Here is a 144,179-nt window from a genome sequence, read left to right on the forward strand (position 1 = left end):
TCCTGGTTTCATTAATCTGTTCTATTGTTTTTTTTAGTTTCTATATAATTTATTTCTACTCTAACCTTTATTATTTCCTTCCTTCTGGTAGTTTTTAAGTTTTGTTCGTTGCTCTTTTTCTAGATCCTTTAGGTATAAAGTTATGTTCTTTATTTGAGTTTTTTTCCTTGTTTCTTGAGGTAGGCCTGTACTGCTATAAACTTCCCTCTTAGAACCACATTTGATGCATCCCAAAAGTTTTGGACTGTTGTGTTTTCATTCATTTCCATGTACTTTTAATTTCTTCTTTTATTCCTGGTTGACCCATTCATTGTTTAGTAGCATGTTATTTAACCTCCAGGTATCTATGGTCTTTCCAGATTTTTTCTTGTGGTTGACTTCTAGTTTCATAGGATTGTGGTCTGAAAAGAGGCACAATATGACTTAGACCTTTTTTGAACTGTTGATGCTTGCTTTATGACCTAAAATGTGATCTATTCTGTGGGGATTAAGCTTAGGAATTCCCTGAGCCTGTACTGATGGATCAACAAGGCATAACAAATTAGAAAGCCATAGGATGAACACACTCAAGTTTGGGTAAACAAGATTAGGTAAATAAGATTAGGTAAACAGGGCAAAGGCTCCCATTATAGGACAAATGGGGCAAAGGCCCCCAATATAGAACAAATGGGGCAAAGGCCCACTGTACAGGACAAAGGTATAGGAATAGGGAATCTCAGGATGAAAACATCCAAGATGAGGTAAACAAGATTAGATATTCAGGGTGGAAATGCCCCCCAACTTAGTGTAATAGCAGAAAGTTGCTTTCATAGGAAGGAAGGACCAAATTAGGTAAACAGGTAAATAGGGCTATGGATTGCAGCTGGTGAATTTGCCCAGAGCAGAGCTAATTAGCAAAAGAAAGATGCCTTGCTGACCCTGAGGTAGCATGCTCTGTCTTTCTTGTGCCCTAGACCAGTTTAGGTAAACAGGGGTGGTGCCTCACATCTGCTATCAACAACCTTTGCCCAGTGCCAGCATTTTGTCTTGTATTAACCCAAACCCCTAACACCGCATATCTTCAAAACCCCCTTTCCCTCATGCCCATGAGTTGATGATCATGATTTCATTGTCTCTTTGTGCACGTATATCACCACAATTGTAAGCCTTCTGATCCTAATAAAAATGGAGCAAGGACCCTTACTCGGGGCTCTTGTCTCCTCCCAGACATTAGCCTCTCTCACATTTTTGATCCTGCATCCCTCTCTCTTACTGGACAAGAGAGAACTCCAGACCAACTCTATGACACTGTTCTGGAGAATATTCCATGTGTACTTGAAAAGAATGTGTATTCTGCTGGTTTAGAATGCAGTGTTCTGAATATATCTGTTAAATCCATCTGGTCCAGAGTGTCAGTCAAAGCCACTGTTTCCTTGTCGATTTTCTGTTTAGATGATCTGTCCATTGATGTAAGTGGGGTGTTAAAGCCCCCTACTATTGTAGTATTATCGATTAGTTCCTTTATGTTTATTATTCACTGTTTTATGTATTTTGTTAATTACTTAAATTTCTTAACCCAATCTAAGTTTCTGCTTTCAGCACTGCCATTGTAGAGAGAAAAGATAGGATAATTTTTTGTGATAAGTAATAGCTTTTAGTTCAATGTCTGCCATTTTGCTTTATAGATTGGTAGTGTTTTCTTTCTGTTTAAATTTTTTTTGTAGGAAAAAAACTTGCTTTGTACATGGAAAGAAACAATACAAATTCAAAACTTACAGATAAGGATTAGCACTATCACTCACCTCTTTAAAAAGTTTATATGAATACCCAGTCAAAACCAACAGGGTATCTCCCTTGAAATGTTATCTATATGAACTTCCAAGTAGACCACAGGACCATATACTATCTTGGAATGTCCTCAGAAGACTCTGTCATTGATCACGTATCTGTTGCAATTTTCAAAACTTACCTTTTCTCAGGTGTAGTTTATATCTAGTGACATTCACTCATCAGAATTGTACCGTTCTGTGAATTTCATTATACATGTACCATCCTGAAACCTGCATGACGATTAAGATGTAGAACATTTCTCTCACTCCAAAATGTTCCTCCTTCTCACTTTGCTGTCCAGCCCTGGATCTGTCCCAGCCCACCAATGAAGTGCTCTATAATCGTGGTATAGATTATACCTTTTGTAGGATTCCATACAAATGGCTTGAGAGAGCAAGGGAAAAATGTTGGTTCCCAGTTTTTATTGTGGTTGATGGGTGAGGTTTTTGTGAGAATTCTTGCGGATGGGCAGGTGTTTGTGGTCTAAATCTTGAGCTAGATCCAAAGGAGGGAGCACCTCCTCTTTCTGACCAGCTTGTCAAGATGTGGTACACAAAGGAAGGAGAGGTGAGGCTTAAAGCTGTGGGCAGACATCAAAACTGAAGCCTGATTCTTTATCATAGTCACAAATTCAGTTTTGGAGGAGTAGGGTCCTCTAAAGATTTGGAAGCTTTCCTGGAGAAGGTAATGTCAGAGATAACATGATTATTAAGAAAGGAATATTTTGGGGGGCCTGGGTGGCTCTGTCAGTTAAGCATCCAATTCTTGGTTTCAGTTCAGGTCATTGTCTCGTGGTTCTTGGGGTCAAGCCCTGCATCAGGCTTTGTACTAATAGTGTGGAGCCTGCTTGGGATTCTCTCTCTCCCTCTCTCTCTCTGCCCCTGCTTTCTCTGTCTCTCTCAAAATAAATAAACATTTAAAAAAAAGTTTTTCTTTATTCATTTATTATTTATTTTTTATTGGCTCATAAATATATTGTAATTGCAAAAAGTTGAAAAAATACAGAAAAGTATAAGTTCACTCATAACCTCATCATCCTACAATAATCCTGGTTAACAGGTTAATACTTTTGCAGTCGTTTTCCATATGGATTATTTTGATAATTAGAAAAGGTGAAACATGAATTTTTTTTTCTGATGTGCTTTTAAGTACTTTCACCCTTTTCTCATCAAAGTCTTGGTAAAATTGTTGTTTTCAAGCTTTGTAATAGAAAAGTTAACCTTTATGTTCAATTTTACTGTCTCTGGGGATGCTTTTATCCTATTTTCCTGTTTTTTATCAATGTGGCAGAACGGAACCTGCTGCGTTTTTTAAGAGTTTACAAATCTATGTTTCTTTGTTAGAAAAGTGTTATTTTTACCACATCTATTTCATTTTACTGCCAGGAGACCGCTAGGATTCCAACTTGAACTTTCCCATTCAGCACCTCTACTGGCGCTCAGAATCCCAAAGAACCAACAATTCTGCACGGCACCACGAAGAATACACCTGACATTTGGATATCCACCTTCTATAACCACCTTCATCTTTCAGGTGTGTAAAGAACTTGTCGAGTCCAAAGGGAGAACTGCAAACATTCATGTTTCAAAGATTTTGAGGAGGTTTGGTGATGTTTCTAATGATTGACCGAGGGGCTCTGTTTATTCCTATAATTCTTGCCTTTTCAAATCCCTTCCTGGTATTCCTCAAATTACTTTCATTGCCACCACTCAGGGACAAATAAGAAAAAGAATTCTCTGTCACATCTTGCCTGTCACTTATCCTTTCTTGGCCATATCTATTTTGCTGTATTTTATTTAGTGAATATCAGGCCACATAGTTCAACTGTAAAATGAATGAGGGTAGCTCTATCATAGGGCAAAAGCAGGCATGGCGTGGGATTTTGCAAAAAAAAAAAAAAAAAAAAAAAGAAAGAAGAAACAAAAAACAAAAAACAAACAAACAAAAAAACCCCATCAAATGTGAAAGGATCTTGGTTGTTAAGGTAAAATCCTCTTGTGGCTTGTCCAAAGAAGGTTGACTGTGGATCATGGAAACATGTGACATGTTGCCCCTTCATATACATCAGAGACTTTTGTCTAAAGTATACAGGAAAAAAATGTATGAAAACTGACAGTTCTTTTTTAAGGGGAGGATTTGTGGACTTTGTGGAATCATTGAGCAGAGTGTCTCTGGATATTTGTGTAGAACATAAAGCCTAAAACATTTACTCTGGGCCCTTTACAGAAAAAGCTTGTCAATTCCTGCCCCAGTCATCCATGATCACATGGAGAGAACTGTTTATGCCAAAATGCATTGAAATCAGTGGTTACTAGTAACATAAGTAACATGGATTAATTCAAAAGTAAATTTTTATTGGTTACTGACTTAGAAGATAATAAGATTAACACCCATCACAAAAATGTATAGGAATGGGAAATATTCCAAGGCAGGACATTGAAATTACCCATGGTACAAAAAAACCAAAGCAAGTGACTTTGGAAGAAGGGGAACTGTGTTTAACTTTTTTTTTTTTTAAGATTTTATTTATTTATTTATTTATTTTCAGAGAGAGAGATTCATAGGACATGAAACCAGGCAGTGTAACTAAAACCTCAGGGACTTAACCATTCTGTATACTTTACCCAAAGATTCCAGTCCTGGGTGGCAGGTGCTCAGATCAGGGATCCATAATAAAACACTGTGGGGAGTGTGGAGTTTGGAAAGACAGGGATTTGGTGGTAGTCAGAAAACACATGTCAACCTTCCCGAGTAATTCTTAGCTTCAGACACCAATGAACTTTGGGCCACAGACTTACATTTACCTAGCCTCTGAACAAATCCTGTTCAAACTGGAGGGTAAATTAGGAGCAGAGCAGCCTCCCTCTCCCACCCCTTCCATCCTCAGCCCTTGTTAGAGACAGCAAACTGAAATTTCCTCTCCCCTACCCCCCCCAATTCTCAGTGTGCCTTCCATTCTGAAAGACAGGGCTGCACCCCCACTTTCTTGTTTCATATCTCCATTATATGCAGTACACCCACCATAGTTTTACCTTTCCCCCCTCCCAGTGATGAACAACAGGTTGCCTCCCTGTCCCTATCATCACAAATAACATTGCAATGAACATCCTTAGAGACCGTTGTGAGAGTCTGGGGGGGGGGGGGGGGCGGATATATATAGCAGAATGGAACCATTGAATCTTTGAACCAATCTGTGCACCCGCCCTCCCCTGCAAGGCATGAAGGCTTCTATATACCAATTAATAGCAATTTATAGTATAGGTATCATACTTGACATTTTATTTACTTGGCGGAATAATACTCGGCATTTTCCAGCTGATCCTTCACAGCGTCGTCCACGTATCCAGCCTAAAACCGCCAATCAGATAGCTCATCATTACCTGTGGCTCATTGCTCCGCTTGGAACCGGCAAGGCACCTGTAGCTCTTCATACTTACAATCAGCCGAGCACTTACTTCTCGTGTTAACGTGCGTGTTTAGGCCTCTGTGCTTACCACTGTGCACCAGGGCCCCCAGGGTGGCGAGCGAGTGTCTTTTCTGTCCAGAGGGCTTTTCACCACACCTGGCACGAGGGCACTCAGCACACGGTTGTGCATTCAAGCGAACGGAGAACAAAAGACCTATAACTTGCCAAGAAAGATGATTCGATTTGCAGCAGGTGGGATGAAAAGATCAATGTCATTGGTAGGGAGACATTCGCGCGCACCTGTCCTTCAGGGAAGATCTAGGACTTTGGATTTGGAGCAAAAGAGATAGTTTGGGGACAGGGCCGAGGATCAGCGAATTGCATGGATGGAAGTATATTGAGCGGGCGAGAGACCACAAGTGTCTTCAGCAATACAGGGAAGGGTGGTGTTGGCCAAATTGGGGCCACGGGGGAGGCTCAGTGAGACAGGATCAGCAAGGGGAAGGGAATCAGTGCAGTGCTATCAAAGCCACGGGAGGTGTGGATAACCGAAGGGACCACTGTCTGATACAGCAGGGCAGTAGACTCAAAATGAGAGTACGCGGGGGCTTCTGGGTCTGAAAATTCGTATTTCACTGGCATCTTTGATAAAGCTCATTAATTTGTACTAATATGAAGACGTGTATGACATTTTTTTCTACTTATCTACAGAGAACATTTTGAACTTCCTTTTGTCTTAACTATTGTATGACGCTTGAAACATCTGTATAAAAGGGAAATTTAGAATGTAATATTATTACAGGAAAAATGGAATTTTGCTAAAAGAAGTCATGTTAAAATACTTGGCTTATAGATTACTTGCACTCTGTGAGGCGCCTTTTAAAAAAAACCATTAACCATTTCCCTTGTTTCATGATAGCAATTAAGAGCTCCTTTGAAAGTGTAGGAGCCCTGCATGTTTTTTTTTTTTAGTTTATTTTTAATGTTTACTTATTTTTTGAGAGACAGAGCACGAGCAGAGGAAGGACAGAGAGAGAGAGAGAGAGAGAGAGAGAGAGAGAGAAAGGGAGACACAGAATCCGAAGCAGACTCCAGGCTCCAAGCTGTCAGCACAGAGCCCGACATGGGGCTCGAACCCACAGAGGACCGTGAGATAATGATCTGAGCTAAAGTCAGAAGTTTAACCAACTGAGCCATCCAGGCGCCCCTCTTCATGTTTTAAAGAAAGGCACAACCTGGTCTTTCTAACACACAGTAACATTGACACTACTGGCTTCAAAGAACTCTGCTTTTACCTGAAATTCCATAGGAACAAGAAGATACATGGACCTAACTTCCTGTAAGTTTACACAATTTATTGTTGCATTCTTATTTATCATCTAGTATTTTCCTGATAGACTTTCCATTTTTTAATGGACACACTAGGATTTTTGTCAAAAAAATTTTTAAACATTTTCTCCATTAATCTCATAGAACTTGCTGGAGAATATAGATTTTTTCCAAGATCCTAAATTTTGACGTCTTTGGAAAAAGTCTGCTTGATAGCTTTTATATTTTATAAATCTTTCATGGTATTTTTTGTAAGTTATTCTCCTCCCGATCAAAAGCGTAATCTTTCAGAATTTTCTGGAAAGAAAAAAAAATTGCCTTAAGTCATTTTCACTGCTTCTAGGTATAGAATTCAATTAATGCAATAAAAGTTAAAGAAGAAACTCTTCCTTTCTTATAGCTGGTGTGCTCATTTCTTTTATTTCCTTTGTGCCTGAAATTTATGTCTCTGTGTGCTCACAGTGACTTGTAAATCGTCTTTACCCATCTACACCAGTAATCTCAGGCCCTGGAAAAAGATTTCTGAGTCCTGTGATTTCCTTTCCTGTAGCATTTTCAGGGTGGTAGGTTATATTAAGGAATTTCAATCAGAATGTTAAGGTGGGTTGTCTGGAATTCTATCAAGTATAATCATCATTCCCTTGTCTCTCTAACATCAAGACTAGTACTTCTTTTAAAGTACAGTAATTGATGCTCATAATTATAACTCCAAGCAACCACACTGCCTTCTGAATCAGAAAGGTTGCCAGTATGGTTTTGAGTAGGCATTTTATTTATATGAATCCATTAAAAATGTATAATCCCATATAAGAAAATTTTTGATTGTATCGTTTGACTAACTAGATCAATTCTTCTGCTTTCTCCCAGGTAAGAAAGACGGACTGTTAAACCTCTAAGTTTGTTTGATTATTCCAACTTCTCATTCCTTGTATGTAAAGCCAGTCTTGTATTTTACTCCGTGTTATTTCTTTAAGTCCAAATTTGGTCAAAGCAAACCCTCCGTCAGTTCTGCACCTACACCTGAGCATCCTGTCACAGCTGAAGGAGGACACACAGTCCCGCTGACTGGTCTCATTAAATTTATGACCATCAGCCTCCAATATGACCCCAGGATGGCTGGCGTCCCTGCTCTATTTTTCCAGTCAACTCACGCTCCCATGCTCTAGCAGGACTGAGTCTATCCCATCTCTTATCTCCCTTCCCTTCCTCCTCTCTCTCATCAGGTGACCTTGCCTTCGGTCATCAATCAGAATAGAACTTCCGCATTCTCTCATTACCAAATCTACTCACCTCCCTGCATCTGTCCCCACAGACACTGCTTTCCCACCTACAACAAATAAAGTGAACCAGCTGGGCTCCTGCCCAAGGCCAGACCCTCCGCTCATGCCCTGGAGTCCTTCCCCTCCCGGCCACCCAAAGCCTCTGTTCCTGCATCACCTGCTTCCCCGCTTCCTGGATCATTTTCTCTAGAGCCCCACATACGGCAATTTCTCCCATCCCTCAACAAGACCTTCCTTCACCACTCTCCTTCCCTAGGCGCAGCCCCATTTGTCAGATCCCTTCTAGCTACGCCCCTGAACCAAGTGGGGTTTTTTGCCACGCCCACTTTCTTCCCTCCGTCTCTCCTGAGCCCACTCTGACCGAGACTGTTCCCCACGAGGCCAGACACTGGTCTCCCTATTGCCCCATTGGAAGTCAGTTTTGGTTCCCGCATCTCTGAATCCCTCTGCAGCAGTGACCACAGTCATTGTTCATTCCCCTCTTGCAGTGGCTTGGTTCACATCTCCCAGATCCCCACCTCACTGGCTTCCTCTTCTGCTTCTCTCCTGTGGCTCCTCAGAGTCCCATCCAGATTCTCCACGTTGCGGTGCCCTGAAGTTTCATCCTTTGCTTTCCTTCATCCAGTCTTATTTCATCTTATGACTTTAAATAGCAACCGCCTCTGAAACGGCCCTTTGCATTTCTTCCCAAAGGCTCTCCCCTCACTACAAGCTCCCCTCGATGGCTCCACTTAGATGCATCAGGCGCCTGAAACTCCCTGTGTCCAATGAAGACCTTTGCTTCCTCTCTGCCCCCACTCCCCAACTCACTCTTCTTCTGTCTGCTCTATTTCGGGATGTGGCAACTCATACCCCCATTCGCTCGTGCCAACAATTTATCCCCCTAGGTTCCTCCCTTTTCAACAGTCCACACCCAACAAGTACCATTAGTATATTACACATTCTGAACACGTCTCATCATGTTTGCCATGGTAGTGGTCTAGCCCAAGGCCTTGCTGGGCCCATTGAAGTAGCTTCTTGTGAGGTCTCACCTCCTCTGAGCTTGGTCCCTGTGGTTTCTACTCCATGGAGCAGCCAGAGTAGCCCTGTTCAAGTATAAATCAGCTCAAGGTCCCTGCTCAGAACCCTCCCGCGGCTCTCCATCACATTTGAAACAAGCTCCTGGGGCGCCCAGCGTCCGACTTCCGCTCAGGTCATTATCTCGTCGTTCTTGAGTTCGAGCCCCACGTTGGGCTTGCTGCTGTCAGCACGGAGCCCGCTTTGGATCCTCTGTCCCCCTCTGTCTGACCCTCCCCCGTGCATGTGCACCCTCTCTCTCAAAAATAAATAAATATTAAAAAAGAAGAAGAAGAAGAAGAAGAAGAAGAAGAAGAAAGAAGCTCCAATGCCCTTGTGGTGGTTTGGTCCTGCCTCCCTCTCTACTCCGACTGCTACCACTCTCCCCCACTTTCACTTTGCTCTAGTACACAGACCTTCTCCCCAAACGCACAGTGCTTGATGCTGCCTCAGTGCCTTTGCATTTGCGGTTCCCTCTACCCCACACATTTCTTCCTCCAGGTGTTTCAGGATATTCTTTCTTCCTTTCTATATTTTTCTTCATATTTTTTATCTTCACCCGAAATACAGTTATTGATGCAAGCCTCATGAGAACGGAGACTGTCTCTCTCTGACACTGCTGTGTCTCCATGCTTAGAACAGCACTTGATATTAAAAATTAAAACAAAAAAACCCCAAAATAAAAACAAAAACAAAAACAAAAAGGAGTACCTGGGCGGCTCCGTCGGTTAAGCCTCCGACTTGAGGCTCAGGTCATGATCTCGCGGTCCGTGAGTTCGAGTCCCACATGGAGCTCTGTGCTGACAGCTCGGATCCTGGAGCCTGCTTCAGATTCTGTGCCTCCCTCTCTCTCCCTTACCCCGCTCATGCTCTCTCTCTCTCTCTCAAGAATAAATCAAAATTAAAACAAAAAAAAAGAAGGGCGCCTGGGGGGCTCAGTCCATTAAGCTTCGACTTCAGGCTCAGGTCATGATCTCACAGTTTGTGGGTTTGAGCCCCGCATGGGGCTCTGTGCTGACAGCTCGGAGCCTAGAGCCTGCTTCAGATCCTGTGTCCCCCTCTCTCTGTGCCACTCCACTGCTCGCAGGCTCTCTTTCTCTCTCTCAAACATAAATAAACATTAAAAAATTAAAAAAAAAAAAGAACAGTGCTTGATACATGACAGGCACTTAAGAAATATTAAATGACAAAAGAAATAATGTCATAAAGTATTTTTCCAATTTTTAAATTCTAGTTCCACCCTACTGGTGCACCAAACATAGATTGTATGTTAAGCTCCTTTCAACCCTTCTGGTTCTGACCCCCTGCAGCTCTGACCTCCACATAGTATCTCTGATCTCTGTCATTGTCAATCTCCCCCTCTGAGAGGCGGTAAGCAGTGTGTTTTAATTACAATAGACCATCCTGTGTCTGTCCGCAGGGTTGTAGGTCGGCCCACAGGACAATGTGGAATTTGCATACCCTATGTATTTGTTTAACTTGTTACCCTGGACATTTGAAAACACGTAAAATAGTAAAGAAAATAATATAATGAGCCAGATTTAGTATCTCCCAGCATCAACAATGAACTCATGGCTAATCTCGTTTCATGTATTATCACCTCTTGCCTCTCCAGGTTATTGTGAACCAAATCCCAGGCTTTATGTCATTTTGTCTCTAAAATTTTCATCTCTATAGAACGTCTCCATTAAAAAAGGGAAGCACACATAGCTACGGTACTATTATCACACCTAAAAATTATCACTAGTTTCCTAATATCAACAAATTTTTATTTTTATTTTTTAAATTTATTTTTGTTTTTTTTTTTTCAACGTTTATTTATTTTTGGGACAGTGAGAGACAGAGCATGAACGGGGGAGGGGCAGAGAGAGAGGGAGACACAGAATCGGAAACAGGCTCCAGGCTCTGAGCCATCAGCCCAGAGCCTGACGCGGGGCTCGAACTCACAGACCGCGAGATCGTGACCTGGCTGAAGTCGGACGCTTAACCAACTGTGCCACCCAGGCGCCCCTCAACAAATTTTTAGTCAGCGTTCACATCTTTCTCATTTTCTTATAGCAATATTCAACAGTGCTGTTTGAATCAGGTTCCAGAAAAAAAAAAAAAAGTCCGTATTTAAAACTGGTTGATCTGCTTGTTATTTCTCTTGTCAAAGCCTCCTCTCCCTCTCTCTCTCTCTCTCTTTCTCTCCCCATCCAACCCTACCCCGCCATTTTTGTTTAAGTAAACCAGTTGGTTTTTTTCTCCAGAGTCTCCCTCGGTCCGAATCTTGCTGACTGCATCTTCCACAATTTCAAGAAATTGGTAGATGTAGAGCTTGGAACAGAATCAGGCTCAGTATCACTTTTGGCAAGACTACTTTATAGGTAGTGTCTATTTCCAATAGGAAGTAATAACGAGTAATAACAATGTCTGAATGTCACTCTTTTGGTGATGTTGTCAGCCATTGACATTATTTAGATCAGCATTTATCAAACCTTTTGTTTTATGAGTACATGATACTCTTAAAAATTATTGAGGATCCACAGAACTTCTGTTTATGTGGACTTTATCTACTGGTATTTATCACATTAGAAATTAAAACTAAGAAAACTTTAAGTGATTTTCTTCTTCTTTCTTTTTTTTTTTTAATGTTTATTTTTGAGAGAGACAGTGTGAGTGGGGAAGGGGCAGAGAGAGAGAGAGGGAGACACAGAATCTGAAACAGGCTCCAGCTCTGAGCTGTCAGCACAGAGCCCTACACGGGGCTTGAACCCATGAACCGTGAGATCGTGACCTGAGCTGAAGTCGGACGCTTAACCGACCGAGCCACCCAGGCACCCCAAAACTAAGGAAACTTTAAAATATTTATTTGTTTAAAGTAACAATAATAAACCCCTACATGTTAACACAAATACCATAATTTCATGGGAAATAACTATATTTTCTAAAATAGAAAGTTCACAAGAAAGGAAGTATTGTTTTACATTTTTATAAATATATATATTTTAATTTTTAATGTTTATTTTTTAGAGAGAGTCAGAGAGTGAGTGTTTTTGTATCATTTTGTATCAATTGCTGGGTCATAGGGTCAGCCTACTACTTTTCAAAGATTCTTGGAAAGCTCCTCTCTATGTAGTTATGCCACTACCAAACAATTATATTTCTTTTGTTTTATTTCTAGTTTGGGGAGGTTACCTTTTAAAATTTAGTTTTATAATTACCTTTCATGGCTTCACAGTCGAATCTACAAAGCGAAGTTATTTAAAGTCCCATCCCCATCCCTTCCATCCTTTCCATATATCTCTTTTCGGGTAACCATTTCTGAAATTATAGGGCATATATCCTTACTTCCTCTTCATTGAATAGAGAGCAGCATGTTATAAGTACTTTCCCCCATCTTGAGTTTTTGTTTTGTTTTCTTTTGTTTTTGTTTCAAATAGTAATGTGTCCTGGTATTTCAAATAGTAATATGTCTAGTGTATGGAGATAGTCCTGATTCCTTTAACAGTTGCCGCCTACTTCATTGTGCTGACTTATTCCATAGCCTATTCCATCAGTCCCTTATTGATGGGCATTTGGTTCTAATAGTTAGCTAATACAAATAGTACTGGGATAAATAGTCTTACGCATACTTAATTTTTAGAAACTTTGCTAGTATTTTTGGGAAAGATTTGTAGAAGTGGGATTGCTAAATTGAAGGGTAAGTGAACATGATGTTTGGGGGAATATTGCCAAATCCTCCTCCATCGGTGTGGTGCGGGTTATTTTTTCTCATTTCTCAGATCCACCATTTTATCCTCCACTTAAAGCCGCTGGCACCTGAACTCAGCACACCACATTTCTGCTGTACGGGCGGGCTCCCTGTTGAGTTTTGGTAAAAGTGTGCTGGAGGCAGAATGCAAATCAGGAAAACGGACAAGGGATTTACTGCCTTCTGCTTTGTTGCCTCCAGTAAGAGGAGGATATGGTTTCTGATTTTCTACACTCCTAGAACCCACTGTTAGGTTTCTGCCCCAGGCAGTCAGTAACCTACCCTAGAAACCTCTGCTCTGTGGGGCCTCCTTTGAACTCTTGGGGTTTGTGCCCAGTGAGATGGTACCCTTTCTTCAAAGGTCCGATCCTAGCTCACGGGGTCTTTTCTCCTAACCAGTCAGGTGGCCTTTCTCTTCAACCAGGCAGTGCGACTTTCTCAGGATTCTGGGTTCCAGCTCAGCAGGGATCCTTCTCCAAGTGTCCATATTCGAATCCCAACCTGTTTCCTTGGTTTCCTCAACTTCTAGGGAAAAAAGCTTCTTCCTGGAATTACTATATTGTGAGACTGCAGGGTTTACTTTTGGTCTTTTAGATTCAATACCTGGTTAACAGTTCTCTTTTAATTAAATTAGATAATGTGAATTTTACTTCTCTGAGTCTGACCAATGTGTAGGTTTTGTCATCTGGCATTTATTTACCCTCAATCTGTGAGAATGTTCATTTCTCTACGGCCTCGGCAACAGAGTTTGTTGCTAAACTTTTGGGTTTTTGCTAATCTGTTAGGTAAGCCATGGCTTCTCAGTAGAGTTTGGATGTGTTTTTCTTTTATTTGGGGAAGGTGGAGAGTCGCTCAAATGAATAACCATTTGTATTATTGCTTGTAACTATCTGGCCCATTTCCCCATAGGTCTTCTGCCTGTTTCCTTCTCTATTTTTAGATGCTTTATTTTTCTTTCTTTGCTTTTTTTTTTTTTTTTTTTTTTTGGTATTAACTATATCAGTCCTTGATTGTCATACAAATCTGAATATTTTCCCACAGGGTGTCATTTATCTTTTTACTTTGCTAGTGACAGTTGATTTTTTTTTTTTTTTAGTTTTTATTTTATTTGTTTGCCATGCATGCATTTTTTTATATTTATGTAATCAAATGTTAGCAATTTTTTCCCATTCTTTCTGGAAATTGAAGCAAAATTAAGAAAGTCTTCCCCATATACTTATATTTTCTTTTAATAAGTATATCATTTTATCTTTATCTTTAGGCTTCTGATCCATTTGGAATTTATCCTGGTGTACAATATAAAGAATGAATTGTTTATGTTTTTCTGGGCAGGTTCCCTGAAGACCCCCTTTCTTGGCCACTAGCAAGTGACTCTGAGGTCAGAACACCCTGGCTGAGAGCATGTATTCAAGACCATGACTGTGGTCCAAGGGGGTCTGGGCTCACTCAGACAAGACAGCTGAACAACCCTAAAAGAGAGTCTGAAATTTGGTTTTGATGAAACTGTTAAACTGAAAAGTTTTAAAGGTGTAGCCAAAATATCTGCTATTCCCATATTTGTCAACCATCCTTTTAGGAACAGGGCTCTGCTGGCCTAAGGATCTGATGTTGCACTCAGGTTTTATGTTGCCACATCCATAAATAAGGTCTAAGATGTCATATATATATCAAAAGTGACCCCAAAGTTTAGCATTTTGAAACTGCAATGCACGCTACCTGTCTCTAAAGCTGGAAAGACCTCAGGCTTCCACAGAAGTTCTAATTATGTGCCAGTTTCTTACAAGTCAAGGATTCAAGAGTTTTAGCCTACATATTCCAATAGCAAAAATTTTCTTAGAAGATTTTATTTTATTTTTTTAATTTGAGAGAGACAAAGAGAGAGAGAGAGAGAGAGAGAGAGAGAGAGAGAGAATATTAAGCAGGCTCCACTCAGTATAAAGCCTAACATGGGGCTCGATCCCACGACCCTGGGATCAGGACCTGAGCCAAAATTGAGTCAGGTACGCAACCCACTAAGTCATCCAGGTGTCGCTAAAAGACTTTATTTTTAAGTAATCTCTACACCCAATGTGGGGCTTGAACTCACAACCCCACGATCAAGAGTTGCATGGTCTACCAGCTGAGCCAGCTAGGCACCCCCCAATAGCAAATTTAAGTCAAATAAGAAGGAATAGATTTTAAAACAAACCTATGAAATGACTTTGCTTCAAAAAAGACAACCTACAACCTCCCAGTCATTTGGAGCCAGGTAGATCTCAAGAAGTAGCTTCCATCAAATTCTTTGTCCTAACTCCAGAATGGAAGTCACTGTTAGATGGGAACAGCTAATATTTATTTGATTTGGACACCTGGCTATCAATTGAGTGATTGCAATGTTGTGGTTACATAAATAACTTTCACTTTTCTGAAATAGCTTTGAAAAAAAAAGTTTATTTATTTATTTGTTTTTTGAGAGAAAGGAAGAGAGAGCATGCACACGTGCGCGCCTGTGTTTGTGGAGGAGGGGAGTGGGCAGAGAAAAAGGGAGACAGAGACTCCAAAGCAGGCTCGAGGCTCCAAACTGTCAGTGCAGAGCCCGACTTAGGGTTCAGACTCTCGAACCGTGAGTTCGTGACCTGAGCTGAAATCAAGAGTCCGTCGCTTAACTGACTGAGCCATCCAGGAGTCCTGAAACAGCTTTTCTCAATATCGTTTCATTCGTAGGAGATTATACAACCTAACTTTTAGGTTCATTTTTGCTGACTTAGACTGGAAAAAAAAAAAAAAAAGAAAAAAAGGAAGGTCCAAGAGCTGCTTATGGTTATTTAACGAAATATTCCACCTATCATTCTACCTTAGAAAACACTGGACTAATACTTTCACCCTCTTTGTGGGTGCATTTAAAAATAATAGAAGGTTTGGGGAGTACCAGAGATGCGAGGATACGAATGTAAAAAAATGGATCTCATCTTATTGTCTCTCTCTATCCTCTTCTCGCTGGGCTATCTTTCTGTTAGTGACCTCCAGGTCTTTGACTTCTTGCACGTTTTTCTTTTCACCTTTTGTTCCCTCCTTAAAGAAAGAAAGGCATGTTATAATAGACATGAATAATCTAATGGTATCCTGCTGTGACTCCCTACTGTTTCTTGTCTCTCCTTCTTGCATATATGTGTTGTCACACGAGTATAATGTATACAGATCAGACATCTTACCAGACGCCTCCACCCAGGCTTCCCCTAATGCAGTTGCCTCACCCCCAACCACCAGAGAACAGATTGCCCGTTACATCACTCAAGTGTATTGTTCTCATTTCTCCCTATGGCATATGTTCCTTCTAGATGCTTTTTAGCTCATGGTTCAGGAGAGGCAAAACATATTCTGCATTTTAAGATTAATATTATATATACTTGACTTTTACAAGGCTAGACACCCTGGGGACTGACGTTTAACAGATGTTAATGGAATTTAATTTTTACGCACCCTGTGTGAGAACATTTATCTTTGGGATAAATGCTATGAAACCTATGTGGCACCAAGAAAATTTCATAATAAATGATTTTTCACTCTATATCCTTAAATCAAGTTACAGAGTCTGAGCAAAGTGGAAAAGCTGTTTCCTGATATTTAGAATTTAAAACCTGAATATGATTATCATTAATTTATTACACTGAGAGTATCAATAGGCATTTTGCCAGAGTTATCACTAGTGCAAAACATCTCTAAAATGGTGCCTATAAAGAAACTTTTTTCACAACCTATTTTTCCATTGATTTTCATTAGGTAAGAAGTTCTTTCTGAAAAAAAAAAAAAAATCTGGCCCCAAACATATTAAATAATAAACAGCATGATAAGTGTTCTGAAATTTTTCATGTAAAAAAAAAAAAAACTCTAATAAAGCAACACCACTCAGAAGTACTTGTAAAATTATAGGCACTTGACAATGTATGTTGAGTAAATTAATTTGCTGTTCTAAGGCTATGCCTAGGAACATAATAGCCACTTGTTTTTTTTTTTTTTTTTAAGTACATTTTTGTGTGGATGTGAACTACAGTTTAATTTCAGATTTCGGCTAATGTTATGATTCATAGAATTTGGATTATCAATTCAAGCTTTTAGAAAATAGAACTTTTGTAATCTTCCTAATTAATGAACTAATATATATTGAAAGGAACTTTCCATTTATTCTATACATGTTAAAAATTCCGAGAGCTCTCCAGTTCCATTTAATGAAGAAAACTCTTCTCTTTTTGGTTCAGTGAATGGTACTGGGATGTCTACTTAATACACATTTGATGAGTAAATGAATGATTGCGACAGGAGCCAGGCACTTACAGAAAAATGAGGTCATATAGCAATAGTGATGAGCATTCGAGGAAATCGAGATGGTTGCTGCTCTGGTTCTATTCCTGAGCTAGCTGTGTGATCTCAGGTAAGTCCATTGTCCTTCCTGAGCCTTGACTTCCTCCATGCAAACGCGGATGTTTCAGACAATCTCGAATGGCCTCCTACCTCCCAAACCCTAGTTCTAAATCTTAATATTAACCAGTCATTCTTTCCAGTTTTGCTTTGGACGGTAGCCATGGGTAGAGACACATTTAGGCTATACACCCTCTGCATTTGAAATTACATGCAGTGGCCTCTAGAACTAAATCTCTTTAGGCTTGTATGCTAAGGCAAGCAGTAGAAAGATAGAAGCCTTGAGGGTTCACACATAAAAGAGGTGAGCCAGTGGAGGAGACCAGAGAAGGAGAAGGATATCTAGAAAAAGCACCCCTGCAGTTCAGAAGTCTCCAGACAGCAGGTTTTCTCTAGAGGTAACAGTAAGTTTTATTTATGACTGATTAACAACTGATTAATTTATAAAAGGCTTCCCTTCCAAAGGGAGCACCAGGATACTTTATTTCCTAATTGGATGGTGACTTTGCACATAAATAAAGGAGAATCACTGCTGCCTGTTGGGGTGACAGTTTGACAAGGCAGGTTTATTCTTGTCTCCCTCCTGATTTACTATATGACCTTGGGCCAGTCATTTATCTTCCCCCAAACCAGTTTCGCTAATTATAAAATGGAAATAAAAATACTTGCTGCCTTCACAGAGGATTAATGAGATAAGGTGAATGTCTTTAAGCTCCCGGAGGGGAAAAGGCTGTCTACAAGTAAGCAAAGAACTAGTAAGAAGCTGCTGGACTTTTCGCACGACTTGGGAAAGAAAGCCCTAATGATAGAACCCCAGAGCTTTAAGTTCTCTAGTCCAAAAGAAACGGGGGTGGTGTGGACTCCTATCTTACAACCAGCCCAAGTTTTCCTCCAGCATACATTGGAGACTGGAATGGATAGCAGCTGGGAGGCAAGCCTGAATTTATTCCTCCAGGGTTCTAGCTCTTGCTCGGTCCTGAACGGCGACATCTTGGGGAGGGGTCAAATTAGTGTTCTGCTTCCTCAATTTCTTCTTCTGTAAGATGCTGAATGTAATACTACTTAGTCAGATACGTGGAGATACATGTATAGATTCCTGACATATAGTGAGTTCCAAGTAAGTATCTTCTATAACTTATGTCTTTAGCAGCAAAATTCAAACTGCTGGAATGTTTTCCTCCTAAAGATCAAAGGTCCTTAGGAAAGAGCGTTGGGATACAAAGGTAAACGTGATGTAAAAATTCTTCATTTAAAAGGTGGGGCAGGGAACTGATACAAAGATTGATTCGGCTCTCTCTCTTACACTGAATAAAGCGTGTTTGGACAACGCCTTAAAATTCGCCTGCGCGACCGCAAGGGGGCACTGTCAGTCTGCTTTGGCGCGGGAGAGGCGCCAGCAGCCGCGGGGCCGCGAGGACTGGATCCCAGCGTCCGGGAGAAACGCCCCGCCCCAGCTCGGGCTCCGGAAGGAGTGGCCTTGATGACAGCAGGAGCGAGGGGCTACAGGTAGCCCGACAGCTCTTCGAGCTCGTTCTCCTCCCACCCTGCAACAGGTCCCTTCCTGGCAGGTTCTTCCTGGCGGCTCTTCATAACGTGGGATCCGCTCGCTAGTGCCTGAGCTCAGAAACCCGGACACCCTAGCCCCGGACCCCCCCCCCCCCCCGCCCCGAACTGTAGGGAACATTTTGGGTGCGCCTAGGTGGGGTGCTTTTCCGGGCAAAAGGGTCAAAGCTGCCGTTTGCTTCTTTAAGGGGTCTGTGTCCCTTAAAGGGTTAAGCTTTTCTGATTTAGGGAAAGAGGACTCTCCCCTCCCCCACCCCCCAAAGCCAAATGCGCAATTCTGGAAACGACTCTGAAATCATCAGTAGTCTGTCTCCAAGGTCCAGGTTAGCGGATGGCACTCCCCACCGGGACTCCTCCGGGAACAGCGCCCAGTTTCGGTCCTCCAATATCTCAGGCGCGAAGTTGAATCGCCCTTCTGCGAAAAGAGAGGAGACCTGCCCCATCGAGTACCTCGACCAAAATTCTCTTAGCCCCAAGAAGAGGTCAGATAATTCAGGAAATGTAGTCGAGGCACTCGCTCTGTTCCACCTGCCGCTCGGGTCCCCACCCCCAGGCGTTTGCCCAGGCATTTGGGGAAAAGGGGGAAACTCGGCTGATTCTCTTCCCTGGAGAGAAAGTGCGGCGCGCCAAGGTGTCCCAGCGTCTCCTCTAAAGCCGGCTGGGTGGCGGTGTATCCGTGTCCTCGCGATCCCGGGCGGGAGGTGTGAGCTCTGCTCCCTGGGCTCCAGGACAGGTCGCCGGAAGCGTCCGTGGGGACAGAGCCACCCGGGAGATTCGGGCGGAATGCATGGTGGGCGGACCGGACTGAAAGCACACTGGAGACGAGGATGAAAGAACCTGGCAGAAAGTAGGGTGGGGGGGGGCCGGGTGGAACGCGCCGGCCCAGGGGAAAGGTCCGACCCATCCCAAACTTTCGCAGACTCGGGGGCTTCGGAGGGGAGAGCCAGGCAGGAGCGCCAGCTTTTTCCGCCGCCCCGCGCGCCCCGCCGCAGCGAGGAGGGGCGGCACGCAGCGCCGGCCGGACTCGGGCGGTCCCCTCGTCGCGCCCACCCGCCGGGCTAAAGCGCCGCGGCTCGGGCCTCTGGGCGGGCGTCCACGGAAGAAGCCAGACCGCCTGGCTCCGGCCTGCGCGCCGGCTCCGAGGAAGGGGAGCTAACTCGGATTGGGCAAGGAGGAGGGCAACTTGGCCTCACGGCCTCGCCCGGCCGGGTCAGGCAGCGGGACGTGCCCTTGGGCTGCCCGCGGGCGCGCCGGCCGAAGTCGGGGCGGCTCGCGACCAAGTGAGATTTCCACGAGCTAGAGAAATCGGATTAAAAAGAAATGCACAGAGCGATCCCAGGCAGCCGCGGGAGCCGGGCAGCCTGCGCGCCGGGAGGACGGCGGTGACCCGCACTCGCGAAGACGAGGCGCTCCAGGGCGGCCGCGGGGCTGCGCGGAGGAGCCGCCTCCCCAGCGTGGAGCGCGCGTTCAGACGCCGCCACCGGCCGCCGGAAGGCGAGATGCGGCGCGCGGCTCCCGGCCGGTCCCGGCGGAGCAAACTCCGGAGCGGCACCGCGCGCCGCTGACCCGGCGCGAGTCCGAGGGCTGTGCCGGCCCCGCCCGCCTCCGCCCCCTCCCGCGCCCGCCGCGCGCCCCTCCCCGCGGCGGCGGCGCATCCAGGGGCGGCGCGGAGCGGAGCGGCTCGCACAGCCGCCAGTGCCTGCGAGCTCCAGGCTGCTTGGGGAATTCACTTTGCCGCTTTTACGCTTCTCCCTCTTCGGGATTCTTCTGCTGGCCTTCTGGCTCCGGCCCTCTCCTTTCCTTTACACGGAGAACTTCGCGGCGGTTTCTCTTTCCCCTTGGAGGAGAGGATTAAAAGTTCCAAGAACTGGTGCCGCCCGTGCCGCTTGGGCGCTGGGACGGTGCTTGCCGGCGGGGTTCCAGTCCCACCATGTGCACCAACATAGTTTACGAGTGGCTGAAAGCGCTGCAGCTCCCGCAGTACGCGGAGTCCTTCGTGGATAACGGCTACGATGACCTGGAGGTGTGCAAACAGATCGGGGACCCGGACCTGGACGCCATCGGGGTGCTGGCGCCCGCGCACCGCCGCCGCATCCTGGAGGCCGTGCGCCGGCTGCGGGAGCAGGATGCCGCCGCCGCCGGCCTCTACTTCACGCTGGAGCCGCAGCCGCCGCCCGTGCCGCCCGCGGTGACCGTCCCCACCGGCCGCCGGGGGGAGCCGTGTGGCGGCCCGGCCTCGGGCACCCGCGGGGACCCCCGCAGCCAGACGACCGCCCCCCGCAGCAGGGAGCTGGTGAGCTACCCCAAGCTGAAGCTGAAGATCATGATCAGGGATAAGCTCGTCCGCGACGGCATCCACCTGAGCAAGCCCCCGTACTCCCGCAAGGTAAGGAGGCGCCGCCCGGACCGCGCGGGGCGCGCGGCGGGAGGGGACACGGCCCAGCGGCGGTAGCGCATGCCAGGTGACGACGGGGAGGCCAAGGATGCTTTGGGTAGTTGGGATGCTCTCGTCTGTTCTTTCCGTGTTCGCTCTTGGGTCCTTCCTTCCCGGTGTCACCAGCGGTTGGTAAGGCAAGATCCCGCACCCAGGTGTCAGTTCTAAACGAGGACCAAGTCTCCGCTTAGGTCTGGGGCTCACCTGCCAGGAACCGGAATGAGCGGCGCTTCTCCAGGAGCGAAGGGCAATTCCAGATACCCTCTGTGGTAGTGTTTAAGTCTGGCAGGTACCGGAACGGTGGCTAATACCTACCTTGGTGTCGATCTTTTTTTCTCATCCTTTTCCTTATCTTTTTGAGAAATTTCCAGAGGGAAATTGACGAACTCTTTAAAGGGTGGGAAGTCAAGCCCTGTGATTCCCAATTCCTTAAAGTCAAATCCCAGCAGGGCTGCACGTTTGTAAAGTGAACCAGTGACACGGACCGGGGCGGGTAAAACAAATGTGTGGCCACTTGGGATGAGTTCCCTCACCTGGAGTACAGGGAGGTAATCTGTGCTAAAGACACTGAAGATAATGGGGCCGCGGAGGGTGTGCTGCCGGGGTCTGTGCTGGGTCACCGATTTGGTTTACTGTTAATCCAGATGCCACAAAGTAGGAACCACTGTGAGTTCTAGAAAGTGTTGAGTGGACTCACGGTTGGGAGAGCACAGTCCAAGGAAGTGAGATTTTCAGTGGCCAGTGAGGAATTCTGGACGGGGGTGGGGGGGAGGGGAAGGAACTGGGAGGTTATGGAAACTGCCCTGTGAGGAAGGCTCAAATACAGGTTTGGGCCTTGAATAATGAACAGGAAGTCTTATTTTCACACAGGAGCTCTCCCTCCAGCGGAGTCTGTTCCGTTTAGGTTCCTGAAGCCTTCCAAGTTGAGGGTCTTTGCCTTGAAAGGGAGAAGTAGACGGCACAGGTGATCCTCAAACTTGCTTGGATTTACCCAGGAAAGGGAGGACTTCAGCTGGAAATCCTACAGAGAAGCTCAGGGGGGAATGGTGGTAAAGGAGCTGCAGCTGGGGGGTGAGGGGGGGTGGGGGTGGGGGGAATGGCTGTAAACACGGCACCCTAACAGGGGAACACGGATTAGCTACATGTTCTGTGCTCATCTTGGTCACTTGCGTTGCGTTATGTTCTTAAGTACGGGTCATAATGTCCAGCTTTCAGGAAGGGCAAGCGAAAACTTGGTAAAAAGTGGATAGAGTAGACGGGAATCAAGCGTTTGATATTATCCACATGTTATCTTGCAAGAAAGGCAATTTGGATAACTTGCTTGAGAGTAGACATTCGTCTTATAAAAATATAGAGAGGGCAGGTCCGGAGGACAGTTTGCCTCAAATTAAACCTGTATCCCAGTCACCCACCCTGTGTTACCGATATAACCGATGTAGGCCCCCAACCGGGGAGTAGGGAGGAAAGCACGCTTTTCCCAGGCAGGTAGAGTTAGTCCTGTCTGGTGTGGATAGAGGGACAGGACCATTAGCCTAAAGGCTCGTCCTGGAGACAGCAGATCAAAGGAGTTCCAGGTGTCAGACTCTTGTGATTTACATCCCAGGAAGTGAAGTGGGTGTGGGCTGAGAATATGCGAGCAGGTGGGCACATGGTGAGGACGTAGGTCAAGGCCTGGCCAGAATGGGATACAGAGAATAAGATGTATCACTGTGCCACTAGCTTATTCTTCGGGAACAGAGCTGAGTACGGGCAAGAGGGCAGAGGAGAGCGTGCGCTGGAGAGAGTGATGTGCAGAAGTATCACATTTGGTCCTGAGACTTAAACATACAGGCATAGATATCAAACTTAGAAGCTGAGAAGGATTCTTGTTCCATTTAGAAGCGGTCGAGAATCCTATGGATGTGAAATGTCTGGGTGCAGACTTTGGACGGAATCCTCCTGCCTAGATCGTGGTGTCCATATGGTAGTTCATTTGAGCAAGTGTGATTTAGAGAAGAAGATTTCACCCCGTGTTGCAATACTGTTTACTTTCCGTGTAAATGATGATTTCAGTCAACTTCCATATAAATCCGATGACAATCCTTGATAATAAAGATACACCCTATTCACTTTCCATACACACTTAATTCTGGTTCTTAAACTGATGGAGGAATCAAATGGGGGCAGAAGTGTTTTTGGACCTCCACGGATGCTCTGACTGGGGACCAAAAACATAGAGATGACAAATTGAATTATAAAAAAAGTTCTGTTGCTGTTCTGTGGTAAGAAAAACACATAATAGGAACTAAGGTGTAATTAACGTTGCATTGAACATACAAGTGAGCCACGGTGCCAAATCGTGTTGCTCGTTCTGAATGTGTCACCTATGTGTGCATTGCCTCTAAAGTTTGGGGTTTTACATGATTTAAGAATTGTTTTCTGGCACAGCTTGTGTGTGGGCAGATAGTGCTAGGACTTTTCCTTCAGAATGTGATCCACATTATAATAGCTCCAAGTTCCTTGGCTCGGTCATGGTCAGAGCGTGTAGGTGGTTCATTATGTGCATTTGGGATTCTGCTTATTCAAGCAGGCCTTACATTTCCTTTATAGTCATTTGCATCGTTGATCCCTGTGATTATTTTTTTGCATTTTGGTAAGAATATTAGGTGGCTTGAAAGTGGGTCATACCATGAATGATCAAGGCAGGGATAGCAAATCTTTAGAGAGGAAAGTAAATTGAGGAGGTTTCCCAGGAATCACTTGAGAGGACGTTAGGATTGTAGGATTTGCCTCAGGAAACAGTTAATGTTGGGGTTAATGTTGGGGGTGCTGTGCATCTTACCAACTGTCGCCACTTTCCCCTCTTTGGTGAGTTAAAATGTAAGTAAAAAGTTAAGTTCCTCTTTGTTTTCCAAAGGCTGTAATTAAAACACAAGTTCAAAGTAAGTTTCCCTTTGGTTTTCCAAAGAAAGTAATTAAAATGTAAGTTCAAAGTAAGTTCCCCTTTGGTTCCCAAAGCAAGTCTGCAGCTTTGGAAAACCAGGAGCTTGCAAAGAACGAACGCTGCTTGAAATAAAAAAGCATCGGATGGGTCCCTTTTCTGTCCTGTACTTAGCCTCTGTGACTGCTGTGATTCCTGCCTCAGTGGAATGGGGTTATGTTTTCACAGGGTAAATATTAGGTCAAGGTTTACACATATTATCTCCATACTCACCAAGCTCCGAGCCCTGTGCCAAGCCTCTAGGCTCCCGGTCCCTGTGCTTGGCAGGATGCAGTAGCCTGCCCTCGAGGAGCTTGGTCTAGCAGGGAAGACATCAAATGGAATGAACAGTAATGCTAAAGGCACGATTGCTTTGCTGGGTAGCACATGATGCCATGGACAGGTGCGTCCAACTTCATTTGCAGGGAGGTGGGTCTGGGCAGGCTTTCCAGAACTGACATTGGGTCAGAGAGCTGAAGGTTGGGAAGGGTTTGGCCTGAAGGTTTGCTATGAGCAGGGATCCTAAGGGAAGAGTGTTCTAGAGAGGAAGAACAGTATGTGCAAAGGCCAGAAAGGGAGGAGGTTGAGGTACGCAACCTGGCAACAGGAACTTAAGGGAATTCAGTCTGGACGGAGCCCAGAATGCTTGGAGGAAACGGCAAGATACGAGAGACAGACAGTGGCTGGTCCTGGATGGCCTTGAACTCATCTTTAGGAGTTCAGAGTATCTTAAGAGGGGAGCTCTCGATGGATCCTGCCCAGAGGGAGGGTAAACAGTTTAAGTTGTTGTAGGGTCAGGAGAGATTTGCTGGTGGCCTGGACTGGGTAGTGACAGTGGGGGAGGAGCAGTGGAGGGAATTGTGAGGTGGAATGGACGCAACACGGTGACCGTTTGGCTGACAGGGATGAGAGGGGAGAGGTTGGGAGGACCTGCAGATTTCAGGATTCGGATTCTGATGCTGTTCCCTGACGAGGTAGCGGACCTGACAGAGGAGCAAGTTTGGGAAGGAAGAGGCTGCCTTCAGGTATAAACATACAGAGTGTCTCCAGTGTCTTCACTACCCTAAAAATCCTCGTGAGTTCCAACTCTTCCTCCTCCCTAAAACCCTGGCAACCCCTGATCTTTTTACTGTTTCCATAGTTTTGTCTTTTCTAGAACATTCCATGGTTGAAAGCACACAGTCTGCAGTTCTTTCAGATTAGCTTCTTTCACTTAGTAATGTGTGTTTAAGGCCCCTCCACGTCTCCTCATGGCCTGACAGCTCATTACTCTTTAGCGCTGAACCATATTCCGTTGAACAGATGTACCACCGACATGGTGAAGTTTGGCAGAGAAGACAGAACCAAGGCTACTGCTAGGGAAGAAGGTAGACTCCGTCATGGGAAGGGTTTTGCGGGGTTGCGTTTTTGTTTGTTTGTTTAATTATTTTTAAGGATGAGAAGAACTCAAACGTGTCGAAGTGTTGGTGGTAGGGAGCCAGAGAAAGGGAGACACCCAGGAGGTCAAAGTCTTGGAGGAGGTGGGAGGGAATCGTGCCGAAAGCGTTGGAAGGAAAAGGTGGATTTGCTTCTAGTAGGAGAGGAGTTCCTCCTCCGTAGTGGGAGGGAGCACAGGAAGGATGGACAAGGAGACTGGGAACATTGTGGGGGTGACATTGAGAAGTCCTCATTTCTCTGACCGCCTGATGCCAGTGAGGGGGAGGTGGAGGGATTAGAGGTTTAGGGGAGAAGGCTGTGGTCATATACAAGTATTGGGTGTTATGATCTGGTGCTATGGCTATGCCTGAACATGACACAGTATTTATAGGATGTGCGTAACCACACATGTATAGAAGGCACCCTCGTCGTGCATATGTGTGTGGTGCAAATTGCAGGCTGTGCGTAAGTTTTATCGAGTCCTGTGGAATTTGGCGGTGCTCTGGACTGTGGTGTGGTAGAGGGGAATGCTATGGGGCTATAAAGGTATCCTGTTTCCTAGCAGACTTGGAAAAGCAGAAAGCAGGCCGCAGGATAGATAGCAGATGGGGTAGGCTTCTTGACTTTTTCATTTGAAAAACATCTCCTTTCCAGTTAAAGCTGTGAGTTAGGGGCCCCTGGGTGGCTCATGTGGTTAAGCGTCTGACTCTTAGTTTCGGCTCAGGTCGTGATCTCACAGTTTGTGGGTTCAAGCCCCGCATTGGGCTATGCACTGACAGTGTGGAGCCTGCTTGGGATTCTCTCTCTGCCCCTCCCCCGGTTGTGTGCTCTCTCTCTCTCTCTCTCAAAAAAAATAAATAAACTTTAAGAAAAGCCTGTGAGTTAGTATAACCTTATTTAATAATGCTGTCAGAGTATTAGGTTTCTTTCATACCTCAGCGTGAATTTAATTATGTAACAAGATGCCTGTGGTAATAGGCCTATTAATGGATGTTTGGGAGAGATGGCCTGGGATGAAGGACAGGCGGCATGAGGGCTTCTGTGTCTGTGCCAGGGTGAGGATACGGAAGAAATAGTCAGAAAGGAAAGACAGAAGTTGGTGAAAATAACTTTAGAGTTCTGCCCTGGGTCCTGGCAGAGCTGAACTGACCATAAATATTCCTCCCGAAGAATTCTTCCACCTTTGCGAAGTTATCAGGGACAGATCGGAAGCTGGCAAAGTTCAGCTTTCCCAGCTCAAGTCGATGTCCTCAAGTATCTGCAGCCTAGGCGAATGAAGATCCATCTAGAAAGAAGGGGCTGGGAGTGAGACGACTTTCCTCATGCTCTTTATGGTTTACTTTCCGGAGAGTTTCCACGTACATGGACTCCTAGCCGGCCGGCCAGCCGTCTAGCCGTCCATCTGTCCGTCCATCTACTTAGCAAACATCCCCTCCAGAGTTCCTCAGGTGAAATTGGAAACTGGCCCCTGTCCACGGAGCGCAGAGAGAGACCAGAGAGAGAGGCAGACCAGTCCAGGTTGGTAGGTGGCAGGTCTGATATAAGCAAGGGACAAGTGAGGCTTGTCTTGGGTGCTGTGTGGTGAGTAGCTCTCTGCACCCGCCTGCCAGAATCTTAAAAGTTTGTACAGAGGTCGTAATGGGGCATGGTCATGCATATCATCCAGATGCTGTCAACAGCACATTACTGTCTAAAGGCTGTGTTCTTGAAGTGGTTCCTGGTATGGGAACGTACCAACGGGTATTCATTCCAAAGACAGGGGTGAGTCTGAGGAGCCTCCGCTTGCTGGGGTCCAGCTCTCGGGTCCACTGGTGGTCGCCTTCTCTCGATGACCACCATCCAGCGGCCAGGCCCTAGGATTCTCGCAGTGAACCGGAAAGATACGGCTCCTGCTTACGATTGATGGATGTGTATGTTGGAGGGCCTCACCCAGTGTCTGACATGCCACAATGACACCTTATGAAAGTTGAATGTAGGATGCGAAGGCTGTCTGGCTGTGACATCTGTCACCCTGTTGATCGCCAGGGTTGATGGGGCTGATCTGGCTGGCTAGGCGGGTGTCCCCTTCCTCCCTCACCGCTCCATGTGCTTTCCTCCTCAAGGCGACACTGAGTCTAAGAGGATGCCCTTCCCAGACAGGGGAGGGCTGCTCCCGGGCCAAGGCTCTATGGATAGCTGCACTGCCCTCCTGGAACCTCCAAACAAGCTCTCAAGGTCCGTTTGTGGAACGTCGGGCAGTCAGGCTTCCAAGACTCCAGACACATCCCAGTGGGTCTCTGTGCATGCGGCAGTGTGCCTTTCCAAACAAACAAAACAGTTCGACGTTGTCTCCACAAATGCCAAGAGTTGGTGAATTCTGCACTTAGGTTGGTTTCCAATGTTAAAAAAAAAAAAGATCAACTTTGGTCAAAACTTGAATGCAGATTGTCAGTGAAGAAATTTAAAATCCAATTATGCTTATTCGTTAAGTATCATCAAAGAAGAGCTGGGAATTAAAATGGCTGGTTGGACAGGTCATTTAAAAAACAGACCTCTGGGGTGCCTGGGTGGCTCAGTCAGTTGAGCACTGACGTTGGCTCAGGTCATGATCTCACGGCTCGTGGGTTCGAGCCCCGTGTCGGGCTCTGCGCTGACGGCTCGGAGCCTGGAGCCTGCTTCGGATTCTGTGTCTCTCTCTCTCTCTGCCCTTCCCCTGCTTGTGCTTTGTCTCTCTCTCTTTCTCTCTCTCAAAATGACATTCCAAAAAAAGTAAGAAGAATTTATAAAAAGCAGACCTGCAAAGCAGGGTCAGGACCAGGGTACAAAATTTAAGAAGGTGCTCATCCTTGGGGATGTGCACTCTAGGCCCTGCCAGCGGGCTGGCCGCCATTAACGGGGGAAGTCAGTCGTCATGGAAGATGAGGTATCCATGGGCATGTCGGCCGCCCTCCAGTCACCTGCAAAGCCGTCACTTGCTCTTCCCACGCTTCAAACCTGTCCCGAGCGCCCACCCTGGACTGGCCTGCGTTCTGTGCGTGATGGCAGCTGGTGGAGCTCATCCAGATGGGAGAGAGCTCTGCGCATCCTCGTCGGTCCTCGCCGCTCACACCGGGCTGCGGCGGGTGAGACCATCGGCTCAGAACCAGACCGTCCAGTCCAGGCCCCAGCTGTGCTCCGTGCGGGGTCATCTCGGCCCCCCTGCGAAAAGTGGACAACACCAGTGACTAGGTCCCAAGGTTCTTACGGAGGTGAGATGCGCTAAGAACTTAGGAGGCTATAATTTGTATCCGTTTCCTGGGGCTGCCGTCGTAAAGTACCACAGACGGGGTCCATGAAACAACAGACATTTATTCTCTCATGGTTCTGGGGGCTGCAGGTCCCAGTTTAACGTGTCCGTGGGGTCTTGCTCCAAAATCCTAAGGGTCTGCACTGTGGTTTACCTACAGGGGCCGCCCAAGCCTCCGGAGGGCATCCCTGTATGTGCCACCTGTCACGTCGGGCGCCGCTGGGTCTGCTGGAGCGCGTGGCCCGGGTGGCAGCGCCGCCCGTGCAGAACCTTCTCTTGCTCTGGGCCGAACTCAGAACGAGCAGCTTGGTGAAAGGGCTGGGGCGGCATTTCCCAGTGAGGGAGAGGTTGCCTCTGAAGCCCCAAGGGGCCCATTTAGGCGCCGTGCCTCCCTTCTGGTTTTAGGAGGGGCCCGATGGCACTTCTCCTCCCTTATGAAAGGATGTCTCAAGATGCCCCGCACTCCAGGGCCCCTGAGCACTTCACGGGAAGGCCCCTCAGTGTGTGTCAGATTTCTCACCTTCTGACGTGCCAATTTCGTACCACGAAGTCTAGGGGAGTTGCGACTCCTTGTCCGCGAGGTCCAGGCGGCACAGCATCATCGGTGGCAGGGACGTGTGAACGAGAACCCCGTGAACTAAATGACGACAGAGGCGCTGGAGAGTTGCTATGGCCCCTGGGGGGCAGGTCACTGAAGGTCTGCTGCTGGCCTTGCCTGGTGGACTTTCTGGGCATTGAGAAAATTGCGTTTGCCAGATGAGGAACCTTTGTTCAGGTTAAGTGCCCCCCTATTGCAGTCCCTGTTCCGCCACACATGCCTCATCTTGCTCAGATGCTGCAGCCTCCGTCATAGTGGCCTTCTGTCAGCTTTGTACAGAAAATCCCATTGGCTCAGGTCCCCTTCCTGATTATCGGGGTGTTTGGTAATTAATGAGTGGCAGATTATTACTACAACCGATGTCCGTTCATTTCTTGCCTGAAGATACAATAATGAAAATGATTTTTAAAAATATCAACATTTCAGGGGTGCCTGGGTGGCTCAGTTGGTTAAGCGTCCCACTCTTGATTTCGGCTCGGGTCATGATCGCATAGTTCGTAAGGTTGAGCCCCACGTCGAGCTCTGTGCTGACAGTGCGGAGCCTGCCTGGGATTCTCTCTGCCTCTCTTGGAGCACCCCTCCCCCCACAGTAAATACACATTAAAAAAATAAAAATGTAAACGTTTCAGAATTTAGACATTCAAAATTAGATCGTAATCTTTAAAACAGTCGCTTGATCCATCACAGCGTTTCCATTACTCAAAACATTTCGGAAGGTCTGGCGTCTGCAGAACACTCTAGAACATCTTCACTGGTGACAAGCCTTCGTTCTTCTAAGGTGGATCCGGTTTGGGGTAAATACCTAGAGTGATTTGGAATCAAATCTGACAATTATGAGTAATGACATTCGATACAAATAGGAAATGGAAGACGGCATCTGACAACAGATGGAGTATTTTTTTTTTCTTGGTATGACTTGTAAAGTAGTTTTACATTTTATGATACAATCCTTTTCCTACTTTTGCATCCTTAAAAATATGCTTTTATGGTGTACCCACGTCCTAAGGATGGAAACTCTTCAACAAAGCTGTGTAAAATACCAATGTCCATTCCCTGCGTATCTGCGAAGAGTAAGGCACTAGTCATGGGCTCCGCGAGGAGATAATTAGTGCCCAGTGCTTGTGGCCCTAAAGGGGAGGAGTTTGGTAACTACGTAGATATTAGTAAGCCGCAGTCTTACTAATCGGGGTGTGGGTAGTCTCCTGGGGGTGTGTGTGGCTTTTCCTTTGCCCATCCTGCTGTTCTTAGAAAGCTCTGCTCTCTGGCTGCTTTCACCAGGGTTACAGAAGTCAGAGTTCTCATTTTTCCCTCTCACTGTTGAGTGCAGAGAAGATGCTAAGGGCAGGCACGCCAGTGTTAAGAATGCCTTTGTGAACCTGGTGTGCTCTTAGGTAGTTGTCTGAGGTTTACGGTGACAAATAAGAAAGAGACAACAGGTTTTGATATAAATGCAGTTATTTTTAGATTATGTCATTGCTCTGATCTCAGCTTACTGGAAGTGTGTTCTGAAATGAATGTTCTTAAAGGAAGGTGGGTCAGATGCCACGGGCTTGACCAGGGCTGGTCCTCGAAACATACAAGGGTGCCCTGAGATATTTGGAGAAACAGTGCCCATAGCGAGGGAAAGTTCACCAGGAACCAAGATGGTCATGGCCTCTCAACGTCACAGCCTGTGCAGAGCTAGAAATGGCGTGGAGTCCTTGGCTTATTCTCGCTGCCACCCAAGCTTGAGTTGATAGGTTTTTAACAGCTATATCCTAAGTTTTATGAAAAAATGTTATTTCAGATCAACTGCTGATTCGGACTTGAGAGGCCTGGGAGGGATCGGAAGGGAATTCTCGTTTTCAGTCAATATAAAAACTATTAAGGGTAAATAACTGTGGATCGTGCCAAGAGACATTAAGGATACAATCTGTCTTACATAGAGATTAAGTGACATCTAATAGTTTAAAGAGATTTCATTACTGCTTCTAATCGAAATAAATGGTCTGATGAGCTCTAAAAACCTTACTCTTAGGTTTCCATAAGGTTATAAATACAAACAGAATAAGACCTACTTTATTTGGAACACATTCAAAACATAAGGAAAAGAATTGGTATGTATTTTTTGTTTACCCAAATCAGAAGGAACAGCTGTTCCAAATTTTAAGGTGTTTTCCCTAGAATCTGTCATAACTTTTATAATAAGACTAGAGGTATGTCTACTGTATTTAACCCCCAGGGTGTATAATTTTTTAACACCCCACTTCTGTTTGACAAAATTATCTTAAGTAATAGTCATGGGATAGTATATAGTAATGATTTTCTTGATTTCTTCTTTAGTTTTAAAGCAATTAACAATTAAAATAAGGAATACATTTTAATTTTAAGATATTCAAACTTGGGGTGCCCAGGTGGCTCAGTCGGTATAGCATCCAACTCTTGATTTTGACTCAGGTATTGATCTCACGTTTCTGAGTTTAAATAAACTTAAAAAAAAAAAAAAGTATTCAAACTTAACAAACATTTTATCTATGAAATAAAACTTGCACTTAACCAGACTGAAGTATTATGCTTTGCAATTTGTGCTGTCTCACTGTTTTGAATTTTCTTTTTAAAAAACAATTTTTTTAATGTTGGTTTATTTCTGAGGCGGAGACAGAGCATGAGTGGGGGAGGGGCAGAGAGAGAGAGGGAGACAAGGAATCCGAAACAGGCTCCAGGCTCTGAGCTGTCAGCACGGAGCCCCACGTGGGGCTCGAACTCACAAGCCGTGAGATCGTGACTTAAGCCAAAGTCGATCGCCCAACCGACTGAGCCACCCAGGCGCCCCTTGTTTTGAATTTTCAACACAAAAACTCTAAGTGGTCACATAAGACAAATAGAATTGAAACAATTCAAGTTGTTTTTGTTTTTTTTTAATTTTTATTTTGTTTTTATAAATCATGGTTCCTATCACTGTTTATTTCAAATATCCTGTTTAGGAATATATAATAGTAGCATAAGAGACACGTGTCACCAACCCACAGACTTGTACTTATTCTAGAAAAGGACTCTTGTGAACCAAGTCTGTGGGTTGGTGCCAGCTGTATCACCGGGAGTTCTCAGAGTTAACTGTCATGTAGAACACGGTGCTCATTTAAAGGACAGGTCATAAAAAGATGCTAATTGGAAGTGAATACACATACCATTAAAACTGAACAGTAAGTAATTGCAGCAGCTACAGTAAGTAATTTAGACCAAAGACTTTTTCAGGGAGAAGTGTTAGACCACTAACATTGTTTAGAATTGTCTGTAGGGCATGTTTGTAATTAAAAGGTTTATTTTGTTTTTAGGCACCTTTTTATTGCCTACAACTGAGGTGAACCCTTTCCTCTGCCCTGCCTGGGAGACATTAAGCAATGTGATCATTTTAGTTTAAGAGAAGCTGTTTCTTCTGTAAAGTGGTGCTGGCACCTCTCGCAGGGTTATCGTGTGAATGAAATGGGATAATATTTATGAAGTTGTTTTTTAAGTTCTAGGAGGACTTTACAGATTTAAGGTGTGCTTATTGATAGTGGATAAGTCATTATGTTTATCATAACATTTTGAAAGCATTTCTGATTGAAAATTAATCATCCTGAACCGAGAAAATTTGGAGAACACTGAAGCAGATCAGGACGAAATTTAAAACAGTCTACATTGCAATTTCTAATGATACAGTCTATCTCTTTAAAAGTCATTTATATATAAGAATATTTGTTTTGTACGTGTGCACAGATTTCGTGTTACACTGTTAATGGATAAGGATCAGGCTGTTCCTGTATCTCAGATATCATTTGAAAAATGATTTTTATACTAAGTAGTCTCTCTGAGTTTAATACCATAATTTATAATCATTTCTTATTGGGTTGAAACCTTACCCATATTATTATTGACTGTTACAACTTTTTGTCATTTGAAGATGGCATGTTTGAGAAAGAGTATTTCGTTGTTCTTTGAATTTGATTTCTTAGATTACCAGTTTACATAATTTCATAGTTATGGCTTTTAATATTTATAATTATGTACTGCCTGTTCATGGTGCTTGCCTGTTTTTTTTCTTCCCCTGTGGTCTCAGACTACTCCCAGTTGCTTTGCAAGAACTTTTTATATATAAAGGAAAACAATCATTATTGCATAGTGGTTTATAGAGCTATTTTCCAGAATGGTGGTTTACCTTAGAATTTTATGTTTTTTGGTTTTTTTTTTTCCGTATGCCCCCAAAATTAAAACTCTTATGTATTCTAATTTGCCAATAATTTTAGTATTTTTTTTTTCAGACTGGTGGAATATGGAAGGTACAAACTCAGATATAATTGAATTTGAATTATTTTTTTTTTTACCATTTACTTCGACAAGTCATTTAATCTTTCTAAATCTGAGTTGTCTCATCTATAAAATAGGTATAATATTATCTACTTCTTAACCTTATGATTATGAAGCTATTCTCTGTATGAAGACCTTAAATAGTTCACATCCTTACCATTCTATTGAAACTAAGTATTCTTTTCATAATTTCAAAAAGCTCTTTAAATCACAGCAACATGTATAATATTTTTGCCTGCTATAACCATTGAGAATATTTTGCTGAATTGATCATTTGCTTTTTAGGTTTTCCTTTTTTTTTTTTTTTTAAGTAGAGAATATATATATATAGTTAATCTCTATCTTTGTGATCACATTTACCCTTATAAACCCCTTCTCAAGTCCAAAATAAGTTCATATTTACTTACATCTCCCATTATTCCTTTTGTTTGTTCATTTAATTTCTACATTTCACTCTCTCATCCATCTGAAGTTTATTTTGGTGCATGATATAAAGTACAAATATGATAAGGTAAAGCTCCGATGTTATATGTAATCATACATACATGACAATTTTATCGTGCACCTTATAGGAATTCTAGCTTTCATTTCTGTGTTCTTGTCTTGTTCCAAATTTTAATGGAAATGCTGCATACATTTTGCAATTATTCTGCCACTGGTTCTCATTGTAAGATTCTCCTCATAATGTTAAAAATTATTTTCATTTTTCTAATTTGTGGGAATTTTTATTGGCAGTGGATATTTGATTCTATTAAATATATTTTCAACAATTTAAAAATAATCGACAGTGCTTTTCTTACTGGGCTTAATGTTGTGATGTAGTATTACGTTAATAGATTTTTAAATATTAAACCATCCTTACATCATTGAGGTGAAGTCAATAATGAAGCAATGTCTTCTGAAGCAACCTGAGTTTGGGAGGAGGAATTATGTTCTTACTCCCAGTTTGTGATGACATTGTTTTACATTGCATATCTTTTCTCTCATGAATAATGCTTGACATCTACCTTCAGTTTGTAACCCCTTCGACAGTTATCGTCATGACGTTATTACAGTTGACTTTGTGCCAATGGCTTTGTGGAAGTCACAGCGGTGAGACATGGGGCTAGGCCCGCAGCCTGTGGCTCAGAAGGCAACAGCTGCATAGTTGTGGGTAACTACTTATTTTTCTGGTTTGTGCAGACATTTTGTGTTTGAACCACAGAGCAGAAACTCTGAGGAGGGTAGGGAGTCGGGTTGAACTTGAATCCCTGTTGGTTTTACTGTTTTCCGAGAATTCTCCCTCTTGTCCACCCACTGCACCCCCAACCCTCACAGGGCACCTGCTCTCTTCCTGCCCCCGCCCCCCCCCCCCAGGCCTTTTGGTGGAAAATACAAGGGGCTGCTTGCCAGATGCCGTGTTAAATTGAAAACCCTTATAAAGGAAGTTGATGTGGCATTCATTTTAATTTGGGTCTTTGATTTTGCATAGAAACAACAGCCCAATGTGTAACAAAGATACAACTGGAAGACGCAGTAAGAAATATTGTACCGAGTCCTTGATTTACATCTCAACATTTCTTGACTGGTCAAATAGAATGACCTCCTTAAAAGGTCGTTGAGGCAAGAATTAACAACGGAGTACACGAACGTTATGTTTCTGGGGAAAATACCTCTATCAGGTGCTGAATTCCGCGGGGTTTGCAGAAATCAGCTGGGTTTGCAGAGTAGGATGCACCCAGCTCTTCCCAAGCTAGCCATCAATCAGGCAATAAAGATATAACCACTTTCAAGTAACCATGTATCAACACAGAATGGAACACTGCTGTGTTATGAAATGCTCCTCTGGGAAATTCTTGATTGACAAAAGTGGTGCTGCATTAAGCAGGGGCAATATTTTCATGGCCAGAAAGTAATAAAGCTCTAGATAATCTTTATGAAGAGAAAATATTTTACATAAGGAACCGCCACCCAGCCAGAAGACTTGCTTCCTACGGTAGATCCCGTTAAGGTGAAAAGGAGCTCTACCTAAATGTGAAAGAAAAAAAACTGGTAATTTGATAAGTTGTTAATTGCATCCAACGTTGGTGCTCTAGTCAGCGTCATTCATAAGTCATCTGAAGAAAAGGCAGTATATTAGTTGCTATCTGGGATCACCGAGATCCACCGTGTCTGTGGCTTCATTAGGTTTATACAGTAGGAGAAAATTCAAGATAGGCACATTGCATCCATTAGAGATTAGAGTTGTGCCAGAGGGTATGTATGCAAAGTAATTTTACTCCTTTGAGATGTACTTCATTACCGAGAGGTGGTGGGGAGTTGGAGTTAGGTTGGTGGCGTTAACTTTGAGTTTTATTGCGGTGTCATTTTTTAAATCAGAGTTGTTCCTGCCACGTCTTGGCACAGCAATTTGGGCCAGTGTATTTATCTCTGTTAACATGACCCCTTATATGGATATACTTACCTTGAAAATGGTGGTGAACTGAATCCTCTGATCTTTTTCTGATCGCTTATTAAAGCAGTGGGACAGTAATATGCTTCAACTGTTGAGCCACATCAATCTCGCTCTCTGACAGGAAGTATGACATCCTGTGTCACCCCCGATATTGCTATTTGGGGATGCACGTGCTCAATTATATTAAATGCGATTTGTGGGGAAAGAGGGAGAGCGATGTTGTTCTTCTGAAAGCAGGCAAATTGAAAAAGCAAGAGCCCCTAGGGTAGTGAACTCAACCCATATTCTAAAAACCTTTCCCCTGTGCTTTGATTTCATTAATTGTGAGAATTCGATTTATTCTTAATCCAACCATATGGCCATTAGTTACGGATATTTTGACTTTACTCTTCACATCTGGAGAGGACTTTTCTTCTTACTTGAACCTCCTCCATTTTCTCCCCGTGGAGTTTAGAAAGCTAAAATATCATTTTCCATCCTACCTAGAGTTACTGTTTCAGTCAGACTCGCACAAATTAGGATAAGCTTCTTGCTCTTGGTAACTTTTTCAGATAGAACATAAGGAACCAGTTTTGACGTATGCAGAATAATAATAATATCTGATAACGGTCAATATATATTATTTGTTGAGTGCTTTCCCATATTGTTTCATTCAAGCCTCATAACAAGCCTCTGTGGTAATGTTTTTGTCATCTCTGTTTTATAGATGAAGGAAATGAGGCTCAAAGGGTTTACATAACTTGTCCAAAGTCACCCAGTTAGCAGATCTTCTTTGGAAACCAGGTGTACTCACCCCAGAGCCCATGATCATCTTTGCTGTGAAGTTCTGCCTCAAACTCTGCTTTTGGGATTTGGCAGCTGCCTTTCAGTTGGTGATAAGCAGGTGTGAGGTAGGGACTGGGAATGTCTTGAGATTTTCACGTTTACTTAAAAAAATATAGGGCGCCTGGGTGGCTCAGTCGGGTTAAGCGTCCGACTTCAGCTCAGATCACGATCTCGCGGTCCGTGAGTTCGAGCCCCGCGTCGGGCTCTGGGCTGATGGCTCAGAGCCTGGAGCCTGCTTCCGATTCTGTGTCTCCCTCTCTCTCTGACCCTCCCCCGTTCATGCTCTGTCTGTCTCTGTCTCAAAAATAAATGAACTTAAAAGAAAAAAAATTAAAATTCTTTTTAAAAATATAATAGCATGCTAATTAGTGTAGATTTCAAGGACGTTAATGGTAGAATGAGTCCATAATTTGTATTTGATTTAAGTCAAAAAGAATTCCTTCATTCTTTGAACACATATTACAAATACTCATCAACAGAAGGAGACAAGAAAGTCATACGTAAATTAAATCGCACCAATTTGGTGAAAAAAAAAAAACAAAAAACAGCTCCTGTTCAACTTGAGGATCTAATGTCTTGTCTCCTATTCTATCATCTGACAAAGTGATTAGCAAACATTAACTGTGTTTGAATCCCAACTGTGTCCCAAAATGCAAACAAATATTGGTTCTTTTTGGTTTAGCCCTTTAGGAACTTTCACCATGATAATGTCTTTGCTAGATCCATACCTTGCAATTTAGTTTATGGTATCTTCTTGAGATCAGAGGCATTCCTTCTTTTATAATTTTTTTTTTTAACGTTTATTTATTTTTGAGACAGAGAGAGACAGAGCATGAACGGGGGAGGGGCAGAGAGAGAGGGAGACACAGAATCGGAAGCAGGCTCCAGGCTCTGAGCCATCAGCCCAGAACCCGACGCGGGGCTCGAACTCACGGACCGCGAGATCGTGACCTGAGCTGAAGTTGGACGCTTAACCGACTGAGCCACCCAGGCGCCCCGGCATTCCTTCTTTTAGATAGAGGGGAGAATGATATGGGAACTGGGCGTTTATTTTATTGTACTTTATTTTATTTTTAAATATTTAAAGACTTTTTAAAAAATGTTCTTAATTTATTTTTAGAGAGAGGGAGAGAGGGAGAAGGAGCGTGAGTGGAAGAGGGGCAGAGAGAGAGAGATAGAGAGAGAGAGAACCTCAAGAAGGCTCCACACTGTCAGTGCAGAGCCTGACGTGGGGCTCAAACTCACGAACCGTTGAGATCATGACCTGAGCTGAAATCAAGAGTTAGATGCTTAACCGACTGAGCCACCCAGATACCCCTGGGAACCAGACATTTAAGCAAATGATTCTTTCTTAGAATCCTTCTAGAAGGTAATTGGAGTTGCTTTTGTAGCCTCCAGCAGCTTTTAAACTGTAATAACATTTTCGGTGTTTGAGGTAAGATTTGGTAACAGTTGAAAGTCATTTTGGTAAATGAGTTAGGTAGTATGTAGTCCTATTTTTAGTACCACATCCCAATCAAATACAAAAAAGAAAAATGTGATTACAAAGTGATAAGGCTAGTTTTCTTAGAAATGGACACTTCCAAGGGGAAATGGTTCATTAATATCTTGATCACGTATGTGGTTCTGCTGTTGTAATAATAATAATAATAATAGTCTCCCAACAAAAATTACTCTTTAAAAAAATTTTTTTAATGTTTATTTATTTTTGAGAGAGTGTGAGTGGGGAGGGATAGAGAGATGGAGACACAGAATCCGAAACAGGCTCCAGGCTCTGGGCTGTTAGTGCAGAGCCTGACATGGGGCTCGAACCCACGAACTGTGAGATCATGACCTGAGCCAAAGTTGGACGCTTAACCCACTGAGCCACCCAGGCGCCCCCCAACGAAAAGCGCTTTAAAAATTTTTTTTTTTCAACGTTTATTTATTTTTGGGACAGAGAGAGACAGAGCATGAATGGGGGAGGGGCTGAGAGAGAGGGAGACACAGAATCGGAAACAGGCTCCAGGCTCTGAGCCATCAGCCCAGAGCCCGACGCGGGGCTCGAACTCACGGACCGCGAGATCGTGACCTGGCTGAAGTCGGACGCTTAACCGACTGCACCACCCAGGCGCCCCCGAAAAGCGCTTTTAAAGATACTTTTTTAGCATTCAAGTTTTGATTTGTTTGCTTGAAAGATCTACTTACCCCTTTGTAATAAGTATCCCCTTTAAATGGTCTTATTTTACTATCAAAATTAAGAATAAATACTAGAAATTCAGTGACTAGCAAATATAAATCTGAGGAAACAGCCTCTCTCCTAGATCTTAGTTGGGAAAGGGGGAGTGAACCTGCTCTGAAGAATTAGTTGCCATATTGTACGGTTCCAATAAGACTGAGACCCATGCTACATCTATGAACATCATGTGTGTTTAAAGGAAATATGTCTAGGATATTTTCAGATCATCTGAGTGTGAACAAAAGAGTCACATCCTGATTAGTGACTTCATTGCGTAGGAAGAGAGGAAAGGGGAGTTTCAAAATCACAAGAAAGTGTTTGGTTATACTATAATTTTCTATGGAACCAACACTTCCTGTAGGATTATCGTTTTACATGATATGAAACTCTATAAATCTCCTTTCACATAGGGTGTAGAAAGCCATAAGAAGACATTGCTCTTTAGCTTTGAGAAAAGGATGAATAACCTACATTATGCCCTTTTTCACTCCATCGGAGACCTGAGGTCTAAAGGCAACCACATGATCTAAAGGAGAGAAGGGACAGAGCCTTCTGTCTTTGGCAGAGCCCAAGTGAGGAGGGTTGGCAACCATTAAAGAAAATATGAGGAAAACAACTAAAATTTTTGTGAATTTTTAAAGGCCAAGTATGGGCTGGCATGATAATTTCAAATATTCAGGGACCTTAGACGCACAGAAGATCTGTATCCACTTGTCGGCTCTTTGCCCACAGGCCTCCATTAGATGCTCGTGAGAAACATTAGAAACATTAGAACTGGAGCAGGAAGCCAGAGAGAGCCCCTCGGTGGAACAGGCTGGGGCGGAGAATGATCAGCTACCTTTGCGAGGTAGGCACAGAATCCACTAGTGTCCCAGGACTTCTATCAGAGGACATAGAGGCTGTCATAGAGGGAGCGCCGGAAACCTGCCCAAACACCTGGATCTGGGCAAAGATGGACAGTTGTTGGGATAGGAATAGAAAGCATGCTCTTGCCCTCTTCAAGAGCTAGACACTGCACTGACACTAGATAAGTGTCATCTGTGCCAGGGGAGGGGTGGGAAATCCCTTGTGCCAGAACTGATACTACACAATGGTCTACCATAACTGGGTAGACCCAACAGCCACCAACAGTACTAGGTTGAGTTTGACTGTTATTCATGCTTGAAAGAAGTAGGAATGCTGAGAAAGCCATACAGCTAAAGCTTAGGTACACAAGGTCTATCAAAGACAGAGGCTGCAGCAGGAGATTGAAGAAAACTCCTTTGACTCCACTATGAGACTTCCGTGGAATAGCAAGTCTAAAGCTGGGGAAGGACGTGGGCACAGAGAGGCCCCCTCTGTGATGTAAGTGTGGAGGAGGAACGCTAAGAAAAATCCTCTGTCACTCCAGGCTTCACCTGAAACGCAAGGTGGCTCGAATGCACTACTAGAGGAATTCACAGCCTTTGCTGAACTGAAGAGTACTATAGCAACCACCAAATACAAAGCTACCTCAACTACTTTTATTTTGACTTACCCACTTCCGGAAATAGCTTCACAGCAGAAGAGATATGCCCATTCTAGAAGTAAACTCAGTTTCCTTCAGTCTCGGCTGTTCATTTACATACAATGTTATGCATTTAATAAAAAAAAAAAAAAATTACAAGACCTGCAAATGAAAAAGGAAAAAAAAAAAAATTGACCTACCAAAAGAAAAAGCAGTCAATAGAACTAGACCCAGAAATGGCTCGGATGTTGAAACTGCCAGGTAAAAACTTAAACAATGGCTCTGAATTATTAAAAATCTATCATACTAATGTAAGATGTCAATAATAAGGGAAATTGAGGGAAGGATTATCAGGGAATCCTTTGTACTGTCTTTTCAGCTAAATCCAAAACTGTTTTTGAAAAATAAACTTTATTAAAAATTACACTGTCAAGGGATACATTTAAAATGTATTGAAGGAAAGAAAAGGTCAAGACAGTGACTTGGAGAAAGAATTTGCACAGCACAAAACTGGTAAAGAACTGCAAACTAAAATCTATAAAGAACTCTTACAATTTACTAATAAGAAAGAAAGCCAATTCACCAGGAAAGTGGACATTTGGACCTTCATCAAAGAAGATCTATGGATTTTAGTTGTGCATATTGTCACTCAACATCATTAGTCATTAGAGAAAAGTAAATTAAAACCACAATAAGGCATCATTAGAATGGATATTAGAATTAAAAAGCCTGTTAAAACCAAATATATAAGAAAGACTTGCTGTGTAGATATGTAGCAGCTTTACTTAAAACAGCCCCAAACTGGAAACTACTCAAACCTCTTTACTTGTGAATGGAAAAAGATAGTCAAATATCCATACTATGAAATACTATTGAACAAAAAAGGAACCAATCACTTGATACTTACCTAATGTGGATAAACCTCAAAAGCGTTATGCAAAAGGAAAGAAGCCAGACACAAGAGAATACATGGAGTCTGTCTCCATTTATATGACATTCTAGAAAAGACAAAGCTATGATGACCATCACAGACGATCAGTGATTGCTATGGATTAGGCTAGAGAGGGGACTGACTACAGACTGCCTACACAATCTTGATGATGGTTATGGTTATGTGACTATATGTTTGCCAACTCTTTGAGCTGAATAGATAAAAATGGCAAATTATCGTGTTCAAATTATATCAACAAACCCATCCAAAAAAAAACACTGTGAAATTCCAGAAGGCCATGTAGTATGTTCTCAGAAAATGATTTAAAATGGGATTTTAAAAATGTGGGCAATGTCTGATAACGATGTGCTCTCTGGGTGGCCTTGAGTAAGTACCTTCTTAATGCCTGATTTTCCTTGTCTATGAAATGAGATACCAGTCCTACAGATCTTGGTTGATTATTTTTTTTTTTTTTTTGTGAGCATTCATTGAATAGTACACATAAAGGGCTTAGAAAAATTCCCAGAACATAGTAAGTCCTCAAATAATGCTGTCCATGAGGATGTTGAGGCTGCTTTAGCTTCTTTTTATTTATTTATTTATTTATTTATTTATTTATTTATTTCAATTTTTAAATTTTATTTTATTTTATTTTTATTTTTTATTTTTTAAAATTTACATCCAAATTAGTTAGCATATAGTGCAACAATGATTTCAGGAGTATATTCCTTAATGCCCCTTCCCTATTTAGCCCATCCCCCCTCCCACCACCCCTCCAGCATCCCTCCGTTTGTTCTCCATATTTATGAGTCTCTTCTGTTTTGTCCCCCTCCCTGTTTTTATATTATTTTTGTCTGCCTTCCCTTATGTTCATCTGTTTTGTCTCTTAAAGTCTTCATATGAGTGAAGCCATATGATTTTTGTCTTTCTCTGACTAATTTCACTTAGCATAATACCCTCCGGTTCCATCCATGTGGTTGCAAATGGCAAGATTTCATTCTTTTTGATTTCCGAGTGGTACTCCATTGTGTATGTGTATATGTATATATATATATATATATATATATATATATATATATATACCACATCTTCTTTATGCATTCATCCATCGATGGACATTTGGGCTCTTTCCATACTTTGGCTATTGTTGATGGTGCTGCTATAAACATGGGGGTGCATGAGTCCCTTCGAAACAGCACACCTGTATCCCGTGGATAAATGCCTAGTAGTGCAATTGCTGGGCGGTAGGGTAGTTCTGTTTTGAGTTTTTTTGAGGAACCTGCATACTGTTTTCCAGAGTAGCTGCACCAGCTTGCGTTCCCATAGGCTGCTTTAGCTTCTATATGTGAAAGTGGTCGGAGCTCCACCTGTCATTGACGGCCTGATCTAAGAACTTAGTTGAATGTTACTGTTTTACCATTGTATGGGATCATTTTTGTGTTCCTTCAGAGTTTTGTTTTGTTTTGTTTTGTTGAGTGCTTTCTGTATGTCAGACATTGGGTTGAGTGGTAGAATCATCTCGAAGAGTAAGGCTTGGTCTGTGCCCTCCAGGAACTTACTGTGAAAACAGACCAATCAGTAGGGGATTACAGTGCATTGACTGTGGTAAGTAGCATGAGTAGGCGTGGGAGCCTGTTATGGGAGTCTGTGGAATAGGTATCTAATCTGGAGGGGAGAAAGATTTTATGGAGGAGGTGATGATATGGCTGAACCCTAAGGAGTATGCGTTGGAGGCAAATTGGCCATCAGTTCGGCCTATTTGGGAGTGGGAGTACATTTTTTTAAGTCCCTGGAACACTAAAACAAAACAAAAAAGGCCCTCTAAATCTGTGTAAATAGTATTTGATCTTTCAATCAACTGATACACAAAGTACAGGTAGCTAGAGGTTCCAAGGAATAGGATTCCAACTTTTTCCCATTTGTGACTTGGCATTGTCGTTAGTCACAGTGGAAAGATCAAACTTAAAACACGGCCATCAACCTCCTAAAGACAGCCGTTAAGATTTTAACTGAGGTGTGAACCATGGTGGTTGGTTCTTTCCAGGCAGAATCAGCCAATGCCTGTCTGTGTCACAGTCTGAGGAAGAGAGAAACGTCTGCCAGCCTAGGTTCGAGGGAAGCACTGGGAACCGTCAATGTCCCTGAATGTGCTACACAAATTCTGCTGCTTGGTGGAATCTGTCTGTTGATATGCTTGTCTACAGGTAGAAAAACACAACCGAGAAAGCCAGGGTGCCTTCTGGAAAGCTAGATGGTTTCATGATGACGATAAGACATCAGGCTCTAAACCAATATAAGTTCCCAACAAGCAGATACAGGTCCAACCTTCTGGCTGTTATCCTTGGATATATATACCACAGAGACCGCACCTGGCCGCTTTTGACATTTTCATTCATGTCACCTCGACACCACACTCTTCAAATGACCTGCTAGAAATGAATTCCTGGGGCAGAGTTCAAGTGTGATGATACAGGCTTGTTGCAATTCATTTGAAAAGCACGAACAGTTGTAGAGGGAATGAGGACCAGTGTTTTGCAGAGAAAGCATTGGAAACCTAGAAATGTTTGGGCTTGGATTTGGTGAGTTTCATATTTTTGTTTAGTTCTGTGTCTTAGCATATTACTGATTATTCTTCATTAATATTATTAATTACCTTCAGCAAATACTTATTGAGCACAGAGGGTAGGTGTCATGTGGGGAATTCGGAGATAACTCAAGTATAATTATGTCCTCGTGGAATTTATAATCTGGAGGGAGATCTGTGTCAGTGTCAGTATCTGTTCTAGTCACGTGCACACACACGTGCACACACACGCACACACATATATATTCACAAATCCATACATGATAGATATATAATTAAGCACGTATATATAACATTTCAATATAATGTGAATGCCAGAGTGAAATATAAATAGGATTCTCTAGGAGCACCAAAGTGAGAACTGTTCCTAGTGGTTGGGGGTTTGGAGGAACTTTGGAGAACAGCCGGGGTGGGAAGGATAGGTAGGATTTCACAAGGCAGAGCCAAGAGGTAGACTAGGAACCAGAAGTGGAGAGAACAAGATTGTTCTACAAGGATCTTACCTATCTTTATAAACTTTGGTATATTCAGCACCCGTTGCAAGTATTTGTTGAATGAACACAGGAGATCGTGTAAGCAAAGTCTCAGAGTAGAGAAAGTATATGATATGGATTGGTGAGTGGTCCATCGTCGGTGCTGGTAGGTTGGGGGCCGGTTATATGGTGCCAGGTGAAGCATAGGGTTGGGCTGAGTTGTTGAGACACTCTTCTGTCATGCCAGGGGATTAGGATTTATTCCACTGACTGGAACCCGTCGGATATATTTGACCTGGAGAGTTACTTAAACCTATTTATTTTACAAGTCTCCTTTTGACTTAAACATTCCTTGATTTCTTCCCCATGCTCTCCTCAGGAGTTCTCAATCTCTTTTTCACAGACACCCCATTTATTGTGTCCCGCCCTACCCTCCATCTTCTGGCTTTGGCTTAAAAATCTTTGGTATAGGTGGCTCCAATGGCAGTTGAATTTCCTGCTTGTATTGGTCAAAAGCATGTAACTCAGGAACAGGGACTCCTTGCAAGGGTTGGAGGTGGATTTAATTGCTGACCGTATTAATTTGCTAGGGCTGCCATAACAAAATACCATAGCCTGGTGGCTTAAGCGATAGAAATTTATTTTCTCACAGTGCTGGAGGCAGGAAATCTGAGATCAACGTGTCAGCAGACTTGGTTTCTGGACATTTCCCTCCTCAGTTATGGACGAGCATTTTCTCTCCGCGTGCTCACATGGTGGCCCGTTAGTCTGTGTTCTAATCTCCTCATTTCTTCTTATGAGGATTCTGGACATAGTGTATTAAGACCCACTCCTATGACCTCGTTTTACCCTAAGTATCTATTTAGAGACCGTATCTCCAATACAGCTTTAAACTGCGTGTTTAAAATAATCAAGTTAGGGGCACCTGTGTGGCCCAGTCAAGGTTAGGTGTCTGACTATTGATTTCCGTTCAGGTCATGATCTCGCAGTTCATGAGATCGAGCTCCCCCCCGTCAGGCTCTATGCTGACAGCACAGAACCCGAGCAGGATTTTCTCTCCCTCTCTCCGTCTCTGCCCCTCCCCCACGCATGCTTGTGCATGTATGCACTCTCTCTCTCTCTCTCTCTCAAAATAAAAAAATAAACTTAAAATAAAAGAATCAAGTTAGTAAGAAAATTTTATTAGAGATGGGTTGAGAGGACATTAAAACATATATACAGTTGGGCTATTTCAGTATTTTTTCTTCTTGTGGTTTTTCTCTTTTTCTTTAAAGTGGATTGGTCTTTACATATACGGGGAAGATATTTTTCTGATATTGAGGTTCTGTTAAAAAAAAAAAAACTGCAAACAACTGTCAAACGTAAGTTTTGCTGCAGGAAGGGAAATATTTGTTGTTTGTGTTTGAGAGCTCTCTTTAGTAAGAACCATAGAGTTTTAATTCTCTGTAGCGGTGATATGGATAGGAACCACATTGATATTAGCGGAGGCATGTTTTTTGACAACACAGTGACTTCCTCCCCTGCTGTGTGCACATGCACACGCACGCTCGCATGCACACGCACACGCACACGCACAATTGGCTTGTTGGCCTTTCCCTGGGAGCAGAGCCTACACGCAGTGTGCGGGAGGCAGGTGCAGACAGCTTTCTGTAAGTCATAGGGCATGTCAAGGCTCAGTTCCTTTCTGCAGAGAAGTACAAAGCGAGGCCACCCACGGTGCCCTCTGGGGCCAACCGACTCCTTCCTTAGCTGACATCTTACCTGCCATATAGCTCCGGCCCCTGCCTCCTCAGCCACCACTGGCTTGTGGTTTTGTTTTTAAATCTTTCTGGTGGTTATTGAGGATTGTGTAATTAACTTAATAAAGCAGAACAACCAGTGAGATGCAATCCGTGCAGACAAAGGACTTGCTGTAAGTGCAGAGGATGACCAAGTGGGAGGGAGAGAGTAGGCGTGCAAAGTGTTTGGGTGGAGGTGAGGTCTTAGGGAGACTCAGGCCAGGTCAGTGGTTCCCAAACTCTGGGAGCAGCGTCGCGTTCTGGGTTCTGAGCCCTGGGCGTTTTGCCTAATCAGCCTTCTTTGCAATTTCTGCTGTTTGATGTCTTAATCTGTTATTCTGAGAACTACAAAGTCATGGTGCACAGATCCAAGTTAATCCAAGTTAACCTCCGAACTTGGCCTACTTTCATTTGGAATTAGTTTTATTTAAAATTGTAAACTGTCTTGACTACAGCACGTTAAATAGTGCTCTGTTTATAAAACATAGGCCTTTTTCTTTTCCTACTGTAGATCCTTTTTGGCTTGAGAAGTCTATACAAGAAAACCAGAATATATAGTTCAATTATCCCAGACATTTAAACTTTCAGGGATTTAAAAATAATAGTTTACTTTCTTTGTTTCTTTCCCTCCTTTTCTCTTTCTTTCTCTCTCTCTCTCTTTTCAATTTTAGAGATCAAAGACATTCTTCAGAGTCTAAAATGCTCAATTCATTTTGCTCCATTGTCTTAGAAAAATACTTTAATCTTGTTTATGTGAATAAAGTTGAGTCCACATGTGAAAGCTACACCAAAGTCATAATAGTCGGTTACGCTTACGTAAATCGTAGATGTGAATTTGGCCAAGCACTTAAAATATTTTGCCTGGGGGCTCCTGGGTGGCTCTGTCGGTTAAGTGGCCGACTTCGGCTCAGGTCATGATCTCGCGGTCCGTGAGTTCGAGCCCCGCGTCAGGCTCTGTGCTGACAGCTCAGAGCCTGGAGCCTGTTTCAGATTCTGTGTCTCCCTCTCTCTGCCCCTCCCCCGTTCATGCTCTGTCTCTCTCTGTCTCAAAAATAAATAAACGTTAAAAAAATATTTTAAATAAAATATTTTCCCTGAAATTGCAGTAGGTGATTGTAATTTTAGATTATTGGCAAGATAATTGCTGTTTTAAGTCTCTTTAGTTCCTTAAGACGGGAAGGCGGGCCCATGTCTCACTCATCCGTTTAGCCCCAAGGCCAGAGGATACCATGCCTGGTGCCTGGCAGGCTCCCAGTGAGTGTCACACTGAATGGAATATGTACTAACAGGGCACTTGCCTTCATTTTCATCTTGCTCGTTAGCATGAGCAAACATATCAACCAACATTCACGTCACAGATATACTCATCATTATCATATATGTTGGCTCCTAATGTAAGAGTTCAGCCCAGGGGCGCCTGGGTGGCTCAGTCAGTTAAGCATCTGACTTTGGCTTAGGTCTGATCTCATGGCTCAGCTCAAGCGTTCAAGTCCCACGTCGGGCTCTGTGTCTCAGAGCCTGGAGCCTGCTTCGGATTCTGTGTCTCCCTCTCTCTCTCTGCTCCTGCCCCATTCACGCTCATACGTGCGGGGTCTCTCTCTCTCTCTCTCTCTCTCTCTCTCTCTCTCTCTCTCTCTCAAAAAAGAAAAAACAAAAAAAACCCCAAAAAAACCATTAAGAAAAAATTATGAGTTCAGCCCAAACCATCAAAAGTATTCTGTGGGAATCAGGTGGAGATATAGAATTCACAATAAGGGGTATTATAAGCTTTATTGTGCAATATACATCCTTTATATCAGTAAAATAATAAATGTATGAACATGTATATGTGCATATATTCCCCCCCCCTCCGCCCCCGGTCTTCCAGAAAGCCAGTTTCCAAATATTTAGCAGTGCCCCACTGAGGAGGCCTTATTATAGTTACATCTAAGACTTGGGATAGTAAAGGTTAACTTCAGTTAATTATTAACTCCTGAACTGAGATTTGAAGGCGCGGTCTTATTTTATTCTCCATGCTCAATGCACCTACAGTAAGAGTCTGCCCTTCCCCCCCCCCCCCCCCCCCCCCCCCCCGGAATGGTCAGGCCTTGGGCAGAGGAGGAGTCTAGCAGTGCTTCCAGAAGGTTGTGACATTCATAGCTCAGACTCCAATGTAGGAGCCCAGATCAGTCCACTGGAGCTGGGTCGTATGGAGGTGAAGCTTAGAAAATTGAGGGCATATGCAGTTAGGTAAAAGTCCTGGGAAAAGCCCCGGTAAGAAGCCCTGAGGCTTCCTGCCTTTGCTCAAGCAAACAAAGCATTTAAGGGATCAGGCAAGCTCTCAGATTGAGATGGGAAGATAGCAGGATTCTCAAGAACATCAGTGGTGGCAACAGCCCGTGAGGGAGTCACTGTGAATCCAGCAGAAGGAAGAGCCCTGTATTACAGAAACAGAAGCAACCAGGTGGGGGTGGGGTACGTGGAGAAAGGAAGGAAGGAAGGAAGGAAGGAAGGAAGGAAGGAAGGAAGGAAGGAAGGAAGAGGGATTGAGTGATTTTAAGAAATTGGCTCCCACAGCTGTGGGGCTGGCAAGTCTGAAATCTGCAGAGCAGGCCAGGAGGCTGGAGGCCCAGGGAAGAGGTGATATTGTCGGTTTGACTAGGACTGGTGCCCAGAGGGACAATTCCTTCCTTCTTCCTTCTTTGCTCTTTAGCTCTGCAACTGATTGGATAAGGCCCACCCATATTATGCAGGATAATCTGTTTTATTCACAATGTACTAATTTAAATGTCTAAAAAATATCTTCACAGCATCCTCGAGATTGTTTTTCTGTTTGTTTATGTTTGAGAGAGAGAGAGAGAGAAAGAGAGAAAGAGTGAGTGGGGTAAGGACAGAGAGAAAGAGGGAGACCCAGAATCCAAAACAGGCTCCAGAATCTGAGCTGTCAGCACAGAGCCTGACGTGGGGCTCGAACTCACGAACCTGAGCCGAAGTCGGATGCTTAACCGACTGAGCCACCCAGGTACGCCACCTCTAGATTGTGTTTGACCAAAGACTTGGGCACCATAGTCGAGGCAGGTTGACACATAGAATTACTCATCACAAGCCTCAGTGCAGCTTCTGTTGTGGCTTAGACCACCACAGAGGGCAAGGAGGGCAGCTCGCCTCCGCCCACACTGTGGAGATGGCCTTCTGCACCCAGAATGGAGGAGCAGAACCACAGGTGGAACGTGGCAGGGAGACCCCCGCTCGGCCACTGGCTGCTTTCATTTTCGGTCCTGAGGGAGAGGAGCCCTTTTACCTTTCCAGCCTGAGTTTTCTGCTCTATAAAATGGGGGTGTCTGCAGAGACATGCATGTCAGAGGCGAAAAGACTGGAGGTTTCTGTCTTTTGTTTCCTGTAGAAACTTTTTTTGAGGTAGAATCTCTCAAGGAGTCTCAAACTTGAAAACAGAGCTAGAAGGAGTTTGAATGACCGGGCAGGACGAGGAACAGGACCCAGCCTCCCCTCCGCAGCCGGGGCCAGAATCACTAATCGCTGCCATTCTCACCGTACTCTCTAATCCCGGTTTTTTAAACCAATGAACCAGCGTCCCAAGATCACAGAAGGACAAGAGCAGATTTGAGGTTACATTCCCTCTGTCCGCAAAATCCTTTCTCTCCACCGAAAGGTGTAGCTTCCTCTTGTTTGTGAGTTCAGGCCCCGGCATTGGCCTCTGTGCTGACGGCTCGGAGCCTGCAGTCTGCTTTGGATTCTGTGTCTCCCTTTCTCTCCGCTCCTTGCCTGTTCACACTCTGTCTCTCTCTCTCTCTCTCTCTCTCTCTCTCTCTCTCTCAAAAATAAACATTAAAAAAAATAGAATCATGAACAGCTTTTTTGGATGCTTCAGCACTAAGATAGGGTCTCTGTTGATGAACTTCGAGTTGATGAGAAAAACAAATTTGTGGACTATTAAATGCGTAAGTTCAAAGAGAGCTTAAGGCAGCAAAGATAGGAAATCAGGATGGTTGTCAAACGAAGACAGAATTTAGAATAAGGAGAATGGGCGCACCTGGGTGGCTCAGTTGGTAGAGCATGTGACTCTTGATCTCGGGGTCGTGAGTTTGAGCTCCCTTACAAATAATCTTTAGAATGAGGAGGATGAATTCTTTCGGATGGGGTGCTCTGGGTATTTCCAACAGAAAGGATGGGACTTGAGTCAGAAGCAGATATGGGGAGGAAGGAGCAGGCAAGGCAGTCCTGGAGAGCGTAAGATAGCAGGGTGATGCCGAGTGGGATTGGAGTGTTCTACGTTTTTAAAGGTAGAAAAGGGATGTTTAAAATACAGATCCTTCAGGGAGATTACGGCCCTTAAGATGCCAGCGTACTGTGAATAGAAAATTAGGAGACATATAATTTATGAAAAGGCTCCCTATGGTGGCACAACCTGATTATAAGAAAATTGTTGGCTTTCCAGGGCGGTACCCTCCTTTGTGGACATCAGGCAAATTAGTAAGAGTCAATGGATAGAGAATTCGATTTTAATAGGATGATCGCACTACGTGTTCAGCCACATGATGTAAAATAGTAAACATTCTGTTTACATACATACATTCATATGAAGGCCAGTATTTATGGAATACGTATGAGGCCGTTATTAAATCATTAGCCATTAAATTTACACAGAAAGTTATGTGCATAGTATTTTCACCGCTGCCCGCCCCCCCCCCCCCCCCCCCGACAGCTCGTGGTCCATCCTGTGATCACTTCTTATTATGCACACAAATAATGTTGCCATTATTACCCTTTCATGAATTTAGTGACATCTCTTTATCATTTTTAGTAAGGAGGTTTTTTGCTGTTTGTTTGTTTTTTTTAACGTTTATTTATTTATTTTTGAGAGAGAGAGATAGAGAGTGACCAGGGGAGGGACACAGAGAGAGGGAGACAGAGTCCCAAGCAGGCTCTGCACGGGCAGCGTGGAGCCTGGCATGGGGCTTGAACTCACGAACTGTATGATCGTGACCTGAGCTGAAACCGAGAGTCGCATGCGTAACTGACTGAGCCACCCAGGCGCCTCTCATTTTTAGTAAGGAGATTAATGCTGATGCTGTGGAGGCTCACCCCTGTTGTGCAGTGGGTGAGAGCTTCCTTAGGCATGGCAGTGATTCTGGAAGGGATGCACCAATTAATATTCTTTTTGTGGATGGTATATTCTATTTTATTTTTCTGTTCTTTTTTTTTTTTTTTTTTTTGCAAATTCTGGTTTGCTTGAGAAAGGTGAAGCCCTGAATGGATAAGAAACCATCCACATAGTTTTGCTTTAGATCTGACTCTCCAAATTTGGCGGTATAAAATCTTCTTACTTACGGCTCCAGACAAAGCAAACGCTTTCAAAATTAATTCTGAATAGCTGAAATTCTTTGGCAACAAAATAATTCTGAATACTAGTAGGAAATTTATGGATTTCAATTAGAGTTTGTAGGGTATCATAATTCCAGTTTTATATTCCATGCAGTTCAGTGTTTTGGATTTTTAATGGGGCCAGTGCAGTAATAATAAAAGTGATTCAAAATGCACCCAGTAATTACCGAGATTTGCTGTTGCCTTTGCATTAAAAATGACGATGATTTATGCTCAGTGAAATTGCAGTCTGTGGTTCTATTTAGGGCATTCTTGCTATTAAGTTGCTTATTAGTTATGGTCAGTGATTTAAAGCTTAAGACCTATATTAGAGGGCTGTAAAATTATTTATTCTTTAATAGATAATAGTAAATTTGAAACAGACGTTAGGTTAATTATAATCTTGTACATTAAAGAATATGTATTAGCCCTTTGTCACTTCCTAGGCCCTTTGAAATTCATTTCAAGTAAGTGGGGTAATGGGTAATGGGGTTGGAAGAGACGGGTGCCTTCACTTCTGCTTCCTGGTTTACAAATGGTTAATACCTTTTCTGAGTGTTTGGGAAAGTGATTTTGACTTCTCATTGCCAGTCCTTCTCCCTGTTAAACAAATGCTAGTTTTTTTTGTTTTAAACTTATTCTCGTTCTAGGTTGACATTGCTTAGATTGGTCTGGAAAGGATCAGAGAGGTAGACCCTTCTCTTGATTTGGGGGTGGGGTTGTGAGAGACTGAGCGGTAGTTAAGGATGAGCACACTTTCTTTTTAAATTTTTTTTTTAATGTTTATTTACTTTTGTGAGAGAGAGAGTGTGTGTGTTGGGGAGGGGCAGAGAGAGAGAGGGAGACACAGAATCCAAAGCAGGCTCCAGGCTCTGAGCTGTCAGCACAGATCCTGACACAGGGCTCAAACTCACAAACTGTGAGATCATGACCTGAGCCAAAGTCGTCGCTTAACCGACTGAGCCACCCAGGTGCCCCTGGCTGAGCACACTTTCATTTGGCATTGCAAGGAGTTTGTCATGGTTTCCACTGTTATTCCATCATTCCCGTTATTAATAACTATCGTATGTGTGTAAATTTACGTGTGTGTATACATATAGTATATTTACACATGTATACAAAAGATCAGGATTTATATGCTCCTCGTTGTGGTTTTATGTAAGACAGAAATCACCCAGTGTAAATATCAGATGTGTCAGAATATGAATTTCTTGTTACAGTAATTAAATTTGATATTCAAATGCCTGTGCTAATGTTCTTGTGTAAGTGCTTGGTTGTTGTACCAAATCAAGAAAAAGTCGAAGATGAAGAGACTCTGTCTAAACCTGTTAAATCGAATCCAATGAGAAAACGTGTGTGATTTATTCAGGGTGGGTTAAGACAGTAGTCTTCCCCTTATCTGTGGTTTTGCCGTCTGCGGTTTGCGTCACCCACGGTTAATCAGGGTCTGGAAGCAGGTGATCCTCTTTCTGACGTAGCTTCACAAGGTCAGTAGCAACCTCGTGCTAGGTCACAGTGCCTACGTCGCTCACCTCGCTTTACCTCGCTTCACCTCATCACATAGGCAATTTATCATCTCACATCATCACAAGAAGAAGGGGGAGCTCGGTGGAATAAGGTGGTAAGAGAGAGGGAACCCACATTCATATCACAGATGGAGGGACTCCTGCATTAGGAAGCTATGCTGTAATAAGAAAATACCCCTCCCCCCCAACTCTCAAAACCTTAATGTAACAAATACTTGTTTCTGGCTCCTGCAAAGTCCAGTGTGTTGGTAGAGACTTTCTTCCATCTAGTGACTCAGAGACCCAGGCTCCCTCCGTCCAGCGACCTATCATCTCAACACATGGCCTCTTCAGGGACAAGAGAACTGGATAGTGACTCATGATATTTTTTAAAAAGTATGGCCTGGGAATGACTTCGGTTATTTCTGCTTCCATCCCGTTGGCCAGAATGCCATCAGATGTCTCCCACCTGTTTGTAGAGGAGCCTGAGAACTGTAGCCTTCCTTTGTGCCAAGAAAAAGGGGGGAGAGGGGGGTACCAGGTGAATAAGCAGTGTCTCTGCTGCATTCTGTAAATGCTTTTGAACTCTTTGCATGCAAGCATGTGAATTTATAATTGGAGAAATGCCATAAAGGCGTGACAAGGATGGCATGATCCACATGACACGACAACATCCTTCTCACTCCCACCCCATGTAGTAAGAATAGGAAAGAAAATCAGTTGGTTGTCTCCAAATCCCCATCACTTGTGGCTCGGAGCATTTCAGTTTATCGCAGTCCATCTATCTCTTCCTTGAGAGGAGTTGGTGGTCCAGCCCAAGTGTAACATTGCAACTGGGCAGGTAAATGATACCGTGTTTCCCACTGGTCTGTCCCACCTTGGGTCCTGGTTTTCCATCACTGACCATCCTCCCCTTTCCCCCCAGAGAATTCCCTTCCTTTCATTAGAATTAATGGTGCACATTTTGAAGGCGGGGAAGAGTCATTCAGCTGTTTAACAGAAGACTTCCGTTGATAAATCTGGTTACATCTATTAGTTTTCTATTGCTGCATGACAAACTTATCACAAGCTTAATGGCTAAAGGTAACCCTCGTTTAGTATCTCAGAGTTCCGTAGGTCAACATTCTGGGCAAGCTGGACCGGGTCAGGGTCTTACAAGGCCAGTCAAGGGAGCAGCCAGCCTGAGCTCTTATCTGGAGGATTTGGGGGAGAATCTGTATCTAAGCTTAATTAAGTTATTGAGAGAATCCAGTTCCTTGCAGCTGTACGTCCAGGGTCCCCAGGTTTTTGCTGTTAGACCGGGCCACTCTGCATTGAGGTGCTAACTGCATTTCTTCTCAAGTATCCTCTCCATCTTCAAGCCAGTGGTGGCGGGTTGGGTCAATCTCTCTGACTTCCTGTCTTCTAGTCAGAAAAACGCCATACTTTTAAAACATGAGGGTTAGATTAGGCACTGGAAGACACTGCAAGAATCTGCCTTTTGTCTGATAATGTAACCTGATCAGAGGAACCTCTCACGCATTCACAGGTCCACCCATACTTGGAAGGGAGGGCGTTGGACAAAGGCATGGGTGTTGCCCAAGATAGTTTAGAAAGGAAGTTTTCATTTTTGCCCCAAACTACGGTTTTGAAAGGTAAGAGATCTTTCTACAAGAATTAGATGCCGGTAGGGTGGCTAGCGTTTGTGAGGAGAAAGGATGAATTTTCTTTCAAAGGCTTTGTGATATACAGAAAATACTTAAAAAGCAACTGAATTTAAGTAAGGGGCATATAAAAAGCTTCCTTGCTTGATTTTTAAATTAAGAACCATAATCACAAAACTGCATTTAATACATACAGCCAGGAGAACTATAGTAATGGCCAATTAAGGGAGAGATTTAGTGGGGAACGGGAGGTAGAGAGCACAGAAGGTAAAACTCATCCCAAGATCCTTAATAGAGGAACAATAGCCCTTATGGGATAATGCTGCTAACTGCTGCTGAAAACCATGTTGTGATCTTACTAAAGCGGTTTTGTAATTTTCTTACCTATTGCCTGTTCAGGGAGAACATCACGTACGGCTTGGCACCCCACCTCTCATTTCCATGTCACTGTTTTTGCTAGATTTACAGACAGGTTGTAATTTGAAATGATCTTGGTTATCTGCACGTCTAATTGTTTCTCTTCTGCATTCTGTACCCCTTCCCTAAATAAAGCGTGCACCCCACGATGGCGGGGACCTCGGCTGCCTCAGATTTTCACTGTGAGCCCTGTGCACGTGGTAGGGGCTCAGTGAATATTGATTGAATCAATAACCGAATGAAATGGTTTGCCACCCTTTCCCCATTGTTCTGTGAAGCAGATGAAGTGAAGGAAGGGTCTGGAGGTTACGTTTGCTTTCCTCTAGAGGGAGGCCTGTCGGAGTTTCCAAGAGGGAAAACTCTTGGTCCTTTCGTCCGACAGAATTCTGATGCTTCTTAACTGTTTATACAAAGCACTTGATGTCTCTGGTCACGAGGCTGGTAGATAAGTGCCTTGACCGTAAAATGCTCACTCACAGGAATACTTACTAATAAATTAGGTTGGACTTTACCTTGTCAGTGTAGGGCTAACCTAGCTATTTAAAATTGTTTTATTGTTACGCGAGGTTGTTAAATCTGAAAAGAATATATTTTCTGTAAAATATAGATACCTTTCAGGTAACTTGAATATAAAGTTATAACGGCAATGTTTCCTTCAACTTTGCCCTGGAATGGGAATATGGAGAATTGATTGACGCCTGGTCCCAGCTCTGTCACGAACTTGTGCACGAGTCACTTCATTTGTGATTTCTGAGAACTGACCCATCTCAACATCTATAAAATGAAGAAATTTATGGCATAAGAAGTAGATGATTTCTAACGCTTCCCCCTGAGGAATCACCCACCACCGTTTTTTTTTGTTTTTTTTGTTTTTTTTTCCCTCTCTCATTGGTAAAAGATCTGCTTTCTTTGAATGGGACTCAATACTTCTTGGGTTTTTTTTTGCTTTTATTTTTAAAGCTTCTATTCTTTTTTTAAATGTTCTAGGGGCGCCTGGGTGGCTCAGTCGGTTAAGCCTCCGACTTCAGCTCAGGTCACGATCTCACGGTCCGTGAGTTTGAGCCCCATGTCGGGCTCTGGGCTGATGGCTCAGAGCCTGGAGCCTGCTTCCGATTCTGTGTCTCCCTCTCTCTCTGCCCCTCCCCTGTTCATGCTCTGTCTCTCTCTGTCTCAAAAATAAACGTTAAAAAAAAATTTAAATGTTCTTTCACTTATTTTTAAGAGAGAGAGAGAGAGAGAGAAAACAGGAGGGCAGGGGAAGGGGAGAGAGAGAGACTCCCAAGCAAGCTCCACGCTGTATCAGCACAGAGCCGGACGCAGGGCTCAATCTCGTGAACCATGAGATCGTGACCCGAGCTGAAATCAAGAGCCAGATGCTTAACCGAATGAGCCACCCAAGTGCCCTGGGACTTCATATTTCTAAATACTGGCTGGCCATGTGCCCACGGAAAAGTTGGTGCTATTAAAGAATTTCCACAGGATTCCCTGAAGTGATTTGTTCCTCCTACCCTTGGCTTTTCTTCCATGAAAGTGAAGGCATAGTGTGCTAGATTGTATTAATTACTCTGCTCCACATCATCCTTCCTGCGTTGCCCACCCCCATCCCCGCCACCACCCCCCTCCCCCCCGCCAGAGTATCATACATTCCAGCCCTGAACCGAGAATAGGTGTATGGCCTGTTTTGGTCAACGAAAGGTGAGTAGAAGGTGAATTTCTTGTAGGCAAAAGCTTGACAAAACTATGCATGGCTCATAAATGTAACCTTTTCTCTCAAGTCATATTGACTGGCAATGTTCCTGATGGAGACCGTTTTGTCCCCTTTGGTCCTGGAGTGGAGAAAATGGCACAGAACCATAGCAGCCCCACATTGGACTTCTAGCATGACTGAAAAACAAACCTTTGTTGTTGTAAGCCATTGCCACTGTGGGGGCATTTCTTCCTGCAGCGTGACTGGCCCATCCTGACTGCTGCACATGCCTGGATGCTTGTGTATGCCAGTTCAGATCATCTTGGCCTTGGTTCATATTCCAGGCACTGCTAAACAAGCACTCGTACACAGGCCTTGGCTAGCAGCACATAGGTGCAGGCTGACAGCTCGTTGGCATAAGCCCGTGCTTCTTCTTGCCCAGGGGCTCCTCTGGCTTTGTCATGCATTCCTGTGGGCGCTAAGAACTCACATGTATGAACAGGAAGTGCAGGGACATGAACACCCACGAGGCAAAACCTGGACATACGGGCAAGAAACTCGGAGGGATAAACGTTTCCCTCTTTCTTCTCTTACATGCACGGTTCTGAGATGCATTTCCCAAGGCTCCTCAGAGGGTCCTGCAGCATTGAACGAACACATCACCAAGTGGCCAACTCCATCATGCATCCAACTTTTGGCTTTCCTTCCTTTATTTCACTTTCCCTGGCCCTTACTTCTACTCTCGGGGATCGCGTTCCCAAATAAACTACACACACGCAAGCCCGTGTCTGAGGCTTTGTTTGGTGGGGGAGCAAGACTCCTCACCAGTCAGACCTTCATTTAGTCGAACCAGTCAGAACACTGGCTACCACCAGGGTGGATTATTTAAGTAATTTAAGTAAAGGATTATACTGTGCATTGATACCAACTTGCAAAGCATAAACACTTTGTCCCTCAGCCTGGAAGTTATTGTTAGATTTGCTGATCCAAAAACAAGACCTTCCCCACCCCCCACACCCCACCCCCCCCCGCCCCGATTAGTCTCTTATTATTAGTTCTCCTTCCGTCCTGGTGCCTTAACACCCAGGGCCATGATTTTTGAGAGTCAGTGATTTGTTGAATAGCATATGGTGAGGCAAATGTTCAAATATTAAAGCAAAATTGAGGTTTTGGGGTCTCCGTTGTTCTATGGTGCCTTGTTACCCATCAGCCCGGTTGCCAGTCCCCCGACAGTGAGGTGTGGGACATTTGTCTGGCATCATGGGAAACATCACCTTGTTTAGGAATTGAATTGGCCAGGTTCCCGTAGCATCTTGGCTCTGTTTCCTCTTCGCCTCCTCATTAGTCTGTTCCTTAGAAATCTTAAAATCGCAGCATGATAGAACCAGAGGGTATCTTAAAATCACCTAACCAAATGCCTTATTTCATAGGTCAGAAAACAAGTCCACAGAGGTTAAAGATAATGATCCATTTGGGGGGGGTTGGGGAGAAATTGAGGGGGATGCAATCCTGCCTGTTAAGAAGATACCATTCTTTTTTTTTTTTTTTTTTTGACATAATTAAATTCTTGATTGTGAAGCTCTTAAATGAACCATGAAAATCTAAGCACTTACAATGCAAGTGTGATTTTTAACTAAGGCTTTTCCTCCCCCCAATCTGAATGTTAAGGTGGCGGATGCATAACTAATCTTAGCTGAATCTATATTAGGAAATCAGCAAGGTGTCTGTATTTAACTTTCATGATCTGTGAATATAATGTAGTGTTAAGTAGCATGATTTTGCACATTATATCCTAAAATAAAAACAACTCCTTTAAAGTGGTAGTAAAATACAGCAATGCGAAAGGTTATTTTACATTTGGTTTCAAAGGGAAGGAGAAACAGACAAGAAGTCATTCTTAAACATGATTTCAGCCGATGGATATATCTATTTTAAATACTATTTTACCGGGTGGACAAAAGTCAGTTCTTGGAATCGCGTTCCGGGTCACATAGGAGAGAAATTCCTATCAACGGAAGGGGTGGGGGAGTTCTAAAATCCCTTGTTATCCTGGTTTTGAATTTTCTGGAAAATATCCAATCCATCGAGCTTCTGTGTTTTTTGCTTGGGGAAGTTTCCATGGACCTGTATTAGTTCCATGAAATTTGGATCCATTCCATTATCTCTGGAAACAGGCATGGTTCCTGCAGAAACTATGTGGGATTATCTGTTTCACTGTTTAACGTCTTTGCTACAGTGGTTTGGATTCCTGAAGGAGGAAACAATGAAAAATTGTAAGGCCCAACTGTGGAAGATTGTGTGAAGAGTAAAGCAGGCTATTCTGAGTTAAGACATAAAAAATGTTGGCCTTTGGCTTCTTGAAATACTGCTCTAAAAAGTCTTGCCTGGCAAATGCTAACCAATGCAAGAATGTAGGGGCCACCAGGGTGACACTGAGGTTGGGATTCTGGGGTTTGACTTTCATTTGGTTAACCCATCTTCATTTTAATACATTTGAATGTTCCCAAGAATGTGATTTTAGCTTCTGAGGATTCCGTCCCTCTGGCCAAGTTGCTCCTAATCCAAAGAAGAAGGACCCTTGGGGAATAAGAGTCGTAGAACCTGTTTGGGTACCAAACATTCTCAGTTGGATATCCACGTGAATAACCTGCATTGCATACATTTATTTGAAGGGGTTCTTGGTCACTTTTAAAGCAGTATTTTTTTTTTCCTCAATCAAAGGGCAGGAGGAAAGTAAAAAAAGTATATATAACAGTAAAATTACTTTTTTATTCACATGCCCTGTGTGTGGGGGGGCCGGGGGTACTATGTTGTACTATGTTTTTAAAATAATTAAAGAGGTCTTTGTGCTTGAACAAGCTGAGAACCATACTCCTATGGTAGTTATGTTCTATAGGGCATGCTTCACAAAGCTAAATGAAATATTTAAAAGTTAATGGCTAGATAGTGCTTAAAGCATACACATTACTCATGATTTATTCTAATAACATTTGTGGATGACTAACTTAATGCTGCTGCACATCCATTCTGTTTTTTTCCTGAAGATGTGCCTAAGTATCTGTGCCTCCTTTGGGGGGGGGGGGTTTATATCACTCAGTGACTGAACGAAAAAATAGAGTTCCGTGCCTTTTATGGGGTAAGTGTTAGGAAAAAAACACCCAGACACTTATATGGGCTTACATTGTGCCCGATACTGTTCTAAATAGTCTAGAAATATTAGCCAGCTCGTTTAATGCTCCTAATAACACTCTGAGATGTAGGTACTACTGTTGTTCCCATTTTATAGATGAGAAACTGAGGCACAGAATGGTTAGATTAAGTGATTGCCCATGGCCACCCATCAGGAAGCAGTAAACCTAGGGTTTCATTTCAGATTCTGAGCCTGGATCTCTGGTTCTGCACTGCTTTCTGACGCTCCCCCCCCCCCCCCCCCAACCCACAGAGGATTTCACTTCTTTCCTGGCAGAAAGGGATAGATGGCTCTTGAGGACTACCTGGAGAGTAAGCTGGTTTGATTTCAGGTAGTGTACCCCTGTGTGTTCTCCATTCCCTATCCCTAACCCTCAACACCACACACACACACACACACACACACACACACACACACATACACACACACACACAGAGTCCCCTGGGCTTACTCTGGAAACAATGACATTAAGCTACCTTGTACTATAACTGTGGAGTCCTTTGATCTGGGCTCTGTTCCCAAACCTTCTGGAACTATCACTTCTTAGCAGCAAGTATGTGTGGTAAAGGCGTCCGGTGTGTGATGCAACTCAGTCCTAGTTACATATTTTGTGGCTTCCGGTGACCCATTCACGTGTCTTCGGAGTTCATTTGGCCAAGGCCAGCATCTTGAGGATTCTTCGGATGCCTTTATAAATACTCTTCCTTTAAGACAATGAGCCAATGGCCTCTGAGACTCTGAGTGACGGCATCAGAGAGCGTGGCCTTTGTGAGACACTTGAAATTGTCCCTCTTTTCCCCTGCCAGCACCAGAGAAGAGGTAGAGAGATAGCAAACCACACAGATGCCCTGGACAGTCCTTCATTCTGGCTGCCACTAAACATGCAAATATGCTTTGCAAGGAATTGCTAAAGAGGATTATGACAGTTGCCTTGCTTCCCTGCCCATTCCAATTTGGCAGGTGAGGTCAAGGCCCCGTGGAGGCCACGCTTCAGTGTTCGGGAAGCCGGGATGGGATGCCAAGAGACCACGGTTATTTTGATGCGGCAGGCTGGCTGTGTTCAGAATTGCCCAAGTGACTTCAAAAGCTCCTGTTTTGAAAGCTGGCAGGCACAGTGCTTTAGAGACGCCCCCGACCCCCTCAGACCAGCTATCGCTGCAATCTCTCTCACCAGACAGGAGAAGAAAGTCAACTCGCTTTCATGGCAGGAAGGCTCCAGACTTTCTAGTTTCTTGGGGCTGAGGCAAATAGGGAGCCAGGAGGGTAAACGCAGAGCAATTATTAGCGAGGAGCTTTTATTTCAAAGGGCAGAATTCTATTCCAGACTGAGGAGTTGGTCAGAGATTGGTGCTGATTTTGCGATACCAACTTGACCCATGCGTCTAGAAGTGGTATAGAGCGGTGGTTCTCAAAGTGTGAGCCACAGACCTCAGGGGGTCTCTGAGACCCTTCTAGGTTCTGCAAGGTAATAGTTACTTTATAGCAACACTGTGACATTGTTCACCCCCGTGAATTTTCGCCCCGTGGACATTTGCACCAGTTGCACAAAAGCAACAGGGAGTAAAAACGCAGGCATGTTGGTGCCAATCAAGGCAGTGACACCAGCTGTGTTAGGGTTTATTGTATTCCTCACCTTTACATGCCCCAGAAAGCCATCTGCCTTAAAATGTCTTTGATGAGTAGTGGCGATTCGTATGTTTATTAAATCACAATCTCTGCGTACATTTCAAAAAAACAATCTGACCAAGAGAAAACTGTTTCATGGGGGTTAGGGGCCAGGTTCTCCCAAATAATGCCACTTTGGCATATTGATTACTTTGAATTAAAGTTCCATGAGAAACAGCTGATGCAGGAAGGATGCTCTGACTGTCCTTTGTCTCTCTGAGAGCAGAAAATAAATCTCCATGTGAATGGTGGCCCCTGCTCCAGGAGGAAAGGAGTCATCCTTACCATCAGAGCTAGGGAGTTCAAGGCCAAGAGCCTTTGTAAACAAACCTTGATATTTCTTTACTAAGTTACTACCCTAAGCCTCAACTTCTTTGCCTTGTCAATTCTTTACGCATTTATTGTTTCCTGCCCAAAAGGTATAAGACCTGCCTGTTTTTGTCACTTCTTTGGGTCTCATATCTTTGGGGCCTTCATGCACACAATATTATTTTTATTTATTTTTTAATATAACTTATTGTCAAATTGGCTTCTGTACGATATTAAATTTGTTTTTCTCTTTTTAGTCTCTCTTTTATTATGGGGTGCGGGGGGGGGGGGTGAGTTCAGCCAAGAACCTAGAGGGTAGGGAGAAATTTATTTTCTTTCTCTTACATACCCATAAAGACTTCCTTTGCAAATGAAAGTGTGTGTGAACCTTGACTCTGCAAACCAAGTCTCTTCTTGTTTGAGTTACCCGCTGAATTGGCTGCTTTATTCATGAACATCACTTTCAGTTGAAAGAGCGACTGAGAAACAAACTGTGGTTATTTAGACTTGGGTGTTTAGCAGATAACTTTTTGGTTTTTTTTTTTAGCAGATAACTTTTTGAACATGAGTGATGGATATTTATGGTTAATGCTAAAATCTGAATATTCAAATAAAAGTACATTTTGGAAAACTTACATCTGTCACAGTGAGATTGACAATTTTCCCATGTGGAAGGCTTTTTTGATGAAATGGGCAGTGACATTAACAAATATATTACTTTTTTGATATCGAATAATGATGTGTATTGTTTGGAAGAGCTGCATAACCCATGAATACACCAGTTTCCAAATGACCAATGCATGATGTTACCAAGTCATATATGGAAAGAGGTCCATTAGTAGAAAACAGACCAGGGGTGTCTGGGTGGCTCAGTCGGTTAAGCGTCCTACGTCAGCTCAGGTCATGATCTCACAGCCTGTGGGTTCGAGCCCCGCTTCAGGCTCTGTGCTGATGGCTCAGAGCCTGGAGCCTGCTTCAGATTGTGTCTCCCTCTCTCTCTGCCTCTCCCCTGCTCGCACTCTGTCTCTCTCTCTCAAAAGTAAATAAACATTAAATTTTTTGAAAATAAAAAATAAAACTATGAAAGTAATTTTCATTTTTATTTGTTTTTTTTTAGTCTTTTTCTAATGACATATCTGTGTGAGGCTAGATTTTGTTTAGATACTTCACCTAAAATAACATATTGTCACAGATCAAATGTGGATGAGGTGAGAATCCAGTAGTCTGTCGAACCAGCCATTAAATAAATATCCAAAAATGAAAATTAACGCCATGCTTCTTAATTTGGGGGGAAAATGTACTTTTTCATAAAAATCTTACTTAGGTTAACATGTAATGCATTTACTATTTTTATTTTTAAATGAATTAAATATTTCAAACATTGCTCAGTTGTGATTTCAAATAGTGTAAATATCAATAGTTATAACCCACATAAACAAAAGCTCTTTGGAATCCTCAATGTTTTTTTTGTTTTTTTGTTTTTTTGTTTTTTTTTTTTTAAATACAAATGGATCCTGGAACCAAATGTTTGGTGACTGCTAATAGAGAATTGCAGTGTTTTCCAGCTGGAGCGTTCTGAGCTGTCAGAGAAATCAAAACAAGTTTTCCAGGTTGGGAATAGTGACTGTTTCATTATAGACCTTTAAATGTATTTTGTAATGAAAATATTGAAAATTATTTAAATATTGTCCTCTTTAAAATGAAAACCTCATAGAGCTCAAATATGCTTACCTTGCACATTAAATTCTCATTCATCAATAACTGATATTAAAACAGAAAAATTGGGCAATTATGTGCAATTTTAACTCATTGGAAATCAAAGTATCCACATACATGGTTTGTTACCTGTAGAAAAATGCTTGCAAATAGCCACTGAACCCTTCTCTTGTCCTGCAATTTAAAGCAAATCATAAATATTCAAACAAATAATAAACCAGTGGACATTAAGCAAAAGAAAAGCAGTAATTTCAAATTCTGATTATTTTCTATTTTTGATGCTGTAGCAAGTGGTTAAATCTCAGTCGGCTTTTTAATATACACGGAGTTCATGTATAAACACAGTGTATCGTCTTTAATGTATTTTTCATAAGTCGTATTTTTCTTATATAATTAATTTAAATAGTTTGCATCATTTATTTAATGTGAAGAAGCAAAATTTCTCTTATATATTATGAATGACATTGCATATAATATCTAAGCATTATGCTCAGCATTTAATATTCTGAATAAAAATACCTTTTGCCTAAAATCACATTTGCGTGTACTGCCTAAAACAATGAAGTGATTAAAAATATTCCTAAGAGCATTTGAGAAATTATATCTTTCTGTGAGAGGGCTCTGTATTAGTTTCCGAGGCCTTCTATGACAAAGTGCCAAAAGCTGAGTGGCTTAAACCAACGGAAATTTATTCTCTCATGGTTCTGGAATCCAGAAGTCCAACATCAGGTCTTGGGGGAGAGGGCGTGCTCCCCCCCAAGCCTCCAGGAGAGAATCCTTCCTCACTCCTTCCGGCGTCAGGAGACTCCTGGCATCACTTGGCTTATGGCTGCCTCTCTCTCTGTTCTCTGCCTCTGTCTTCACATGGGCTTCTCCTCTGTGTATGTCTCTCTGTGTACTGTTCTCCTCTTACAAGCACACCAGTGACTGGATTTAGGATTAGGATGGGCCCTAAATCCAGGATGATTTTATCTTGAGATCCTGAACCTTCTGCAAAGGCCGTATCTCTAAGTTCACATTCTAAGTGATATGCACTTTGGGGAACACCATTTATTATACATTCCCAATCACAAACGATGGGGTGCAGACCTACTTAGGGCACCTGGGTGGCTCAGTCAGTTGAGCATCCGACTTTGGCTCAGGTCATGATTCTATGGTTCATGGCTTCGAGCCCTCCATCGGGCTCTGTGCTGACAGCTCAGAGCTTGGAGCCTGCTTTGGATTCTATGTCACCCTCTGTCTCTGCCTCTCCCCTGCTCACACCCTGTCTCCCTCTGTTTCACAAAAAATGAATAAAAATGTTAAAAAATTCAAAAAAATGATAGGGTGCAGACGTCCTTTTATAAGAGGAGGCTCTGCTGTTGGACAGACCCCCTCTGCCACTGATTAGCGCTTTAACCCAGCCAGGTTACCTACACTTCAAAGCCTCAGATTCCTCATCTATAAAACTGGGTCTGTGATAGGCATCACATCGGCTTCTGGTGACAAGTGATGGAGATTTCGAGTAAATACACGATGTTCTCAGCACAGTGCCTGGCACAGAGGAAGGTCACTTAATAAATATTAGCAGTTGTTTACTGTTGCTAGGATAGGCAGGTAATAATAATTACAGTATTCACTGTAAACATACCATTAAGGGCAATCATATTGATGATAATCATAGTAAGAGTTAGCAGATTAGTGCTAATGGTGTCTTCAGAGACCATTAGTACATAATAATGGATGATTTTACAGTGACTAGGTAGATGAGAGAGAGAGAGAGAGAGAGGAGAACCCTTCAGTGGGCAGCCTTGAGTCTGGTTAGAGACAAACATTCCTGCAGACTGAGTCTGTGTTCTCCAAGATTCGTAGGTTGAAACCTAATGCCTAGAATGGTATTTGGAGGTGGGGCCTTTGGGAGGTGATTGGGTCGTGAGGATGAGGCATCGGTGACGGGGTCGGCGCCTTTATAAAAGGTCCCCCAGAAAGCTCCCTCACCCCTTCAGCGAGAAGATGGTGTCTGTGAACCAAGAAGAGAGCCTTCACCACCGAATCTGTAGGCACCTTGAGGTTGGCCTTCCCAGCCTTTGTTGTTTATAAGCCAACCAGTCTCTGGTATTCTGTTGTATCAGCCCGAATGGACTAAGACGGTCATCAACAGGACCCACCAGGTATGTTTTAAGAGCTGCCCTGGGGGACAGAACACTGGTATTTAGCGCTCCAGCATGTATCATTATTTTTGTTCAGGGTTTGTATTGCTCATTTCTAGGCCTGTGCCTTGATCACGACTTTGGGTGGTATTTGGAGACGTTGAAGCCCATTTGTCTATAATCCCATTAGTCCGGTCCAGCTGAGTCCACCCTACTGCCGCTGTCATGCTGAGCTCCTGCCACTGTTCCCTCGGTGGCTGTTTCAGATTCCTCCCCTCTCCTTAAAACCCTGCCCTTGCCCCTCGCACCTCCCTTCTCCCCTGCAGATAGCCTTGGCTTGGTCCTCACTGAGAGCTAGCACCCCGATGCACGTGAGCTCCATCCATTTCTGTCCTTCGTGGGCACAATATCCGTATCTTATTCCAATAAGAATTAAGAATATTCTTATTCTTGCCCATTTGTTCTTTTCCTCTATTTCTGATGAGGAATTACCCCTCTCCCCTCTAACACAAATCCCTCCCCTGGATATCGACTCCTGTCCCAAGTAATAATGACGATCCATAATTATCCCTTTGTTTTCTGGCGTTTGGTCTCCTTCCATGGAATCCTTCCATTCAGTCTGTAAATATGTCCAAGCTCCACCTTGGTTCTTAAAACCACTGTCCCCTCCAGCTACCATTTTCCTTAGCTCGACTATCCAACTTCTTCAAAGTGCGGTGACCTAGCCCCAGCTTCATGTTGTGACAGCTATTAATTATTATAAAATTATTGAAAGAACAATACGGAATTCCCAGTAGCTAATCCTGATAATATCTTCCTGGTACAGGTAAGATGTGGCTCTAACCCCGGGCAGTGAGGAGGTTGGGGCCTTGGAACCTGGTCTCCTGGAGCTTTCAGACCACAACTCTACGGGTTCTCAATGTGTGGGCGTTTAGCACATCCAGAATATTCGGTGAGGAGTGTAACAAAGTGCTTTTAAGAAATCGGGAATTTAAGTAGCTGTTCTGTTGGAAAAAATGGTAAAATCGGTAGATGCCCCGAGGATAGTGTAAACAAAGACACTTTTGTCCTTTAACCTCTGCATTTGTTCCTGAGAGTTTTCTGAATCATGAGCGGGTAAGAACATTTCCAGCCTCTCCAGTATGTTTTCCATTTGCCGAAAAACCGGCGGATAAGTCCTGCGTGAAGTTTAGAACCCGTGGGAGTCAAGAGGAGGTAGTGAGAGGCAGCGCGGTTTCTTACATCCAACTTGAGTTTTTCCCGGGAATAGATGGCGAAGGAGTACTTAGCGAGGAAGCACCACGGGTGAAGACAGGTGGGACAGTGGCGCAGAACAGTTTGCAGAGCATTTGGGTGTTTGTGTTTATTTTTTATTTTTTTTTAAATTTTTTAATGTTTTTATTTATTTTTGAGACAGAGAGAGACAGAGTATGAGCAGGGGAGGGGCAGAGAGAGAGAGGGAGACACAGAATCCGAAAGAGGCTCCAGGCTCTGAGCTGTCAGCACAGAGCCCAATGCGGGGCTCGAACCCACGGATTGTGAGATCATGACCTGAGCCGAAGTCGGACGCCCAACCGACTGAGCCACCCAGGAGGCCCATTGGGTGTTTGTGTTTAAAGTCAAAAAAAGAAAATATACGTAGGTCACTCCAAAGTCAGTTATTTTTTTTTTTTTTTTTTTTTTAGTCTGTAGAATCCCCTGGGAAATCTAGCAGCAAAAGGACATGTATGCCAGCTAATTATGTGACCTTAAGTAGGCATCCTCCAGCTTCCTGGGGTCTGGGAGGCAGCCTTGGCCTTTCCTAGTGCAGCAGCCGAGGGGACCCAGGCCTTTCGAGGAACAGAAAGGTGACCGTCACGATGCATACTGGTGGAGTGGACATATACTGAAAATGTTTTCTCTGTTGGAAATAGATACTCTCAGTTGACTGCCGGACTAATATTTTCCAGTAGGAACTTAGCTTACTGAGGAATGATACGTAAACGTTACACTGTGGGGGATCACATCGGTCATGATAGTCGTGTGTGTGACGTTATATGTATGTTTCCACTGGAGACATAAAGAGAATGAAATGTGGCTTCTGCCCTTGGAGAAGTTTACAGTTGAAACGAAGCTGAAGGGGCTCCTGGGTGGCTCCGTCGGTTAAGCGTCTGACTTCGGTTCAGGTCTTGATCTCATGGTTCATGAGTTCGAGCCCCGCATCGGGATCTCTGCTGACAGCTCGGAGCCCGGAGTCTGCTTTGGATTCTGTGTCTCCCTCTCTCTCTGCCCCTCCCCGCTCATATTCCCTCTCTCTATCTCTCTCAAAACTAAATAAACATTAAAAAAATAAAAATAAAAAAACAAAAACAAGCTGTATTTAAGCCCCGTCTCTCTAAGCAAATTCCAACCATCCTTCGTTCCATAACGATAGGCATTGTGATGTGACTGAATGTTGGTAAACTTAGCTTGAGAAAGTCATGAGGTAAAAAAAGCTTTTATCTTGTCACCGGACCACCAGACCACATTCAGCTCTGTGCCCCTTGTGTCGTCCAGAAGGAGAGAACGTGGCATTTGTACCATCAATCTTAACTTTTTCCTGAGAGTGTTTTCCCCACCCCCATTGTAAAGAAACTGCATGGGCTATTAATATTCACTCTCCAGTTTTATGTCTTTATCCCAGCACCCAAATGTGGATATTTTCTGCCTGTTGGCTCTATATCTGCAGTGGAGTTATAGCCTCTAGAATAATAACACAACAGAGAAATAACTTCTAAATCGGGCACCCTCCGTGTAACTCTGATTGCCTTTAATTAGGGGGGTAAATCACAAGCTAAAAAGAGTAACAGACTTGAAATCACTTAAAAATCAGAATAATCAACCGAGAAAAAATGTAGTCTCATAAATCTAATTTTTAACTACAGCACAATAGTTTCTTTATTCATTAAATAACTTTCGCCGCCCCTCCCTGTTTCTCGGATTGGAACTCTAACGTCGATTAGGAGAATTGCCAAATATCTGTGAAGTGAAAGACTTTCCCTCCGCCCCTCCCACTCCCCATAATAGCCTAGAACACATAAAATGAAAAGTCACCGTTCAGCCCAAGAATTAGGTTTGTGTGGCCATAACTATTATTGAGAGTGATTTCAAAGGCAGGTTAGGGGAGAATTAGGCCAGCTGGGGAAGAACCCTTTTTTCTTTTCTTTTCTTTTCTTTTCTTTTCTTTGCTTTTCTTTGCTTTTCTTTGCTTTTCTTTGCTTTTCTTTGCTTTTCTTTGCGTTTCTTTTTTCTTTTCTTTTCTCTTCTCTTCTCTTCTTTTCTCTTCTTTTCTCTTCTAGCAGTGTTTCCCTAGAAATAGAGATATAATTTGGCACATTACAAACTACTGCATTCATTTTTCATAAACTCCACCTTTAAAAATAGCAACACTTCAGGAGCATTGATAGCACCAAAAATATAGCCTGCTATTTATTGTTCCAAGGCTTGGCTTTTCATGGTTTTTGAGGAAGGACCAGATTTGAAGCAATGCCATGCATGATTTTTTTTGTCAACCTAATATCCAAAGAAGCCTATAAATACATATAAGCAGATTATTATTTCTCTCGGAGTGAAGAAAGAGCTTCTTTCTTGGTAGGCATCTGCCAGATAATTTAGGGGGGAAAGGAAATATGAAAAACGTGTGGCGGGGAGAGCAGCCGTGCGAAATAAGGCGGGACTGGCGGTGCCCAGAAGACTCCTTTCCAGCAGGTATCCCCTGCAAGCCGGGCAGAATTTTCAAAATCTGTTCGCTCCTATTCCACACGAAGAGTGGGCTCTATCAGGAGCCGGATCAGGGACGTCAAGGTGCATGTCAGCTGCCAGAGCGTGAAGCCGTGTTTGTAACAGAGAAATTAGTGACGTTTCCTTGCAATCATGAACCAACATGTGCTGGGCTCATTACAGCTCTCTGCGACTGCTCACATCTTGAAACTCTCCATTGACCCAACTGCGGAAATCCTGTTTGTCTGCCTCCTGCTTTCTCCCCCAAAGAACAATAAATAAACAAGCAAGTAAGTAAATAAATAAATAAATAAAACAAAGCAAATTGCAAGGCTGGGCTTGTTTAATGAATGTGATTTGTTTTTGTTGAAGCAAAGGCACACACGAGGTTTCAGAGGCTGTCAGCTCGGTGCTGGGTTTGTGAATGATTTCACGCCCCACGTCTTTAAGGGGTTTAATAATATGGAAGGTGTCTGCATTTGCTGATGATAACCTGTCCAAAGGCATTTTCCTTACTTTCGTAGGTTCCTAGAATAAAAATGACCTTTAAAGGTAGGTGAGGCCATCTTTCTGACTTCAGACGGAACCATATCTAGCTTGGGCAGACATCAGAGACTCTTTCCTTGTAGGAAGAATGTCGTCACCATGGGTGTTGCCTTATCCCTCCCTTTGTGACTCTGCCCTGATCCTAGCTGGGGTCTTCCTGCCATCTGAGAAATGCCTGACGCCTAACGCTGTAACCTGAAGCTCTTTCTTCCGCCTTTTCTGTTTGAAATGCAGTCTCTTGCACTGCGTAGGCAGGACAGTTTTTGGTGGAATGCCTTTCCATTCATTCACCTATGACAACGTTACACCAAACAGTCTTGCCGTCTTTATATTAGGGTGACTTCCCTCCTCTACGGAACTTCCCCTTGTTTCCCCCCACCCCCACCCCACCCCACCGCCCTGCAAAAATAGTTTGTCAAGATAGATTGAACATGATTTTTCCACAGTTCCTAGCAGGAAGTGATCTTGATAGAGGCGTTGGCTTAGATGTGAATTTATTGGAGTGACTATTTGAATATGTAAATTAGTAGTAAGATATTATTACTTAGTAATACAGAAAAAAAAAGGGCCTGGAAAGAGCTTGATTCCCCGGAGAAAGAAACTTTCTGAGCATGGATAGTAATACTTTCTCTCCATTTAGATGCAGTTGGTGGATGATATTACCCACACTAATTAATAATGACATATTAGTTAACATATTGCCATCAGCAGGTGGCTATTTGAGCAGGGGTGAAAATGGCACATGCTAAAACAAATTGTTGTACCCTAGAGAAATGTGCAGAATTATTCTTTAAAAGAGTCTTTTAGTGATGTCTAGAATACATTTTTTTTTTTTTTGGCACTTAACACAGCTCTTTTAAGAGCTAAAACGAGGGGTGAGGCTGGAGAGGTGGAGACTAGAAAGGCAAAACAAAAGACCCCACAACTGATTCAACCTTTTTCAAAAGCTGTTCCAATTAGAAAACAAAATGAAACAAGTTAACAGTTGAATCCAAGCGGCACGGTCTGCCTGTCACATCAGACATCGCGGTGGAAGACTCACGTGTCCTCATTCTTCCCCTCTGCACTCTCTTTCTTCCTCCCCTGCATGTATTCTAGATCCATCAGGGGATTTGGGGCATGCGGCGGCATATGGGCAGGAAGCCATAATCTGTTGCTGGCTTTCGGTTTCTGAGGACTCTCTGTGACAAAGAAGGGGTTAAAACTGTCAACGCCTATCACAGCTCGGTGATAATTAGTGTAACAGCAATCCCAGAACGTCGGCACCGATGACCGCACGACAGCAGGCAATTTCTACGAGAGGGGGCTGCTTCCTAAGAAATCCTTCTCCATCTCTTTCCAGCTCATGTATGACTACGCTTTTGAAATGCCTACGTGAAAAAGTGACTGTGTGTGCCTACAAACGATTCTAAGGATGACTGTGAATCCTTTTTCTATTTCAGAAGGTGCATTTTGAGTTAGCAGTTGCAGGTACAAGTTGAATAGATATGTACCCTCTGAGCCCGAGATTGGTGGCCTTTAGAATGTCTCCAAGCGTTGCTGTTACTTCTGCTACTAAGGACGCTCCCGCGTAGTAGGGAGCGAGGTGACGTCAGGAGACAAACTGTTGCAAGATATACTTTCATTCATTCATTCATTCATTTATTTATTTATTTATTTATTTATTTTTATTTTTTATTTTTTTTTTGCTTTACTTGCCTGTTCTTACAAGAAACATAAAAGGGGGGAAAAAAAGAACAACGTTTTTAAACAAGACAAATAAGACTTGGGCCTGAAAAAAATTACACTTTTCATTTAGTAGCTTCAAGGAGAAAATTGATAGGTTAAAAAAAAAAAACAGAGACTTAAAGCTGTTTTTTTCAGGGACACCTGGGGGGCTCAGTAAGTTAAGCGTCCAACTTCAGCTCAGGTCATGATCTCATGGTTCGTGAGTTCGAGCCCTGCATCGGGCTTTGTGCTGACAGCTCAGAGCCTGGAGTCAGCTTCAGATTCTGTGTCTCCCTCTGTCTGCCCCTCCCCCACTTACTTTCTCTCTCTCTCTCTCTCTCTCTCTCTCTCTCTCTCAAAAAATAAACATTTAAAAAAAAAACTATTGTTTTAAAAGTCCATTTGATAACCAGAAAGGACAATTGTGACTTAAACATAGGAACAGCAGTTGGTACAGCATGTGACTCTTGAGCTCAGGGTCGTGAGTTCGAGTCCCACACTGGGTGTGGAGTTTACTTAAAAGAAAACTAGGAGCAGAAATCCATGATGGACTAGGGGAAGAATGGGTAAAGGAGAACCTAAATAACCCCGATATGTTCAAATCCACAGGTCCCCATGGCCGGCATCCTAGAGTACTTAATGAATTGGCCGAAGTCATCACAGAACCGCTAGATATCATTTTTGAGAACTCGTGGAGGACTGATGAGGTGCCTGAAGACTGGAAAAGGGCATATTTAGAACCTTCTTTCAAAAAAGGGACATGGATGATGACCCTGGAAATACTCATCAGCTTAACTTTTTGCTTGGAAAAATTCTGGAATAATCAACTTAGTATACTGGGTAACTAACTTACAACAGCTAGAAATAAGGCAGTGAAACATCACATAAAGAAGAACTGAGTTCAGTTTGGAGATAAGGTCTTGTGCATACTTTGGGAACTCTCCTGTCCGTTCTCCGAATTCTTGGGGGGAAATAAATAAGGTTGGCTGAGGCATTTGGGTGATAACTGATTGTAAGTGTAATATAAGACACAGAGCAGGTTTATGGCATTAGCTCGCCATTACGTCGTTTCCACATTAGCCTTTAACTTGAGAATTAGGAGGTTTCATTTTATATTTTAACATACATCTTCTTCTCGCTTCATATAGGACCATGTTTTCGTGGGTTGAGATATTTTTTTTTATAGAATTCAATATAGAATAGTTTGGTGATGGAATTCTTATTTTAAGGTGCTTTTTATAGTCATTTCATATATAGGTAGAATCATAAAGCTGATGAATTAAGGAACATCACCCAGGGAAGACCAATTTTTCTAACTTCTCGTTTTAAATTTAACCTGGCTGAAGTTTAGACCAGTAACAGTGTCTTGCCCTCCCAGAAGCCCGGCTAGAGCCAGCTCTGTAACTTGATAGCTAGTTTCCCTCACTCCCTGGGGGCTGCCAGGGCCAGTGTTGTGTCCAATCCCACCTCACTCCCCAAGTTTCTGATGTCAGGCCTGTGGGGGGCAGGGAGGTAGACCTAACCACTGGCCGCATAACCACAGCCAGAAAGGAGAGTAGAAGGAAGTAGGGGAAGGAAATGAAGACAAATCTGGAATATTCCTGATTCTTACTCTTCTTGCCTTTGGATGTCAGTAGTTTTATTTCCTGCTTAGAAAACACAGCCATGTTGATGGGATCAAAAATAATTGAAAGGAAGTTATCAAAGAAGACACAGATACACAGCAGGCTCCCAGGGCAGGCAGCTTCTGAGAGCCCCTGAGCAGTCCTGCATTACAGAATCTTTCCCACACTACTTGGAAATAGACACGATATGTAAGTTTACGTAGCATTGTGATTCTTAAGAGTAGGAGACTCTCAAAGGAAAAGCAATTAGCATTCATTTTCTTCCTGGTGCATACTGGTCCCTAGGTGAGCAGTTAAGGTCTCCAAGGGCATTTTTATCACAGTACTGCTTTAAAAATCTAAGGTTTACCTAGTTTATCTACTTCTAGAGATTAATTTAGACACTGTAAAATCAGTCTCAAATGCAACGCAAGGAGATTAAGCTCAAAAGCATGTATAAATTGTCCTTTAAACTCTATGTTGCTTGCAGATAAGTAAGGATCATATTCCAGTCAACCTTTTCGTCATTTTTTCTAAGGGAACCAGAGTCTTTAAAATTTCCAAGCTAGATTTTGTTTTGTTTTGTTTTGTTCTTAAGGAGTGGGAGGTCTGTATAGATTACAGATATAATTTATTGTGATAACAAATGGCTTCCTCTTCACGACCTCGTTTCCAGGTGCAGCGTCGGTGGTAGATTTATTTCACAGATGTGCATTTACAAGCATTTTTTGAACTGTTGCTAGAAAGGACCCAATTCCTGAAAACTCTGCTCACCATGGGCGTTATGATACAATCTATGGCAACCGGAAAAAAAAAAAAAAAGTCGGGGGGGGGGGGGACTCTGGTCATTTAAAGTTTTATTTTCTGTTTGTGTTATGTCTAACTTCGGTTATCTTGCTACATTTAAATCTCTTTGTGTCTGCTGTTGGAATTTGAAAATAGTGATTCTCTACCTAAATTAAGAGTCACAATCTAGAATATGGTTAACTAGACAATGGACTTGTAAGACTTCTTACCTAAAGCCAGAGGAAGAAAACTTTAAGTAGGGAAATATTAAAGGCAGCTCATTAATTCTTTTGCATTAAATGAAGATCAGGTAAGCGTTAAAACATAAGAGAAAGGAAGGAGTCTTACCATGAATTATACCTGGAGATAATTACTCTTAGGATGAATAATTATTTCGTAGCATTTTCTCTTTTATCTAACATTTATGATATCTTTAATATTTTAAGATTAGGTAAGTAAGGGACAGATATGTTAACAGAACTAGAGGAGTACCTTGATTTGTATTTCCTAGAACATCAAAAGATATTAGTTAGAGACTTTTCTTTCATAATATTGAGGATATTATGAATTTGGAGGATTATAGCAAAATTCCTGTTCAGTTCATCTTACAACAAAATTTTGTGGGGTGAGGAATCAGCCTTTTCTTGACTTAGGTAATGCATAATGTGAAGGGCTCCCTCCCACTACAAGAATTTAAGCAAATTAGAACAGCTGTACTCAAGCAGTTTCTTAGTCCAGAGAAGTTTACAGCATCTTGTGTTGTGAAATCAACAACAAAAACATTAAGCCTTGAGTTTTTACTTTGGAGCTCCTTGGCTCTTAGTTCAAATTTTGGAATCATGCCGATTGCCTTTTCAGGTGGTGAATCAATTTAGAACATAAACTATAGTGTAGCGTGGGGAATGGTCTTGAACGATTATTGAACTAATCAACCGCTTTTTATCCTTGTCCATAAAATAGGAAAAATAAATACCTTCCATAATTCCTAAGAGGCTTATTAGCATTCTGCACCAAACATCTACAGAGTTCCAGGCCCAGTGCTTGCCAAATAGGTACTGAGTGCCTTCCTCTCTTCCATTTTTTACTCTGTTATTTCCTCTTATATGAAAGAAATTACCTTAAAACTGACTAGAAAACTCCAGCATAAATTGACATGTCCTTATTACTGCCTTAGACCCACTGAACAAGGCCCCTTTGCTTTCTTTTAGAAAGGATAGAAAGGTTACACTGGCCACTCACAGTAGGAATTCAGTAAATGTTTATTGATGGAATGAAAAGAATGTGATTTTTTAAAAACAGAGCAAATGTGTAAGGCCAGCACTTTTCAAGGCTGAGGAAATAGTCCCATAGACACATAGGAAGGTATTTCTTCAACTTTCTTCTTTTTTTACAGCTTTAGATTTATAAATTTGGTGTGTAGGTTAGTGAGTAGTGTATCTGATTTTGTGACTGTGGTTTACAAATTAGGAGTACAAATGGGCATTTCCCTGTAGATTCTTTTGGGATAAATCCAGCAAGGTACCAGGCAGATGATGGCAGATCAACAAACTTTTCTATGTGAGGAGAAACCAGATGTACCAGTGACTAGGAAGCACCCGCCAGAAAACTGAGCTGAGCCTATCTGGATTATTCTCTGGAAAGAGTCTGACTGCTGCAAACAGGTTCCTTGCCTGGGCATTGAGAATAACAAAAAGAGAGGTTAAAGAAAATTATATTTTTAGACAAAATATTTGGTTTATATAAATTCTTACATGTAATATTAAATTAGGTATCAAAACATCAGGGTCAGGCAGGTAGAAGGTTTCTGAATTTCAAAGTAAAATAGGGAATAAACAATAGAATATTATATCCAGAGACATATACAGGAAATGAGCAAGAGCCTGACCTTAAATTGCCAGTTCTCTGTTCAGACCAGGGGCCGAGTAATAGGCAATGCTTAGAAGTCAGTTGACAACTTGTGCTTTGACCGAAGCATCTTTAATAATAGATGCTGTATTAAACAAAGTAAGTAGTATAGCACAGAGCCAATCAAATCAGCTAGGTTTTCTCTTCCTGAAGTTTCTAGATTCTTCGCAGTCTCAGTGGTCATCGGTTAGAGATTCCTACATCAGATGTTTTACACTATCAGATTCTTTGATTAGAAAATTGTCGTTAACATCATATTATTAGCCTCTAGGATATAAAATCAAATTTCTATTCCGTGATCACTGTGACAGATATTTCCATGAAAGGTACACATAAAAAACAAAACAAAACGGTACTAGTCAGAAAAATGAATAATATAAATTTTTATTTTTAATTATCAACTTTGATGGTTTTCTTTCAATTTTTTAAATTCCTGGAAATGAAGTTTTATTTTTTATTGTCGTTGTTGTTAAAAGATAACTTTTAGACGAAAATGGGAGGTTAAATTCCACATTAGGAGCTGGTGGTTTTTTTTGTTTTTTTGGGTTTTTTTTTTTTTTGACAATTTGACCAAAATTTCTTTCACTGATACAAAAGGAAGGACATCCACTTGTCAACATTAAGATGAGAAGTGTCTTCTATAGATGTATTCTGTATCATGCCCTTTGTCAGATGAATTTCTCTTTATTATTCCAACAATAAAATGCTGACTTGAACATCTTCAGGGCAAAGTGGTGTGTTAATTGGGGCAAATGGTAGAAATTCTATTGCAGTTGTTGCCCTGGTCTCTAAGACTGACAATATTCTGAGATACTTTTTGGGTTACTACAGCCATTATTCATTGAGAAGTTCTGCCCATCCAGAAATGCGTGCCTAGGTCCAAATAATCCACATGTGTGCATCTACATAGCTGAGCACAGATTCATTCTAAATAAAAGCTGCAGTTTGGTTTTTGCAAATGTAATTGCAACTGACACCTTTTTTCCCCTTTCATTAATTGTCTTTAAAACGGATTATATGAGAAGGCTCTATTAAAAGCTTAATTGGAACAGCATCATGAACCGTGGATTGTGTGCCCGTGCAGCGCTGTGATTTGCAAACATATGTCCGCTCTTCAATAAATGTTATGGCTTTCACAGCGGTTCCGCCTTGGCCTCTTTTGTAATCGTTTACATTTCGGTGAATGGCGTAGAGTATGTGTGTTGTTTAAATTGACGATATATAAATGTTTACAGTAATGTAGCATTATGGGTAGCATGGGAAATCAGAGTTCCAACTTGAAAGACAGGAGAAAGCCAGGCTCCCCACACACCATGCAAAATGCAAATAAATCGTTACGATGTGTGCTTGGATGCATTTGTGTGATTGTTATAGACGCGTATGTCGTGCCTTTCTCCTCCCCCTCCTCCCCACTTCCAACTAAAAAAGTACTCCCGAGGGTGATAGCATGCGATTTTGTGCCAGTAATTGTGCTTCACCAGAGTAGGAGGTGGGGTGGTGGGATCTCTTAGGTGGCAGGCTCCCACAGCCTTGAATATCCATCACCCACAGGTTGTGATGCATCCACAGACAAGCGGCATCTCAGGGATCATTAGATCTAGAGTCTACCAGACTGCTTTCTGGCTTCAGGATCTTGAGCAAATGGAATAAATAAATATAGACCTTAGCACGATAATTAGCACATGATAAGAAGGCCCAAAACATCAATTACACACACACACACACACATCTATATATATATATATATATATATATATATATATATATATATATATATATATATAAATCAGTAGTAGCATTGTGGGTTCTGTATAAATGGCACCACGTGTGGTACGTTTGGTGATGATGAAGGACTGTTTTTATTCCCACTGAATTCAAGGTGAGCAGAATATAAATTTAAAGCAAGCAAGATGTAGGGTAACTATTAGGAAGAAATATGTAACAATTAGAATGTTAGAAGTGAAAAGCATCCTAGGATAACATAATCTGGTTCAGACACTGGCGAGCCCAGAGTTTGGGGCCTGACGTTTGTTCTCCCAGACCCTCTAAATCCTGGCTTTTTGTCTCAGAGTCTGGAAAGTCTACCTAAAGGGATCTGTGGCATCTTCAAAAGAGACCCATCTCTCTAGACTGGCCTTAATTTCAACTTAGCTCCATAGTTTTTGAGACCTAGCCTCAGAACACTTTTACTCATATCCTAAAAGTCCAAGCAGCCCCAGGGCTCTGCAGGGGCCAGCATCACATTATGAAAGCCTCATCTTTCAGCTCTAAAATCTTAGGCTTCAAGTCTTCCTTGGTCTATCAAGCATATTTAGAAAAATCAATGATATTGGCAGCCAGCACTAGAATGTATTTTTTTTAATGGGGAGTTGCATGCATGAAATAGAAATCCCAAGTAAGGAGTGTTTGGTAAAAAAACGTGGGATGGTTTATATCATTAATAAAATCGCTTCACATAAGGCAGCTTTTAACGTCTTTCATCTGAAACTGGAAAATGAATACCTTCTAGTCTCATTCCAGGCCATATGCTGCTCCACTGAGGATTTTTTAATTTAAAAGAGTACTCTTGAACAATTTTAAATGAAAAATTTACCTTTTTTCCCCTCCTAGAGTTACCCCGAGGACAGAGTGTATTCGTGTAATTATGGACACTTTTTTGGCCAACTTCCTCCACTTTCAAATCTCTCCATGTACCAGTAACAGGATGTCTGTGGAATCTCATCTGTTTCTTGGTTGAATAATGAGCACCGATGGTGAACTGTAGATCTTCAGCATGCATTCTTTTACATCCATTGAGCTCGAGCAATTTAACGTCCACTTCATTTTGGAAATTAGTCTACGTAACCACATTTACAAAAATAGCCATTTCGGGTGAAGAAGATACGTTTCATTTTTTCTAAATCCTGACCTATACGTCGGAAGCCCTCAATGCAGCTTTGGTTTTCCTGGTGAGTAGCTGTCTAGTCCCGTGCTTTTTATACCTTCGCGGCTCTCTGGTCTGTAAATGTGTCCAGGGCCCAGCATCACGTAGACACAGCCACGGAGGGCTTAGGCGACAGTATCTGTACAACTTCACGTTCTTCAGCAGAAAAGTCATGGAGTGACACGGTCTGGTTTTTCCTGTGGCTTGCACGAGGCTCTGCGCTCATTTGATTTGTCCCCACTAGTGTTCCCCATACTTCCATAGTTCCTGTGTATTTTGGGGGACACTGCAGGTGCTCAGTGACATTGACATATGAGTGAAGGACTAAAGCCTAAGGAGACCGAACCCTGAAGTTGTGCCAGTTGGTTCTAGCAGGGCGTTTCCTGGTTTCTGAGAACAGGGAGGAAACCTGTGGCCTTTGTGTTTAGAGGAGAGCTTGCCTTTCACCTCAAAACCCTGGAAACCAAGCTTCTCTTTATCAGAAGTTCACCTTGGGGTGGGATTTTGTTGTTCTTCAGGGCCTCTGACTTTCCTGTTGTCTTTTGGATAAAACGATAAATGCAAATAATTTATAAAATAAAATTTTACAAGGGCACCTGGGTGGCTCAGTTGGTTGAGTGTCCGACTTCGGCTTAGGTCATGATCTCACTGCTTGTGGGTTCAAGCCCCACATCGGGCTTTGTGCTGACAGCTCGGAGCCAGGAGCCTGCTTCAGATTCTGTCTCCATCTCTCTCTGCCCCTCCCCTGCTTGTGTTCTGTCTCTCTCTCTCTAATATAAAATAAAACACTAAAAATAAAATTTTACATACTCATTTAGGTTTTCTTGTGCCAGCAGGTATTAAATATGGCAATTTGTGAAGGCACATGAAAATACTAAAATGACACGCTTATTTGAATTACAATTTTCTTTTGGCCCTATTTTTGTTTTAATCTGAATTGTGAGAGGGGTATCATCTATTCCTGCAATTAAAGCTAATAAAATAGCAATCAATTCCTGCAATTAAAAATAATCAAACTGTGTTTAATGTATTCATGGCATCCATGCGAGCGTATGGTATGCTGCTAGACAAAATGCGAACATATCCTGATACCTTCCCTACATAAACATTAACTTCTCTCTTAGATTGCATTTTGGACATGCTCCCCTTCTAGCTATATTTAACGTAAGTATGTGAATGCATGATTCTGTCCCTGGAAATAGTTATTTCTTCTTAAAGGTTACTTCTCCTTTCTAACCCATACGAAGGCCAAAAACAAAACAAAACAAAAAAAAAGGTGAAGAAATTAAGAAGTGTCGGTCCAGGATGTTCGGATCTGGGTTTGAATCCCACAGAGCTGCTGAGTATTGTCATGACTGCTTACCATGTGAGCAGAAACCAGCAGGTATACGGTGGTCACATGCCTTGTCTTTCTTTGGTCCCGTGGATGTGCATGCATCAGGTGGCAGGCAGGGAAGAGTATGAACGTTCTGGACTCACGAGACCCGGGATGCAAATCGCAACCCCTGGCATGTGGCTCAGTGACCTTAGGTTACTGAGTCCTTGCCAGTCCGTTGCACCACCAGAAAAGTGAGGTTGATAACACCCCCTCAAAGAGGTCCTGTGGAAGGTGAACACGCTAACGAGGAAGAGAACCCACAGAGGGTCTGGTGTTGGAGAAGTAGGAGTCCTCCCCACAGTCAGCGAGGCAGTGTCTGTGGCAGGTGGGAAGGGGAGGCCTGGGCCAGAGGGGAGAGGTTTCCGACTCCTGAGCTTGAATTGTTTTCAAGATAAGTCAGAAAAAGAGCTCGCATTCCAGAATTGATGACAAAACAACCACATTAAACAATACAATGGCGGGGACACCCGGGTGGCTCAGTGGGTTAAGTGTTCAGCTTCGGCTCAGGTCACATGCTCGTGGTTCTCGAGTTTGAGCCCTGCCTGGGGGTCTCTGCTGTCAGCACGGAGCCCCCTGCGAATTCTCTGCCCCTTTCCCACTTGAATATGCGTGCGCTCTCTTTCTCTCTCTCTCTCAAAAAAAGTAGAACTGCCAACACTTAAAAGGACATTTAACATGTGCCCAGGACAGTTCAAGGCACTTTACATGTATTTTCTCCTTTAACCTTTACAGTCACCCTGTGAGGTAGATACCATCGTTATTCCCATTGTACAGATGAGGGAGCTGAGGTAAAGACGGATTTTGCTAATTAATGGCCACACAGCCATTAACTGGGAACACTGGAATTTGAATCTCAACAGTGTAAGTTTAAGCCTGTCCTCTTAACCTGTGTTTATGTTTTATGGGGCCAAATTTAACATGAGACGAAACGTGAGGATGACAAATTAAGAAGTAGGAGAGGGCAGATTGACAAGAGCAGGGTTTGTCCTACAAGAGGGTGTTTGGGAGGTCAGCAGACCAGGTGAAGAAGGTAGGAAATACGTTGCATTTCGTCAAGTCCGAGAGACCCAAGAGGGCAAGATCACCAGCGTGTGCCCTTGAGCAAGAGGAAGTCCTCCAGCCCAACTCTTACACGGCATGGTTTTCAATTAGGATTTTGTTCTTCTTTGTTTTAAAAAATGTTTATTTATTTTGAGAGGCAGACAGAGAGAGAGAGAGATCGCGAGCAGGGGAGGGGTAGAGAGAAAGGGAGAGCATCCCAAGCAGGATGCAGGCTGTCAGTGCACAGCCTGACTCAGGCTCCATCCCAAGAATCGTGAGGTCACGACCTGAGCTGAAGTCAAGAGTCGGACGCTCAACCGACTGAGCCACCCAGACGCCCCTCAATTAGGATTTTTGTTTTCAACTTCTCGAAAGAACTAGCTTAGATATATTTACACACAGATGTTTATGATTTATCACTCAGACATACATAAACATAAAAGATCACTAAGTAAATGTGAGGTAATCCTATGAGGTTTTTTTTAGACAGTCTTCTGAATCACTTTCAACTCAGGTCCCTCCAGTCCCTGCTCCTGTTGTCCCCATGGTGTCACCATCTGGCCAGCAGGAGCCCTGTCGATGTAGCTGCCCCGAGCGCCTTGTCACTTCTGGATCTCATCCAAATCAGTCTATGAGTTTGGATGCGGGCACTTTTCTTGATCTTACCGGAAGTTGTCTGCAGGTTTTCAGACAGGAACTGATTCTTTCCTCAAATGGTTATGAAATGGTTTGTCAGCCGAAATGTTGTGGGCTTGTGGCTTGGCAGTCACGTCCCCAGGAATGGCAGCCACATTTGCACACGTGCATACATGGCCACGACCTCACTCGCTGCTGGTCAAAATCGACTGTCGTTCTCCACATATTGTTCTCTACCCTGGTTTCATACGTGTTCGGGAAAACGTGTGCATTCAAGTCCATGAAATACACTGGTCTCTCAAGTTACAAGGGGATTTTGCCCGCCCATCTCATTTTACCTTCTGCCCTCCTACTTTGTTGATAATTACGTAGCAGTAATTTTGTCTCAAACAAAATTCGAATGACTTGGACCCAGAATAAGAACGTCTTTTGTTTCTTTTTGTAGTTGAGCCCATGCTAGCATTGTTCTCCAGCGCATCTCTGACGTGATTTATCCCACAGACACATATTACATATTGGTAATACTTGGCTTACTGAAGTCTGTGTTACACGGACATCGCTGGCTTGTGGGAAGTCTTTAAACAATGATTTAACAATTATTTTATAGAATTTAGCACCTTGCCCCAGGGAATGATAATAATTTATTTGGGTGTTTTAATTAAAAAAAAAGTGTTATCTTTGAGTATAGTTGACACATGATGTTACTATAGTTTCAGGGGGTTCAACGTAGTGATTCAATTTCTCTTATGTGTGCCACACTGGCCACCAAGTGTAGCTACTATCTGTTGCCATACAATGGTATTATGGTATCATTGACTATATTCTTCACGCTGTGCCTTTATTCCTGTGACTTATTTGTTCCATCATTGGGAGCCTGTATCTCTCACTCTCCTCCAGCCATTTTGCCCATCCCTATACCCCCTTCCCTCTGGCAATCATCGGTTTGTTCTCTGTATTTATAGGCCCGAGTCTGCCTTTTATCTGCTATTCATTTGTTTTGTTTTTTTAGATGCTACCTATGAGTGAAATCATACGGTATTTGTCTTTCTCGGTATGACTTATTTCCTTTAGGATAACACCCTCTAGGTCTATCCCTATTGTGGCAAATGGCAAGATCTCCTTTTTTTCTGGCTGTGTAATATTCCGTGTGTGTGTGTGTGTGTGTGTGTGTGTGTGTGTGTGTGTGTGTGTGTTGGGTATTTCAATTTTTAATAATGATGGCTGATGATAGAGCACCAGTATACGTGCCTACTGTTGGAAGTAGGGGTTTGTTCTCACTCATGCTTTAGGGTAAGAGAAACTCTCTATTGTAATTAGAATTCCACGTGACAGCTAAAACTTTATTATTTGGCCTTTAAATATTGGAATCCTGTGAAAGTGTTTGGAGTTTCTAAATGTCTCCGGGAGTTTGGGCTCCCGTTCTTTGTGCTCAGCGTATGTGCGCTATAGTGGAAAGAGGGCGGGGCCTTGAGACCAGGAGGAAAGAAACTCTAAACTCCCTACTAGGTGACCTTATGAAAACAACAAAAACCAAACACCGACAAACAAAAAAAAACCCACAAGTACACTCACAAGGCAGATCAAGTTCTATACAAATTCCGTTGAAGCCTCATAATAACCCAATAAAGTAGTTCCTTTTCCTGTTCCATTCTACAGGTCAGGAACTAAGGCTCAGAGCTAAATACCTTAGGAAGTTCACTTCACCTCTACTATCCTAGATGTCCTTAGAATTTGTGAGAGGAAGACTTCCAGTGGGCACCAGTCATATTATGGATATAGCATATTGCATATTATCAGGTGCTTGAAATGGAAACTAATTTTTATCACACTGATTTAAATTGCCTTTTCTTCTCCCATTCCCTAAAGAGTGTGAAATTGCCGTTTGAAATCGCCTTATGGATTCTGAGAGGAAAATGAGCATTTTGGAATTTTTAAGATCCCCCCTGCCCCGACCTCCAATCCATTTCGGTTACACAGATTGATTCTCCCTGTTTTGTCTTAAGTGACAATGTTTAAAAGTTGTTGGGTTGTTTGTTGTTGTTGGTGGTGGTTTTTTTTTTTGGCTTGTTTTTAATTAGAAAAATGAGTAGGCAGCTTTATACCAATGCTCGGTACTTTCTACTCCCTGGAAATATTCTCCATGATGACTAAACTGAAGGAATTTAGTGGCCAGATATTTTTTTTAGTGGGCCTCTGGGTGAGACTACATAATATCTTCTGTATTTTAAAGAATCATAACTATCCAGTTGGATACATAACAAACCATAACTTCCAATAGTCTTGTCTGAATAAAATTCCAGTGTCTGCATGAGAAATACTCCCGTTGGAAAATTATTTCATTGCCTCCACCGAATACAAAATAGGGTAATATTTATATACATGTTAAGACAAGTTTCTGTAATAATTTGATGGATGTAATTGATTAAGGTATAGTTTTGAGAAACATTAGAATTGCTGCCTCAAATTATGGAACTCTTTCTTCCTTCCTTTCTTCTTTCCTTCCTTCCTTCCTTCCTTCCTTCCTTCCTTCCTTCCTTCCTTCCTTCCCTCCTCCTTCTTTCCTTCCCTCCCTCCTTCTTTTCTTTCTTCCTTTCTTCCTCCCTCCCTCCCTCTCTTCCTTCCCTCCTTTCTTCCTTCCATCCCTACTTCCCTACTACCGTCCCTCCCTCCCTCCTTCCCTCGCTCCGTCCTTCCTATTTTTCCTCTCTTTCTTGAACTTGACAACAAAATGAACTAAATATATCTCTTTTAGCCCACAAATCCTATTTATCTGCTTTTATTTTTCCATACTTTAATCTCCTTCCAAGTACATTCCAAGAATGAGTAAATATATTTTCTGAAAATCTTGGCAGTTTCCTACATTTGGGAGGTGTGAGGAAAGAATTGGCACAAAAGTGATTTTTGAATGAAAAATTAAATCTGTACTTACGCTTAAAATCCCCAGAGACAACATTGATATAAACCAAAGTAGCCATTTTCAGTAAAGAAAATAGCCAGGCTGTATGTAATTTTGATGAATGAGTTAACAAAACAAGCATGTAACGACTGAATATATATGTGTATATGTAAATCTCGTGTGTAGTGTTTTTGTATCATAAACTCTAGTGTAATTTCAACTGATAATTAGAAAAAAATAAGCCAATGAGGGATGTATTCTGGCATCGAGTGCCCTATTACAAAGGTCCAATCTACAAAGATAATAGGTCTGTGGAATGCAGTGTCAGGAAGGAGGCAGAGCCTCTGACTGTGTCTTACCACCGGGAGAAGTTGAAACATTTGTACAAAGCCTGCTTCGTGGAGTGAATTCATACACAACTGAGAGAGTAAGAAAGGCCAAGAAAGAACCACACATTTAGTTTATTGCCTGTCAGATGTTTATAACCCCACTGTTTTATAATTTTTTTTTTTAATTTTTTTTTTCAACGTTTATTTATTTTTGGGACAGAGAGAGACAGAGCATGAACGGGGGGAGGGGCAGAGAGAGCGGGAGACACAGAATCGGAAACAGGCTCCAGGCTCTGAGCCATCAGCCCAGAGCCCGACGCGGGGCTCGAACTCACGGACCGCGAGATCGTGACCTGGCTGAAGTCGGACGCTTAACCGACTGCGCCACCCAGGCGCCCCTGTTTTATAATTTTTTAAGAAGATTTTTTGTGGCGCCTGAGTGGTCCAGTTGGTTAAGCATCTGTCTTCAGCTCAGGTCATGAGATCACGGTGTGTGAGTTCGAGCGCCGCGTCGAGCTCTGTGCTATCAGTGCAGAGCCTGCTTCAGATCCTCTGTCTCCCTCTCTCTACCCCACGCCCCCTCATGCTTCTTTCTCTCCCTCTCTCTCTCTTTCTCTCTCAAAAATAAATAAACGTTAAAAATTTATTAATTTAATTTAATTTAATTTTATTTTATTTTATTTATTTTTGAGAGAGCGAGCGCAAGCAGGGGAGGGGAGGAGAGAGACTGAGACACAGAATCCGAACCAGGCTCCAGGCTCAGAGTCTGATGCAGGCTCGAACCCACAAACGGTGAGATCATGACCTGAGCTGAAGTCGGACACTTAGCGGACCGAGCCACCCAGGCGCCCCCCCACCATTGTTTAATTTTTAAGTAATCTTTACACCCAACATGAAGCTCGAACTTAAAACCCCAAGATCGAGGGTCTCATGCTCTACTGACTGAGTCAGCCAGGAGCCCCAAGTTTTTTTAATCTTTCCTTTGGATCTTTTGACTCAAATTAATAGTTAGGTTCAATTATTAGGTTTAATTATTTTGATACTATGCTACTTAGTTGTGTTTTTAGTAGACTATTCCGTGTCTATTTATAATTTATGTGGCTTCGTCAATAGGAAATAATACTGAGCAACAAATGTAGTGTGTCCATTTCCATCTTGTTTCCCAAAGAATGCTCTTTAAATTAGGAGGGTAACTTGCCCTGGGCAATTGGAGATCCTGAGGAAGCTTTGAAATCGTATCAGTTCTAAAAATTTATATGAGAATAAATATATCTGTACAATAATGGGTGAGTTTATTCTTTGCATGATTCAAAAATGATTATGAGTAATTACCTAGTTGTAGAAAAAAAATTAATCCGATGTTTCCCTTGATGGTAATGTTGGTTGGCAAATTAGAAAATATTAACAGGTTGTAGCTCACATTTTGTAGTAAAAATGCTTCTAAAAATTTGGGAGTTAATAATCATAGGAAAGCATATGGCAGAGATTGAAAGTTATTTGTGGGTAATAATCACTCATATCTATACATGCTATGTATAATAGCATCCAGAATAATGTTAACAAAGTGAAAACAAATAAATGAGGCCATACTAACTACAGATGATCAAGCAGGTGTGGAAAAGAAGGGGTGGGACAGGGATTTGCGTTGCTTTCTGCCACCTAAATCACGTGGCCTTGGGCAAATTACCTGGCCTCTGTGGGGACTATATAAACTATTTGTGCCGTGCTTTGCATACAGTAAGTGACCAATAATTGGTTGCGTTTGTCGTCATAATTCATTTTCATGTTTGACCAATACGCTATTAAGACTGTGTGATGGACGGAGGCCCAACCAATTCCTAAATGCTCCCGTTAGAGAAGAAATTGTTGGGCGGTGTGCCCGGCAGGTACCGTGCTGGGCTCCGAGGGCACCCAAGGAGGAATGAACAAAGGATTTACCTTGTGGAGGAGGAGACGATGTGCGGAGAACTCAACTCAAGCTCCGTGAAAACGCGATGACGGTGCCAGATAAATTCCTAGTACTCAACGGCAGAAGTAAAGAGAAGATGTGTATCATGTAGGTGAGTAGTCACCTTCCTTCAAAGGTGGACCGGATTGTGACTATTGAAGGAGGGAGGGATTTCCAGATGGGGGAGCCACATGAGCAAACACCTAAAGGGATAGAATTGCATGGTTGTTTTGTGGAAGAATGGATGTTGGCCAGTGGCTCTGGAGTCTAGGATGAGTAGGTGAGTAAGAGGGAAGATACATCTCTCAGAGCTTGGGAGCAGGTCTCCGATTCTCAAATTTACTAAGAGGATTTACTTTATTTTATAGGCTGGGTATTGTTAACTTTTTTTTTTTTTTATTGAGGTATATGACTGATGGTATCTGCATGCCCAAAGTATTTTCCATGTGACAAATGTGTACTGACTCCTTCCGTGTGCCAGGCACTGTTCTAAGTGCTAGGAGGAACTAGGCCTAAATCCTGCCATCGTGGAGACTGCATTTGTAATGAAATATAGGTGTGGCTATTTGGTGCTGGCTACTGCTTTCTTGTTCACTCAATGAGGCACGTCAAAATGCAAATACACGACATTCTGGTTATGACGGAAGAGCCGAATGCACGCAATCACCAATCACGCACAAACCGCCCCTTCAGGTGTACTTGTTAGCAGAGTCTTGGTACCTCAGAACCAGCAGCCATTCTTCTGAGTGCCTGACCCCAGCAGTGACACCCATTGCTCCGGCCTTGGGGGAGGGCAGTGAAGTTGTCTGAGGACGAACCAGTGGGTGGTAATATCCAGACTAGTCTCATTCAAGCTTTTCTGAACGCTGTCATTCTGTGCATCCATGGGCAGTCCTTCCCGGGGCATCCCCCAAGACCTCCTCCTTGTGGTGAGCGCCTCTCCTGAGACCATAAAGGCCAAGGGTGCGGCTGTTTGCGAATCCACCACTGGCCTTCTCTTCTCATTATATCCTACCCCCCTTTATTTTAGGTAGCATTCTTTATTTTTTCAATTTTTTTTTAATGTTGATTCATTTTTTGAGAGACAGAGACAGAGCGTGAATGGGGGAGGGGCAGAGAGAAGGGGAGACCCAGAATCGGAAGCAGGCTCCAGTCTCTGGACCGAGAGCAGCACAGAGCCCGACGCGGGGCTCGAACTCACGGACTGTGAGATCGTGACCTGAGCTGAAGTCGGACGCTTAACCGACTAAGCCACCCAGGCGCCCCTATGTAGCATTCTTATTTCTCTAATTATATTAGTCTAGACCAGTACCATCATGTAGCACTGTCTGCAGTGGTGGAAATGTTTTATTCCGCACTGTCCAATATAGTAGCCATTACATATGTGACTGTTGAGCATTTGAGATATGGCTCATGCAACTGAGGGATGCAATTTTGTTTTATTAAAAAAATTTTTTTAATGTTTATTTTTTAGAGAGAGAGAGACAGACAGACAGACAGAGTGTGAGTGAGGAAAGGGCAGAGAGCGAGGGAGACAGAATTCAAAGCAGACTCCAGGCTCTGTCAGAATAGAACCCGACATGGGGCTCAAACCCACGAAGCATGAGATCGCGACCTGAGCCGAAGTGGTATGCTTAACCAACCAAGTCCCCCAGGCACCCCAAGAAATGAATAAATCACATTTAATTAAATTAATTTTGATTTAAGTAGATTGTTGTAGCTAGTGGTAATATATTAGTACAGGTCTGGATGTTCATAAAAATATCTAATTTTGTATTCTTTTTCTTTGACAATCATATATTGGGCAAATTCTTGCATTTTCTCTACCTTTTAAAGTACCTGGAATTATTTTTTTTGCAGCAAACCTATGATTTTTTTTCTTTTTTTAATACTCACCTAGATCTAGGAGCAGGAAAATGGCATACTGATCATGCCTGGTCTGCATATGGCTTTGTAGTCATAGGACAGGCAAGAAAGAGATGCCACCTCAGGGGTAAAGCTCCACTGTGGCTCTTTATTTTCATCTACCTCGTGCCATTCTCTAGTCAAGGAAAAGACCAGTTTCTTTTCCCTCTCTCTCCAAACAGGCTGCCTGAGGATAAGAATTGCAAGAGACAAGAAATAGCTCTGTTTAGACAAAAGCGTACCCTGAAAAATAATATGGGTCCCTGTCACGGACTCCTCATTAACGGATGTGGGGGCGAAGGAGAGGGAGGGACCATGTATGACTTTGCAGACACCTCTACGAATGGTGCATTCATTCATGAACGGGACACACCAGAGATGGAATCTGTTTGCAGGGCCAGAAAGGGGATGAACTCCATTTTGGACGCCTTGAGTCTAAGGTCATTATGGTGAGATGGGTGGTTGGAAGTGGGCCATCAGTCTGCACCTTTGGCGAATGATCTGTTCTGGAGATAAATAGTTGGGGGTAATTGTCATGTACTAACTAAAGCCACAGGGATGGATAAGATGGTCCAGGGATAGTGTGCAGAGGGAAAAGAGGAAAGGTTGAGTGACAGAACGTAGCCGTTGCATCAACATTTGTGCGATGAGTGAGGAACGGGAGCTTGGAACCAGGTAAGAGGAAAAATCCAAGAGAAAACATTCACGAAAAGCAAAAGACGAGAAAATTCTATGAAAAAGAATATTCGACAGTGTCACACGCTGCAGAAGGGTCAAGGTAAGAATGAAGAGTATCCATTAGATTAAGCCTCATGACGTGGAAAGCACAGACTCTGGAAGAAGAAGTGACATGGCTTTGAGGGCTGGGTGGGAGGTGAGGATAAGAGACAGCAAGTGTAGCCAACCTCTGGGACAATGATGGCTGTGGAGGGGAGGAAGCGGGGGTGGCTAGAGCTAGAGAAGGTGAGAGACGAGTGGAGAGGTTTGTGGATTTTATTTTGAAAGGTTAGACTTTGTCTTAAAAACTTCTTTATTTATTTTTGAGAGAGAGAGTGCAAGCAGAGGAGGGGCGTGGAGTCTGAGATGGGGCTCGAACCCATGACCTGTGAGATCATGACCTGGGCCAAAATCGAGAGTCGGATGCTTAATCGACTGAGCCACCAGGCACCCCAGGTTAGATTTGGATCCAGCTGAGGAGTCCACGGAGAGTGGTTGAAGATCTGATGCAAGAAAGAGAGTGAGCAGATCCTCCAGAGATGGGGCTCCTGAGAAGGGGCGATTGGGGTCCAAGAACTAGAGGAGGGGAGACATCAACCCGAGTCAGAGGGAGGGACAACTTTCAGTTTAAGGTGGAAAGGACTAGTGCGCCCGCAGGTAAGTTCACGGGCTCAGCAGATGGTTTGAGACAGGTCCTTGGGGCTGGTTTTGCCAAAACTGGTTTTACGTCTCAAGTTCTATATTTTCCTAAAGTGACCTTTATAGAGCTAATACAGCCAATACAAATATGCTCATAAGAAGAGTCCCAATCCAGATCAGCTGTGCTTGAGAAGTTGGTGTGGGGCTTTGGGACAGCTGCCTGGTCTGCTGTCAGCTCCCGTGACAAGTCGTTTTGAAACTCGGGAATGGAGAGGAGCTTTAGGTATGCCTCTTGACTAAATTAAAAGCAGGAAGCAAGCACAGTAATTATTTTGGCTTTTGCTCTCTGTGGTTTGCGTTGCAAATGCGCAGGTTTTAATTTTTAAAAAAATCTGTGAGAACACCTCCTTGAATTTCGAAGGTGCAGATGCCCTATGCTGAGAGTGAGGCTTCAGGTTGGATCAGTGCTATGTCCAGAGGCACCTGTTTGTGTGCAAGGGGGTCTATGGAGCCTGCCTGCCTGTCCCGGTGCGCAGCGGAAACGGTATCTTCGCAGGTCCTGGAAAACACACTGACCTCAAGCCTTCAGGGTGTGCTGGGATCTGGGTGGCATCGGCCTCTGAGCAAATCTTGTTATGCAAAGTGAAAATGTGACTAAACGTTGAAACACTTAATGATTTCTTAAAGTAACATATTCGTTAAGTAGGAACAGGATGTATAAAATCCATATCTAGTTTTAAACATAAACATTTCATTACATGACTATTTCCCCGGTATGAAACTGAACAGCTGTTTTTCCAGATGCCGTATCAGGGCTCTGAAGGGAATAGTTGCTAAATCCAATATGATAGTTAGCTAGATATTGGAGGGAACACTACAAGATGTCTCTGGTCTAATCAGCAATCCTCAGTGAACGAAAATTTAAACCCACAGCCCGGAATTAATGTGAGAATTCGGATTATAATCTAAACAACGGAAATGTAATTGCTGTGCTTTTGAGCTTACCATGTTCTAGTTTTTATTATTTAAAACTTCTTAAGGATCCCTGACAAGAAACTCTCTTTGTTTTTCATACAATCAGTTGTCATTGTGACAGCCAATTGTCTTGAGAGAGAAAGTACAACATTATTATTTATGAGAAAGAGCTGACACGCACAATCCATAGATTTAGCTGACTCTAATATGCCTGGGCCAGCATATTAAATCATATGCATAACTACTTGAAAGACAGATCCAGAAGGTTACAGGTAATTTTTATGCAGGAACCATCAGCTCTATACTGAAATGAAAAACTGCTTGTAAACTGGTTCGTAACCTACTGCCATTCTGCATCATTGAGGTGTACGATGAAGAGCAGGAGAAATTTGTGGAAGGTTCTCTTGCTCTAGAATGAGTTACCTGATAATTATGTAAAAAAGTGGAACCAAAAAAGCATGAAAAAAAATCGCCATTTACCTGGAAAAGGTGAAAAATTGGGGGAAAAAATTAGTTGATTCTTTTGATAAATGAAAGGCAAGTCTCTTGACTCTTCTTCCATTTCTAAAATATCTGCAAATAAAAAATGTTCCATTATGTTGCCAAATTAAAAAGATAGTCTTTAAAATACTCTAAAGTACGAGGCGCCTGGGTGGCTCAGTCAGTTAAGCATCTGACTCTCGATTTCGGCTCGGATCACGATCAAATGGTTTGGGAGTTTGAGCCCCGAGTCGGGCTCTGAGCTGACAGTGTGGACCCTGCTTGGGATTCTCCCTTTCCTTCTCTCTCTCTGCCCCTCCCCCGCTCCTGCTGTCTCTCTCTCTCCCTCAAAAATAAATAAAACATTTAAAATAAAATAAAATAAATACTCTGAAGTACTTCAAAGAGTATATCACTTTAGTAAAAATGTATATGTAGTCTATACATGTAGGAAAAATACCGAAAGTCATATGGCGGTATGTTACCATTTCTTCTCCCTGATTGGTATGATTGTAGGCATTTTTATTATTTTTCTTTTACTGATAAATCCTAGCACTGAACATGTACGGTTTCCATGATTACTCAAGCACAAGCCACCAAAAAACTCCCTAAGTGTTTCGCACCATTTATGGAGGGTTCGTAACTATCACTCAGACATTCTTTTTTTTTTTTTCCAGACATTCTTAACTAAGGATTTCCTTTTGTTTCTCAAAGAGCTGTCATGTGTCTTTACATTATATTATATTGATAAAGGAATTCTTTAGTCTCTGTGATTTGATCTACTGTTTCTTTCATTTTTTGCCACTCGTGTTCCTTGTCCTAGGGTGCCCAAGACTGTGGTGCTATTTCTGGACAGTGCTCACTTAGTCTTAAAATGTCCTGAGCCCATGGCCTCACCTACTTTTCCAGCCCCCAGGGCTGGGCTGGCCTCACAGCTGTTGCTCTGGCCCGTTTCTGGCCTACATCCTTTCTCCTTATTATTGGATAATGAGGCACAAGGACCATGCCAGGCAGCGTGGGAACGCGGCTTTGGTGGCTTTGCCCCCCTGATTCTACAGAGCATCTTACCACCGATGAGTTAATATATACGTTATAATTATATACACACTTTGTTAGTGTGATATATACCTCTTAGGACAAGTGAATGAGGACACATAATTTGCTTTAGTGTTTCACGCAGCTAATTAGATTAGCTCTGAGTGCCTAGTAAAATGTAACTTGTGTGTTTTCCTCGGCAGGTTTGATATCAGCTATAAAACCCTTATTAGAAAACGTGACAGAAAGAGGGAGCCTGAGAGAAAATCATTGTTGATTTCGCAAAAGTGGCTTTGGTAAAATTAGATATAACCAATCAATGGTGTTTAATATATCAAGGATACGTGAATGTATGGTTATATGAAAAGTCTTTGGGGGATTTAGGGGCTTCTAAAGATTGCACCCGTCCGTGTTCACTCTGTATTCTTTGCCCCCAACCTCTGGTGCCTCAACCACTTGAATGAGCCACTCTTACTTATGGGAGGTGTATTGGTACAGACAAAGGTTGAGAGCCATTGATAGTGATATCAGAATCTGGAGAATGTCATGGCAACTAGACGGAAGATCTATTAATGGGGAGGAGTGAAGGCCAGTAGAGGATTTTTAAACATTGACGGTTTCAAATGAAAAGCTGTAGTGATAACTCCAAAAGCCGCGGTAAATATGATCAGAGGGAGTGGAGGTGAGGAGACATAAGACTGATGGAGTTATAGCATGAACTTTCTTCCAGTGGTTGTTAGGACAGGAAACATGCCGCCAGAGTCAATAGTTAATCTCACCAAAGAGAATAAGATTTTGCTTTTAAGGGCTATGATGGGCTCGCTGCTGCCTCTTAGAAACTTTAGGTAACAGGCAACTACTAATGAGGAGGCAACAAGGTACTTCTGTTCAGTGGGTGTATTAAGTCTCTCAGGCCGCTGGGAATTCATTTAATAAATGACTACTCTAGCATAAGAAATCTCTCTCTAATGGCCCGAAAAAATTGTTCCAGAGGAGTAGCAAATTACTCCCATCTTTGCAGGGAGAACCAGCCCCATATACAGGACTAAGAACTTTCCATTTCTTTGTCATTTCAAGGATTCTTATTTTTGGTCTTTGTGAATCTCCAAAGGACTTTGATTTTCTTAAATACTAGTGCCATCTCAGGTTGAGAGAGAGAATATACATACATATGTTCACACCACGAAGGCTAAAAACAGCTAGTGAAAAAGTAAAAATTCAGTGTTGACATAAATTCTCTTGGAAGGGCTGCAGACATACAAGGGTTGTAATTTAAACCAAATTTTCTTGGTGTCTCAGTTCAGAACGACATGGTCATGATAAAAAGAAATGGGTCACATCAAAGAATGGGGGGGGGAGTGAATATTAGGTCGGAGCTGAGATAGCGGCGGTCCTTAAGGATGGCCATCACATGGCGCCATGATTAATTAAGGTATCTGCCAGTCATATGGGCTTGAATCGTTGCTTCAGAAAGGGCAGAAAGCCTCTATATTTACATAGGGATCATCCGCTCATATTCAGAGCGTTGTCACTGCTTCTTTTGGCAGCCTCTGACTTGGCAAAATGTCTTTAGTTATGGGCAAACTGCCTAGTCTCATATCATCACAAACCGATTTGTCAGGATGTGTGTATTTGGAAAGCTTTGGAAACAGAAATATTTTACTTCTTTTAAAAGGGTGGGGGAAAAACCCTGCGTACGTACATTCAAAAATACCAAATTTTATGATATTTCACTCAGGTATTTAATAAAAATGCATATGCCTTTTACAAGGGAAACAAAACGAGAGAAGAAATATCTGTGTTAATGTTGATGTTAAATAGCTCTGTGGGTGTTTATGGAGGGATTGCGGAATAGAGAGACTAAAATATTTCTGCCCGAAGTCCACATTTAAGATCATTAGCATGACCGTGGGCTTTCTTTAAGACATCCTCTTTGCCTAGGGTTTTTGCTTGCTTGTGCGTTTGTTTGTTTGATCATCATTTCCTCCCTACTTTGTGGTAATAATGGGTATTAAAGTATTAGTTATTCTAATTTATATTACAATAATAGGAAGATATGAATGACATAAATACAACCATACAGGGAGTGTGGACAAGAGCCTACAGCAGCAAAAATAAAGGCCAATTAATGAAATAAAAGCCGGAGTGAAGAAATACATGAAACTTCTTCCACTTTTCTTGCTCCTTGCCTTTCTCCTTCCCTGATATACTGTAAGAAAAATTCTAGAATTGTGGGAACCAGGAAACAATTATTAGTACGTAAATTATGTTAACACTAATTCTAATTGTTGTGAACACCTATGCCATCTGTGGTTTTATATGTTATGTTAAGCTTTGAAGGAGATAGCTGCTTTCCCGTAAACTTGAGTGTAAAGTGGATGCCAAGGAAACAAGTGTGATTTTCCCATTAGATTTGGTTATGGAGTTCTAGGGTGTTTGTTTATTTGTATGTTTCCCTGTTAATCCTTGTCTTCCCTGCTAGATTGTAAGTTTCAAAAGGGTAACGCCCGGGACTTCTTCACTGTTGTATTCCCAGCACTTGCCACAACAGTAAAATTCTTAAAATATCCTAAAAACATTTTTTCAATGACTCTTTAAGACATGCTGTTCTGAAAAAGTACCCAGTGTAAGAAATCTGACATCTTGCAAAATAAATAATTATTTATGGTTAAGAGAGCTATACTGATGTCATAATAAGTATATTCACATACCAACAGGGATACACCTGCCAGTCACTGAATTTGCCGTAAACTTACTTTTCCTTGTGTGGCATTTCAGGAGTTGGTAGGATTTCTCCAGGTCTTCCACCATCTGGGAGAGTCTGCCCTTCCCCATCTGCCGGAGCAATGACTTGTTGGGTTCGTTAAGATCCTAGAACTTACCCTGTGTCCTCCGTTTCATCTCTAACTTTTTAATGACAAATGGAGCTGAACTGTAAGGATCCACTTCCTTAAAGGATGTTCTACAAACTGGAAACTTCTTACGTGTGAAGGTTTGCATTTTTCAAAATGAACGTGGATCTGCGGTTTCTACTCTTTAAATTTAAAGCTCCTGTAGAGACTTCTTACAATGAGAGATACTTACCCTTATACAGGTTTATAAAACTAAGCAAAGAAATTAAGATGAAACATGCAATCACGTGGGGCACTAGGGGCAGAAGGGGGAGGAATAAACACCAGGATAGAGTTGCTTTAAATTTCCCTCATTTTTATTCTTAGGAGGAATCACTATATGCTAACTAACAAGTCTTGGTAGGAGCCTGAAACATAAATATGTCTCTAATTTGTTTTCAAGTGTTTACTTTATTTTTAAAGGTTTATTTTATTCATTTTGAGATAGAGAGTGTGTGAGAGTAGGAGAGGGGTAGAAAGCAGAGAGAGAGGGAGAGAGAGAATCCTAAGCAGGTTGCACTCTGTCAGCGCAGAGCCTGATGCAGGGCTCGATCCCACGAACCGTGAGATCATGACCTGAGCTGAAATCAAGAAGCAGATGCTTAACCAACTGAGCCACCGCTGTCTTCAAGTATTTTAGATAAATATACAATATGAATCATATTGCGTGGTTTCACATAATCATTTCAGTTCCCTGAATAAAATGTGTTTTGGGGGGCACCTAGCTCAGTCAGTTGAGCGTCCAACTCTTGATTTCGGCTCGGTCATAATCTCACAGATTGCGGGATTGAGTCCTGCGTCTGGCTCTGTGATGGCAGTGCAGAGCCTGCTTAGGATTTTCTCTCTCTGCCCCTCTCCTGCTTGTGCTCTCTAGCGCGCGCGCTCTCTCTCTCTCTCTCTCTCTCTCTTTCTCTCGAAATAAATAAATAAACTTAAAAAAATGTGTTTCTTGCTCTGTGATAAGAATTTGAATAGATTTTGGAGGACTACTAAACCATCATTTGCTTATCAAGATAAATTATACTTTTGTCACTTGTAAGGTTCATTTAACTTAGAGAAAATGGTGTATTTTTCTGCCCAGGCACCTTTTTATTCATTTCATCCATTAAGCCATTTCATGGAAATACGGGCATGATTTTCTCTATTGCGTGGCCATACCTACTGCTTTGTGCCTGTTGTCCTGGCATTATAAACAGCACCCATTTCACTTATGAAAGTGTGTACGGTGACTTACACGGTCAGTTGATCTAGAAGGACTTTAAGAATACCCACCACATACTTTGAACATGTCCCACTTTTCTCCACCTCTGCTTCTCAAACACCAAACTTGGGTGTTTCCCCTATAGGCCACGGAGACCGATTGAGCGTGGCCATTACTCCGTGAACCGTAAGAGATTGGATGCCAGAGCCACACATCCTGGATCCAAATCCACTTTGGCCATTTGCTGGCCGTGTGACCTTGAGCCAGCTAGTCAGCCTCTCTACTGATTACCTCAGTGTCCCCATCTGTACACGGGGTATCAATAACTCTTCTTAGAAAGGCAGTGAAGTGTAGCATTTCCCAGTCTGGATTTTGGGGCCCAGCCGCCTGGGCGTGCAACCCGAGTTCTGCCACGATGTAGGGCTCTCGGAGCTTTAAAGGAGCTGACGTGTAAAGAAGTTCTTAAAATAAAAGCCTGGCATCTGGAGAATCGGAAGGGATGTGATGGGGACGTTCTGAGGTGACGATCATGTATATCTTTTACAAAATGCTTGTTATCGTATGTTGAAGTTTCAGGTGCTCGACATAGTGATTCAGCAATTCCATATAGTAAATAAATAAAAGCCTGGCACGGGGGAAGTGCTCAGTCAGTGTTAGTAACTGTTAGTGCTCCGAGAATTAAACACGGTATAAATGCAAGCGTCTAATCTAACGCACAGTCGGCACTCGGTAAATGAGATCCAGTAATGTTATTTGCTACTGACCTGGCATGTCTCTGGTTTCTATTCCTGCCTAATCCCGGCACTAATATATGCGTCGTAGATATTCTAAATATGTGCATACATATGTATGTGTATACGGGCCCAGAATTAGACACTCTGAGCAGATACTGCTTTCTATCTCTAAATAGACGGTTCAGAGCTGCCAAACTGCAGTTAAAACATCCAGCAAAATGCCAGCACGTTTTGAATAAGATGCAAATATGAAATTCACTTGCTCTTAGATGGTGTATAAAGGCTTTGCTAAATTAGAAATGCAGAGAAGGGAGGGTTTATTTATCCTGTTTATTTGAAGTCAGAGCCAGAATCGCGTGGTTTAATGGCCCTAAATATTCCGTGGGTTTTTTCCAGGAGAGCGAGACTGTATTTATGTCTTAAACGGCCCACAGCCGTTTCCACATATGAACTGGGAGAAATGTTATTTCTTTAACATTCCTCGAAGGCGGTGTTGACTCCAGGGGAATATGAGCTCCTTCGGTGAATGAAGTGTCCGACTGTCCCGTGACCCTCACGAGCCTGGCGTGGGCCCTGCGTCTGTCAGCGCTCAGTGAGTGTCTGTTGCATTGAAGGGGGTCGCACCCCGTGGGAGGGGTCAGTCACTGCCAGATTTCAGTTTCCTTTCTTTCTTTCCATTTCTTGTTTACGAGGGACGAAGGGTAGTACTAAGTTTTCTTGACCTCGCTGAGTAAGTGACACGTTCAGCAAAGTTTTCAACTTTTCCTTGTGAACGGCTTATGCTTTATGGCTCGTGACATGAGGATCCGCATGTTAGCACGCGTTCCCTTCATGTACCTGGAGAACGGGCTGGTCAGTTTTCCTTGGAAAGGGGAATTTTTTTTTTTATTAACTTAGAAGATTGTTACTAACTCGGCTTACTGTACTTAGAATCAGGCTATAAAGATCACTGTGACATTTTTGGAAAATGACAAGCTGTGACAAGCATGTAGTGCCCACATTTTTAGGTCCCTCTTCCTCCTGGGACAGCGAATGCTCCAGGCACAGGAAGCTCAGAATCTCTGAGCCACCTCTGGGGAGGGGTCCTCTGCCTAAAAGGCTTCTTTCTCCCTGCCTTATGGAGGTCAGCCGTAGGGCCACTGGGAAAAGCGGGTCAGAATTAGGACTGGAAAGTAACAGAGTCTTTCTTTCTCTTTAGATCCTTGGAGAGCCTCACCTATTACATTCAAGATGTCCAACACGTCTAGGTGTTTCCGAAACAAAGCCCAACCTTGGCTGGTATAAATGTGTCCTCTCCTCCCGGTGCTGTATTTAGTTCTTAAAGGGAAAATGCTTTCCTCCTTCCCATCCAAATGTAGAGGCGTCTACAATGGGGTAGGGCCGGTGATAGGAAGGAGTGGGCCCATGCTGCATGGGGATGCAGGAGAGGCACCTGCCGTGGTCTCAGGTGTTCAGGGAAGGCTCCTGGAGGACACAGCATGCAGGTTAAATTGCCAGCACATCCAGAACCAGGAGATCGGTTCCTGATGATTTAAAAATTAAGTCCAGATACTGAAAGCTCTACTCAATCCATTGCCCACCCATACTTCTAGGCCTTTTTCTGACTCTGCCTCTACCCAACGTTTCATGCCCATCATCATTCCCCTTGATCTCCAAACACTCTGGGTCCCATCGATGTCCTCCTTCCTCTTCTCTGACTCCTAAAGTCCTTTCCGTCATTCAGGTCCAAGATTGCTGATCTACAAAGAGCAGAGCAATCACAAGTTTTGTCTTTAGTTCTCTTTTCTCAAATGGACTCTAAGCTCCCAGAAGACTAGATCCATGTGTTAATAACACCCAGCACTGTGGGTACAGAGTGATGCTGATGATCATGAACTTGAGTTAGCTGTGAAGCACTGGGCAAGATGCTCCACTGTGCTGCACGTCAGGGTTCATTTGTAAAGCAGAGATAATGTCTATATCAAAAGGTTTCTCGCAAAGCAAGTGAGAGAATGTGTGGAAAGTACCTGGCCTGGTGTCAGGCACAGAGTGGGCATTCATGGATGGATGTAATAGCGGTTACCACTATTTCTTTTCTTTTTTTATGTTTGTTTATTTGTTTTGAGAGAGAGAGAGAGAGAGAACGCACGAGAACAAGTGGGGAAGGGGCAGAGGGAGAGGGAGAGACAGAATCCCAAGCGGTCTCCACGCTGTCAGCACAGAGCCTGACGTGGGGCTCAAACTCACGAACTGTGAGGTCATGACCCGAGCCGAAATCAAGAGTCGGACACCCAACCAACTGAGCCACCCTGGTGCCTCACTACTATTTAGTTTCTGATGCCGTATTCAGGATCTGTAACACCTAGCTGGTGTTGAGGTCTTGAACCTCCTTCAAGCGGAGGTAGAATCAAAGCCTCCTGAAGTCAGATAAGACCTTCAATATCATGTGGTCTGGAGGGTTGATTTTTTTTTTTTTTAATTTGTGTAGTAGAGTCCTGGGATTCTATCTATAGTGTTGAGGAAGGGTTTGTGGTGTTTTATGTTTGTGTCCATGTACCAGGGAAAAGAAACTGTGGTAGAGGAGAGTGGCTTTGCTAGGTCACGTCAAACAGAAGTGGCCAGGACTGAATTTAGCACTCATGCATTTTCCAATTCATTCATTCATTCATTCATTCATTCACTCATATTATTGAATGTTGAGAGCCTACTTGGTATGATCCTGGAAAATACCCAGATTTACAGTGGCAAACAAAACAGACCTGGCTTTCTACTCTACAGTCTTGTAAAGAGGCAGATGACATACAAATAAATATTCAAATAAATGCATGATCCATATACTGAAGCAAAAGGACAAGAAGACTAAGGAGAAGGGGTGGGGAGCCTCCTTTAGACTGAAGGACCAGTATACAAAAAAAAAGATCAATTTAGGGGCACCTGGCTGGCTCAGTTGGTAGAGCATGTGACTCTTGATCTTGGGGTCATGGGTTCAAGCCCCATATTGGGCATAGAGCCTACTTTTAAAAAATTACCAATTTAATGGAGCCTATGTTAGCACTATAAAATGTTTGGTCAATTCATATGGTGTATTCTTCATAGTTAATGTGTTTGAAATTGTAGCTAATGTCCTGGGTTTGCATAGATGTGGGGGACCAGGCATTTGTCGTGGGTTGAACGAACACTTTTCAGGCTGCCTGTAGCTGAAGGTTTAAAAAAAATTTTTTTTAATGTTTATTTGAGAGAGAGAGAGAGAGAGAGAGAGAGAGAGAGAGAGAGAGGGGCAGAGAAAGAGAGAGACACAGAATCCAAAGCAGGCTCCAGGCTCTGAGTGGTCAGCACAGAGCTCGATGTAGGGCTCAAACCCACGAACCGTGAGATCATGACCTGAGCCAAAGTCAGACACTTAACTGACTGAGCCACCCAGGCGCCCCTGAAGGTTTATTACAGACAGCGACGGACTTGGACATGGATTTCAAAAGAATTAAAACTGCAAAATCATGCATAGTGTTGGATTCCATTGTGCTCTCTTCTCTGTAAGCGTCTCTTGCACTTAGTTCCTTTCTCCTGGAGGAAAGCCTGCAGTCGGAAAGAACACGTCCATTGTAGGAGGTCTACGTGGTCTTTATGCAAACTGGTTCCCAGGAAAGTGAAGCGAAAAGCACCAGGAGCAAAAGAGTAAAGTGCAACCGTGAGCGCTTCCATTTCCTATCCTTAATTAGTCTGTTTGTGCATTGTCTGAGCACTTTGATCTTTCTTTCTTCTCTCTCTTGCTCATTTTTGCTCATTTCTTTGCTTGTTAAGACTCCATCAGCGGTTAGGTATGAGCAGAAAGAGGAAAATGCAACAGTCCCTTCTCTTTTTTTATTAACAGCTCCTGTAAAAGGTTTGGTGGCAGAGAAGATTGAAGGTGAAATGAGATTATAATGAAATTTAGGGATAATGCCATTGACTTTAATTATGCCAAGTTCTGAGCAGCAGACATAATGAGACTGAGTTTACTTTACAAGTTTTCCTCTCATCTAGTATTGTACAAAGGCGGAATACGTATTGATAAATAGCCGTTTCCACTTTATGGTACATAATTAAACAGATTTTGGAGCATTACTAGGATGGCCAGTTCTTTCTAATAGTGAAGGGAGAAAGACACGAGGTGGGAGGACGGAGCAGGGGGAATTCAGAGCCCATCCAAACTACATACAGCCTTATCTCTGGACAGATAACTGTAAACACTGTCCCCTACTAACTGGTGAATCATAAGTTGTTATCACCTGATGTGTCTCCCAACCTGGGCCCTGCAAGGCAAACTGGGGTTCAGTCCAATGGTCTTCAGGAAATTCAAGAGCTTGGAACACCTTCTTCAGCCTCAGGAAAACAGAAGTATCCAAGTATGCTTTCCTTAGGAGTTGGTGACCGTGCACCTTAAATGTGACAGTTCTGTTTACCAGCCTATTTATTCAATTCGCACATCCCTTCTCCACTCCCGACAGGGAAAGAGAACTTCTGCTTGCCTAAAGCTACAGAAGAAAAGCTTGGTGAAGCCAGTAATTTTATACGGTAGAATAGTTTTCGTTGACTGCCTCAGAACTTGCTCTACCTGTTAAAACCACTGCATAATGTCATCTTGAGAGCTCATCTAGCTGAGACTCCATCCATCCGAGCAGCCCCTTAAAATATTCCCCCAAATATATTTGGAATGCTTACACGCACCATGAAATCTGCTTTTTTGTGATAATGCCAATAATAAGCGTTGCTGTTATTAGCACAGTGCAAAATAGCTTTATATGCAACCAATAACTTAATGCTTACATGAGGTAGGCACTATTATTTCCCCCATTTAATTGTTGGCCTCCCTTACAATAAATGCGCTCTAGGGGCGCCCGGGTGGCTCAGTCGGTTATGCGTCCAACTTCGGCTCGGGTCATGATCTCACAGCTTGTGGGTTTGAGCCCCGCTTTGAGCTCTGTGCTGACTGCTCAGAGCATGGAGCCTGCTTTGGATTCTGTGTCTCTCTGTCTTTCTGCCCCTCCCCTGCTCACGCTCTTTCTCTCTCTCTCTCTCTCAAAAATAAATAAACATTAAAAAATAAAAAAAAAAATGAACTCTAACCTACGTGCCCTCCACTTCCTGCCCATCTTTAGTAGTGGTAGGGGACTTCACTACTAAATCTTAATATGTAGGCAACTCATTCATACTCTCTCATGCCTCTGTTTTCTTACCTAGGAAGTAACAACTGCCCTCTATATCCCTCAGGATTATTCTTATCATTTTATCATCATGACACAGAATGAATGTGATACAGACTTAGACAAGTACAGCTTTTGCTGGCGAGGGAGATTGAAGGAAAACATACTCGGGATACATCCTGTTTACACTGTGTGTAACCCCTCCTACGTTTGCAAGATTTCCAGTTAAGATACTCAAGGCCATGTAAAGGTAACTAAAAGCTGCCTAAAGAACCAGATGATTGTAGTATTTCTTGGATCTTCATTGACCTCTTCCTTCTTGCTGGGATTACGTATTTGTGTAATTTGTTTTTCTGCCTACGGTTAAAGTGGCTCCTATGCTTTCTCTTTTTTTTTTTTAATTTTTTTTGTTTTCAATGTTTATTTATTTTTGGGACAGAGAGAGACAGAGCATGAACGGGGGAGGGGCAGAGAGAGAGGGAGACACAGAATCGGAAACAGGCTCCAGGCTCTGAGCCATCAGCCCAGAGCCCGACGCGGGGCTCGAACTCACGGACCGCGAGATCGTGACCTGGCTGAAGTCGGACGCTTAACCGACTGCGCCACCCAGGCGCCCCTCTCTTTTTTTTTTAATATGAAGTATATTGTCAGATTGGTTTCCCTACAACACCCAGTGCTCATCCCAACAGGTTCCTCTACCTTCTCAATCAGCGTGTCACCATGTAGTTGGATTTTATTGGTTCATGACCGTGTCGTTATCACAGTACGTTTAGTACTATCAACTTTCTTATAAAACATTTTCAAGTGTTTAAACTTAATAAAATTGGTTCAAAGGCAAATTTCTGATTGCACATTCTGATTGCATATTAAAAACTACTGGTATTTAATTGCGGCAATAATTGCTACACTGGCAAAATTCGGGTGTGTGTATGCAAATGATAATGAGAGACTAATGTCCATTTTCTAAACATACATTTTCCAGAGAAATGGAATTATTATTTGCTGCTAAGAACGTCATTTTTAAGTTCGATTTGAATAATGAGTTCTCGAACACTCCAGTGTTTCTCTTTTCCCAATTATTAATGAGCTGCTACCCAAAACTCCTTAAAGTTACAAGAATGATTTATAAGCATCATTTAGATTTACTATGGTCACTTACATTTCATAAACTAACATTTCTCTACAGTTATAATTTTTTACTTACGTGTCAAATCATGACATTTCCTAATGTTACTACATCTCTGCTTTATCTGTTAGGTACCATAGAAGAAGGGTCTGTCTGCTTTGATTTCATTTTGAACAGTGTCATATAGATCAGTCCTAACAGCGGGTGGTGATGTCTCTTTAAATTTATTCGGAGCCTTATTTCTAAGAAATTACTTACTTTTTAGTGCCGTGTGCTTCAAGTTTCAAACAAATACCACCTGAAGACTTTCCCCTTTGTGCCTTAAGGGCTAGTGGGGCTACGTTGTGATGCTAGAGGTGAGAGGGTGCGAGGGGTGACCCAAATGAAAAGTCACCTGGATTCCTGATGTGACTCCACGTCCTGGATGACATTGTCTAGTTAGCTGGTAAGTTTCTGAGAAGGATATTTATCATACAGATGGGTCTTTACAAAATCAGCATTCTCTCAACTATAAGGTTGTTGATTTTTAGGATTAATTAGTAGGGTTATTAATCCAAACAATTAAATTCTCTCCTAAGAATACAGCTGTCTGATTAATTAATCTATTAATTAATCAGTGGCTTCTCCAGATGTCTGTTGAGATACTGTCCCTTGAGCACTCCTGAGATATGTTTTCAGACCATGAATTAATCCCGTTGACTTATTCAACTTTACAGTAAAAGGGGGACTATTTATTAAGAGGGCTTGTTGTGGGTTTGCCGTGAGCAAAAATCTATTTGTAATTATTTCAGGTTATCCTTCTCACTCACATATGTGACACGCTTCTGTGTCGTGAATTGATAACGTTTGATAAAATCTTAATAGCTTTTCAGATGCATTTCCTCCCACCATTCTGGAAAGTGTACTTACAAAATTAAACATTTCAGCTCAAAAGAGAAGAGTCATCACATTCTAAAATATGATTTATTTGTTTCAATAAAGCAAGAAAATTATACCAATATTTCTAGTCATACAAATTTCATGACTGTTCCAGAGCCACTCTTTTCCAAGGCAAAACTTCGTGTGGCAAACTCTTTTTTTTTCCTGCGTCTTGCTTCAAATTCACGTGGGACTCCAGGTCCCTTGGACAAGTGCTTCTGTGGCAATATTTGGGAATCCCCAGGGAATCCTTGCCTAGTAGGTTAAGAAGTGACTTCTTCCTCCAGGCATGGCTGAACTGCTCTGTCATCTGGTCATCTAACTGCTGCCGAGATAGAACTACGTTCTGTCTCCCCTGTGGGCCATCCAGCACCTCAGCCCTAGTTGGTCAGTCCTTCTTCTGTAACTACCTTCTTCCTGGAGCCATGTTACTTTGGCTGGATTATGTCAAACCCTTCAGCACAGCCTCACCACTCCACTGATACAGTGGGGTCCTTGAGGGGACAAAGCTGCAAGGTAGTCTTTTGAAAAGGGAGAAGAATGAATTCTTTCTCCCCACTTTTTTGCTTTTGGTGTTTTGTTTTGTTTTTGCGGGCCAATATAGCAGAAAACAACATCAATTTTAGAATCAGACAGACCTGAATTTGAATCATTCATCCATCCAGCATCTACAAAATTACAAAGAGGATAATGATGATGATACTGACTTCACAGCATAGCTCAGAGTACTGCATTTAAAAGACTGAACGTGGGGCAACTGGGTGGCTCAGTGTTCGACTTTGGCTCAGGTCATGATCTTGTGGTTCATGGGTTTGAGTCCCGGATCGGGCTCTGTGCTGACAGCTTGAAGCCTGGAGCCTGCTTCAGATTCTATGTCTCCCTCTCTCTCTGTCCCTTGCCCACTCACACTCTGTCTCTCTCTCAAAAATAAATAAACATTAAAAAAAAATTAAAAGACTGAATGTAATCCAGCCTCCTTCAGGAACCCAGCCCTTGGATCTCCTAGCAAAGATAAGAACACTTCTGTACATCAGCCATATACATTCATTCATTCATTCATTCACTCATCAGTTGAAACTTACTATGCATTCATTATATGTCCAACACTGAGTTGACTTATGTCTTGGAGGTGTGTCCCAAGCACAGAGAATGGAGAAGAGGACAGGAGGGAAGAAAAAGCTCTGGGCAATAGTTGAGGCTGTGAACCCATTTGAACTCCCCAACATGATTATGTACAAGTTAAAAAGACAAAAGCTGAGAGTGGACCTTTGGGGGAGCAGAGACTATTAAAGGGAGAGCAGGACAGTTGTCAGTATGGAACATGGAGGAGGTGTGATCCGTGGGGTAGGAGGAGAACCAAGAAAGGGAGGAGAGCCACAGTGGGTGTCATAGAAGACAGGGGAGGAGTTCCAAGGAGCAAGCAGGCAGTGTGACAAATGGGTCTAAGTATTTCTTGGCTTGGGCAAGGCCAAAACACTGGTGAGCTTGATGGGAGTCATGACAAAGAAGGCCAAGTTGCCATGGGTTGAGAGCAGCCAGGGAGGAGAAAAATACAGATTTCTTAAAAGAAGCGTGGCTTTGAAGGGAAGAAGGCAATAGAGGAGGCAAGAAGGTCAAGACGGGTTTGTTTTTTAAGATAAAGGAGACTGAACGTGTTGTGATATGTTCCAGGTAGTTTTGCTTGCCAAAGCAATTTAAGATTTGCAATGAAATAAGGTTTCAAAAACTATAAAAATGGAAGTTAATCTGTCACTTCAATTTTAATTATTATAGTAAGGTATAAATTCTACTCTAATGTAGCTCTAGTGTTCCTCAGAATTGGATGAGAAATGCATTATTTTAACTTTTCAATTCTCTTTTTCCAGATCGCACTTGATATTTTGACTAGTGACATCATTTGGGGGAGGGGAAAGAACCAATCCAAACACTTCCTTGTGAACATCTTTGAGGCCTCAACGTTGAATTCAGTTGTTTCCTTCCTGAGTTAGCGTTGGAAGCAATGAGAACCGGACCCATTGTCAGATCACATTTCAGTCAGTTTCTTGTCACAGGAATTTGTAAAAATGAGCACATCTTTGCCCGACTGCTGGGTGAAATTAAAACACCCCCTCCCCACACACATCAAGCTGGGCCTGGGCTGTTCCTTTCAGTCATTTGCCCGAAGGCTTTACTTGCATGTATTTTCCTGGACCAGCCCGGCCTGTGAGGCAACAACAGATGCCAAACCCAGACGTTGGCTGAGGCTCAAGGAGACTCTTAGAGGAAGAACAGGGACCTTCCCATGCTTCCCCCTGCCTGGGTTTCCCTGAAGTCTTCTCTTTGGGGGAGGGAGAGCTTATTAGCTTTTACCAGAGAGTGGGAGAAAAGTGACAAGTGGAAATTGACTCTCCCTCTTCACAGTGTGGTCAGAACTGGTGCCCAGGCCTGAGAGCCCAGGGGAAGGGCCCCTCTCGGACATCCCATCTAGCAGCGGACCATAATGCGTTTTGCAGTGATTCTCCGTGATCCCTCTTTTCGAGCTCTGTGCTTTTGCTCCAACCCAGCTTCACCGAGTTCATCTACAAGTCAGCGTGTTCTTACACGGGAACGGAGCAAGAGTCTACAGTTTGACATGCCAGACTTTTCTTTCTTTCCTTTTGGCTTTTTCTTTGTCTTGGATTCACACAAATACCCTATTTCTTGATAAAAGAAGTAACTAAACAGAACTGAGAAGAGACTGCCCCCTCCCCCCCATTTCCTTCCTTTTGGGGAGGTTCATTTTGAATCCCACCTCCCTCGGGGCGCCTGGGTGGCGCAGTCGGTTAAGCGTCCGACTTCAGCCAGGTCACGATCTCGCGGTCTGTGAGTTCGAGCCCCGCGTCGGGCTCTGGGCTGATGGCTCAGAGCCTGGAGCCTGTTTCCGATTCTGTGTCTCCCTCTCTCTCTGCCCCTCCCCCGTTCATGCTCTGTCTCTCTCTGTCCCAAAAATGAATAAACGTTGAATCCCACCTCCCTGTCTCTCCCACCTCCCCCCCGAACCACCACCCCCATCTAGCTCAACGTGCTCCCTGCCCTCAGGTTTGTCTTTCTCTTTAATTTCAAAATTAGATGAATAGACATATCTATTCTTGGAGTACATTACTTTTCCCCACTTTCCCTCTCCTCATTTAGAATCCTGTGTTTTGACATAATTTATCAGGGGTTGTCACCCTTGATGATTAAAAAAGGCACTAATGAGAGGAAGCTTGTCAAGACTTGATCACAGGGTCTCTACGTTCTGTTGGATGGTAATAGGACACCTTCAGGAGACTTGGAGAAAGCAGAAAGTGTGAGAACAAATGACGGATTCTCGTGGATGAGGGCAGAGGTGAGGCGAGGCTACCCCAGATCAGAATTCCTTCAGGAAATCAAATACTACCATCGCAGTTCTGTTCCCGGCTGTGCAAATAGGGCGCCCAACAGGAACGGTGAAACGGGAAGACTTAGAACAAGTATCCACGAGACCAGAATTTTCAAAGATAGATCTGGGCTTTTCTTGCTGTGACTGGGACTGGACTGGGACGGTTGTTTGATTTGTGGGACAAACATAACGTGAAAGACCGACAGCTCGATGAATTTTCCGTAGGTTTCACGTGGAAGGCACCAGGGGGCCCCAGGACCGATGAGGCTGAATTTACGTGCTCCTCCGACAGGATTTCTTGTTTGAGATTCAGCTCTTATTCTCCACCAGTGTGGTGTAGCCACCAAGTTGGCCGCAGGTCATTAGGAAATGAGTATCCAAAAATAAACATCGGGTTGAAATCCACAATGTTTCTGCCATATGAGTTTACAGATTATAGATTTATAATATCAGACATACACTGAATGCTATAAATTGGAATTCTTCTGTTGGTATGCATGCTGCTATTTCAGTCAGATGTTCGGATAAGCAGGTCATTTTTATTTATTTATTTTTGAGAGAGGGAGACAGAGCACGAGCGGGGGAGGGGCAGAGAGAGAGGGAGACACAGAATCCGAAGCAGGGTCCAGGCTTTGAGATGTCAGCACAGAGCCCGAAGCGGGGCTCGAAATCGTGAACCGTGACACCATGACCTGAGCTGACGTCGGACGCTTCACTGACTGAGCCCCGATCAGGTGCCCCAATCAGGTTATTTTTTATATCCAGAACCACTTCTCTCACGGAGGTAAGAACTTAGGTTAGTGTAAGATTTGGATTTAACCATAGCTTGTAATTTATCGTTTTTTAAAAAATACCATTGGGGGGCGCCTGGGTGGCGCAGTCGGTTAAGCGTCCGACTTCAGCCAGGTCACGATCTCGCGGTCCGTGAGTTCGAGCCCCGCGTCGGGCTCTGGGCTGATGGCTCAGAGCCTGGAGCCTGCTTCGGATTCTGTGTCTCCCTCTCTCTCTGACCCTCCCCCGTTCATGCTCTGTCTCTCTCTGTCTCAAAAATAAATAAAAACATTTAAAAAAAATAATAAAAAAAAATAAAAAAAAAATAAAAAATACCATTGGACATGTGTCTGTTGACTACTGTTTCAGACTGTTAGAACTTCAGTACGTCCCAGGACACACTCCATACGTTCACAACTGAACACACGTCCACAGTTTATCAACATAAACGTACCTTCAATTATAATCCTCAAACCTTGTCATGAATCGGAAAACTCATTAGGGAGGTATAAATTTTTTTTTTTTAATTAAATAACCAAGCTCAAGCATTATTTTTTTTTGCCTGACCTCACCGTTATCCTTGTCTCAGATGGTACTAAAGGATTAATCACAGTCTGTTGCTGGTCGACCCGTAGATTTGACACAGCTAACTCCACCGTGAATGCGATTATACATTTCAGAATTTTCATGGAGAGGCAGCTGCCAGAAGGAACATGTGCTAGGGAGTGTTCGTATTTTATGAAAACTATCTTGGTCCATCGCCTCTTTCCCTTGAATTAGTACTCAATTATCCTAAAGGAAGAGGCTGAAGATTCAGCCAAGCTGGAAGATAACCTCCAATCTCCTTAGCCCAGCAGCAGCTGCCCGAATCTGCTTGCCCCAAATTGCAGCACCTTGTTGCATTTCATTGGTGCTGTCTTACTCTGTAAAAGACACACATGTATCTTGCGTTTTCAAAATGTCTTAGCACAGATTGAGAGCTACATAACAGCCTGAAAACTGGTAAAATCTCTCATTTATGAAAACTCTTTCATACTCATTTGACAGGCTAAGGGCTGCATGCTCGCTCACTCTCTCTCTCTCTCTCTCTCTGTTTCCCTTAACTTCTGGACTGGAAAGGATGACAGGACTGAGTCAGTACCACGGAGTCTGTAGCTTTTTTGTTTTCTTTTTTTAAATTATACTAATGTGTTTTTAAAAATTATTTAGGGAGATAGTCGATTAGGTCATGTTTGGGAAGGGTGCCTTTCCTACGTTTGAAGGGGTTCCTGTGGAAACAAACATAATCACAATAAATTCTCACCCCATAGAAAAGAATAGTTCCAGAATAAGGTAAATAAACATAATCACGATAAATTCTCACCCCACAGAAAAGAATAGTTCCAGAATAAGGTAAATAAACATAATCACAATAAATTCTCACCCCATAGAAAAGAATAGTTACAGAATAAGATTAGTTGTGAGATAACTGAAAATAGAGAAAGGGGAGAGAGAAATATTCGGCCAAGAATGCTGAAATAAAAATGGTGTGGCTGAGGCTGTGGGGGACTCTGAAAGCATGTGATTCAGCAGAACTAGTGGAAAAGAGGCTACATTATTTGCAGCTGATAAGCATCAACCAGAATGCATGTAATGGAAATACATTTTCTAAGTATGAAACAAGTTACGGCGCTATAATTTTAAAGTCACACAAAGGTAAAGATGAAATTGAAAGATAAGAGTGCTTAAGTTCAAGATTCACATTCTTTGAAAAAGAAACTGATCTTATGTTTCTTCCCAGGGAATTACATCAGATATGTTAACTGAAGTGATTTCTAGGTGATTACAACAGAAATTAAATTGAGGGTTAGGGAGGAAAAGATCGCAGGTTATTAATAAAACAGAGCCTCCTATCGGCATAATTTTTGGCCCGCTGATACGCGACCCAGGCAAGTGTAAATTTTTAGCGCTCTCTCCAACCATTTTGTGTGTGCATGGAGGTCTATAGATAGGTGTTGATGTAAGTTTATATTGACAAACAAAGAGATACGGTTCATTAGATTTCTGGGTTTAGCCTGTCTTTCTTATTAGAGTCAAGCGTTCCGTGAAGGCAATCCTGATTTTAGAACTCCAGGAATCCAAGTCAAGATCTTGAAGTGATAACTGCATTCCCATATTTATTGCCACATTATTCACCATAGCCAAGTTACAGAAACAACGTAAGTGTCCATCTGTCCATCGGATGGATGAATGGATAAACAAAATGTGGTCTATACATACAATGGAATACTCTTCAGCCCTAAAAAAGGGGACATCGTGCGGTTTGTGACACAATGGATGAAGCCGAAGGACATTATGCTGAGGAACTAAATCGGTCCCAGAGGGACAAACAGTTTGATTCCACGCATGTGTGGCACCTAAAATAGCCAAACTCACGGAAGTGGAGATTAGAGAGGTAATTGCTGGAGCTGGGGTGAGGAGGAGGGGGCAGTTGCTAATCAAGGGGTATGAAATTTCAGTTGTGCGAAAGGAAATTCTAGAGATTCATTGCACAACATTGTAACTATAAGAATACTGCCTTGTATACTTACAACTTTGTTAAAAGGGTAGGGCTCACGTTGAATGTTCTTACTACAAAAAGAAAAGAAAAAAAACCTACAGGAATCAATGTTTCAAATTTGCTCTACTCAGAAATTAACAGTAATATGTAGATTGAGTTGAGGGAGTAATGAACCTCTCCTTTCCCCCCCCGCCCCATGGCCGGGGCGGGGTGCCTCTGCTGCTGTCTGCTCCTTGGGGGCCCAGCAGGAGTGGGTGTCTGTGTGTGACCCAGACTCACTGTATCACAAAACTAATTATGTGGAAAGCCAGGTCCAAGATACAGGTTTCCCAAATCCCTGACCAAGATCTTCCCACTAAGCTGTTGCACCGAATTTCAGGTCAATTGACCTTTAGCACATTTATGAATGGAAAAGCCCATTTGATTCAAGAACCTACCTGGCTGAGAGGTGGAGGCTTAGATTTTCCCACGTTTATGCAAGAATTGAAAGCTGGGCAGTGTGGATTTAGTCTCTGTGTTTTTCTAGCTTTAGGTGATACTATTCTCTCCCAATTTTTCTAAAAGACATTCTGTATGAGCTTGTGATATGAGGCTGCATATATCTTGTTAGGCTTTAGTTCCCCATGGTGGTTGAATTAAAATGCACAGTTTTAAATTTAATAACTCTGGTTTTTAATCTAGGGTCTAGACCTAATATTAGAAAATCATGTTTTGTTTCTAACACGGGGAAATTTTGGTGGTTTAACGAAACCTCCAAAGTCAGGCCAGACTGACAAAATTGCTGTTTTACATAATATGTACTTACTGTTTTGTTTTGTTTTTTTTTTCACTAAGTGATGCTTAAATATCAACATCTCAAACGTATGGCTTGCGTTAGTGCTCAGATCATAATACTACCCTTAATTTTTCCTACTAGAAAGCCCTGGCAGTTCTTGATGAATGTAGTTTAAAAAGAAAACAAAAGTGTTCTGCAGTTGGTATGAGATTGTGAGGAAATTATGCCCTTTTCCCCCTACCTCATAAATCTGAGCCAGGAGACAGTTTCCCTGTAAGGTTAAGTGCTGTGTAATTACAAAATTATTTTCAAGACAGGGGAGAAACAGTTGGCAGGTTTGGGGAGTTTTGAAACAAACGAGACTGTGCCAGCGGTATTAGATGGGGATCCGATTTCAGTTCTGGTTTTTAAGAAGAGAACTAGTTTTGACTCATCTTTCCTTGAAGTGCCAAGGATCCTTTACTCAGCTCGGTTGGAAGAATTCTTTTGATCCTCTGACACATTGACTTAATTAAGCTTCAGCATCATGGAATTTGTGAACCCAGGTTGGCAAATTAACCGAATTAATTCACCTAGTACATGATGGCCTTAAGGATAGCTTCCCATGTAGGTCTAGAACAACTTTTGTCCGTGCGTGCTGATGTTAGGAAAACACCAGGCTGTACCTTATTGGAAAACTGGAGCGCGGAGACTGGGAGAGCTATTTAAACAAACAGGCAAATACATAATGGGGAACTCGTTTGCCAGAAGAACTTTTGAAGCTCTAAACTGTGGTCAATGATTTCTGTCTTGTGTGGGACAAAATCAGGGCCTTGACTGCTAAAATATGGTCTGGTGGCATTTCCGCATTTAAGATTTCTCTGACACTAGTTTGTCATTTTCAGTGTTAGTCAATGTCCGGCTCTTGTTGCTGGTTTTAGCAGCATTTTCAGTTTTGCAAAATATATCGGTAGGAATGGATGGTGAGGAACCTGTCGATAATATTTGTGCTTTTAATCCTATCATGGAAACCAAAGAATCATGTAAGCTACTTGAAATAGAAATATTTATCAGATTTTTTTTCCTTAATGAAGCAATTGATGGAAAGTGGGGTGGACAGAAGGGATGTTTTGAAAAGTATTAACTCATTAAAAAAACTGTTACAATGGGTATTGAAGAGGGCATCTTTTGGGATGAGCATTGGGTGTTGTATGGAAACCACTTTGACAATAAATTTCATATATTAAAAAAAAAGATATACATAACAAAATTTCCCTTTCTAAAAAAAAAAATACTGTTACAATTCCATTTATATCAGCGATTTACCCCTTCACGTTTTCTTAAATTCAACAGAATTTATAATAATTAGATTGCCACGTTTTGCAAGTTTATCATGCAGTAATCTAAGATGGAGTGATGAGTTGAACCCAAAAGGTAAAAAAAAAAAAAAAAAAAAAAAAAAATTAACCATTAAGATTGTATCTGCTTCCGGGCAAACATAATTTAAAAGGAGAAAAATTCCTCTTTTGAACAGAGAGGTCAAAATGGTAAAGGAGAATAAAATTGTTTGCCATGAGAGATGTTTGAGGCACAAGAATGTTTATCATCGAGGAGACTCTAATTGGTCTAAGACTATGTTGGCCACATAGCACACACACAGCAAATATTTGTTGAATGTGTGAGTGAATCACAGGATTCAAATACTTGGGGGTATTGTCATATGAAAGAGGAATTAGATTCTATTTGGTCTTACGGATAGAATTATCCTCTACTTTGCTGAATATCAGGAAGAATTTTCTACCTCCCAACTGTTTAAAGGAGGATGGACATCCTCTAGGATGGGTTTGCTGCCCGGCGTGGACTGGATGAATCTTTGGTGTGGGTGCTTTGGAGAGGACTCAAGAAATGTACAGAAGGTTGGGTCAGTTGACTTTGCCGGTTCCCTTTGATTCCGACATGCTGTAAAGGGATCTTTTCTGTTTGTTTTTGATTCCTATTCAATTTCCTCACTCTGTTTGGCAAATGCTGAGGATTTAATAATGCCCTTGGACTTATTAAACCAAGAGAAAAAAGCCAGGAGTGAGATACTTATTAAACCAAGAGAAAAAAGCCAGGAGTGAGATAAGGCACACCTGATAGCCCAAGGTGGGTCCCCCATCACAATACTCTGTATTTGTGGCACAAGGAGCATATATTTCCACCGCATTTTAGTTTTTAGAATTGTTTTTATTAACTCTGATGGAATTTTGAAATTCCTTTTGACAATAGAAAGCAATTAAATTAAAAAAAATTTTTTTTAACGTTTATTTTTGAGAGACAGAGCATGAGCAGGAGTGGGGAGGGGGGGGTGCACAGACAGAGAGGGAGACACAGAATCTGAAACAGGCTCCAGGCTCTGAGCTGTCAGCACAGAGCCTGACGTGGAGCTCGCACTCACGAACCATGAGATCATGACCTGAACTGAAGTCAGATGCTTAACCGACTGAGCCACCCAGGTGCCCCAGAAAGCAATTACTTTTTAAAGGAAGCTCATTTTTCTATATCAAATGGGTAAGAGCTACCTTTAACAGCTATTATTTTTCAAATCCCTCATTGTGGGGTTCATATGCTGACGTCCTAATTCCCAGTACCTCTGAATGTGACCTTATTTGGAAGTGGGGGTTTACAGAGGTAATCAAATTAAATGGGGTCCTTTGGGTAGGCCCTAATCCAATATGACTGGTATTTCTATAAAAAGGGGAAATTTGGAGACAGACACACATACAGGGAGAATATCACATGAACGTGAAGATGGCCGCCTACACACCAAGGAGAGAGGCCAGAAACAGATCCCTCCCTCACAGCCTGCAGAAGGAACCAACTCTGTCAGCACCTTGATCTTGGCCTTCTAGCCTCGAGAACTGTGAGGCAATAAATCTGTGAAGCCACTCAGTTTGTCCACTTTGTTATGGAAGCCCCAGCAAACTGATACACTCTTTAAAAGACTTTACATATCTACTGGGCTGCTAAAAGGAGAATATATTTAGTAAGTCCGAGGAAAAAGTTGCCTCATATAAAACATTTATTTTCTTGGGTACACCTGGGTTTAATTTTCCTAACAGTCCAGTTCAAGTCAACACAACTTGTGGCTTCTGTTGCTTTCATTAAACAGTTGGGAGACTAGCCCTCAACAAAGCATAAAGATCACACATTATGTTGTATGCTGTGCTCTGTAAACGGTGAGCATAATTTTCTCACTTATGAGATACTTTCCATGCAGGGCACATACCTCTTGTTACACATTTTACATTGTGCATGTTCAGGTTTCCATTTACATTTATATGTGAAAAATATTTGGGCTGGCTGATAAACACACAGGGAGAGGAAGGAAATGGGTGATTTACCTGAAGCATTTAGTCCGTCACCACCTCTATTATTCCTAGCTACCCCATCAGAGTAGAAAGAGGAGGCAAATGTCCCCTTTAAAGAGACACTTTATTCAAGACATGACTGGCTTTGGTGCAGTGACTACACTCGCGGGAGCAATTGTCGTGCCGGGCGATGTTGTGTGTAGGCAGACCTCCAGGGATATGATTCTTAGCCGTCTCTCCCCGCCACCATCTGTTGTGCAATATATTTCCTACAAAATCGTATTCAAGCGTGGAATTGAAATTTGTATCATTACCAGTAGTTTCCTACGAGTAAGACACTTGCTGGACATGTCAAAGAACATCAGAAGATTTTTGAAATTCAAATCACCTACCAGTCCTTTTAATCAGACCGTCCCCCACCCTCTTAGGGCATCGTGAACAGCCTCCGTCTTAGGAGATGGACCAGCGTTATTGAGTCAGTCATTCTGGTGAGGGTTTGGCCTTCATTGCCCTCATAGTTGCACAAGGCTTGACCAGGATTCTTGGCGTGGGATGGGTGTCCTCCTGGGGAGAGACTGAGTCAGGAGGAACCGGTGGAGGTCAGTAAGAACCAGAATTCTTTGCGAAAAGGCCAGCCGGGCGCGGGGAGTGACCAGATACACACTCCTAGGTGGGAAGGGAGAGAAGAGACAGAGAGCCGGTTAAAGTGGAAGCTGGTCAGAAACAACCAGGGAGGGTGAGGGACAACTTCCGTGACCCCCCCCAGTGGTGTTTTCCATAGTGCAAAATGGGAAGGGTGGTTTGGACTCCTCCAAAGATTTGGAATTGAGCCAGATAGTCCTCAGCTTTTCTGCTGATTGAAATCTTTAAGAGGAACGGAGACTCCCTGAAGTCATCTGAAGCAGTCCGGTCTGATTATAAGGATCTATGGCAGGAATCTCACACAGGTCACCTAGAACCCCAGGAGCAGTCACACATTTGAGCCCCATGGAGCTGAAAATGTTACTCGGGGGGGGGGGGGGGGGGGGGGGAAGATGCCTATCACTGGGTCTCTAAGATAGCTGGAACTTCTGTCTTCCCGCTGCCTCAGGGCACGAATGTAGTTCACTTCTCTCTCCGATTCAGTTTTCCTGTATCTACCTTTTGGCTTCTACTCTCACCACCAATTGCTTATCTGTCATTGTTTGTCCCAAGTTCAAAGTCTCACCAAGCAAGGGTAGTGTTGATTTAGTTGGTTGGTTTAGTTGGTTGGTGCTGTCCAGCAAGTAGGTGGACTGATCTTTGATCACGTGCCCAGCTCTGGCTATCGCGGGGAGGTCACATGGCATCTGTGTGGTGACGGATGGGACGTGAGACCCATTCTGAGACCTGATGGACCCAAACACCACAGCCCAATAAGCCACAATATGTGTCACTGCCAGGTTAACCTATGGCCTCAAATGCTGTTTATACCTTATAATTTGTTGGATTTTCTTTCTAAACCCCCTTAATTTCATTACTGCTTCTCAAGGATCAAACTTCAACTTTATTCCTTGGCATGGAAATCCTTAGTAATCCGGCCTCAAACTACTTTCCTAACCTCCTCTTTCAATAATGTTTTACTCCAACTTCTATTATCTTGAATTACTCTCTATGAGTTTCTTTACCTGTCATATCCCGCTCCTGAACCTGTGTGTGTGTGTGTGTGTGTGTGTGTGTGTGTGATAGGAACAGTGCTAGATTTGGCCTTAATAAAACTTCTGGAGAGCAGAGGAGCCTGCTCTGTGATATCGGATGAATCACTGTTTCTCTCTGGGCCACTGTCTCATTTACAGAATACACTGAGTCACAGCATTTTATCTGGTTTTCTTCCTCTCATCCGTGCCGTAGAGCGGAGCCAGTGACAGACTCAGTCCTCTTTCTGTTCTTTTTTTCTGAAGCCTTTGCATTTAAAGTCTCAGCTTTTCTTGAAAGTGCATTATGTCCTGTAATCCACTCCCCACCTTCCTGCATGCCCTAACGTGGCTGTGAAGTGCAGAGGCAGGGTGGCCAGTTAGTGGGTCCTGTCCTGTGAATCTACAGCTTTCCTTCCATGTTGAGCTCCTCGTCCTCTAATATGCCTGCTTCTAAGGCATATATGAGGAGAGCAGTCTGAGCCCTGGTCGAACTCGTGAGCCCCCTTCCGGGTAGCCGAGCTGTTTGGCACTTAGCTCGTTTCCCACCAAGAATCATTCTTGACTCCTATCATTGGACTGACACCCTTGAGTCACTGGTTTTGTCCTCCTGATCCTCCAGTTCAAGACCACCAGACACATCATCCATTGTCTTGGCAGAAGGCTAAAAAAATTTATGGGAACTCAGTAGCCTGATCTTCCATCATGTTTTTCCCATGGATTAATTACATAAGAAAAGAAAAAAAGAACATACAAGGTAAGGAAAGCAAGGAGAATAAGGTTAAGAGAAGCAGAGGGGGAGCTGGAAGGAATAAGAAAGAGATAAGGAAGGGGCGCCCGGGTGGCTCATTCAGTTAAGCATCTGACCTTGGCTCAGGTCATGATCTCATGGTTTGTGAGTTCAAGCCCCACGTCAGGCTCTGTGCTGACACCTCAGAGCCTGGGTCCTGGTTCAGATTCTGTGTCTCCCTCTCTTCCTGCCCCTCCCTGGCTCACTCTCTGTCTCTCTCTCTCTCTCTAAAATAAGTAAACATTAAAAAAAAAGTTTTTTAAAGGAAGAGACAAGAAAGAAGAGGTACAGGAGGAGGGGAAGGGGGTGGAGACAGCAGAAGACAAAGTGGCAGAAGAGGAAGGAGGGTGGGAGCATCGTGAGAACAGGTTGTTGCCAAATGAGACATTTTTCTCAATCGGTCGTCCATGGCTGCCACTGTTTACACTCATCCACTAAGTGACTATTCATCTGGACTCCTTTCCTTCTCCTGCCAATCGCTTTGTGGAGTGGGGGCACCCCAGCACACGGAGCCGGGTGACACACGTTGGAAAGAAGCCACGAACAGAAGAGGAGATGCTACTTTAGTCCGGGAGGAGCAAGAAACGGGTGCTGGCGGAGATGGCAGTGACCGAGCTCAGCAAGATGGGAGGATGGGTTAAGCAAATAGGTGGCCTCTGTGGCCGAGGAGACGGCCTGCAACGTGACGAGCTGATAAACCGAGGCAACAACGTGGAAGCATCTCAGGAACGCGACGCTGAGCCACAAACGCCAGACACAAGAAGCAGGAGACATGCTTGCGACCCCGTTTCTGTGAAGATGAACAGGCAAAAAGTGTCTGTGGTTTTCGAAGCTGAAAAGTGATTGCCTGGGATTACAGGGGAGTAGTGTGTGGGAAGGGGCACACGAGAACTTTCTGGGAGGTCGTAAGTTTGTCCTGTGCCAATTTGAAGAGTGAGTAAATGAGAGTATACGTATGTAAACGCTTATCAAGGTGCATGCTTGTGACTTTTGCATTTTACCATATAAAAATATACTGCAATTAAAAAGAAAACAAGCTAAGCAGCAGAAAGTATCCACGTAGAACAGTAAATTTAAAATACCAATACAGGAGGGGCACCTGGGTGGCTCAGTCGGTTGAGCGTCCGACTTCGGCTCAGGTCACGATCTCGCAGTCTGTGAGTTCGAGCCCCGCGTCCGTGCTGACAGCCCAGAGCCTGGAGCCTGTTTTGGATTCTGTCTCCCTCTCTCTCTGACCACCACCCCCCCCGCCCCGTTCAGGCTCTGTCTCTCTCTGTCTCAAAAATAAATAAACGTTAAAAAAAATACCAATACAGGCAAACAAAGCTTATTAGACCGTGGCCCTGATTTTACAATTTATATTACTGTTATTTAAAAGCTTGTTGAAATGTAAAGTTAGTCTCTATTAACAACACGTGAATACATGGTAAGTCTGATTTTAAGATGAGATTTAATAAGCGTGTACCTTTAAATATTTATTAACTTAAAAATAGATTACAGGTAATGTTTGTCTCATGCCTTTTTGGCATCTATTTTCTATGACTTTGGAAAAAGTATTGATTTTTATTTATATAAAAAATTAAGAAAATTAAGAAAAATTGAGACTTTATTTATTTGAGGGGGGGAAAGTACCCACTATTTTATTCACGACTGTGAACTTGTTTCTAAGAGCCCTCCAGAAATAGCTGAAGAATTCGCTGTGCATGCCAAACTGGCAAAATAAATGTTTAGTTCCTTGAAATATGCACAAAGTGTGTATTAGTATAAACTTACCTTCCTTGACTGAGTGATGTGAAAATATTGGCTGGAATGATTCATATTTTTTGGTGAGCCAAAGTGTATGCATGAGTATTATTTTAATAAGTAAATTATGTTAACTGTAGTTTGAAATATACCAAAGACATAAACAGTTTCTTTACTGTAACTCTTCTGGACCAGAGGTCGTGATTTTCATCTTGACTCTTACGTTGTTAAGAGAAAATGCTGCAGGGGGTCCAGAAAGTTGGTCACAGGCAGAGTTAAATTTAGGGTCCACAACCTGGTAGGCTGTGTGACCTCATGCTTTTGCCTTGACCTTTCTTAGGCACAGTGCTATCATCTGTAAAAGCCTAACTACCTGTAACTGCCTCGAGGTGCAGCCTGGTGAAGAGTGAATGATATTTCAAGTGGAAAGCGTAAGGTCTGGCGTATAATAGTTGCTCAATAAATGTTTCCCACCTACTTCCTTTCCTGGGGATTCTGTGGTCACTGTGATCCTTGCCTTAGGCTGTAACAGTGGCCACGCTCACCTTTAATAGTTCTGTTCACTTGCTAGCTGGTCATTTCACAAGAAGTAAGGAGAGAGGGAGTGATAGTTGGTCAGACAATTCTCCTTGTCCTTGGCGTTAATAAATGCATTCTAGTTGGACAGAGCAGGTTGAAATGAGGGGGTAAAAGTGTCTTGTCTGAACTCGAACTATTGGGATTTGCCTGGTTGAGGTTCTCTGCTTGTGAATCTGTTACAGGACAGGTTTGTGGATAGTCTTTCTCTAGGTGAATCTTACACCTGGTACAAAAAGATGCTATGCTCTGGACGGGAGACTTGCACTGGCTTCTGGAAACTTGAAGGGACATTAAGAAAAATTAATAGTCTGCCTTGAAGGGCAAGTGAGAGCCACTCAGGAGCTTCGGGAAAAGCAGGATCTCGTGGGTTGGTTGTGTGTTCCTCCATGGCTGCCATTCCACTGGGCCCCAAACGACTGCAGAGATGCCCGGGAAAAGCAACTTTTCTGTTTCATTGGCCTTTGCAATTGGTTTGTGACTTATAAACTCAACTTAGAGCGTAATTATGTCATTTTCATCTTCGCAAATGTGGCATGCTCTCGAATCTGAGCTGCAGGGATGGCTTTATGAAATGAAATTGCTCCATAGTTGCTTTAAATGGAAATTGCTGCATCAGCTACACGGCAGTGTCTATTCTGGAAGCTAATTGAAATTGCTCTGGCAGATGCCGGAAACAAATGCTGGGTTACATTAGCTTATGGGGGTCACTTTCTCCACTGTGTCACATGTTAAACTTGTCACACTGGCTTGGATTCTAAAAAAGAGCACAGGGCTGGGAGAAAGGGAATTTGGCCACTGCCTTCCATACAGTACATACTTCTGGTGGCATTCCAGCTCTGTCTGGGACAGATACGTGCCTTGTGCAATAGCAATCCCTTTACCCCTTAACCACCACACAGGTTTATTGACATAAATCCAGTGTGAGAGTGTTTAAAAGACAAAACTGACTGGGCAAGCGAGCCGTTCAACTTTGAATATTGATTTTGTCATTATATCCATATTTATTTCGTCTTTTATTCAACCAAACATTTATGGAGTGCCTAACAATGGCTACATTTTATTGAATGCTTAGAATAGGCCAGAACCCTCTTTTTACGTGTTAACCAATTTAATCCTCACCATAGCCCTATAATCTCTGTTTTGTAGCTAAAGAAACTGTTATGGGGCGCCTGGGTGGCGCAGTCGGTTAAGCGTCCGACTTCAGCCAGGTCACGATCTCGCGGTCCGTGAGTTCGAGCCCCGCATCAGGCTCTGGGCTGATGGCTCAGAGCCTGGAGCCTGTTTCCGATTCTGTGTCTCCCTCTCTCTCTGCCCCTCCCCTGTTCATGCTCTGTCTCTCTCTGTCCCAAAAATAAATAAACATTGAAAAAAAAATTTAAAGAAACTGATATAACAGAGGCAAAGAGGTTAAGTGACGTGCTGGACGTTGGAGCGTTCTGAATACGCTGGGCACTGCTGGATGTTAGGAGCACACAGATCGATAAGTTCCAGCTGAAGTGCGATGCCATTAACATCTAGCTGAAGGGAGAACGAGAACAGAGAAACCTGGCCTCTGTTTAAGCCGAAAGATGGAGAAATGGCTGAGAGCTGGGGGAGCCCCATGGAGGGACACCTGATAGCACTTCAGGCTCAACGGTGGGACGTGGGGCCGATTCCAAGAGGATCGGCGGGGCGGTGGGGCTAAATAGAGCCTGGGGCATAGACTGGGCAGCCGGTTTGGGAACCAGCTGCACCTACGAGGGTTTTGACATCAGTGGTGAAGATACCAGAAGCAATGCAAAACAAGCGATCAGGGACTGAACACAGGGCACGGTGAGGTCAGAGACTCGGGGAGACGGTCCACCCCCATCAGCCAGATGTGAGGAGACAAAGGGCACTGCTCATACTCAGTCCTTAGTAGGAGCTGGCTATCTACTCAACCTGGAAAGTTTTAGTTTCTGCTGAATCCTGGAACCAGTTACCCACTTGGCCAGTGGGAGGCCTCCCCTCAGAGTACCTGGTCATGTTAGGAGTGCAGAAAGGATATTTATTTATTTAAGTCTTGGTTTTTTTTTTTTTTTTTTTTTTTTTATTTGAGAGAGACAGAGGCAGCATAAGTTGGGGAGCGGCAGAGAGAGAGAAAGAGATAGGGGGAGGGAGAGAGAGAGAATCCCAAACAGGCTCTCCACCACCAGCACGTAGCCCGACTCAGTGCTCGAACTCATAAAACTGAGATCACTACCTGACCCGAAACCAAGAGTCGGATGCTTCACCGACTGAGCTACCCAGGCACCTCCAGAAAGGATATTGAAAGAAACCATCCAAGCTGGTTCTTAGGAGCATTGCATTTCTCACTAAGTCATTTGAACAACACATGTCTACTTAGGGGATTCATCTGTTCATAGTATTGTGTTCCTTTAGTACATTCTGATGGTTCACCAATGTTTTTAAGTTGCCTTATCTATTGAGGAGAATGTGTCTCTACCTAGGAAGTGGAAACTCTTAGCAAACAAACAAACAAACAAAACAGTAAAAGGAGAGAGATGCCTCCACACCATTCATAAATGACACCCTCTCCATCCTTATTCAAAAGAAATAGGAAATAGGAAATCTAAAATGAAAACAATAAAAAGCACCATGTACTTGAAAGGAATGAAGTACTTAAGTGAACACTGAGTTTACATCTGAATTTCCTAGCAGCCACGCTAAAAAGGGAAATGCATTGGGTTATTTAGTTCTGACATCCTGACAGAAAAGAAGCATACACCAGGATCTGGAGAGAAGCTTTCCTGACCTGCATACGTGGTGGATGTGCTGCTCCTAAGCAAACAGTTAAGTCAAGATGCTCCTTGATGCTCCAAAAGTCACCAATTAGTACAAGAAGAGATCCTTGCTTTCTGCCTCCAAATAAATGAATTGGAGGGGGCGGGCTTGTACCGTTTCTGCCTAGCTGTGATTTCTGTGTGGGAAGAATTGCCCCTTCGGAAGTTCTTGAGAAACATGGCCAGCGGTCAGGAGAAACCTGCAGCATCAGGAGGCGAGGTGGTCCCAAGAGTGTTCGGGCCATAGTCATTGTTAGCCAGTGGTCTAGAGAGGCCTTCCACCGTGGGGCTAGGCTTCCGGACAAAGACGCATGCCATCTAGTGGTGAGTACCCCTAAATGACTAGCACCCAGATCCTTCAGGGTCTCCAAGCCCCTGCAGATGCGCCTGAGAGATCTATTAGAGCAGGTCCGGTGGAGTCCCAGTCGACTGAGGGAAGCTTCAGCTGCGTTCTCTGCCCCTTAACGGTTTAGTGAAGATACATTCTTACCATCTGAGTACGGATTCTGTATAAAGTAGAACATATTTAATCAAAATCAGTGGGATGTTGGTTTCATCCTCGGAGCCACGTATGACCCTTACTGGAAAGAGCAGGTGCACTGCTCTTCCTCTTTCCCGTGCAGCCCCACGAATCTCATTCCTTCCTTCCTCTACGTCAGCAACGTGGAGCTCTCTCCTGCCTAGTTCGCTTACCCTTTCCCTTCTCTGTGCCTTACTGCTGTTAGGACACCCGAGCCACCGCAGTGGACCGCTTTCCTGCTTTCGTTCCGCTCTCGGAATGAAAACCACGGCACTTACGGCGCACCGATTATGGGCAAAGCCTGGGCAGGAGTTCTACCGGCAAGGAATTCACAGTGTGGGGGCAATGAGACACAGGCCTAACGAATTGAGCTTCAAGGCAGAAGTACTAAATGCCCTAAGAGGCCTACGGCCCTTCCGGAAGGACCCAGAGGGGTTCCGTGAAGGAGGCTGTGTTCTAGAAGCCGGGCCCCCCTTACCGGTGTGCTGGGGGTAGGGTGTCGCCGACCTAAGCCGCCTGCCGGAGGACGTGGCCAGACAGAGATCGCCAGCGGCTCGGTTCACCTCGTGGGCTGGGAAAGTAGCGTCAGTTCCCACGCGCGTCCAGATGGAGAGACCGTGAGTACGCTCGCTCACCAACGGGTTAGGTTTGGACGCTGGGGTTGCGTGTGTAAGGAGGAGTTTGAGGGGAGACAAGGATCGAAGAAGGAACCGGGTGCATTTGCGTGTTTGCGGGTGTTTGCGTGGAAGGGAGCAGTGGACAATAAGGCTGAAAAGATGGATCAGAACGTCGTCACGGAGGGTCTTGTGTGCCAGGCTGCTGAGTGTGAATTGTATTCTGGAGTCTGGGTGGTCGGGGAAGGCTTATGTGATGCGGAGTGGTACGATCTGAGTGAGGCTTCTTGAGCATCTACCTGTACTTGTTGGGTTAAAAAGGAGAAAGAGGCTGGAGGTAAGAAGTCCCAGGGAAAGCCTGTGAAATTTTAGATCTGAAAAGTAAGGAAGGGTGAACTGTCAAAGGCACCAGGCATGGTTTTCTGTCTGTCATCCCTGTGGCCCAACTGGCTTTGTTCCCTTCATAGTCCGCATAGCAGGAAGGTGACCCCACAACAGCCCTTGTTCAGGAGACCAACCCGAAATGCATACGGTCGCTTGGTCACAATCTCATATTCTCCAGCAGACGGTCTAGCCCGGTTTAATTAGCTGCCCTGGATTTATGGTTTAGAAGCATGACCGCTCTGTGTGTGTGTGCGTGTATGAGGTGGGGGTGGGGGGGCAATCAAGAGGGGCCTGTGTGAGCTGCACAGACCCCCCCCAGAATTTGCCTACCTACTACTCTTCATGCTTATGTAGCTATTCTCCTCCAATGATTCCTCACGCGCACACACACAGTAGGAATAACGAATCGTTAGCCACATAGGACACATTATTTCAGTGTTAAAAATCATTCTAATACCAAAGGATTTTGACACAAAAATTGTACGTCTGTATTTGAGGACATCTGCTATGCTACCAAACTGTAGCGAATATTAAACTAGCGTCATAAGAGGTGTTCTGCTTTCTCCCCCACTGTGGCATATATGGGAAGGAATAGGGGAGATGGAATAATCTGATGTTACCTTTGCCATTTCCATGGTATATTTGCCTGTTAGAACATTTGCATTGAGGAAAATAATATACCTCTGCAGCTCCTTGCGACAACTCTTCCTGAAAACAGAGGATGTTGGGGGAAAAAAATAAGCTTTTTGCTCACTGTAACTCTAACCTCATTATGCCTAGTGTATCCGAAAACTCAAGATCTCAAAGGGCCATTAAATTTAAGTAAGATTGAACACATGAGAGAAGTGAAGAATTGGCAAATGGTAGATGCCAGTTAAGATGTTTCAGTTAGAAATTTAACCGAGGGCGCATACATTTGCTTTTTTTATTGTATTTTTTTCCTGGGTACATTTGTTTCACATTCCAAATTTTTGCAATTCTGAAATCAAAGGGAGAACATTGAAACCCTTCCAGCTAGGCTCATAAGGAACCTAAAAAGTGGAACTTGGCCGGCAGGCCTAAGCAGTGGTCCTGGCTGGGCCATGCACACCTCCCCACCCCCCAGGACGAGTGGAAATACTCCAGGAACACGGGCCACGGGAACCACGGCTCATCCTCCTGGAGCATCCGATTGGCTTGATGTGAAGTAATTAAAAACATTATTTTTATGTTAATGAAAAAGGGCAGATAATGAAAAAAAATTCAAGAACTTCCTTTTTTTATTGTTTTTGTTTGTTTGTTTGTTTTTTTGTTTTTAAATTAAAACCTGCCTATTTAGGGTAGTTCTCCTCTGGCTGGGGACCTAGTCATTCATTGCAGGGAAGTGGAGGGAGTGATGCCGGAGGGCAGTTAGAATGAAGGTCAAGTACAAAGACCGAGAGAAATGGGTAACTTCTTTCCAGACTTGTTCTATTGGTGAGCGTTTCAGGTGGGGGCTGGAGCGGCCGCATGACTGTGGGTGACTATCCCTTGCCTTCCAAGGGCTCGGGGTCTCTTGGGACCATAGGCTCAATCCGCTAAGGTTTTGTGGTTAACACGGATGTGGTGCTCCCACCGTTTGGGCTTTTAGTCATTGTGATAAATGCTGTTGTTTCCCTTTTTTATGCTTTCCTGATGTTCAAATCACTCAGTCTTAGGGCTGGAAGGGGCTTGTGGCCCATCAAGTCTAGCCTCCGCTTTGCAGGACCCAGTCTGGCTGAAAGAACTCAATTTATTTGGGGAGTTCTGAAACTACTTGCCTTACTTATTAAGTCACACATTTATTTGTCAACTTATTTGTTAGGCTAGGAATCTGGTTTTCCTAGCTCCCGGTCTTAATTCTTTTGAGAAAATCAAAGTATAGATCTAGGGAAATGTTAAGGCTCAGAGGCGGTCTTAGCTGATTAGAGTTCCTTCATATCTGGAGGCTTGTCCCGAACCTCTGGCAAACCACAGCCTTGCTCACAGCTGATGCTTAGATAGCTCAGGACTTAAGAATTTTTTAAGGGTCGTTAAAAAAAAGAATAAAGATGAACATGTGGCAAAGATTACATGTGGCTTCAAAATCTGAAATGTTTACTATTTGGGTCTTTACTCAAAAAGGTGGCAGATCCCTACGGCATGGTGGCCAGCTAATGTAACCCCAAATCCAGTCGCAGCCTTTCTCACAGAACTCCTCTTTAGTTCCAGGCAGGGGGTGCTCGGCCAGGTGATCACAAATGATTAAACTAGTCACAACAGTCCTGTTTGTATCTCCTAACTGTTTTACAGTTAAAAGTAGCCATGAGACTTCGTTCTGACCTACAAGGCCTGGAAGTCTTCTGATGAGGCGAAAGGTAGCTGTTTGGGGAAAGCTTTTGCTTTTCTGACCTATGCATTTGACAGCACATGTTTCACTTGGACTGTGCTATGATGGCTGGAGTTGCGGCAGCTCTCTTGTTGCCATGAGGAGATAACCAAGAGGATTGCAGTGTCACTGGCCTTAGCGTGATTGAACCAATTCCTGCAACCATCTACCTTAAGAGGTTTTGCTGTGTTGAAGAAAATTAAACTCATGTTTCCTGAAGCCACTGTAGCTGTTTTATTTGTTATATCTTCCTAGCGATGGAGGTGCCATCTAGCCTCGCAAATTTCAATTGCTTCCAGTTTTTATTCGAGGAAATGTTTTCTAGTCAACCTGGAGTTACTTGTTGTTTTCTGATCTGTATTTTTATTCATAATTATCCCACTTCCTTATTACCTCCTCTGATAGAGATTTAGCTTTAGCAATTAGTGTTGCTTTTATGCATTTTAGATAAGCCACATAACCTTGGAAAATTGCCCTTTTAGTTTCCGGAGTTTTAGGATGGGAATAGCAATACCTTACCTTATGAGGTAAGTACTTTGGGGGGAAAAAAAGAGTAACGCATAGTAAAGCACTTAACAGAGGGTTTGGTGTGCATAATTTGCACTAACAACTGTGAGTTGTTGTCGTCGTTGTGTTTTGTTGTAATTCTGCTCATCTTCCTCGTCCTTCTTCTGGGTTTCTAATAAAGGAATAAGCATCTTGGGTTCTATATGGAACTCCGTCCCTTTAATAATGATACAAAGGCAGTGGCCTTGGAACTAGCAGGAAATATTTACCTCAGGAGAGGAGACTTTACCTTGAAATTCCGTGTTGGAAATAACCTGAAGATTTCTCATCCCTGGATGCAACTTTAATTTGAATATCAACATTGGACAGGTTTGGAGTACAAAAGATAGCAGAAGCAGCATTCCTTTTTCTCTCCGCTTTCAAAAGTTACCCAGGTAAACGGGATAACAATATTTAGGAACGCACCTCACGACCGACGGAAGGCTCTTGCTTATGTTTAACCCAGTTTGATGATCTGAAAGGTGTAGGATGTCACCTGAGCAATCTACGTTTTATGTGGGAATTTTTTATCGTACCAATTGAGATTGCTCGTAAAGAATCCTTGGGGTTTTTGACAGGGAAGAGAATCTATTTAGCAAAATTAGGGACGGGGGAAAAAAGCGCCTCTTTTTAAAATGATGCTTCAAAAGGAGGAATATTTCTATTGCAATAAATTATTTTTTGATTGCCTCTATACCTCTTCCTGCTCCAAATCCCCATTCTGAATGTCATCATTAAACAGTGCCCGATGTGAATATTAATGTGAGTCAGGAGAAGGCTGCCAGCCACACACAATGCATTCAAATGTTGGCTTTACATAATTATCCTTCCTTTTTCCTGTGTTCTTTATGATGCCCGGTCTAGATTTTGCAGTGCTATCTAGTAAATCTGCGGGACAATTTCTTTGTGTTTGGATGGCAGCCTAAAGTATTGCCAGCCTTGTACCTAGATGAAATTTGGCTCAAGTGAAAGCAAGCTATTGGCAAAAGTGAAATTTTATTAGAGTTTTAAAGACGCTATTTATATTCGACTGTTTCACTTCTTTTCTGTCCAGATGTTTCCCTGCCTCTAGGTCATTGTTCTACATCTTTGATAAGTGCGGAAGGGTTAATCATAGTGGCCACCCGTATCTGAATGCCAAGGATTTGTTCAAAATACTTGCTGAATACTGAATGGAAAGCCTAGAAAAAATATTTTCTCATCGGTGAAAACATATAGTTCTCCGTGCCAGAAAATATTATTGAGGACCAGTAGATACTGCCGATAAATTTGTTTGTTGTTTCCTGAATATTGCCGAGGTTTCTTGAATCTGCTCACCAGCTTGAGGTGAGGGAGAAGGAGGTCCCAGAGAGGAGTTGAGAAGAGAGCTTTCGGCTCCTTTAAAGGACTCTAACCCCGTGGTAGGAATGAATTACACTCTGACATACGGAGCAAACTTGGAAATCCTATTGATAGATCATTACTGATCATCTCTAAGAATTTGTGGGGGGAAATGATCATTTCTACAATTCTATGATTTGGCAAATGTGTCCCTAATTTTCAAAAATAATAAACTTAATGCTCATTCCAGCTCAGTATAAGTGTCTTAATCTGTACTTTGAGAATTAAGAAAAACGGAAGGAGAAACAGTGGATGATGAGGAGTCAGCATAGATTTGCTAAGATTATTTGCTTTAATGGTAGCATTACAGGAGTGTTAGTGAGGGAAGGTCCGTACGAGCTATCTGAATTTCAAAAGACATTTGTCAAAGGATCTCAGATGTACTCAAGGCAAACAGAGAAATTTGGTCTAAATCCCTGGTTTTCAATAATTCATTTGAATACAGGATTGTTCTCAAACAGAAGATCATGAGAAAATGCAATATGCAGAAAAAAAGAAAGAATGAAAGAAAAGGAAAGAAAAGAAAGCAAGGAAAGAAAAAGAAAAAGAGAAGGAGTTGGCTTAGGGAGAAGGGAGACCACCCTCCCTTTGCTCCCTGACCCCCTGCCGCCTATGGAACTCATAACTCTCTTTGGAGAATAGAAGGAAAACTACCCACTAATTTGATAGCATCTTTGATTGCGTTCATTAATTGAATGACCCTACTCAACAGTGCTCATTATTCTATTGATGACATTCTAGAGTGCGTTCTCCAGTGGAAGGTCACAGAGCTTTCTCCTCTGTTTCTCATCACCCAAGAAACTTAGAAAATGAGAAAGATATTGGTGATGATCATACCCTGGATAGGAAACTAGGGAAAATATTAATGTGATGGAAGGCAAAATCAGACTCTAATTGGGTCTCAAAGGGTTAGAATGATAAGGAAGTTCCAATAGGATGAAATTTAATGGGAATAGATGAAAAGCCTTGCATTTAGGTTATCAAAACCAGTCGTATATATACAAGACAGAGGATATAATTTAGCAGTGAGTGTGAGAAAGGTTTGAGGGTTTCAGTTGATCTGAAAGTGAATAGTAGTCAAGCATAGTAAAAGGATGATATGTACGAGAGGGCAACATATGATCTCCTATTTTTTGATGGTCAGAGCCATGTGAACTATGGTGTTTACTATAGTAATAACAGTTGTTAAGCTCTTGCTCTGTGTTGTGGTGTTTTCTTCTTCAACCTTACATGGACTGTTCTCTCTAGGTTTCTGACCACATGGTTTCTTCTCGTTGGAGTGTATGAAGAATCTCTTTCTGCCACTTCTCTTCCAACTTACCCATTGGCAGTGATGTGCTCTGAAATACCTAAGTCCCCCTCCCATCCATGGAAGAGTTTTTAATGAGTTATGACCCTTGGATTTTCTGAAGACAAAATCGTCCTGGCTTTTCACCCATTTGTTACAAAAGATGAATAAAGGGTTGGGATGATTCAGACTACAGGCTTGCTAAGTGTCCTGTGACAACAGACTGTCTTGGGCTATTTGTTCATTTCCAACCTAGTCCTGAGTGCTAACATTCGAACATATGTGTAAATGGCTAATGTTCTTTTAAAAATAATAGACCGCAACATGACATTCTTTCCAAATTGATGCTATGGCGGGTATTAGATCAGTTCCCATATTTGTGCCTCCTGACTTAAAATTTAACAGGCTGTGGAATACTAACTGAAGTGTCTTACAGTCAATACAAGTTCTTCCTTCCTCTCTGCTTTCTATGTTCTTTCTTTCCCACCATCTTAACCTTCCTCCTCCTCCCTTCTTCAAGTACCTATTAATCACTTTCTATGCCTTAGGTGTGGTGGGACAGAAAGAATCAAATGCAGTTAAGTGTCAGATGCACCCCTTGGAGGAAAAGGGAAGTTGGATGAAACGACAGGACTACAGGCTTTTCTGGATTCGTGTTCTCTTTCAAAAGAGGCCATCTTTTTCAATGCCTAAGGCTTTGTGAAGTTTCTTGCAAAACATATCAAATATAGCATTTTTTGAGGCAAATCGCCCTGTTGCTCCCTTTAAAACTGTAGGAATTATTAGAGATAAACTTTCACCAGGGTTACAAGCTACTTGGTTTGAAAAGAGGAGAAATTCCAGCTGGCACTTACCGCTATCACTTCTCTGCAAGGTTTCCTGACCCAAGGCCTACAGTTTCTTAATTCCCGTCAGCAGGGGCAAAATAGCCAGCGACATGATTACCTTTGCGGATCGCTGAATGGAGCGGGAGTGACTGGGGACACGGTACAATCTGGCATTTGGTGACGATAGCCTTAGGGAGGAAGCATATACCCCCATAAGCTAACAAGTGCTGTTTTTCCAAGGAAAGTATGGGTGTTGGTGTGGAAATCCTTTCCTCTGGAGGCTAACGCACACCGCCTCTATGCAAAGCACTGAACGTGATCTGGCAATTTATATATAATTTAAACATTTCAGGTAATGATTTTTTTTATAGCATCTCAGCAAGGTCTGCTTTTTCTTCTAATTCCTCCTCCTTTTCTTTCTTTCATGCTTTTTCTCGTGTGTGTGTGTGTGTGTGTGTGTGCGCACGCGTGAAAAACTGTCTACTCCCCCCTTTTCGAAAATAGTTTTATTGAGTTGTAATCCATACCATACAACTCGCACATTTAAACTATATACCTCAGCGATTTTTAGTATATTCAGAGTTGTGTAACCATCACCACAATCACTTTCAGCATATTTTTATCACCTCATAAATAAACCCTGTATCCATTAGCAGTCACCCCCCCATCGATCCCCAACTCCCATCCCTGCCAGTGCTCAGCAACTACTGTTTCTCTCAATATAAGATTTGCCTCCTTTGAACATTTACTACAAAGGGAATCCTGGATATGGTCTTTCAGATCAATAGATGGTCTTTTAGGATGGCCTTTCATTTGGCATAATGTTTTCAAGGGTCTACCCGCGTTGTAGCTGGAATCGGTATTTCACTCCTTTTTATAGCTGAATAATATTCCATTGTGTGGACTATTTGCCTTCTTTCATTTTCTTGAGGCACTGAAGTCTTTGTAAATTTTTTCCGTGTTTATTTTTTTGAGAGAGAGAGAGAGGGCGCGGGTGGGGAAGGGAGGCATCGAAGTTTTATGTCACCCATTGGGTTGTAAGCATTTGGAGGAGATGGATTTCTTTCCTTACTAGACTTGTCTTCTGCAACATAATACAAGTTTGATAGTAGTGAATGGACACTAAATAGAAGTAAATGTAGGAGAAAGAAGTTTGGCATCTTTCAAGCTTTGCCAGAGTGCAGTCTACGTAGTGAAGGTGTGAAAGGGAGACTGAGAGAAAGGGTTTGGTGTAATACACTGAATGAGTATGAAATAATAAAGGATAAAATAAAGAAGAGGCGCTAAACCCCCACAGTGGGACACCCAGGACCTTGGAAAGAAGGCGACTCGGTGATAGAGTGGGAGTAGCCAACCGAAGACAGACAGAAATTTTACGTACTCGCCACGCGTTACGTTGACAACCACGGATGTAGTTATGTTTGGTTTGTGTAGAAATCCTGAAATCGTTGAAGTTTTAAAAGTAAAATGAGTTCGTTGATGAATAGCTGCAGTTGGTTGTGACTTGTCACCATCCTCCTTCTCATCAACCCTGTTGTCACCACCACCACCGTCATCATGTGAACATTTATCAAATGCATATTAAAAGGTACCCCAAATGGACATTTCTTGGTGTTCAGGACACTAGGCTGAGACATTTTACTAGTCTCCATAACGATCTTATGACGTAGGATCGACTCATCTCCTCAGTTTCACCCGTGAGAAAACTGAGGTGTGAGGTTGGAATTGGAACTAGGATTGACCTACTCTGATGTCCTTATATTCTTCTGAAGTAATTTCTAATTGGGGCTCCCAAACGTTTAGTCTCAATTCGGCTTCCGCCATTCTGACTTTGAGTTGACTGGTATAGTTGTGGTGATTTGGATGATGGTTGGCAAATATACCCACTCCCCTCCCCCCACCCCAGCTGCTCTCCCTGTGGGTGGCATGTGCTTCCCACTCCATTAGTTTGGGCTTATGTGACTGGCTTTAGCCCGTGGAATATTAAAAGACCTAACGTGGGGCGCCTGGGTGGCTCAGTCAGTTAAGCGGCCGACTTCGGCTCAGGTCATGATCTCACACTCCGTGAGTTCGAGCCCCGTGTCAGGCTCTGTGCTGACAGCTCAGAGCCTGGAGCCTGTTTCAGATTCTGTGTCTCCCTCTCTCTGCCCCTCCCCTGTTCATGCTCTGTCTCTCCCTGTCTCAAAAATAAATAAAACGTTAAAAAAAATTAAAAAAAAAAAAAAAGACCTAACGTAAGTAGAGGCCTTAAACGTGCTCACGTTCTTTGACTTGCCTTTTATGCGCCAGTGATTAACCACAAAAAGAGGATGCTCGCGTAGCCACCGCCCCTTCAGTCTGGGCCCAAGAATGAATACATATGGAGCAGACCAGAGCCAACCTGCCTGGGGCCAAGCCCAGCTGACCTACAACCTGAAGCCCACTCAGATCTGCTCGGCTAGGCAAATCTATGCACGAGAATAAATCTTTGACCTTGCAAGCCACTGAGTCGGGGTCCTTTGTTATGCAGATTTCTATCTGGCAATATTATTACGATAGAACCCATGAGTGCTTTTGTTTGTTTAGTAATTGGTTCAACCAAGATGAGTTCGATCGTCTAACACGTACCTGCCGCTGTAGTAGGTGCTGGGCATACAAACATGCACAGAGTAACGTCTTTGTTGTCTTACGTCTGGCGTTTAGGCAGGAGAAATGATGTGTCCATACATTATTGGAAGGCAGATGAAATCTGGCAAGGTGCCCAGCAGGTGGCTGTATCTGTGCTCTGGGAGTTCTGAGGAGATGATAGCACGAATGACTGGAGAGACCTAAAAAGGCTGAGGAGCTCTGACGATGCAAGGAAATGTATGTAATAGGAGGACTTAAGTGCTCTGGACACCAAGAAATGTACATTTTCGTGAGGTTTTCCACCATGTTTTAGGCACTCAGAGGTGACACCTTTATCAAGAGTTGAGAAATTAAACATCCATCATCAAAAACTTGAGAAATTTGGGGCGCCTGGGTGGCTCAGTTGGCTGAGCGTCCAACTTCGGCTCAGGTTGTGATCTCACGGTTCGTGCGTTCGAGCCCCGCATCGGGTTCTGTGCTGACAGCTCAGAGCCTAGAGCCTGTTTCAGATTCTGTGTCTCCCTCTCTCTGCCCCTCCCTTGCTCGTGCGCTGTCTCTTTCTGTCTCAAAAATAAATAAACGTTACAAAAAATTGAGAAATTAGAATATCTTCCAAGTAATTCATTGCTATGAGCATGTGGTCAAGATACTTGCATGAAACTATAGGAATGAAATTATAAAGTCTCCTCATCTTCTTCTTATATCTGTTGGTCTGGATTATAAAAAATAAGGTAACTTGTCTTTTTACTTCTGTATCTGTCATTTTTTTTAAATCAAATGTTATTTATTTTTGTGGCCAAGACCTGGCATGATGGCTGAGAGTAGTGCTGTCCAGTTAAGTGTTTGAGCTCTGGGGTCAGAGAGACCTGGGTGAAGGTCCAGCCTCTCAAGTTATTTAACTTTTCTCCACCTAATAATCCTCATAAACGGTCTGTCATGTGGCAGGCCACTACCAAATGTTAAATATTATTCACAGTATGATCTAAATTCTTGATGAGCAGCCCCTGGGACCCATGGTCCCCCTCTGCAACCGAATGTGATAACATGGGCAGCAGCCTAATTTCAAATATAGTTTTACTTCAGACTAAACAGTGGACTTAGTGAAGAAAACAACAACAGCGATGTCTTGGGTAAATAGAGGAATATATCTTAGAATTACTCATTCCAGGCAGTAATGTTCCAGCCATGTGAAGACACTGAACAGAGAAGTGGTTGAGTAGTGGGTTGAAATCTGGGTGCTGGAAGCCCATGGAAAACTGTTCACCTGGCACAGAGCTGCCCAAGCACCGCACAGCCACCATTTTCTGGGGCCAGCCAAAACGCTCCAGGAAACAGGGCTCTATCTGCCGAGCCCTTCTCATTCTACAGAGGGGAAATCCCACAGCCACAACAGGGGGAGTCCAGGTAGGGTGAGGAGTGCCCCCCATATATTCAGGTCAGCACCAAAGAGTCTGGGACATCCAAGGCTCTCCATAAACTTTACATGGCACGGAGTAAACTCATTTCAGCTCCAGATCTCTGGTGAACCTGTGTCATTACAGGCAGGTACACTTTATGTCTCAGAACCACAGCTTTCCTATCTGTACGGTGGAAGGGTTAATACCTACCTGTTGTCCTGGGGGTCATTTCAGGGGTAGAATGAAAACGCTGCCTGCAAGCATTCTTCAATCCCTGGTGTGCTTGTTAGATGCAAGGGATGAAGGACTAGAAAGTGGCCGCCATCTTGAAACTCCCCAAACGGCCCAGGTATTAACGTCTTAGCAGAACTGGTTTCTTCATTGACTGTCTTCTCAAACAGAAATGCAGTCTAACTGAAGACTGTGAGATTTGTATACCTCTCATTTTGTAAAAACAAAGAGAAGCCCTTAATCTCGGCAACATTTTTAGCTCCCCTAACTCTACCCTGGGCAGAAAAAAAAAAAAAAAAAAAAAGATGTTTACCATGATGGGGACATGAGGACTTTTTTGGTTTGTTATTGCTCTTGGCAAAGCAGCTGTTTCAGGAAAATGAATAGTGGCCAGTCATCAGAAGCCTTTCCTGTGGATGATTCAAGTGTCTTCCTTTTCATAGGCAGGTTCTTTTTCTTTTTTCTTTTTCTTTTTTTTTTTTTTTTAATTTTAAGCCAGTTTAATATTTTTGTTCAGTACCAGCCATTATTAATTTCTCTCAAGCACATATTTTAAATTCCTCACATGACAGTTTTGAGAAACTAATGAAAATTAGAGTGTGTTAGCATATCACATCCCTACAGAGACCTGCTAATACATTCAATTACATTTAGTAATGGTAATGGGGACTATAGAGAAAAGCATTACCACTTATACCTGCTTGCTCATGTGCTGTCTCTGTCTCTCTCTGCACCAAATATTCAAAAAAATATAGAGAGAGTGTAAAGCAAAGGAAAAATCACTTTTGATGCTACTTTAAAAAATGACTTTCTGAAAATGCTTTGCTTCTTGATAAGAAATAGGATGGTTATGGCACATGTAACTTACTTTTTTGTGTCAGTTAGGAACATTAGTCCATTTATCTCCACTCCTGAAATTTTTCCATTTGTTCACCAAAGGCTTCAAAGGAATTACATAAAGATATTTTTCTGCCTAGGTACATACTTTGGCAATTTGATTTTGTTTTAAAGTAGCATGATTGCATTTTCTTCCTCCACTCTATGAATCACAGCCAAAGGGAATTCCTTTGAAAACTTGATTAGGAACGTGAGACATGAGTATCTGGTACATGGTGGTGTTGATGTCCACCTGCCTCCCAAGCTTGGTTTAAAATTCAGCTCTGCCCAGCAGGGCTTACCTTGAGCTGTGTGGCATTATTTTGTGACTGCGGGCCCAAGTGACTATGTGTGCTGCGACCAGCAGGTTGGCCAAATCACGTTTGGGCTAATAAATATGGGGTGTCTCAGTCCTTGATGTGAGACGCTTTTATAGCCTATTATGGAATAAATTATGTGCACGTTTATTCTTCATGAGTCTGTCGACTTCAGTCTGTTCTGTGTTAGATGGTGACCTTCTGGAATTCAGGGATCGTGCTGTTAAATTTATTTTGTGTTACTTGTATATGCATCTTGATGGGAGACAAATATATGAGTGAGTTTTTATCCGATGATTCGCTAGGCTAATGTTTTGAAATGTGTTTATTAATTTGTTTGTGTCAGAGCAAAGGCTGGCTGGTATTTCCCAGTAGGGTAGAGTAGTTAGTGCAAATATATAAACATCCGTTGACCTGGACAAGTTCTGTACAGGCAGGGTGCTCTGTATGCTGGTTTTAAAGATAGACGAGACAAAGTTAATTACTTAAGCTGTAAATTGCAAGTACTTGGCAAATGAGAGTTATTCAGCGTCAAACCTTTTTTGCATTTTTGTAGTCTCAGAATTCATGCCAGGAAGCCAGAATTTCTAACTAGGAGGTAGTTACAATTCTAAGCATCATACTGTAGTTATAGGAATTATTCACGGAATACAAAAGCACAATTAATGAAGTTTCTAATTTAAAAAGTGCTGAGCATTATTGAGAACTTGGCCTGTGACTATATACGTGTTTTCGAGATAAGGATTATTAAATTTTATACGGCCCGGCCAATGTATATTTTTATGAGTGTGAATGGTGTCTCCAGTAAGACCTGTTTCTCCCTAAGCTTCCTGCAGACCTTAAAGCTGTGTCCACACTGGTCAGAAAGAATGGAGCTTCTGTTCTGGAGACTCCGGAGGAGTTATTCGTGATCCCTTTTCATCTTAGTGGGCTCCTTGAGCAAAGTGGGGGTGCTCCATCCCCTTCCAAAGTTCCGGCAGCCAGAGGCCTGCAGGGGTAGCAGGGGAGGGGACAGCGTAAGGCTTACGCTCCCTCACAGCTGCCTCCTTTCCCACTAAAAAGGGTTGAAAAATGTGCTTGCAGATGTTTTCTTTGCATCTTTCTTTGGAAGGATTTTTACGTGTTCACTCTTAGAATATCACAAGGTGACAGTTATTCAGATTTATCAATTTGAACATCCATTCTATTTTGCATGGCAGCCAGTACCCTAAAAAACTTAAGGAGAGGTAATCTTTTTTTTTCAAACTATAAAAAGCAGATTTTGCGGCAAAGAAATTTGAACAACCAGTTTTTACATAATTGTGAAGGAATTATTATCACATAAACATTTTATCATAAAAATTCTTGTGATAAAAATTTTATCGAATAAAATGTTATGTGAGTCTATAAGAAAATGTCCATATTTCTAATCAAGGCATGCTCAAAGTATATAGGGCTAAAAAACATAACAATGTCAGGAGTTTGCTTTAAGATACTTCTCAGGGAACAAACCATAAGCAACTCTGAACGATAGAGAACAAACTGAGGGTTGCTGGAGGGGAGGTGATGGGGAGGGGCGGGGCTAGATGGGTGATGGGCATTAAGGAGGGCATTTGGGAAGAGCACTGGGTGTCCTATGTAAGTGATGAGTCACTAAATCTATACCTGAAACCAATTCTACACTCTATGCTGCATGTTAACTAACGTGAATTTAAATAAAATCTTGGAAGGAAAAAAAAAAAAGATACTTAGAGAAGAAATAGGTGAAGCGGGGCATCTGGGTGGCTCAGTCGGTGGAGCGTCTGACTTGGGCTGAGGTCATGATCTCACGGTTCGTGGGTTCCAGCTCCACTGCTGTCAGCTTGTCAGCACAGAGCTCGCTTGGGATCCCCGGTCCCTGTCTCTCTCTGCCCTTCCCCTGCTTATGCTCTAAAAGAAGGAAAAAAAAAAAAAAAAGGTGAAGCATGTATGTTAAAATCTAGAAAGTTTTTGATTCTGGATGATAAGTATGTAGTGTTCATTATCCTATTCTCTTTTGTGTATATTTGAATATTTCGTAATAAGAAATGCTTAAAAAGGCAAATGAGTATATCCTCATTCCCTTTTTATAAATGGAAGAAAGTGAAATGACCGGCCCACAGTCATAAAGCTGGAAAGTGGTAGGACCAGACTTAAATCTCAGACTCCTCTCTCTCCTTCCATGTATTTTACATCTCCAGAACTGAAGGCACTTATTTATTTATACATTTATTTTCCAATCTCGGGTGCCCAGGGTTGCTTCTTGACGCGCTCTCATTGTTTCATTCGTTGCTTTCTTTCTGTTTTATTATGATGACAGGTAATCTTTAATAGCCACTTAGAAACATGAACAACTTCTAATTGAGACGGTTATTTATTGATTTACTTTAATTAGGAAAGGTTGCTGCTGGTGGTAAAGGGCAAGAATATTGCGGGTTCTTTTGTAAGGGTAGAGATGCGGAAAAGAGCATGAAAGCTGAATTGTTCAGTGGAGACCACACAGGTTACAGCTAAAAAGGCTTACGGGTGGTAAGAGATGACAAACAAAAGAAACAGAGCTCTGCAAAATCTAACCACGTTTCAAGGAGGAACCCTAAAGTATGTTCAAAACGCTAAAACTTGTCTCACAAATTAAAGGAAAACATATTTTAACCTAAACATTTACCCAAATAAACCAGTGTTATTGTGTTCTTCCCATTAAAAACGGGTCCAATGGGAAGTATCCTTATTAACAGAAATAAACTTCTAGGGATGCTGTTTCCTTGATACCAAAATGGAAGATCACCTAGAAAAGTTGCCAACCCAAATGGCCACCGGCTTTGCAAGATTTTGCGTCCAAGCCATGACCTGTAAAGTTAGACCTGGGGACTTTGTCTTTAAGAAGATCACTCAGATGCTTATCTTGTTGCCTAGCAGTTAAGTATTTTTTAATTTAGTGTTAGCTTCCCTTGTTCTGCCTCCTCAACTCCTCAAATATCCCTTTGAAGATTCATTGAACTCTTGTAGAAACTTAAAGATTGCGTAATAGTAAGTTTGGGTTCCTTAATCCTCTGTAAATCTCCTTTAACATCCGGTAGACATTAATAATAGCCACACACTGATAGATGGGCATGGCTGGACACGGGATCTGAGAAGTCTGGACTTTTCACCGGAACCCTGGAGTTTTCTGCCTGGAACAGCCTAGCTCCATGCTCAGCTCTTTCAGCTAAGATATTGGGTTCGAAGTTGGAAGTCCAACATTGGGAGATTTCCCCCAAGAATTTCCCTTCCCACATCTGTCCATTGAAACGGGCATCGGTAGCACACAATGCCATCTCCTGCCCAGTTGCTGGCAAGTTCTGTGTAGGAGCCGCTGGACTCATTGGCCGCCATGGACGTGATCAGTGGGGGCGATCAAGAAAGTCACACCCATTTGGAAGGTGGACCTTCCGGATGTGGTAAAGTGCAGTGTTCAGGAGAGAGGCACCAGTCAGAGCGTATTTTAGGACTGCTGCGCGTCAGGCTGCCCCCAACTTGGTTATCGCCTTCTGCAAGCTCTCCGACACCCTCCCTCTCCCGGCTTTGAAAAAAAATTTCTTTTGCTCAAAAATCTAATGGGTAGATGATTAGACTCTCATCATAAAATTTCAAAATGTCTATAAAGAGTGTGTGTGTGTGTGTGTGTGTGTTTTAAAATGATGATTCAGATCCTAAATTTTTAAGAGTTTTGTACATGATTAACATCCAGCTGTCTCAAAGCCCTGCTGGGAGCTTTCTTTGGTATTCGGCCCCGCATGCCTTTGAGAGACTTCTGTGGTTACATGTGTGGTATTTGATCAAAAGCATGCAACACAGAATCTCTTCATCTTACCTATTAACTTTGAGTAAGTTTTAGAGTTTGGCGGTAAAATCCTTGCTTGTTTCGCTGGAATTTGAATTCGTGATGTGTTTACTAAAGCTATTTTTCACTTAATTATAAAACGCCTCAAAGAAAATCACATTCTTAGGAGACTTGCTTTTTTGTTGCAATAATGACAGACTGCCATGAAGACGTTTGGTTTATTTTCCTATTTTATTGTTCTGTTTTAATTCGTACAGATCCGGAAATAATGAATTATCCCTTTTGTTCAAACTTTCCTTTTTGTTTTCTGTAAAGTGAACAATGGGGTTATTGTACACACATCGCACGATGTTTTTTCCCTCTTTCTGTGTGGGGAAAATAATGAGCTAGATTGCGGCCCACTGTTTGTGACATTCGTAATTGTTTCTTAGTTAAAAAGAAAATCCATTTGTTTTTAGACCTTCCCACTTGAAAGGGCTGATAAAAGTGTTTAGTTTCCAGCTTTTCCATTGCCTCTCATTGTCCTGGTCAGTGCATTTAATTCTATATATGAGCTGTGAAAAAGGCCCTGAGTAAAGGTCCCTGGGGTAGAAATGTCATCTCTCTGGGCCTCAGACTCCTCAGCTGTAAAATGGGAGACTTACCCTGCAGGATTCCAAAAGGCTTTTCAAGTCCAATTTGGAAGACCCAGTGATCATGGCAATGTTCAAGGTTAATAAGTCCTTTATTTCAGTGGCTGAATTACCCTACTCATGTAACGCATTTTTAACATGTGACCTTTCCATTTGAGCTGCAACGTCCCGTTTTGCATGTTCCCTGAAAGACGTTCTTTCTGAGAGGCTCCTACCGGCATTTAGTGCCACGGTCATGTAGCATTGTACAGATAAGGAAAACAAAGCTGTGTTTTAGTGAAACATCAATGTGAGAGCAAATAAACTGACTTCTTGTTTTCTTTCTAATAGCTATGCAACCCCGGTCTTACTATAAATAATTCCAAACCGAGGCTGCAAAATCTCAAAGCTAATTCCATAAAACATGCCTATGGAAGGTCAAAACCTGCCTGCTTCCTCCAAGGCCACCCCTCTCCCACGTTGGGTGTGTGGGAACTCAGTGCCAATGCAAACGGCATCCCGGGGGGCAGGGGGTAGCTGGTCGCCATCTACACCTTTGTCACCCCAGAATGAAGTCCCAGAAAAGGAACAGAAAGCCCGCGCCACTTAGGTGTGCCTAACTCTGTGAGGATAAGTATTACTTCCCCACATACAAGAAATTTAGCACATGAACTCATCATGATGTAATAACCAATCTATTCATTATTCTGTGAGGAACACTTAGCTCTTTCCTATCTACTTAATGCTCTCTGCGTTGACATTCTATTTGATATTGCAGATCCTTGTGTCGATGGACACGTGAACAATTATTTATTCACCTTTTTTAAGAGATGGAGCTGTTTTAGGGCTGACATTTTGCACATGCAAGAGATTTATATTTTGAGCTGACCTTTTGCACGTGCTCTGTGCTTGTCCTGGGAGAAGCTCACGAATACACCGGAAGGAAAGAATTGCTTGGTGTAGAGGAATAAAGCGGTGAGTGGGGAGAGGTCTGGCCAGAGATCGGAGCGCAGGTGAGGGGTCCGATCTCTGTCACCCATCTTACTTTCCGAGACCTTTGCTTTTACACCAGTGGGTGTAACTCTGCCAGCTCATGAAACTGATTGTGGAAGCATGTTTTCTTTTTCAATCGTTAGCACTATTTTTGCCTGTGGAGCGGACTTTTAGGACCTAGATCAGCAGGGAGGACCAGGAAGTGGGTTGAGCAAGTGGCCGACCTTTCCTCCTAAACCCAGAACTCCATCCTGACAGAAGTTTTATTCAGATTCCAGGGATGTTCCCTGTCTCCTAGATCCCTCCAGCTGGGATGGGGAAAAAAATCGTAAAAGCTTCCCACCATCCTCACATTCCATTGTTCTCCAGTGTCCTAGATATCCTTCCATTTTATTTGATGGGGCTCACCCAGAGCCTTTGTGGCCAAAGTGCAACATTGCTGCTAAACAAGCAGCAACCTGAAGTTGCTTACATGGTCTTTCGCGATGGGATCTGTGTGGGATTTCAGGATGACCTCGGACAGCACAACGCCTGTGATGACAAGGCTTGCCCCAAATGGAACGCTACATTTTGTTGTGTGTCCAAGGGAGAGAGGTCTGCTCAGACTCTTGAGCAAAGGGTTTTCATAGATTCTCAAGTATCTGCTGTTTTTTTGAAAGCTGTTAGAAGGGCAACACAGGGTAGCTGGACTAAAGAAAAGACCTCAGGTTTCACGAGGGGACAAATGAAAGTATGTTGTTGCCGTCACAGAATTAGCTCTACCAGATGGGTGGTCAACGGGCCAGGAGCCTGAGGGTGTGGGACCACAAACTTTGCCACCGCTGGTGCTGTGTGAGCCACAAGCAACGTGTGTGGTTTCTCATACAGACGCAGGACCAATGGAGAAGTCTACCCGTGAGCTAAAGCCTAAGAATGGGGAAAGAGAAGAACATAATGACTCATGCAATGTTCTTGAGTAAATTGTACGCATGCAATAAAAATATCCGTATGCTTCTGTAGCAGAACATCACAGCTTCTGTTTTGACGGAGCAGCACATGAGGAGATAATCCCACATGATTTAAATTGGACAGCAGGGGCTGGAGGGAGGATGCATAATCAAATTATCAGAAAGCATCTTTTGTAAAAAAAAAAAAATGTTTATTCGTTTTGAGAGAGGGAGCATGGGCAAGGGAGGGGGAGAGAGAGAGAGAAAGAGAGAGAGAGAAGGAAGGAAAGAAAGAAAAGAAAGGAAGAAAATGAAGAAAATATATCCCAAGCAGGCTCTATGCTGTCAACACAGACCCCAATGCTGGGCTCAGGCCCATGAACCACGAGATCATGACCTGAGCCAGAATCAAGAGTTGGATGCTTAATCAACTAAGCCACCCAGCTTCTCCAGAAAACACCTTTATTAAAAGTATGAAATGGAGTACCTTTATGTGAAAGGTAGTCAGCAAAATGACTGAATCATATGATGTAATTATACTTGAGTATAAACCATGAAGCTTGAGTAATAGTTTCAATTGTATGACACTGAGACCTCCTGAAAATTAAGTCAAAAAGACTATTTCATTCCATTTGTTAATGCTTCTTTTAAAAATTAAGAATGTATTTTTGTTTATAGTTAAATATATATTTATAGTTAAAGTACATACTTAAATATAGTTAAATATATTTGATAATTTATGTTCTATACTCTCCCTGTATACTGTATTTTTCCTCTATATTTGATGTATTTTCCAGATATATTTTCATGGGCTTCAGCATTCCATCAGTTTTTTTAAAAGGAATTTAAATATTTGCTTAGTAATTAGATGAGTCTTTTACGGTCCTTTTAATTTTGTAGATAGCTTTTTTTCTTAATTATCTAAGGTAAGGGGGACAAGATCAACTAAAAAGCACAGTAAAGAAGCTAATTTTATCCAAGCGTG

General features: G+C 42.9%; 1 protein-coding gene across 2 annotated transcripts; it reads left to right on the plus strand.

Moving 5' to 3' along the window:
• The first annotated feature begins 20,215 nt into the window (after positions 1-20,215).
• On the plus strand, positions 20,216-77,342 carry SAMD5 (sterile alpha motif domain containing 5). Of its 2 annotated transcripts, XM_045499971.1 has the most exons (3): positions 20,216-20,957; positions 69,842-69,952; positions 72,521-77,342. In XM_045499971.1, the coding sequence occupies exons 1-2, from the start codon at positions 20,502-20,504 to the stop codon at positions 69,938-69,940; spliced, it is 555 nt and encodes a 184-aa protein (XP_045355927.1). In that variant the 5' UTR covers positions 20,216-20,501; the 3' UTR covers positions 69,941-69,952; positions 72,521-77,342. The 2 variants fall into 2 exon arrangements, with proteins under 2 accessions (XP_045355927.1, XP_045355928.1); XM_045499972.1 differs by lacking the exon at positions 69,842-69,952 and having other exon boundaries at positions 20,221-20,957.
• The last annotated feature ends 66,837 nt before the right edge of the window (positions 77,343-144,179 follow it).

This window comes from Leopardus geoffroyi, chromosome B2, assembly GCF_018350155.1.
Source record: "Leopardus geoffroyi isolate Oge1 chromosome B2, O.geoffroyi_Oge1_pat1.0, whole genome shotgun sequence".
NCBI lineage: Eukaryota > Metazoa > Chordata > Mammalia > Carnivora > Felidae > Leopardus > Leopardus geoffroyi.

Coding starts and splice junctions, on each gene's coding strand:
- SAMD5 (XM_045499971.1), top strand. CDS start 20,502: ATGTGCACCAACATAGTTTACGAGTGGCTGAAAGCGCTGCAGCTCCCG. Junction 20,958..69,841: donor AGCCCCCGTACTCCCGCAAG/GTAAGGAGGCGC, acceptor GGCTCATTACAG/CTCTCTGCGACTGCTCACAT.